The 142,266-nt window shown below is 42.3% G+C and overlaps 4 protein-coding genes and 1 pseudogene across 4 annotated transcripts; 2 read left to right on the forward strand and 3 right to left on the reverse strand.

Annotated features, from left to right (window-relative positions):
* Window positions 1-7,883: 7,883 nt before the first annotated feature.
* Window positions 7,884-8,399, reverse strand: LOC118573646 (protein BTG1-like). The gene has a single exon (XM_036173925.1). It carries the CDS (start codon window positions 8,397-8,399, stop codon window positions 7,884-7,886), a length of 516 nt encoding a protein of 171 aa, XP_036029818.1.
* A 21,641-nt stretch (window positions 8,400-30,040) lies between these two features.
* Window positions 30,041-34,350, forward strand: LOC118573644 (rhox homeobox family member 1-like). The gene is made up of 3 exons (XM_036173923.1): window positions 30,041-30,426; window positions 33,030-33,075; window positions 34,162-34,350. The coding sequence occupies exons 1-3, from the start codon at window positions 30,041-30,043 to the stop codon at window positions 34,348-34,350; spliced, it is 621 nt and encodes a 206-aa protein (XP_036029816.1).
* Window positions 34,351-38,402: 4,052 nt separating this feature from the next.
* On the reverse strand, window positions 38,403-50,169 carry LOC118574033 (paired mesoderm homeobox protein 1-like). Its single transcript, XM_036174630.1, has 3 exons — window positions 49,796-50,169; window positions 39,832-39,877; window positions 38,403-38,627 (listed from the first exon to the last, which is right to left on the reverse strand). The coding sequence occupies exons 1-3, from the start codon at window positions 50,167-50,169 to the stop codon at window positions 38,403-38,405; spliced, it is 645 nt and encodes a 214-aa protein (XP_036030523.1).
* A 16,009-nt stretch (window positions 50,170-66,178) lies between these two features.
* On the reverse strand, window positions 66,179-72,741 carry LOC118573670 (rhox homeobox family member 1-like). The gene is made up of 3 exons (XM_036173953.1): window positions 72,344-72,741; window positions 71,774-71,819; window positions 66,179-66,274 (listed from the first exon to the last, which is right to left on the reverse strand). The coding sequence occupies exons 1-3, from the start codon at window positions 72,739-72,741 to the stop codon at window positions 66,179-66,181; spliced, it is 540 nt and encodes a 179-aa protein (XP_036029846.1).
* Window positions 72,742-93,213: 20,472 nt separating this feature from the next.
* LOC118574314 lies at window positions 93,214-95,396 on the forward strand (annotated as a pseudogene).
* Window positions 95,397-142,266: the final 46,870 nt, after the last annotated feature.

Below are 142,266 nucleotides of genomic sequence, written 5' to 3' on the forward strand. Positions count from 1 at the left end.
TGCCTGAAATTGTGTTATCACTCAGTCTCTTATATGAGCTGGTACTGGAGCACAGATTTCTAGATCACTAACAAAGCTTGCATGTTCAGCAAGTTATTTGGTCCTCACTAGACCCTGGGGGTGTAAAGGTGTTGAAGGAGGAAGAAGTCTTGATTTCTCACTGGAATAAGCTAGTGGCCAGGCTGCCTCTCTCATGATAGGCCTGTGACTGTGGGGATGTCCTGGAAGCACAAGGGGACTAGTCTGTCACCAGGGTTTGTTGGACAGCAGGCTGTGAGATCCAAGCAAGGGCTGGGAATATTAATTAGTGACAGCCCAAGCTCCTATTCTGTTCATGTCATACTGATACTCCCAGGTCTATCTTTGGTCATAAAGTCTGTACTCCAGGCAAGCCTGGTGAGTAGACTGGGCCCTTGCACTTATAGCACACCTGTAGGTTGGAATACTGAGATCTCACAAGGTTGGTATGGCTCATAATCTGATTAACTCCCAGTTAGGCCAGGGAGTGAGGGATGGCTCTTCTAACAGGTGAGGTTGTTGGGCATTCCCAATGTTAGACTGTGTGACACTAGCTAGTTCTGGAAATATGAGGGTGGAACCAGATGGCAAAGTCTGGCTAACTTACCAGTCTTATCTCCTAGCAAATCTATTTGATTCAACTGTTCTAGGACTGTGGGGATAGCACAGGAGGGCAGGGGTCTTGTTCACTCACCAGGCTGCACTGGTCTGGCATCTGCCTGACTGAACTAGGCCTGAGAGACTCAAGAGGGTGCTGGGTACATGGCTTGATCACTCGCCTGGCTGGCCTGTATGTATATATGCTCAGCCTATATGATTCAAGCTAGGCCTGAAACTGTGAGGATGGCAAAGGCAGGTGAGTATGTTGAACACTTACTAGGCTGTCCTGGTACTAAGGATGTGTGACCCACATATTGGCCTATGAGTATTAGGAATGTGAAGGCCGTCTGGGAACTCACAATGTTTGGTTGATAGACATGCTCCTTGACCACAGTTATGCCGGGGAGTGTGAGGATGCTACAGGAGAGGAGAGTTTTGATCCCTGAGTAGGCTGAACTGGTGTCCAGACTGTTTTACCCATCCTAGTCCTGGGATACTTAGGTCGTGGAAGAGGGCTGAGTCTTTATCACTGAGCAAGATAGACTGGTAAGAAAACAACTTGATCCCAGCTTTTCCTGAGATTGTGGGGATGACACAGAGTGACAAAAGTCTATATGATCTCAGCTTGGCCAGCGAGTGTGAAAATGGTGGACAAACGTGTGTTTCTGGGTCACTCACCAGTGTATGTGGGATTATGAAATTACTTGCTAATCTTAGCTGATGTGGAAGGTAGGGTTGCTAAACAGGCTTGGCTGGTCAGTAAGTGTCTTGACTAAATTAAGTCTAGAAGTCTAAAGATGGTGCCTCGGAGGTTGAACTGTTGATGCCTCACCAGGATGAGCTCATGCCCACACTGTCTCATGAAAGTTAGAGAGTTCAGACTGTAAGGATGTCCTGGGAGTGCAAGGCTCCTGGTAACACACCAAGCTGGGCTGAAGTGTAGGGTCTGCTATCCAAGCATGCTTAAGAGTATTAGTAACAAAGAGGAGTGTAAAAGTTTGAGCTCTCACCAGGCTGCAATGGTTCATAGTCTAATTGACTCCAGCAAGGCCAGGAGATGTGAGGATGGCCCAGGTGAGAAAGGATGATTGCAACTCACTATGCTTGCCTGGCTCATGTGCAAGCTGTAGAAGGCAGGTTAAGTGTGACAGGCTGGAGTTTTTGTGAGATGGCAGGCTCTTAATCACTTTGTTGACTCAAAGTAGGCCAGGGATTCTGAGAAATGGGCTGGACAGGGGTGGGGTGGGTGGTCCTGGTGAACAGACAGCTTGACTCCAGCTATTCCTGAGTGTATGGATATGCCACCTGACGGCAAATGTCTGGGTGACCTCTAGGCAGATAGATTTATTTATTTATTTGTTTGTTTGTTTGTTTGTTTATTTATTTATTTATTTATTCATATGTATTTTTAAAATTTCATACAACATATTTTGATCATTTTCTTTACCTCTCCCAACTCTTCCCAGAACATCTTCATCTCTCTACACACTCAACTTCATGCTCTATCTCTCAGAAACAAATAAATAAAAACCTTTCTAAATATAAAAATACCAATCCAAAACAACAATAAAAAAAAAAGCACAGAAAAAATATGGAGTACATTTTGTGTTGGCTAACTATTCCTGGGCATAGGACATTGCCATGGATTATGGTTGATACACTCAGAGTCACTCCATTAGAGAAAATGGGTTTTTCCTTTCCCAGCAGGTATCAGTTCCACATAACTTCTTGGTTAGTGATGGGGCTTTGTGTTTCTAAGCTTGGATTTTTATCTGGTTTGAACTTCTGTAGGTCTTGTGCCTGTTGTCAGAGACTCTGTCCATTCATGTGTGCATCATATGGAAGACGTTCTTTGAAGTCATCTACCACCTCTTGCTCTTCCAATCTTATGCCTCTTCTTCACCATAGATCCTGAGCCTAGGAAGATCTTGTAACCCAATCTTGGCATGTGAGTGCGGGGAATTGACACATATGGTAACTTTTAAGACCTCATTAGGTTGAATTGATGGGCAAGATACTGGACCACAGTTAGGCCTAAGGAGTGTGAGGATGTGCAGGGGAAGAAAGTCTAGATCACTGACTAAACTATGCCAGTGAGCATACAACTTGACCATAGCTTGGATTAAGACTGTCTGGATGGAATAGGAGGGTTAAGGTCTGGGCCACTCATAGGCAGACCTGTAATGCTGGCTTTGAGTGTTAGGGTGCACTAGGGTTGGGGTAGGGTCTTGATCTCTCATGAGGCTGGCATTTTGGTTAAGCTGTATGGCACAAGCTAGGCCTTGTATTACGAGGATGGTGTAGGACAGGATCTTGATCACTTACCAGTATGGGCTTGTGCCTAGGCTGCTTGACCCCCTAGTACAGGAGGCAGAGGTCTGTATCACTCACCAGGCTATGCTGGTCAGCAATCTGCTTCACCTGAACTAGGCCTGGGAGTGTTAGGAAGGCTCTGGAAGGGAAGCCTTAAGCATCAAGCAGAGCAGCCTAGTGCTCAGTCTGTGTGAAAATACTGGCTTCTGACTATGAGAAAGGTTAAGGCAGAAGATCTTGGATAATCACTATGCTTATGACGGACAAGTGCCTAACCAGAGTAAAGCCCTGCAGTGAGGATTGTCAAGAAAGAGTGAGTCTTAATCACTGACTGGGATGCACTGGTAAGTAGGCTGCTTGAACCCAACAGGTCTTAGGACTATTAGGATGATGGAGAGGCCCAGGGCCAGATCACTTACCAGGTTAAGCAAGTGAGTAGAAAGCTCATCCTGGGTTTATGGGGATGGCAGGGGAAGGCATGGATAGAGCTAGGCCTGGGAGTGTGCTACTAGTGCAGATGGGTGGACTTACGGCCTAATCTGGCAGGCAAACATCTTGACCCAAGCTAGGCATGAGCATTAGAAGGCAGTGTGTAAGGGCAGTGTCTTGATCACTTATCAGTCTGGGCTGGTATCTGGGAGGCTTGACCAAAGCCTGAGACTATGGGGATGACACAGGGACATAGCAGTCTGGGTCATTTACCCAGCTTCACTATTCAGGAATCTGCTTGACCAAACTAGTCCTGGGAATCTGCAGAAGGTGCTAGAGTGTGAGCCTTGACACTCATGGGGCTGGGGTGTTGCTCAGGCTGTGTGAACCAAGCAAGGCCTATAAGTGTGAGGATGATACTGAAGAGAGAGTCTAGATGGCTAAGGCACTTAGGGCATTTACTTCTTTCCAATGGTGTCTACACTGCTTGACCTCAACAAGCCCTGGAATTGTTTCTATGCTGGGACAGTGTAGAATCCAGGGTCACTCATCTCTTTGGGCTGGTACAGGCTGCCTATGATTATGAGACCACACCTAGACTGAGTAGTTGCAGGAATGAGGGGGTCTGGCTCCCAATGAAGGCTTGGCTGGTCTCAGAACTACTTGAGGGGAACTGTGGCTGGAAGTATGAGGATGGTGCAAGAGAACAGAGTCTTAATTCCTTACCAAGTGGGGCATGGCCTGGGAATGGGATGATGTCCTGGAAGTGTAAGGGTCCATATCATTCAACAAGTTGGATGGAAGTACAGGCTGTGCAACCCAAGTTAGTCCTGAAAGTATTAGTAGGGTACCTGCAGGACCTTGAGCTCTCACCAGGCTAAGACAGTAAGCAATGTGATTAACCAAGCTATAATAGGGAGGGTGAGGATGGTTGCGGTATGTATGGCTATTGGGAACTCACATGCAGAGCTGGTATGCAGTCTGCATCACCCAAGCTGGCCTTGGACTTTGGTGTGTGTGTGTGTGTGTGTGTGTGTGTGTGTGTGTGTGTGTGTGTGTATGTGTGTGTGTGTGTAATCATAGGAGAAGAACTAATGTGGATCACTTGCCAGAGTAAGATGGTAAGCAGGCAGCTTTACCCCATGTAAATCTGTGTATGTGGAGATGTGAAAGGATAAAGGGCTGGGTCCCTCACAGGCTAAGTATTTGGATTGAGGTTTATATTAATTTATTTATTTTGCATCCTGACCTCAGTTGTCCCTCCCTCCTTCCCTCCCGTTCCCTCCCTCACCCTCCCTCTGCCCATATCCCAATCTGTTCCTCTGTTTCTATTCAGAAAAGTATAGGCTTCCATGGATAACAAGAAGACATGGCATATCAAGTTTCAGTAAGACTAAGTACCTCCCCATGTATTAATGCTGGGCAAGCTAACCCAGTATAAGGAGTAGGATACCAAAACCCAGTAAAAGAGTCAGAGACATCCCCTGCTCCCACTGTTAGGAGTCCTACAAGAGGACTAAACTAAACAACAGTAACATATGTGCAGAGTACCTAAGCCAGTCCCAAGCAGGCTCCCTGGTTGTCAGTTCAGTCTCTGAGAGCTTCTATGTGCCCAGGTTAGTTGATTCTGTAGGTCTTCTTTAGACATCCCTGACCTCTTTATTTCCTATAATCCTTCCTTCCTAATGTCCGGCTGCGAGTCTCTGCATCTGTTTCCATAGGTCACTATATGATGCCTCTCTGATGACAGTTGGGTTAGGCACCAATCTATGAGTATGGCAGAATATAATTAGGCATCCTTACTTTGGCTATTTTTTTCATCCAACCTGTATGTCCTGGTGTTCCAGGAAGTACCAGGGGTGGGCTCACTCTCACAGCATGGGTCTTAAACTGGACCAGTCATTGGTTGGACACTCGCTCAATCTCTAGGCTGCCCTTACACCAGCACATCCCATAGGCAGGACAGACTACAGGTCAAAAGTTATATGACTCGGTTGGTGTTCCAATCCCTCCACTTGAAGTCTTGCCTGATCAGAGGAAATGGACAGTTCAGGTTACATATCTGCTATTGCCAGAAGTCTTAGTTGGGGTCATCCTTGTAGATGCCAGGTTTCTACCTAACCCAAAATGTCCCCCTTTCAAATTGTCTCTTTTAGTGTTCTCCCCCTCCACCTCCCCCCTAACCTGATCTCTCTTGTTCCCATCCCCACCAGCCCACAGTCCATTCACAAAATCTCTTCTATTTCTTCTTCCCAGGAAGATCCAAGCATCCCACCCTGAGCCCTCTTTGTTATCTAGCCTCTCTGGGTCTATAGATGGTAGCGTAGTTATCCTTTATTTTATAGTTAATATCCACTTATTAATGAGTACATACCATATTTGTCTTTCTGGGTCTGGGTTATCTTGCTCAGATTGAATTTTTCTAGTTCCATCCATTTGTCTGCAGACTTCATGATAAATCTGGGAATGGTACTGTGGTATTCTTGTGAATGAGCAGGGTTTTATGTCACTCATGAAACTGGGTTGGTGGACAAACTGCTTAACCCAGGGTAGGTCTGAGATGTGAGGGCGAATTGAGTTGGTAAGGTCTTGATAACTCAACAGCCTGAGCTAGTATCCAAGGTACTTGACTTCAAGTTGGTCAGGGACCTCAGAAATGACACAGGAGTGCAGGCTCTAAGTTATTCACCAGGCTGTGTTCATTGGCCTTGTACTTGATCTGAACTAGGCCTGGAAGTTTCAGAGGCTACTTGAATGGAAGTCTGGATTATTCATGATGCTGGGATATTGTTCAGGTTATATTGGTCAAGCTTGGCCTGTGAATGTGAGTATAAGAAGGCAGGTAGAGACATTGGACACTCATTATTGTGGCCTAATACCCATGCTGTGTGACTCAGTCTTAGCCCCTGAGTGTGCAGAAGGGGAAGACAGGTGATGATCCTAGGCACTCATAGGCTGGGTTGATGGACAATCAGCTGGACCATAGATATGCCTCAAGTATGAGGCATGGTGGAAGAGGGCACACTCTTGGTCACTGACTAGCAGTCAACTTTACTCCAGCCAGGCCTGGGTCTGTAGGGGTGCACAGGTTGGCAAAGGTCTGTCACTCAGAGATCTGGATTTTGCATGGTCTTTGTGAATGGAGATAGGGAGATGGTAGTAATGGTGGTGAAGGGTGTGGTTGTGGGTCTCTCACCAGGATGAGCTGTGGCATCAAGTGCCTGGTAATTTTACCTAAGCCACTAACTGAGCTGATAAGAAAGGATGGGGACTGACTAATTATCAAGTTTGACTGAGGAGCAATCAGTTTGTTCCAAACTGAGCCTGGGAGTTTCAATTTTGTGCAGAAGGGCAGTCTTGATCTTACATCAGGATGGGCCTGGTACACAGGTTGCTTCACTCATAATAGTCCTGGAAGATGTCCTAAGAGAGCAGGTTCTGGTTCAGAATGCAGGCTAGGGGACCCAAGCAAGGCCTTAGAGCATTATTTTGACACTGACAGAATAAACTATTTTGTTGTTACTAGGTTAGGATGGTACAAAATCTGATTAGCTACAATTAGGCCAGTGAGTGTGAAGATGTTTTACACAGGAGAGAGTCTTAGGAACTCACAGTACTTGTCTGTTGAGCAGGTTGTGTGACACTAGCTAAGCCTAAGCAGTATTAGGATAGTGTGAGAAGAAATGGTTTTATCACTCACCAGTCTGGTGCTCAGGACACACAACTGAAGGGATGGCAACACTGAGTAGGGTTCTGTGCCATGCACCAGATTAGGCATGTCCACAGGCGACTTCATCCTAACTAGGCCTTAGCATCTGAGGAAAGCACTGGAGGGCAAGTCTTAATGACTCACTAGACTGGGCTGTTCAATTGCTAGAAAACACTCTTGAGGTAAAGTTTCCTCTAATTTCATGCTTACACAACTGAGCTTTCCTCCTAAATGGCCCAAAACATTATTAATAATATTCAAGTGTAATACTGCAAAACCCCTTGAAAGGTCAAATGTGGAAGATGGTTCATTGAAATAGTGTTTTATGGGGCTAGAGAGATGGCTCAGTGATAAAGAGACCTGTTTGTTGTAACAGAGGGCTCAGGTTTGGTTCCCAGCACTCTCAGGAAATCCACCTCCCCTGGTCTGAACATACTACACAAGCAGCACACAGACATACATTCAGCAAGTCACTCATGCACATAAAATGTAGAATTAAATTAAATGTAAATTTTTCTTAAGGAGACTAATGTGACAATATAGTTATAAAGTCTAGGAGAAATTGAAACCAACCTACAATTTCACTACCTAGCAAATGAAGTGGTTGTGTCCTTCAACTCACAAGCTAGAAAATCATTGAAAGGTACTGTCCAAACTATAGCAAAATCACTTAAAAAAATATTACCACTCTATCTTATGCCAGGTCTTCACAGCTGTGATATGGTTTAAATTCCATAATCCATCCCCAAGAGGATCCCACCCCAAGCAAAAATCAAATTTCTCCATATAAGATGACCCATCCATAGACTGTGTCTTAACCCAACACAGTCATCATATTGTAGTTTTGAGAAGGGCTTGCTCTGCCCAATAGAGTTTTCTCCTTGCAGCTGACTCTGCTATCTCCCATTTGCTCTTTGGTGGCACTTTGAGAAGTACCTCCTGCTGGAAAGGCTTCATACAGCACACAGATGGAGCCATCCTCCCCAATCCTGTAGGACACTTCATAGGGATCTACCCAGAGTGTGAGCTCACATGGGAGAAGCCTGAACAGCTCTTGACTGCTCAGTCCAATCTGCTGGGCTGCCTGTCCAATTAGAGGATCCATCTTATGATTGATGCGAAGACACCTGTAGCCTGATCCCTTGCAGGGCTTCTCTGGAAACCAGTGATGTTTGTAATGCTCTTCCAGTAGCTCCTGCAGGCTCTGGCTGAAGGTCTGCAGCTGTTGTTCGCTCCTGAGGCCCTTGGTGCTGAGGAACTTCGAGATGAATGTAGCGGCAGCACTGATCTCGCCTCTCATGGTGGCTGCAAGGGTATAGAAGGGAAGCATCTGGGTTGCAGATAGGTCAGCAGTGTGGCCAGAAAGCAGAGTGGCAACCCCAGGCTTCTACTTTCTAGAGAATGCAAGGCCATGAGGCAGCTACTAGCTCTAGGGGCTCTTTTCAAAACTTTTCTTTTGGAGGAACTAAGTCATTGTGCAGAGTAGAGATGGGAGAAGAGAGAGAGCCTGGTCATGTCACTTTGACCTTTCGAGTCACCTCCACCACCAGCTCAGAAGCCTCCAAGGATCCCAAGAGTTGTACTTCCAGCTCCAAGGGGCAAAATTACATACACTCTTAAAGGCATATTAAGCTTAAACTGGCTAAGCACACAGCATAACACATTGAGTACGTTATCTTGGCCTGTGAGTGTGAAGAAGTGGAATGCACTTGCTAGACTGGGCTGATAGGAAAGCTGCCTGGCCAGAGCTGGGACAGGAAGTATGAGGATAGTGTGGGAGTGGATCTCCTTTATTACTAATACAAAGCTATTCTTATTCCTAGGCTACTAGATCCTAACCAGTACTGGGATCCAGTTAGGATGGTCAGGGAAAGCTTAGTCTTGATCACATACCAGGGTAAGCTAATGAGCAGACACCTTGACCCCAGCTTACATTGGGACTGTATAGTTGGCACAGAAAGATGTAGCCCAAGCTAGGCCTGGTAGTGTGTTAATGTTGCAGATAGGCAGGGTTATAGGTGACTCAACAGGCCAAGATTGGTGTATAAGTGCTGTGACCCAAGCTGTGGTGTATAGTGTGAAAGAGCAGGGTTATCTTTATCACTTACCAGTTAGGTCTGGTGAGCAGGCAGATTGACCTTAGCTGGGCTAGAGACTGGTCATATGGCACAAGAGTGCAAGGTCTGGGTCACTCAGGAGGTTGGCTTGAGTACAGGCCATGTGACTGAAGCTGGGCTTGGGAGTATTAGTACACCAGCAGCAAAAAGAATCTTGAGCTCTCACCAGTCTGGTATGGTACACAGTATTATTGACTCTGACTAGAAAATGGACTGTTCCAGGCAGTGATGGTCTTAGCATCTCAGTAGTCAGGAATAGTGCCCAGACTGCTTGATGCTTTATGGGCCTGGAAACACAATAATGGTACAGACCAACAGGGTTCTGAATCACTCATGAAAAACTGAGGCAAACTGACTGACCAAGGAAGTATTGGGATATTGGAGTGGTGGAGGAGGGCAATATCTTGACATCTCTCCAATATGGGCTAGTATGTGGGCTACTTGACCCCCTACTGGGTCTGAGACTCTGGAGATGGCACAGGAGGGCAAGGGTATGAGTCATTCAGAAGGCCATGTTGGTCTGTGATCAGCTTGACCTGAAGTAAGCCTGAGAATGTGAGGAAGACACTAGAGGAGGGGGTATCTTGGTCACTGACCAGGCTCTGCTGCTGCTCAGCTAAAAGGCCAAAGCTAGGCCAGTGAGAGTGATGAAGGCAAGTATATTTATTGGGTAAGCTGCTTGATGTCAGCTAGGGCTGGGTGTGCAAGGACTGTGTGGGACAAGAAGCTCTTAATCACTGAATATGCTCTTTTGGTACCCATGCTGTTTGTTCTAAACAAGTCTTGGATTGCTAGGTTCATGAGGGAGGGAGGGAGGGAGGGAGGGAGGGAGGGAGGGAGGGAGGGAAGGAGGGATGGAGGGCCTGGTATTGATCATCACCAGAGTATACCAGTGGCTAGGTGGCTTGGTCCCATACAGTTCTGTGACTATGGGGATAACAAGGGAAGACAAAGTTCTGGGTCACAGAGATTACTTGTGTGCAGGCTATGTGACCTATGCTATCCCTGGTAGTGTGGTAATGTAGAAGAGCAGGGTTCTGTGTCAGTCACCATTCTGGTCTGGAACACAATATGCCTGGGATTGTCAGACCAATTTCTAGTCTAGGGTGAGGCAGGAGGACAGCATGCTGGGACATTAACCAGGTTTGGCAGGCCCGTATGCTCCTTGACGTGAATTAGGCCAAGGAGTGTGAGGATGGGACATGAAGAGGGCAGGATCTCTCTCCCTCATCAGGACAGATGCCCAGGCTGCTGCAGCCATTCTAGGCCTGGGGATGTGAGGATGTTCTTGGTAGTACAGCAGTCTTGGTCCTTCACCAGGCTGGACTAGAGTACAGGCATTGCAACTCAAGCTATTAGGGAGTACTAGTCACCCTGGGAGGCCAGGATCTCAAGCACTCACCAGACTAGTACCATGTACAATCCAATTGACTCCAGCTAGGTCAGGTTGATGAGGATAGCTATGGCAGGTGAGGTGTATAGGAACTCACCAGGCCTTGTAACAATTCCAAGGCTTTGCAGTTAGATGGTGTGTAGTAGAGCTGGGTCTTGACCACTTAGCAGTCTGGGCTGGGAATATGAGCTTACATGGAGGTCAGTGGTCTGGAACACTCACCAGGATGCGCTGGTCAGTGATCTACTTCACCAAAGATCTGAGATGGCTAGTTGATGGGGAAATCTTGATCACTCACTTGCTTTATCTCTTCAGGCTGTGTGGTCCAGGCTAGGGCTGTGAGTGTGAGGAGGGTACATGAAGAGAGAGTCTTGATTATCAGGGTACACATTGTTTCCCCCCAAGAAGTCATGAAATCATTAGGACTTTGTGGGAAGGGATGGGGGCATCTGGGACTTGATAACTTACCAAAGTAGGCTTGGGAGCAGGCAGCCTGACTGCAGGTCAACCACTGATTGTGGGGATGACACAGGAGGACAACAATACGATTTTCTCCCAGGTTGAGTTTGTTTGCAGGCCCTCTAACTCAAGCTAGACCTGGAAGAATGGTAATGGTAGGAAAGAGTGGGTTCAAGATCATTTACCTGGTTGGGCTGGTCCACAGCCTGCCTGTAATTATGAGATCACTCCCTAGGCTGAGGTAGAGTAGGTGTCTGGGTCACAAAGAAGTCTTAGCTTGCCTGAGAGCTGCTGGAGTGGGACCATGCCTGGGAGTGTGTGAATGACACCAGAGTACAGGGTCTTGATCCCTCACCCAAAGGGTCCTGATTCTATGAAGATGTCCAGAGAGTACAAGGGTCCAGATTATTCACCAGGCTTGGCTAGAGTGCAGGCTGTATATCACAAGCATCACAGGTATTAGGACCACAATAGCAGGATAGGATCATGATCTCTCATCATGTTGGGATGCTGTGAAATCTGATTAACCCAGCTAAGTGAGTATGGAGATGGCATGGAGGACAAGGCCATGATCATTAGTCAGACTTAATTGCTACCCCTGCTTCATGACCCCAGCTGGGAGTATGGTAATGGTGTATTGAGGCATTCACAAGGCTGGGATAGTAAGTAACAATGTGACCCAAATTAGGTCTCCAAGTGTGAGGATTAAATGGGAGGGCAGTGACTTGATCACACACTGGTCTGGTCTGGTGCCCAGGCTTCTTGACACCAGCTGGGCCAAAGACTCTGATGATGGCAGAGGAATTTGGGATAACTCACCAATTTAGTTGGAGAGCCAACTGACCTGAACTAGGCCTGAGAGTCTAGAGAAGACACTAGTTGGGGAGTCTTGATCACTTACCAGGTTGGGCTGTTATTCACTCTCTACAGCCCAAGCTAGCCCTATGAGTATGTTATAGACAGGGGGGGCGGGATATTGGGTACGCACAATGCTGGCCTGGTAGACTGTCTTCCTGGGATCATGACACCTCTTGGTAGTCTGAGATCGGTTGGGCAGAGGTCTGCATAACTAAGCTGGTCAGTGAACTGCTTGACCCAAACTCGATCTGAGCGTGTCAAGATGATTTGGTAAGGTGAGATCTTGAGTCTACACTGAACTGGAGAACAGGCTATTCAACCCACATGAAGTCTGGGAGCATTAGTAAGACACCCCGGGATAAGATCTTGAGCTCTCACCAGGCTGAGATGGTATTCAGTCTGTTTGACCCCAGTAGGCCAGGCAGTATGAGAATGACTCTGACTGGCAGCTTCCTGGGAATTCAACGTGCTGAGCTGGTATACAGACTGGGGGACACCAACTAGGCCTAGTAGTGTGAGGACAGGTTCTTTTCTTAGTTACTTACCAGTCTGGGCTGGTGCCAGCCTGCTTTACATGAGTGTGGTTATGATGAGGATGGGTGGGGTTCTGTGTAACTCTTCAGGGCTGGGCTGGTACACAGACCACTTACTATTGTGAGATCACTGCTAGTCATATCTGGTGGGGGAGGGGAGGGTTCTATGTCACCAGGCTGGGGAATGTGATGATGTCGATGGGTGCGTATGCTGCTTCACCCAAGCTATGTGTGTGGCTATGAGGAATATTCTGGGATAGCTGCGGATCGCTGTCAATTTTAGATTAAGGAATAAAATAAATATTCCCTATGTTTGCTGTCTCTAAGAAAGGCTTTTATTTCATGGAAAGAAATGAGGAATTAATGTTTCAGGATACTTTTACAAGGGAAGTTTTACTTTATAGACCCAGAATAGCACACAGATATTATCAACATCTATATGTTGTAGTTCTTAGGACATAAAAGCTGGTTGCATGAGTTAGCTGAGTGGTAGATTAAGTACAGTTTTTTGTTTGTTTGTTTTTTCGAGACAGGGTTTCTCTGTGTAGCTTTGCACCTTTCCTGGAACTTGCTTGGTAGCACGGGCTGGCCTCAAACTCACAGAGATCCGCCTGCCTCTGCCTCCTGAGTGCTGGGATTAAAGGCGTGCGCCACCACTGCCTGGATAAGTACACAGTTTTTAATGATCTCAAGGCATATTATTATTGCTGTTATTGGTATTGGTTTTTTTTCAAGGCAAGGTTTCTTTGTGTAGCTCTGGCTGTCCTGGAACTTACTCTGTACTGTAGACCAGGCTGGCCTCAAACTCAGAGATCTGCTCAAGGCAATATATTATTAACTTTGTTTTCAAGGCCAAGTAAGTATTTTCAGAAATAGGTATCATCAGCATTCCCATGTCTATGCCAGTGATCACTGGTGGAATGGTAGTCAAGGCATGATAGAGCAGTGTCAATCAGAGTCACATCATTCTTTAAAGGTGACAGAGTACAACATGGAGAAGTCAGACAAGCTGAATGGCTGTTCCTGTAAAAGAAAAAAAGCAAGATTTAATCCTAAAAAACAATTAGAAAAGTGTAGCCAGATGCATCTTTGTTCTTCTTTGAGCATTTAAAGTTGGGCAGAAAGCTATAGAACTCCTCAATGTCCCCCTCTATCATTCTGACACTCCCAGACCAAGGATGTTATTGCATCCCTGAGGACAGGAAAGACTGACACACATGTAGTGGAAGTTGATGAAGCCTTCTTGATTTCCCCCAAACCACATGACAGCAGTTTTAAGAACATGTACTCTCCTAAGCATTTGGTGACCAGGCTTGGTTAGGGTACAAGATGCCTGACAAGAACTAGGCTTGAGGTATTAAAATAGTCCACAGGAAGGCAGAGACTTGATCACTCACCATGATGGACTGCTTTCCAGACTGCTTGAGCCAAGCTAGGCCTATGAATGTGAGGATATAATGGGCCATTCACCAGGCTGCAGTGGAGTTAAGGCTATGCCACTCAAGCTATCACTGGGCAAATTAGTATTTCTCTTGAAGAACAAGGGTAGAATCTTGAAGTGATCTAGCTAGGCCTAGGGGTGTGAGGATGGCTATGGAAGGCAGGGTACATGGGAACTTATCAGGCTTCTTGACGACAGTTGGGCCAGGATGTTTGAGGAGGTTTCTGAGGACAGGGTCTTAATCAACCCATAATGTAGGCGGGTGCCCAGGCTCCTGGACTTTAGAACATGCAGTCAGGGTTTTGGGTCACTCACCAGGCTGGGCTGGTAAGAAGGCTGATGGACCCCACCTAGCCCTGGGAAGAAAGATGTATTTCCTATCTGAAGAGGAAGAGAAAGAGAAGATGAGCAGCATGGAGAGGGGATGATAAGAGACAGGGACACAGAAGGTTGGGGGGAGGTGAAGGGAGGGGGATAGGAGGAGGAGTGAGAAGTGAGGGGAATGAGAAGGGAGGAGGGATGAGAAGGAAGGGGAATAAGAAGTGAGGGGAATGAGAAGGGAGGAGGATGAGATGTGGAAGGGATGAGAAGGGAGGGGGCTTGCGATTTGAGAAGGATGAGAAGGAAGGAGAGATGAATGAGGTGGGGGATGAGAAGGAAGGAGAGATGAATGAGGTGGGGGATGAGAAGGAAGGAGAGATGAATGAGGTGGGGGATGAGAAGGAAGGGTGATGAAAAAGGTAGGGGAAAGAGAAATTAGGGGAAATGAGGGTGGACAGGGAAAAAGAAAGGAAGGGGGATGAGAAGAGAAGGTTGCTGAGAAGGGAGGGAAGACAGGAAGGGAGAGAGATGAGAAGGGAGGGGAATGAGTAGTTAGGGGGAATGAGAATGGAGTGGGACAGAGAAGAAAGGCAGGTGGAACAGAGAGTGAATGAGGGGAGTGAGAAGTGAGAAGAAATGAGAAGAGAGGGGGATGAGAAAGATGGGGAAAGAGAAGGGAGAAGGGTGAAAAAAGGAGTGGGGATGAGAAAGGAAGGGAAAGAGAAATTAGGGGCAATGAAAAGGGGAAGAGAAAGGAAGGGGAATGAGCAAGGAGGGGGATGAGAAGGGAGGAGGGATAAGAAAAGAGGAGAGATTGAAAGGGGAGGGGATGAGAAAACGGGGATGAGATGTGAGGAGTGACAAGGGAGGGGGTGAGAAGGGAGAAGTAACGAGAAGGGGGGCATGATAAGAGAGTGGGAATGAGAAGAAGATAGGATGAGAAGGGAGGGGAATGAGAAGGGAGGGGTGACGAGATGGAAGGGGGGATTACAAGGGAAGGGAATGAGAAGGGAGGGGAGTGAGAAGGGAGAGAGGATTAGATGTGAGAGACATGACAGTGAAGGGGAATAAGAAGGTAGGATGAATGTGAAGTGACAGACAAAGAGATGAGAGGGAGGCTTAGTAGGGATGGAGTATGAGAATGTAGAGGGAGGGGGCTGGAGAGATGGCTCAGAGGTCAAGAGCACTGACTGCTCTTCCAGAGGACCTGAGTTCAATTCCCAGCAACCTTGCGGTGGCTCACAACCATCTGTAATGAGATCTGGCGCCCTCTTCTGGCTTACATTGGGACTGTTGAGACTTCCCACCTCTCTTGTGAGCTGAACAGCTACTGGATTCTCAGCCTCTCCAGTGTAAGACAGTCATTGTTTTACTACCCATATGGCATTGCCAATATAATAATCATATATGTATGTATGTATGTATGTATGTATGTATGTATGTATGTATGTATGTATAATAGTTCTGTTCCTTTATATAATGATTTATGAAGGTTTGATGTTTCTTGAACTCCTAATTTTTTCCATTAAATCATATATGATTGTTTGATGCTGTGGGGTCTAGAACACCTTAAGTCCTTTATTCTTTCCTTTAAAAAATATGTATGAGTATTTTGCCTATATGTATGTTCATCATACTTGTTTGCATTGCCCAAGTGCACAGTGTCTATAGAGGCCAGAAGAGGGCATCAGATTCCCATGTAAGTGGAATTACAGACAGTTCTGTGTTGATGTGTGGGTGAGGGGGAACTGAACCCAGGTCCTCTATCAGAGCAGCAAATTCTTTTAAACTGCTGAGCCATCTCTCCAGACTCACCATTTTCAGTGTTTTAAATAATTGGTATTTTAATTTTTTAATTGTCCATGCTGAACATGTTGCTTTACATAAATTTGTATTTCAAAAAGGCAGAAAAATCTGTAGGCTTACAGATTTTCAGAAACATTTTTAGACTGTTGTTTAAATATAATATAATAACATAGTAAATAACATTTTAAAATATCTTAATAAATCATGCAATTTAAATATCTACACAAATATTTTAATCATGCATACCAATACTTCATAGTTCTTCAAACACCATACCTCTAAATTATTTTTATTACAATTAAGACTTCATTTTAAAATCATTTCTTAAATTTCCATACATGAATATGTTGTATGTTGGAAAGCTCTAGTTCCTTTTTAACTTTTTAATTAGCATACAATAAAATGCATAATAATGAATTTCATTGTGACAATGTCATACATAAAAATCACACTCATTACACACTTAGTACTTCTTGTTCTTTTTTTCACTGATCCATCCCTCTTCCCAACTAGTTGCCCTCCACATTAATGTATTTCGTGGTATGACTCAGTGAACTTAAACAGGGTTACCTACATTTGCATGGTTGACGGATTATTTATGGGCATATAGACAATTTGACAGTGGCCATATCAATAAAGAAAAATGTTTCTTTCTCCCCCACACCTTAAACTAAGGAAAGGATGAGACCTTGTGAGCCTTTCACCCTTCCATCCAGAAACATGTTCCAGTTCTATCCTAACTCCAGGTCAAAATTGATGTAGTGATTTTTTTTAATGATAATCAATTCAGTGTCAGAGATAGTATTGGCTCTGACAGGCACACACTGGTCAGGTAGTGTTCTTGAATCATTAATTCAGTTTATAGGCCTGGTTGTTCTTGGGTTCCCTATGCAAATGACAAAAGAATTGGTTATCCAGGCTACACTCCTGCCACACCCTACAAAGTGTCTGTCTCCCTCTATCATGGTATCTCTTTCATTGCTCTCCCACTCCATCCCTGTTCCAGCTCAACCATCCCATTCCCTCATGTTCTCATTCCCCCATCCCCTACCCTCTATTGCTCCCCCTCAATCCCAGTTTGCTCATGGAGAGCTCATCTATTTCCCCTTCCCAGGGAGATCCCTGCATCCATCTTAGGGTCCTCCTTGTACCTAGCTTCTCTGGAGCTGTGGGTTGTAGTCTGATTACCCTTTGCTTTACTTCTTGTATCCACTTATGAGTGAGTACATACCGTGTTTGTCTGTTTGAGGGGCCCCTGACAGTGAGAATAAGATCCATCCCTGGTGCATGAACTGGCTTTTTGGAGCCCATTGCCTATGGTGGGATACCTTGTACAGCCTTGATGCAGGGGGAGGGGCTTGGGCCTCCCTCACTTCTTAATGTGCCAAGCTTTGCTGACTTCACATGAGAGGCCATACCTTTTTGGAGGAGGGGATGGGGGGTGAGATGGGGGGAAGGCTGGGGGAGGAATGGGAGAAGGGATGAGGGGGATATGTAGTTGGTATGTGGAATGAATAAAAAATTTCTTAATAGAAATAATGTTTTTATTATTAAATACCCTTTTTTACATTGTTTTCTTGGTACTATTTTAAAGCTTAAGTCAGCATTGTCTTCCAGTGTTAAATGCATCCCTCATTTCTTCTTTGAACTTTCTTGTCAATACAATGCAATGGACCGGGCATCCATCCTGAGCCAGTTCAATTAGGTGTAAGTTCATATTGTTTTAATCTTTATGCAATCTGATAAGTAGATGAGCTCAGATTTAAGATTATTGAAAGTAAATTTATTATAGAAGGAATTGTTATGCATTAATACTGTAGTTTTCAATAAAGATTGACTTGTGTAACAAAAAAGAAAGAAAATCAAGTCAACATCTCAAACAGATTTTTTTTTAGTGTGTGTGTGTGTGTGTGTGTGTGTGTGTGTGTGTGTGTGTGTGCTCGCACATGCGCATGCACTTACACATGTACAGATGCCCTTGGAGTCCAGAAGAGGGCATCAGATCCCCTATAATTAAAATGACAGGTGGATGTTAGTGGCTAGTCTGAGTGCTGGGAACCAAACTCAGTTCCTCTGCAAGAGAGGGAAATGCTCTTAACAGCTGAGCCATCCCTCCAGCCCTTCAAACAGAGTATTTTAAAATCAAACTTTCTAACATAGCACAATCATAAAAGTATAATAATTTGCTAATTACCATACTAAGGAATATCAGACATTTTAGGATCCTTGGCCTTTGAAATCTTTCAACTTCATTGTCATTTTTCCCTAGAAAAGAAGTGGCTTAAAATCAGCATTGGAGGTAGAGTTAGAACACTGGAAGCTTTGGCCTGAATTGTTTTGACAACCTGATTTGGATGGTATAGTGATATTTTGTTTGTGCTTTAACAAATAAACTTACCTGAAGATCACAGGGCAGAGCTAGCCACCAGATAACCATAGAGGCCAGGCAGTGATGGCACACACCTTTAATCCCAGCACTTGGGAAGAGGAAGCAGGAAGATCTAGAGTTCAAAGCCACCCTGGGCTACACAAGATTGATCCAGTCTAAAAGAGAAACAGAGCCAGGCAGTGGTGGCACACACCTTTGCTCCCAGCACTAGGGAGGTGGAGATAGGAAGTGATATGCCTGGGGGGAAAAAAGGAATATAAGGCGGGAGGAGACAGGAGTTCAGCACCCTTTCAGGCTGAAGATTCCTAGAGGTAAGAAGTCTTTCTGTGGCTGCTTCTCTGCTTCTCTGATCTTTCAGCTTTGAACCTCATATCCGACTCTGGGTTTTTATTATTAAGACCAATTAGAATTCATGCTACAGGATGACAAAAACGTTCTCAAGAACTCGAGGTTCAACTGGCTGTGAATGTAGAATGAACAATAAGTTTCATACATTTTGATTTGAGTTGAGATTATAAAATGTAATATCTAGCACTTCTGACACAACATTCCGACACAACATTCCGACCTAGGATCACTGGGCCTGATGTGAATATTGAGATGAAAAGCATTTGGTGACATTTAGTTTTAATAGAGCTGTACTCACCTCTTTGATCTCTAATGTAAATCTTGTAATGGGCCACTAGTGTTATCCCCATTTCATAGACAAGGAAGTTGAGGGTCAGAAACATCAAGCCACTATCCAAGAACACAGAGAACTCAGGCCTGGGACCCAAATGCCACTTGCCATCACCCCACCTTGCATGTGCGCGTGCGCGCGCGCACACACACACACACACACACACACACACACACACACACACACTGTTCATCCTCTCCTTGCCTCATAGCACTCTGCCCCGCATAGTTTCTTTTTCTCTTATTCTTGTTTTTATTTCTTTCCTCCTCTCTTCCTTGGCTGTGATTAGAATCCAAGGATGTCCTGACAGTGAAAGGGAAAAAAAGTGGCTGTGTCCTTCTCTGCAGAGGCTCATGTGCTGTGAAAGGACCCTTCCCTGCTGAGCATCACCATGAAGGATGGAGCTTCCTGCATCAGCAGCCTGCAAGCTCTGGATCTTCCCCTTTATCTACAATGCACAGAGCTGAAAGCAATCAAGGGAGCAAGTTTTAGAAGTTCACATGGAATTTTAAAAACATGGCTTATACGACTTCAGGAAAATAAGGACTGTCTGATATGTCCACCCTCAGGAGAGGAGTCCCTACTGTAATTCCTTCAGACAGGTCCTTTAGAAGGAGTCTGATGGGACTTCTTGGGGTCAGGAGTTGAGAATGTTATGAGTCTCTGTGGTGTCCATGGGGCCTCTGACCAATAAATGGAATGTTCACAGATGATTTCCAAATTGGAGTTTTGGGGCAAGTTTGCCCTCATGAGCCTCTGCCTGTTCTGTGTTTTGACCTTGTGTCCCTATGGCAGTCTTGCATTGACATGCTGCTTTCATGTCTATTTTTCTATGCATACAGGTCTCTCTTGCTTAGCACAAAATATCCACTGTCAGTTTGCTCTCATGTTCATCTTCAAACTGTTAACTGTCCTCTTTCAGGGCATTAACTCAAAGTAAGCTTTTGAATGTCACAGACCCCACTGTGTTATAAAAAAAAAAAAGTTCACTGTGTGGACATTAGAGAACTCTATTTCTCTCAGCATGGTATTCACCTTCTCCCTAAAATGGAAGAATTTTATTTTTATGTCACTTGTGAGTCTATGAGTATTCAGTGGGTGCACACCTATCTCAGCACCCATGTGGAGGTCTGCAGACAACCTTGGGTGCCTTCCAGCTTGTTTGAGACAAGGTCTGTTGAGCTCACTGCTGTATAAGCAAGGCTAGCTGGCCCATGAGTTTCCACAGATTCTCCTGCCTCTGCCTCATATCTCCCAGTAGGGGTAAGCTGGCATCTCAGAGCTTTAAGTACTGTGTTTGACTTTTAAACTTTTCTTTATTGAGAATTTCATACACGAGTACTGTATTACAGCATTTCTATGCCTCTCTGTCCTCCTCCCACTCCTCCTGGGTCTACTCCTCCAATCCCTCTTCTTCTTTAATGATTGTTACATAAATAGGACCTAGTAAAGTCCATTAAGTTTCACTCTTATGTACATGTGCTTAGAGCTGGCCACTTGGGATTGGGTAACCTATCAGAATGTTTGTTACTGAGGGGGGAAAAACAGATTATCCCTTTCTCATGATTACCTGTAGCCCCTCATGTAGGGGCAGGGCCTTATGAGGTTTCCCTCAGTCATGTCAACTGGTATTGTCATTATGCAGGTCTTTCTTAGGCAACCATTATATTGAGATTTTGTGAGTGCAGTGTCCCTGTCATACCTACAAGTTCCCAGTGCTAGGGAAACTCCCAGGGATCCACAGAGATGACCCCAGCTTAGACTACTAGCTATAGTGGAGAGGGTGCCTGAACTGGCTTACCCCAGTAATCAGATCAGTGAATATCCTGTCATATAGAGTTTTTATCCAGTAACTGCTGGAAGCAGATGCAGAGATCCACAGGCAAGCACCAAGCAGAGCTCTGGGAATCCTGTTTAAGAGAAGGAAGAAGGATTGTATGAACTAGAGGTATCAAGGTCATCAGAAGAGAACCCACAGAGACAGCTGACGTGGGCTCATAGGAGCTCACACACTGGATAGACAGAGAGACTGAATGGAACCAGCCTAGGACCTCTACATATGTATGATGACAGTTGTGTAACTTGGTCTATCTTTGGGACTCCTAGAAGTGGGACCAGGGCCTTTCCCTAAGGCTTTGGCTGGCTTTTGGGAACTTATTCCTCATACTGGGTTGCTTTTCCAAGCCTTAATACAAGGGGAAGAGCTTAGTTCTGCCTCAACTTGATATGCCATGCTTTGTTGACACCCACAGGAGGCCTGCCCCTTTCAGAACAAAAACATAGGAGTCTATGGGGTCAGAGGGGAGGTAGGAGAGGGAATAAGAGGAGAGGAGGGAGGGGGAACTGCAGTGAGGATGTAAAGTAAATGAAAAATTAATTAATAAAAAAGAAAATATTATCTCACAATGTCTTGGTCTTCTTGCTTTTACAATATTGCCGTTCTCTCTTCCTCCATATTCTCTGAGCCTTACATGTAGGTGTTGCATTATACATGCGCCAGATGGGGCTAGGTCCCATGCTCATTTATTCTCTACATTTTGACCATTTGTGGATTTGTGTAGTAGCGTCTGTGTGTCACAAAGAAAAAGAAGCTTCTGTGAGGAATGAGAGCTATATTTCTCTGTGGGTCTGAGGATGAGTATTTAGAACTGTTTGAACTCAGACCACCATGCTTGGCAGCAAGCATCCTTATCTACTAATCTATCCTGCTGGTCCACTCCTTTAAGACATTTTTGTTTAAAATGAAACATCTTTTCAAAATGATAGTGATAGTACACAACAGTTTTAATTGAACAACAGAAGAAGAAGAAGAAGAAGAAGAAGAAGAAGAAGAAGAAGAAGAAGAAGAAATATATCTAAAATGTTTTCAAATTGAATAATTCAGTGAAAATAAATTTACTCATTGTAGTGGTTAGTTTTAATTGTCAACTTGACACAACCTAGATTCATCTGGGAAGAGCACTACAATGAGGGATTGTCTCAATCAGGCTGGCCTTGGGCATGTCTGTGGGGGCTCTCTTATGTGAACTGATAACATAATTGGTTATATATTACTGATAATAGTCTGAATGAGGGTGGCATCATTTCCTTGTTTTGAGCCCTAGACTGTTTGAGAGTAGAGAAAGCTAGCTGAGTACCAGAAATTTACATGTGTTTATTCTCTCACTCCTTTACTGTGGATGTGACATGCTGCTGAGAGTCCCTGCCTTGACTTCTCTGCAGTTATTGGCTGTAACCTATTATTATAAGCCAAATAAACCTTTTCAACCCTAGCTAGATTTTTGCCAGTCTATTTTATCATAGTATCAGAGATGAAACCAAAACAATTACATAGTATTTAAAATATTTCTTGTAAGAAAAAGTTAAGAAAGCTACATATCATATACAAGTGTAGGATGATATTAAATACCATTAGGCATTAGGGAAATGCAAACCAAAAGTATAATTTGATGTCACGTTGCAATACATTATGATGGCTAATATAACTTTAGAACCAGGCAAAGGAAAACTACTTTTGAATTATTGACCAGAGGGGTCAAAGAAACTCCTCAGGTAATATAGGATATTGCTATTGCCCTTGGGCTCTCCCGTAAATTGCTATAAACATCATACAGTTTGGAAACATAACAAGAATCAACCTGGAACTGACCTGGTAGCCTCCTCCCCAAAGAATAGCTCTCATAATGTCATATAAGCTGTCAAAGGAGAAAGTGATCAATAATTCTACTCAGCTATAAATCCTACAAACCACAACAATGACCAATATATAAAGAGAAGCCCAACAGGGCAATAATATCTGGGGAGTACACAACAAGTTTCTAATTGGACATAAAATCTCTATCCTGCCCACCAGAGGCCACACCTCTGATTGAAGCCCCCTGCTCCGTAAGAGGCCATGCCAGCACCCAAATCCCCAGCCCCTGCTCTCCTCATCACCCCATCCTGCCCACAGCCAGCACCCAGATTCCCAGACCCTCCTCTTCTAGTCACCCTTCCCTGCCCACACCTCTGGAAGAAGTCCCTGCTCCCCCAGAGGCCAAGCCAGCACACAGAGCCCCAGAGGACCCCTGCTAGATCAGAAGCCATTCTGTCTGCCAGATCTTCAGCCTCAAAGTCATGCAGAAAACCTCAGCTCAACCAGAGGCCACCTTGGGCATCAGGAGTTCAGCCCCCAACTTGAGAGGAGACCCTCTACTCAACAACAGACACTCTGGCAAGAAAACCAGAGAGGAAATAGAAGCCAAGGGAAAAAACACACCCATCCAACAAAAAAAAAAAAACTCAGAAATGGGTACCTTGATGTATAATCATGTATAAACCCAGATGCCTAACCATCAGTGTAAGAACACAATCAACAACAGCCAGGGCAATATGTCACCACCAGAGCCCAGCTATCCTACTACAGCAAGCCCTGAATATTCCAACACAGCTGAAGCACAAAAAATGACCTTAAATCCATCATTATGAAGATGATATAGGTCCTTAAAGAGGGAAAAATTAAATCTCTTAAATAAATCAAGGAAAAGACAATCAAAAAATTGGGGAAAATCAATAAATCCCACAAAAAGTCAAGATAACAAATAAAGAAGAAACAAAGAGTTGAAGGACACGAAACTGTTTAAGACATGAAAATGGAAAAAGAAACAATAAAGAAAACACAAACTGAGGGAATTCTGGAATTGGCAAATCTAGGTAAGTGAACAGGAACTGTATACATAAACATTACCAACAGAACACAAGAGATGGAAGTGAGAATCTCAGGCATTGACGAAATGGATATATCAGTCAAAGAAAATGTAAATCTAAAAGATTGCTCACACAAAACATCCAGGAAATCTGAGAAACCATGAAAAGGCCAAACCTAAGAATACTAGAAATAAAAGAAAAAGAACCCCTGCTCAAAAGCCCAGAAAATATTTTTAACAAAACCATAGGAGAAAAATTTTCTAACCTAAAAGAACATGCCTTTAAAAGTACAAGAAGTTTACAGAACACCAAGTAGATTGGACCAGAAAAGAGAGTCCCCCTCACCACATAATAATCAAAACATTAAGCATATAGAACAAAGGAAGAATATTAAAAACTGCAAGGAAAAAGAACAAGAAACATACAAATGCAGACCTAATGGATATCCTTACACCCAGACTCATCCAGCCTTAACAGAAAAGAATGTACCTAGTCTCACTGCAACTTGATATACCATGGCTGGCTGATATTCATGGGAAGTCCTTCCTTTTCTGAAGAGAAACAGAAAAGGAGGAGTGGATGGCAGGGAGAGAGGGAGAAGATGGAAAGGAGGGACTAGGAGAAGAAGAGGGAGGAGAAACTTTGGTCATGATATGCAGTAATAATAATAATTTTTTAAAAAATAATTACTCCCAACATCTCAATGGAGATGCAGACTCTAAGAGAATACAGATGCCAGCCCATATTACTATACCCAGCAAAAATTTCAATTGCCATAGATAGACAAAACAAGATATTCCAGGATAAAGTCAAATTTAAGCAATGTCTATCCACAACTCCAGCCCTACTGAAGGTGTAAGAAGGAAAACTTCAACCCAAGGAGGTCAACTACACCCATGAAAACACAGGCAATAAGTAATATCACACCAGCAAAACCCTAGGAAAGGAAACACACACACACACACACTAACAACAACAACAATTGACAACTATTGGTCATTGATATCCCTCAATATCAGTGGACTCACTTCCCCAATAAGAAGACACAGACAAACACAATGGATATAAAAACAGGATCCATCCTTCTGCTGCATACAAGAAACACACCTCAAGCTCAAAGATAAACATTACCTCAGAGTAAAGGGTTGGAAAAAGATTTTCCAAGCAAATGTTCCTAAGAAACAAGTTGATGTAGCCATTATAACGTCTAACATAATAGATTCCAAATCAAAGTTAATCAAAAGAGACGAATAAGGACACTTCATACTCATGAAAGGAAAAAAATTAACCAAGATGGTGTTTTAAATTCTTAACATCTATGCCCCAAACACAAGGGCACCCACGTTTATAAAGGGAATACTACTAAAGCTTAAATCACATACCAATTCTCACACACTGATAGTGGGAGACTTCAATACCCTACTCTCACCAATGGACAGGACATCCAGATAAAAACTAAACAGAGAAATACTGGAGCTAATAGATATTATGAACCAAATGGAAATAATAGATATGTACAGAACAGTTAACCCAAACACAAAAGAATGCACTTCCTTCTCAGCACATCACAGAACATTCTCCAAAACTGACAATATACTTGGCCACAAAGAAAGCCTCAACAGATACAAGAAAAGTGAAATAACTTCCTACATTCTATCAGACCACCATGTATTAAAGCTGGATATCAACAACAACAGAAACCTATGAACTCATGTAAACTAAATAACTCTTTACTGAATGACTACTGTGTTAAGGAAGAAAGAAATAATGACTTTTTAGAATTCAATGAAAATGAATGTACAACATACCCAAATTTATGGGACACAATTAAAGCAGCCCCATGTCAGATGGATTTAGCACAGAATTCTATCAGACTTTCAAAGAAGAGCTAATAACAATACTCTTCAAATTATTCCACAACACAGAATATTGCCAAATTCATTTTATGAGGCCATAGTCACCCATATACCCAAACCACACAAATATTCAACAAAGAAAGAAAATTGCACAGCAATTTTTATCATGAACATTGATGGAAAAATACTCAACAAAACACTCGCAAACCAAATCCTAGAACATTTTCAAAAAGATCATCGACTATGATCAAGTAGGCTTCATCCCAGAGATGCAGGGATGGATCAACATTTGAAAAGCAGTCAATGTAATCCACCACATAGACAAACTAAATGCCAAAGAACACATGATCATCTCATTAGATGCTGAAAAAGCCTTTAACAAAATCCAACACATCTTCATGATAAAAGTCCTGGAGAGATCAAGGATATAAGAGACACACCTAAATATAATAAAGGCAATATACAGCAAGCCGACAGCCAACATCAAATTAAATGGATAGAAACTCAAAACAATTCAATTAAAATCAGGAACAAGACAAGGCTGTCCACTCTCCCCATATTTATTCATATAGTACTTGAAGTTCTAGCTAGAGCAATAAGACAACTAAAGGAGATCAAGAGGATATAAATTGGAAAAGAAGAAGTCAAACTTTCACTATTTGCAGATGATATGATAGTATACACAAGTGGCCCCCAAAATTCTACCAAGGAACTCCTACAGCTGATAAATACCTTCAATAAAGCGACTGGATATAAGAGTAACTAAAAATAATCAGTAGCCCTCCTATATATAAACTAACGGGCTGAGAAAGAATCAGAAAAACAACTGCTGTGGATATCACTCTGTATAAATAAAATGCTGATTGACCAGTAGCCAGGCAGGAAGTATAGGTGGGACAAGCAGAAAACAGAATTCTGGGAACAGGAAGGCTGAGTCAGGAGATGCTGCCATGAGAAGCATGATGCAAGATCCCAGTAAGCCACGAGCCACGTGGCAAGGTACAGATTTATAGAAATGGGTTAATGTAAGATGTAAAAACTAGATAGCAAGAAGCCTGAGCCATTAGGCCAAACAGTTTAAATAATATAAGCATTTGTGTGTTTATTTTATAAGTGGGCTGCAGGACTGCAGGGGTTTGGTGGGACCTGAAGAGAAACTCTCCAGCTACAAACAACACTCTTCACAATAGCCACAAATAACATAAAATATCTTGGTTTAACTCTAACCAATCAAGTGAAGTACCTTCATGACAAGAAATTCAAGTCTTTTAAAAAGAAATTGAAAAAGATATCAGAATATAGAAAGATCTCCCATGCTCTTGGATCAGTGGGATTAACATAATAAAAATGGCCATCTTACTTAAAGGAATCTATATATTCAAGGCAATATCATCAAAATTCCAACACAATTCTTTACAGACCTTGAAAGAACAATACTCAACTTCTTATGTAAGAAACAGAAAACCCAGGAAAGCTAAAAGAATCCTGTACAATAAAAGAACTGCTGGTGCATCACCATCCCTGGTTTTGAGCTGTACTCCAGAGCTACAGCAATAAAAACAGTATGGTCTTGGCATGAAAACAGATAAGTTTTTCAATGGAATAGAATCAAAGCTCCAGACATAAATCCATACACATATGCACAACTGATTTTTGACAAAGAAGCCAAAAATTATACAATGGAAAAGAGAAAGCATCTTCAACAAATGGTGTAGGTCTAATTGGATGATGGCATGTAGAAAAATGCAAATAGATCCATATCTATCACCCTGCACAAAATTTAAGTCCACATGAATCAAAGACCTCAATATAAAATGTAATACAGATCTAAACAGAGACTCTCAACATAGGAAACTCAAATGGACAAGAAGCACTTAAAGAACGCAAATTAAAATGACTCCAAGATCCCATATTACACCTGTCAGAATGGCTAAGATCAAAACCACCAGTAACAGCTCATGCTGGTGAGGATGTGGAGCAAGAGGAACACTCCTCCATTGTTGGTAGGAGTGCAAACTTGTACAGTCACTATGGAAATCAATATGGAGGTTTCTCAAAAAAAAAATGGAAATCAACCTACCACAAGACCCAACTATATCAATCCTAAGCATATACCCAAAGGACAATCCATCCTACTACAAGGACACTCAACTATGTTCATAGCAGATTTATTCGTAATATCCAGACACTGCAAACAACCTAGATGTCCCTCAACCAAAGAATTGATAAATAAAATGTGGTACATTTACATAATGTAGTATTACTCAGCTGTTAAAAAAAATAACATCATAAAATCTGCAGGCAAATGGATGGAACTAGAAAAAATCATCCTGAGTAAAATAACAGAGTCATAAAAAGAAAAATTTGGTATGTAGTCACTTATAAGTGGACATTAGCTGCATAGTAAAGGATAACCGTGCTACAACCCACAGACCCAGAAAGGCTAAGTAAACAAGGAGGGCTGGAGGGAGGGGACACATGAATTTCCCTGGGAAGGGGAAATAGAATAGATATCTCAAGTGGATGGGTAGGGTGAGAGATGATGGGAACAGGAGAGATGGAATGGAGAAGAGAAGAAGGGAGACGGTGCTGGGAGAGACAAGTGGATTTGGGGTGCATTTGGGGGGCAAGATGGAAACCTAGTGCAGGGGAAATTAAATGGAATAAATGAGGGTGACCCTAGCGAAGACTCCTAGTAATAGAGGATTTGGAGCCTGAACCGGCCATGTCCTGTGACCAATCAAGTCTTCTAGTGAAGGGATTAGGACACCAACCCAGCCACATAACCTTCATCCTGCATTTTTTTTCCTATCTACAAGATGTGCTGGAGTAAAAGTGGCACAGAACTTGTGGGAGTGGCCAATTGGTCCAGCTGAGACCCATGCCACAAGAGGAAGCCCACTCCTGACACTGCTTGGAGCACCAGGACCCAGAGGCTGGATAGACCAGAGACCTTAGGATAGAACCAAACATGACTAGCAAAACAAAAATCAATGAAATTATTCCTAACGGTATTCTGCTATACTCACAAATCAGTATCTAGCCCAAATGTCATCAGAAAGGCTTCATCCAGCAACTGAATGAAACAGATGCAGAGACCCACAGCCAAACATTAGACCAAGCTCTCAGAATCCTGCTGAAGAGAGGAAGGAAGAGAGTCAAGGACATCAAAAGAAAACCCACAGAATCAACTAACCTGGGTTCATAGAGGCTCATAGAGACTGAACTAACAACCATGTAGCCTGTGTGTGTCAGCCCTCTGCATATATGTTATGGTGATATAGCTTGGTCCTTTTGCGGGACACTTAACAGTGGGAGCAGGGCCTGTCTGACTCTTTGGCCAGCTTTTGGGATCCTTTTCCTCCTATTGGGTTGCCATATCTAGCCTTTATACTAGTGACAGTGCCTAATCTGAGTGCAACTTGATATGCCATGTTTGGTTGATATACTTGGGAGGCCTACCCTCTTCTGGAAAGAAACAGAGAAGAAGGGTGGCAGGGGGAGGCACAGGGCTGGGGAGGGGGGTGGACTTGGCAGAGAGGGGGGAGGGGAAACTGGTCCAGATGTAAAATATAATAATAAAAATTTTAAAAAGAAAAAAGAAAATTGCCTAGTATATGTATTTCTTTAGCCTCTGTGTAAAATGTTCTAAGAGAGTTGTTCAAATGCTCTCTCAATTTGAAGTTTTAATATTCCCTGCAACATAGAGAGGGCAAGACCTCCATGATATGTCAGCATGTTTGTCTGAGATCATTCCTAGGCAGGATATTACAGGTAAATTCTGACAAACATTCTATTTTTAAAAATCTAGCATATTTAGATTTTCTCACAGTGATCATGGGGGTTTGGTACTGGGTCTCACCAAGTAAAATGCTTTCATCTCTGCTCCTGTGTCTAGACGGACCAAGCCAACTCTGCATTCAGTGTCTGCAAAGAGATATGGAGAAGAGGCCCTTAATTTGTAATACCATCTTAATTCCCAGCTGGGAAAACATTGGGCTGTGATACTGGAAGGTGGGGCCATGAGATGTCCCCCAAGTTAGACACAGTGTTCTTTTGAATTTTGGTTCCTACTCTATTCTCTGCCTTCAAATGGCCTTAAAACCCATTGTTAGTCCTTGCCAGGGTCCTCTCTGAGACCTAGGCTGATGCCTGAATCCAGGTCCAACTCGGGGCCTCTTTCTTGAAGATATCATAAAGGTAGCATTTTACTTCAAGCAGCCCTTTTGCCACACCTCCTAATGGCTACTGTATCCTCCCCTGGGATGGACCCACCTCTTTACGCCCAAACATACACCCCACTTCCGCGCCCAAACTAGCCACACCCAGGAGCACGTATATGTGTGCTGTGGAACATGCGCAGCCTGCTGTAACAATTTTCGCCCGGGAACTGGGAGGTGCTCCACGGTGGGCTCTATCTGGAAGCTCTAGTAATGGAGAGCAAGTACTTCTACTTCGACCTCGACTATTATGGGGTAGGCTTCTATGAGGAAGAAATAAAGACCGAATCTCAGCAGAGGGCAACTTCAGCAGCATCCCGCAGATGCTTCAGAAGAGGTGTAGGAGCCCTGCATGAGCTGGGCGGTAAAGACCACACGAAACCTAAATATGACCACTACTATAACCATGAAATGAACAAAATGCGAGGCAGCCTCAATGAGCCTGGATGGAGAAGTATGGAGGGGCCTGGGAAAGCAGCTGGAGGAGTTTCTCATTGCTCCAGCAAGAAGCATACAAAGCACCACAAGTTCACCTATGGGCAAGTTTGTGAACTGGACAGGGTTTTCCGAGAAACCCAGTATCCTGATGCACTCCGAAGGTATGTACATGCTTTTTAAGGAATCCACTATTTTCCAGGACTTTGGGCTCTTTTACTCTCTCCTGACCTCTGCTTCTTCATTTAAAAAAAAATACTGTCTCCTGAGTATTGAACTCAGAAGCCCGAAAAATGCTAGGCCAATTTTCTTCCCCTGAGTTACATCCCGATTCCATTACTTTGCAGCTTAAGACAGAGTATGATGGAATCGGAATGTAACTTTGCAGCTTAAGACGGAGTATGGGGTTGGGGATTTAGCTCATTGGTAGAGCGCTTGCCTAGCAAGCGCAAGGCCCTGGGTTCAATCCTCAGCTAAAAAAAAAGACAGAGTATGAAGCCAGGAGGTGGTGGCTCACACCTCTAATTCCAGGGAGGCAGAACCAGGAGGATCTCTGTGTGTTTGAGGCTAGCCTGGTCTACAAAGCAAGATCCAGGACAGGCACCAAAAGCTACACAGAGAAACCCTGTCTCAAGAAAACCAACCAAACAAACAAAAACAAAAACTTTGCCCTCTGTTTAGCCCAACCAGTGCTTGAAATTACGAACTTGAAAGCCTGCCCCATCCTCCTCAGTAGCTGAGATCAGTTTGCTGCCTGAGTTGTCCGCCTTACCCCTTGGCCCCGAAACCACACAATCTTCAGCCGAATGGCCTCTGAGGATAAAGGTCAAACTTTCGATGCCGGTTAAAGGTCAAACTTTCCGTGCACTTTTGAAAAAGAGAAAAGAAACAAGCCTCCATAATGCTCGTGGTGGGTGTCTCTTTGATTTCACAGTTTTTGTTGTTTTTTTTTTTTAAAGAAACATAAAAGTCACTGTCAATACCAAGACTAAAGAGCAGAGTATGTAGTTTTCAAAACTCTTTTGGGAAAGCCTTTTCAGAGTGTTTTTATGATGCTAAAACAGAACCTTGTGCTTATTAAACCTTTGTCCCCGACCCTTCCTCTAGACTATTGCATTATTTCGTTTTTTCATCCCTAGTCTGACTGCTTCAGCCACCACACACAAAGGAAATCATGCAAAGCTTGCCCTTTTCACAGTACCATGTTCGTCTCATCATAATGTTCTCAATGCTCATCAGTGTGCTCCTCATGTGGCAGAATTTTTATGTTCTGGAAGCGGAACGTTGCAAAGGCATCTTTGCATATCTATTCTGCTTACTTTTCTCACCACCTGTGAAGGAATGTCTGGATGGGTTCAGTCTACGGCCCATATGAATTGTGCTTTGCTTCTGTGGACAAATACCTCTTTAACTACAAGTTTTAAGTCTTTTGTGGTATATGCCAAGAAACTGAAGTGCTGGGTTTATTAATTCTATGTTTACTTCTTTGAACAGTCAGTGACTCTGGTCCTTTGTGGAAATGCCAAAAACCATCCACAGGAAATCCTATTTCTGGGGAGCTGAGCACATGCCAGATCCCCAAGGATCACAGTGAATATGGGACTAGTGGCAGATGCTGTATCAAAAAATAAAGGAGGTGGTGGCACATACCTTTAATCTCAGCTCTCAGGAGGCAGAGGCAGGCGGATCTCTGTGAGTTTGAGGCCAGCCTAGTCTACAGAACTAGTTTCAGGACAGCCAAGGCTACACAGAGAAACCCTATCTCAAAAAACCAAAAATAAATAAATAAAATGGGAGCTAAAGAGATGGCTCATAGGGTAAGAGTGCTTAAAACACAAGCCTGAAGATGTTTGTTCTCACAACCCATTTAGAAAGCCAGAAGTCCTGATGGGCACCTAAATCCCATCATTCCTCAGCGAAATGGGAGGCAGACACAGGAAAAACCACCACAATGTGGTGAGCCAGAAAGACCTAGTAGGCAGCATAACCTCAGAAACAATAAGAAAATCTCCCACTTAACAAGGTCAAAGAGAAGAGACTCCCAAATTTCCACCCAACTCTACTCGACCTGCCCTTTGGAACACTGTGTTTTCCATGTCTTCGTGTGTGTGTGTGTGTGTGTGTGTGTGTGTGTGTGTGTGTGTGTGTGTAATATTATGCAATATATATATATATATATATATATATATATATATATATATATATGGTAAATATATATATATATATAATGACTGAAATAATTTTTGCAGCAAGATGAGTGACCTACAAGTATGTCTTCCTGGACTTAGACCCATACCCAATATCCACATATGAGAAGCTGCACAGGAGAAAACGAACGAACACTGCTGTAAACAAATACAAATGATATAGTCAATTATCAGTGTATTTCTCGACTCCAGTTCCTTATTAGAATTTTACTTCCAATAGTATGTGTGTGAGCATGACACAACAGCTGAACATGTAGTGGAAAATCTGAGAGAGTCTGTTCTCTCCTTTTGTCCTGTGGGGCCCAGGGATTGAAATCAGGTCTTCAGGGATGTCATTGTGTCCCTTTACCCACTGAGCAATCTCCCTGGCTACACTAGGGAGTTCTTAAAACAACAGTTAGTGTTTTAACAACATGAAGTCACTTCTAAAGAGTCCTATCTGGGAAAAATGATGAAATGAGTATTTGCTGAGGTGGGGGCAGGGATAGCAAGATAACAATGTGGAGAAATCATACAGGTGTACCTTCCTTAACCCCACCTCTGTCTTTTTCTCTCCACAGAAAAGCACTAGCTGAGCTCATTCATGTGGACGAACACAAGGTGAAGGTCAGTAGAGACTCAGCAGGGCACTGCATCTCAGACCTGCTTCGGGACAGGCATGGCCTTGTCTTCCACACCCGGAGCTCCTCTGTCCTTTATGCCTGCTTTATTCGGGCAAACAAGAGTAGAGTCTGTTTGAAAAAGTAGACTCCAGCTAGTGTTTCTTCCCCATTTCTGGAAGTAATGGAATATGTTTTCCCAAAGGAGATCAAAACAAAGAAACTGGGTCTCCCATTCTCTGTGTGAAAGGAATGTGTTTATGTGTGTCTAAATATTTCATATATAGGTATAACTGATGTATGTATGTCATACACACCTGCATATCCCATAATTAATACTGAACTATGTGTGACAAAAAAAGATCTTCTGCATAGTAGTTCTGTCTGGAGTCATGTTGGAACTCAGGATTGCCATGCGAATGCCCATGTGATGGCAAGAAGCATTAGTGGGCATTTTAATTGTTACTTAAATACATGCATATAGCTAAAAGAGTGAATGGATAAATATGGAGCAGGGGATGGCTTGTCTTTATACACAATGAGGAAAATTGTTTAATCAAAGTGAAAAGGATGTGGGATAAGAGCTGAAAAGCCCTTGTGGCTGGCTCTTCTGATTTTCTTTTGTAACATTTAGTAAGATGGCCTGGACAAATGCAGCTCTGAATTTAATTTCCCCAGGTTGATAGCTTGTGTCAACTCTGAGCTATTGCCACAATTCTTTAATTGCAAAGAAGGCAAGGACTGACAGTTTTGAAAGTCTGTCTACAGAATAACCCTGATAGTTTCCATGAGTTAGCATACAGCTGGTTTTCCAAAGGCTTCTGCAGAAGAGTGAGTCTGCTGTTGTGTGTGCTAGGACAATTTGTTTGCTGGTTTATAGTGGTGGTGGGATGGAAACCAAGATTTCCTGAGCTGTGAGCACATCTTCCACCCTGGGTAATACTTGCAGTCTTGAAAAGTGTGTGAGGAATTGTAAAGTCTATTCTTCTGTGAAGGGAAGAATGTCAGTCCCATATAAAGTTGCATATGTTTTCCCACCATAATATTAACTACTCAGTATGATAAACCAGCCTCTATCTTCATCTGATTTCAGGCTTGGTTTAAAAATCAGAGGGCTAAATACAGGAAAAGGCAGACAGAATTACTACTCAGCAGTGACACATCTGATACCCTGAACAACTTTTCCCATAAGATGGATGAAGATTCTGACAGCGCCTCTGATCCTGAGGAACCAAAAGGGTTCCTCTTGTGCCAGCAACATCTTGGCCAATCCTGCTGGTGATGAAAACACTGTCTTGTCCCATATACTAGCAATAAAGATCAGATTTCTCAAAATACTAGTTGCATTTCTCATCTTGTTCCCACAGAATGAAACATTTTGTTCAGCTTCTTGCTAAATGGAGGCCAGAAGAGAAGCCCAAAATTTGGACAATAAATGGCCTCTATTCTTCAGCAGAAAAAGATAAGCGAATATGGTGGCCACACAGCTTTTATATGCAGAATGGGCTTCTATCTTCACTCTGCTGTGGCTTTCTAGGCGACTGTCACCACACTACTTTGGGGATCAGCCATGCAGTCTCCTTGGGCATAGCATCTCTTCCTCATGAAGAACATCCTGGAGAGCAGGAATGTCCACAGAACTAAGAAGCCATGAGGGTGAACCTGACACTGGGAGCAATAGTCATGACAAGGCTTTAAGGCTAAAACTTTGCACACAAAACTCTACAACAACTCCGAGTTGGCGGTGAGGAGCTGAAAGGGTATACACAGAATGGTGGAGGGAATGGGAGAAGGAAGCCAGAGAGGGGTAGGGAAACCTAGTTACTAGTGTCCAGGAAAGAGAAGGATCCCAGAGTAGAAGTGGGAGGTGGGCATCTGTTATATTTCCTGTAGCTTGGCAACAACTACTTGTTCTACAATGGGAGTCAGATTTCTTTTCTTTCTTTCTTTCTTTTTTTCTTTTCTTTTCTTTTTTTTTTTTTTTTTTTGGTTTTTCGAGACAGGGTTTCTCTGTGTAGTTTTGGTGCCTGTCCTGGAACTCACTCTGTCGACCAGGATGGCCTCAAACTCACAGAGATCCACCTGCCTCTGCCTCTCAAGTGCTGGGATTAAAAGCATGTGCCACCACTACCCGGCTTATGGGAATTAGATTTCTATTCATAATTTTTTAAAGTGAGCAATAATTTAATTTATTATAAAATTCATTCAAAATGTACATTAAAACATGCAGATGGTGTTACAGGGTTCAAGACCACCTGGGAAAGACCACCAGACAAAACTTCTTCTAATTTTAAAGATAAAAAAAAATTCACTTGTGGTGGATTCAGGAACCAGAAAATTCACATTCCTACATCCTACTCAAAATTTCTCTGAAATCCACAAAAACCCAAACAAATAACTAAGCCTTACCTTGCCCCTCACAGCTTGTTTATGGCCTGGCCTCAGGCAAGGAAGGAAGCAAACAGCATCAACAACAACAACAACAAAACAACTTTGTGCTGGAGAGATGGCTCACAGGTTAAAAACTGTTCTTCCAGAGGATCTAGATTTGATTCCCCACATCCACATGGCAGCTCATAACTGTAACTCCAGTTCCAGGGGAATGGGCACCCTCACACATACATGCAAGCAAAACACCAATGCACATAAAAAAAAGTAATCATAAAAAAAAACAAGTTTACTTTTAGAAACGTTGCAACAACAACCCACCTTCTGCCCATCTAAGAGCTGCTGCAAAGAGGGAAGACAGGGCTGGAGTGTCTAAAGGCACAAGCCACAGTTGTCTCAGCTCTGCGGATTTTTCTGCTATGTGAGGCATTATCATGTTTTTGGTGTTGTTGTTTTTGCTTTTCTTTTTTGTTTGCTTGTTTTCTGAGCAAACAATGGTTAAGCAAGATTACATAAGCATAATAGGTGTATGGTTAGTATTTTAGGATCACAGTTACACAGTAAGAGGAAAGGGAACAATTTTGGGAAATGAGCCAGGTGGCTGTGGGATCAGTTTCCTCTTTAGATTGCTGTCAAGACTTTAACTGCTGACAGGGCTGACCATAGGGTCATGGTCCAGATAGCCTGTAGTTAACAGTCCATGGGCTAAGAATAAGGTCCTGCTGACTCCTAAGTTTTTTTTTTCCCACACAGTAACTTAGTTTGAAACTTTTGAAATGAAGCTACTTTTTAACCATTACAGTGGTGAATGTTGGCCAAATTTCTAAAAGTTGCTCTCTATTATTTTAATTTTATAGAATGTTGTGCTGAGGTATTTACTGGTTTGTTTTGAACAAATGGAAGGCTGTGTAGACAATGTTAAGAGTTTAGAGTGGAGGACACTCTAGTATCTCAGCAAAGCCCTTCCTCAATGCCCTAGAAATTTCTAGGTATCCCTTCTTCCCTGCCTGCACAAACTCCACGTTAGACATTATTCCTGAATGAAATTGGAGTCTGCCAGGTTTTCATGGTCTTTAATTCTGGGAACTTCAAGAGAGCTTGCAGAGCTTGCTCACTGATCTGGAAGGAATTATGGCTCCCTGGAGCAGGATTTGAGCAGCGCCGAGCCTTGTGAAAGACTACTAAGAACTGTTCCATGTTATTTGAAATGTCAGCTGTGTGCTGAACTGTCTTTCAATTCTTGACTCTGCAGAGTCCTGTGATGATTTGTGTAAATGATCCAAAGTGTCAAGAGCTGCCTTCACCAAAAATCTCTAGGCAGGAAACAGATGAGATACCAAGAGAAAACAAAAAAAATAAAAAATGTGTCTGGGTTAGCTGTGAAATTGTTATCAAAGCTGTAAGATTTTCCCATCTAACACCAGGGCTCCAGTGTGTGTCCTCCAGACACAGCACAGGTTGGAGCAACACTAGTCCATTAGGGCTCCCGCTACCCTCAGAGTGAAGGTAATGCTTACACAACAGGCAGGCTGTTCTCAGGGAAGTCCCTCAGGCCATGTTAAAGGGGCTCCATGCTGGAGAATGTCAGCCTCATTGTCAATCACAGAAATCATTAGCATGGTAGGTGCCAGGATGGTCCTCTAAGGCTTCTCCATGCCCATCATAAAAATGTCCTGACTCCTATGCGGTACATGCATGAACATTACTCTCTTCCAGTTTTCCCTTGTTGTGGCTTCTTGATGTGAAGCCATGCCCGAACTGAACGGTGGAAAGGAATGGGTTTAACCTATGATCTAGTTAATGTGATTATGGAAAAAAAAACAAATAAGCAATTCACTGAGACTAGAATTTGTAGAGTGAGTGCAGGTGATGCTTTCTCATTGCTCAATCATATTATGGGGTTTTGTTCAGGTATAGATGTTTTTCTATGGTGTGGGTTACATCCAGAAAGCCATGGGCAACTAGAACATTTAGAATGTGACACCACATGCCTTATCCATTTCATCCATAGTGAGCATCAGCTGTGTGTCATGGCAGACAATCAGCTAAGTCCATTTTCTCTTCTCAAATTTAGTGTTTTTGTCAGCTTCTTCCAGAATTAGATGAGCAGTACTAAGACCTTAATTACATCTCAGAGTCTTATCAGAGGATGAAATAAACTCTGCTTTCTGACATCTGACAATGAACTGTGCATCTGCCCCTTACAACTCCTCTCTAATCCTATATTATTCTTGTTCAGGAGACTGCAAGTCTCAAATGTGGTCCTAATGTGCTGTTATATGCATGGGGAAAGGCTATCTTGCAAAGCCCACCTTCAGGATAAAGTCAATAATGAGTAAAAAGGCACCCATGAGCTGTTCAGACAGCAGGGGAACTTCAAGCCTATAAGGTTGCCTAAGGGTACCTTAACCAGACACCTATAGCATACCAGACTCTCACCTGCTGCTTCTACTCTAGGCCATTTAACTTCTCGGGGTCATTAGTAATGACCAGGTAACCTTCCCATCCCTGAGTTTCTGGTTCCTCATTTAGCTCTGGACAGATCTGTTGTTTTGTGCTGGATGTTTGCTTCTTAGGCACACACAACAACTGCTGCTGCCAGTACCCGATGCTCTTGTTCATGGCCTCCTGATTCTGCTCACATCCCCTTCCCCCAAGAGCCTCTTCACAGACAGCATGTGGGGAATCAGTAGGCTAAGACACTGGTCACACAAATCCCAGCAGAGCTCCTGACAGGCCCCTGGGAGGCTGCAGCAGACTGTGAAGCCAGGACAGTACTGCCCATGAAAGCTGCTCAGGCAGAGACTTCCCTCACTGCCAGGAAGGGAGTGACCACTATGTGTTCCAGCCCCTCACCTGCTCTGTGCTGCCTTCTGTAGAAATTGTAATAAAACAGCCTTTCTGTGGAGGGCACAAGGAGTAAATGGATAATTCTGTACTTTATTGCTAATGTAAGTGGGGAAAGATAGGGATGTCCTGGCCAGCATGGATGTCAAAGTCCTGCTGAGACCAGACGAGCCCATCCCCCACTTGTTCCTGGAGAATGATGATATTCTTGGACTCCACCAAAGTCTTCATGGCGAGGTCTTCCTTGGTAGGAGGGGGATGTGTGTTTGTCATTATTGCCCTCTGATTCTTCCTAAGTTTAGCTCTCTTGTTGTTAAACCAATCCTGAAATCAAAGGGAGAGAGGATTAGATTAACATATTTAGCAGTTGCTGCTGTGATGGGTAAACACATCATGGAGTATCATTTGCCCCCATGAATCTCTTTTGAACCCACCATGCCGTTTTTAGGTGCTCACATGCTTTGCATGGCTGTAGCTAACAGTCGTGTATGGGCAAGAACTTGCCTACAGTTTCTTAATTCCTGTTTTGCATGCCACCAGCAGAAAAGCAAAGCAAAGTATCACATAGCACATAATACCACACCCTTTATTCTCCACAACTTTACCCAATTAGAGCCATGTGCCAAGCTCTCTGTGCATAGGCTTACAGTCATTTTTTTTTTTTTTACATTTCCATTAGACACAGTCTCATGCATCCCAAGGTAATCATGAACTTCCTTTGCAGCCAAGAACCAACTCTTCCACCCTAGTGGGAATTTGAGGCAATGTTTGTCCTGGACACAAGATATAATAATACAAGAAACTTACATTTAGAACTGCTACTGTCTGGATCACTTTTACAAAACCTTCTCAAAGAAATGAAGAAATTCACCCTCTTGGACTTGAAGCTCTCTTTCCACATTTGTCTTATGTAATATGGAAAGTCCTTAATTTATGAAAGAGCAATTATTCCATTTCCCTCATAGTTTTTCATTCATTATTTCTTTTACCAAGTGCACACATGATCTTTTGCTACCCAGATACTCCCTACAACTACGTGATCATTTCCAAGTCACCCTGAGATTCAAAATGATGCCCAACAGAAGACCCCTGTGAAATACTCCTGTGTGTCACAAGGAGTCAAATGTTAATTATGGCTAATATATATGTATATACATTCATATATGTGAAAATATATATGCTACACACATAATATACATACATACACACACACACATATATATATATATATATATATATATATATATATATATATATATATATATATATATATATATATATATATGAGAGAGAGGTGAAGACGCTGTTTATTTTGGTTTGCTTTTACTTTAGGAACACATGTGACTGCCAGTCAAGGGGTAGAAACACCAGCTGAAGTTTCCCTTTTCCATTTTCCATTTGCCAAGGTCATTTAGTCCAAATCTTATTTACCAACATAAAACACACAGGGAAAAAATACAGCAATTGCACATGCCTGAGGCAGGTCTGAGATCAGCACTGTGGTAAACTAATACATCAACTGACTGACCTTCACTTTCTGTTCATCCACGTTTATGAGCTCTGCTAGCTCTTTTCTGTGGAGAGAAAAAAATGACAAGCATTGAATATCCCATAGTAGGCAGGGAATCAACTGCAGTTAGTATATGCCATGTATACTTTAAAATTTAATACCTCTCTCTCCATAGTTATTCTTACTTCTTTTGCAGCCTGCCTCCAGGAGGCCCTTCTCTCACCCCACCCCAATCCCTTAGGGACTCAGGCTCTTGGTGCTGACCCAGAATTCCTCCACTTCTCTCCCACTGCCCCTCTCATCCTTTCTTTCTAGCCCAGCTCCATTCCATTGTGACTCCTCACCAACCTGCACAACAACTCTACCAAGGACCCCAAGCCACCATACTTGGATGAGGCAAAGCTACCTCACAACTAGCCTTACAGCAGCTAGAACCAAAGGACCCACCCAAAAAAGATGACACCAGATGTCTACACCAAGGAACACCCCAAACATTGTAACTTCAGATGCCTAGGTCCCAGCACCAAAGCACAAACATGAATCAATACAATATGCTTCCTTAAGAAGTCAACAACTCTATTGTGTTAGGCTGTAATAAAAGTAATTTAGCTGACACACAAGACAAGGACTTAAAAGACACTGATTATTAATATGTTCAAAGACTTTAGAGAAGACACAAATAAATATCTTAAAGACCATGAAAACACAAACAGTTGAGTGAAATAGTGAAAGCAATTCAAGACATGAAAGTAGAATTTAACAAAGAAATAGAATCACCAAAGAAAACCCAAAATGAAATAAAAAGGAAAATGAAAAACTCAGGATGCCAAACAAAAAACTCATATCTAAGCCTCAGCAACAGATTAAAAGACACAAAAGACAGAATTTCAGGTCTTGAAGACAAGGTAGAAGAAATGGATATCTTAGTAAAAGAAAATGTTAAATATTAAAAAGAAAAATCCACGCATAAATAACCCAGGAAATCTGGGACAATATTAAAACACCACAATTATGAATAATAGGTATAGAGAAGGAAAAAAAGCCTAGTTCAAAGACGCCAAAAATATTTTCAACAAAACCATAAAAGAAAACGTACCCACTCTAAAGAAAGTGAAGCTTCTCAAGGTACAAGAAGCATACAGAACACCAAATAGCTTGGACAAGAAAAGGAAATACCCTTGCCACATAATAATCAAAACACTAAACATATAGAACAAAAAGAATACTAAAAGCTGCAAGAGAAAAGGACCAAGACACATGTAAAGGCAGGTCAATTAGAATAGCACTTAACTTTTCTATAGAGAGTCTGAAAGCCAGAAGGGATTGTATAGATGTTCTAGAAACTCTAAGAGATCACAGATGTCAGATCAGGCTATTAGACTTAGCAAAACTACTAATCACAGCTGACAGAAAGAAAAAATATTTCAAGATTAAAAACAAATTTAGGCAATTTCTGCCCACCAATCCAGCTCTATAGAAGGCACTAGAAGGAAACTTCAGGCTGAAGAGAGTGTTAACTATGCTCAAGAGGACACAAAGAATAAATAATCTCAGAATAGTTAATCAAAAGAGGGGAAATCCTACACCACAACAAAATAACAGGAATCAATAAACACAAATCATTAATAACTATCTATACTAATGATCTATACTCTTCCACCCCCCTCAAAAAAACACAAACTAACAGATTTGATAAGAAAATGGGATCCATATTTCTGCTTCATTCAAGAAACACAGCTCACCACCAAGAACAGATGTTACCTTAGGGTAAAGGGATGGGAAATGTTATTCTAAGCAAATGGAACTAAGATGCAAGCAAGTGTAGCTATTTTAATATCTGATAAAACAGACTTCAAAACAAAACTAATCAGAAGAGATGGGAAAGAACACTATATAGTCATTAAAGAAAAATCCACCAAGAGAAAAAATTACAATTCTGGACATATATGCACCAAACACAAGGGCTTCCCAGTTCATAAAAAAAATAGCTACAATCACATATTAACATAGTGATAGTGAGCGATTTCAATATCCACTCTCACCAATAGACAGGTCATCTAGACACAAACTAAACAGAAACTTCTAACTAACAACATACCACTAATTTAATAAACCAGAATAGTCCCTAACAATAGTCTAAAACAATCATCTTTATCCCCACAGATAAGTGTAGTCTTCTCCCTTCATTAAGGAAGCTTCTCTTTTCAACAGACAGAGACCACTAACAGAAAACCACAACCAATCAATATGCAGAGTTGTGGAGCCTAGTCCCAAAGATACATCTACAAAACATTCCAACACCTAAGGCAAGCTGAACAAGGATGACACCAATGAATATCCCAAACTAGAGGGAAAGAAGCCCATGAGGCTTCAACCATACACAAAGAACTATAGGCAAATGAAGAAGGCTAGAAATGGGAGAGGTGGCCTTCCCCAGGAAAGAGCATTCTAATTGGCTATCTAAGTTCAAAGCCCCAAAAACATACATACAGGTGGCATTATAGTGACTGAACAGTTCTATTTAGGAATATATATGTACACACACACACACACACAAATGTATAAATGCACAAACAATTTGATTTTTTTAAAGAGGCCATGTATTTGAAGGAGAATGGGAAGGGGTATATGGAAGGGTTTGGAGGGAGGAAATGAAAGGGATAAATGTTGTAATTAAACTATAATCTCAAAAATTAAAAAAAAAAACTAAAAATTTAAAAGAAAAAAAATGTCACAAATCATGTGGACCTAACAGAGAACTCTACCCAAACACTAAAGAATATAGTTTCTTTGCAGTATCTCGTGGAGCTTTCTCAAAAATAGAGAAAATATTGAGATGTTGTGTCTCACCAGCACACAAAGCAAGTCTTACTAGATATAAGAAATTTGAAATAACATCTTGCATCCTATCTGACCACTAAGGATTAAAGCTGGATATCAACAATAGAAGCGGCATAAATTATATGGAATCATGAAAACTGAACAACTCACCACTGAACGAAAATTTGGTCAAGACAGAAATCAAGATGGAATTTAAAAACTTAGAATTGAATGAAAATGAAAACACAAACTACCCAGACTTCTAGGACACAATGAGGCAAGTTAATAGTACTAGGTGCCTGTGTAAAAAATGGAGAACTCCCATATTAATAACTTCATGACACACTTGAAAGCTCTAGAAAAATAAGAAGTAATACCCCACAAGACTAGACACAAAGAAATAAACTCAGGACTGAAATCAATGCAATAGAAAAAAAAAACTTACAAAGAGTCAGTGTAACAAAGAGTTGGTTCATTGTAAAAAAATCAATAAAATCAACAAATCTTTGGCTAAATTAACCAAATGACAAAGGAAGAAGATCCAAATTAATAAAATTAGAGTTGAAAAGGGAGGAACTACAATAGACTTTAAGGAAATCAGAGAATCATAAAAACATTTTAAAATCTGTATTCCATCAAACTAGAAAAACCTTAAAGAGAATAAATTTCTTATATATACAACCTATCAAATTTAAATCAAGATGAAATAACAGTTTAAATTTCTGGTGAAATAGAAGCAGTAATTTTAAATCTCCCTACCAAAAAAATCTCAGTGCCAGATGGATTCAGTCCAGAATTCTACCAGGCCTTCAAAAGAGAACTAACACCAACCCTCCTCAAATTATCCTGCAAATAGAAACTGAAAGAACATTTTCTAATTCTTTTTATGAATCCACTATTATCTTAATAGCAAAACCACACAAAGAACTAGCAAAAATAGAAAATCATAGTCCAATATCCTTTATGAACATACATGTAAAAATTCTCAATAAAATGTTTGCAAACTGAATCCAAGAACACATCAAAAAAATTATCTACTGTGATCATGTTGACTTCATCCCAGAGATGCAGGGATGGTTCAATATACATGAATAAATAAACATAATCCACCACATAAACAGACTAAAAGACAAAAAGAATAATTTCATTAGACACAGAAAAAGCCTTGATAAGACCCAACATCTCTTTATGATAAAAGTCCTGGAGAGACCAAGGACACAAGAGACATACCTCAACATGATAAAGGCAATATACAGCAAGCCAATAGCTGACATCAAAATAAATGGAGAGAAACTCAAAGTATTTCCACTAAAATCAGGAACAAGGCAAGGCTATCCATGCTCTCCATATCTATTCAAAATAGCACTTCAAGTCTTAGCTAGAGCAATAAGACAACTGAAGGAGATCAAGGGGATACAACTTGGAAAGGAAGAAGACAAAGCATTCTTTATTTGCAGGTGATATGATAGAATACATAAAAGACTCGAAAAACTCCACCAGGAAACTTCTATACCTGATAAAGACTTTCAGCAAGTAGCAGGATACAAAATCAACACATAAAAATCAGTAGCCTTGCAATATCCAAATGACACAATACTATAAAAGAAATCAGGGAAATAGCACCTTCTACAAAGCCCCAAAAATACAAAATATTTTAGAAAACTCTTACCAAACAAGTGAAAAACTTATATAATAAAAATGTTAAGACACTGAAGAAAGAAATGAAATACACCAGAAGATGAAAAGAACTCCTATACTCATAGACTGATAGAATTAATATTATGAAAACAGTCATAGATTTAATGCAATGCCCATCAAGATTCCAATATGGTTCCTCATAGAAATTTTTAAAAATCTTAAATCCACATAAAAATACAGAAAACCCAGGATAGCATAATAATCCTCAATAATAAAAGAATGGCTGGAAGTATTGCCATCAAAGATCTCAAGTAGGGTTACAGAGCTACACCAATAAAAAAAACAGCATGGTATTGGCATAAAAACAGACAGGTTTACCAATGGAATAGAATTGAAGACCAAGACATAAATACACACACACACACACACACACACACACACACACACACACACACACACACAAACAAACACACAATTTAAAAAGAAACCAGAATTACACACTGGAAAAATGGCAGCATCTTCAACAAATGGTGCTGTTAAAATTGGATGACTGCATGTAGAAGAATGCAAATAGAAGCATATCTATCACCCTGCACAAAACCCAAGTCCAGGTGGAACAAAGACCTCAACATAAAATCAGTTACACTGAACCTGATAGAAGAGAAAGTAGGGAACAGCCTTGAACATACTGACACAGGAAAAGACTTTCTGAACAGGATATGGATAGCACAGGCCATAAGACTAAAAGGTAATAAATGGGACCTCAAGAAACTGAAAAGCTTCTGTGTGGCAAAAGACACCATCATCACCACAACACTCCAGGGCAGGTCCCATGTCTAGGAGTAGTTTTTTTTGTTTGTTTGTGTGTGTGTGTGTGTGTGTGTGTGTGTGTGTGTGTGTGTGTGTACCTTTTGCTTTGTTTTGTTATTTTTTGTCTTGTTTTCTTTTTTTAAGTTTGTTTGCTTTGATTTAGGTTTTGGTTTTGTTGTTGTTGTTGTTTTCCTGTTTTGTTTTGTCTTCTTCTTTTACGAAAGAGAAAGTTCATGAAATTGAATGGATAGGGAGGATATTGGAACAGTTGGAAGAGAGGAAGACTATGATTAAAATATATTGTATGAAAAGTGCTGGGATATGTCTTTCTGTATGCTGTGAATATATGTTGTTCGCATAAATAAATAAACTGCTTTGGCCTATGGCAAGACGGCTTAGAGGCAGGCAGGAAATCCAAAGAGAGAGACAGGAAAGAGAAAGGCAGAGTCTGGAGAGATGCCAGCCTGTCGCCCAAGGAGCAACATGCCAGACGACCGGTAAAGCCATGGAACATGTGTCAAAACATAGATTATTAGAAGTGGGTTAATTTAAGATATAAGAGCTAGCTAGCAAGAGGCCTGCCATAGGCCATACAGTTTGTAAATAATATTAAGCCTCTAAGTGATTATTTTATAAGTGGCTGCTGGACCATGGGACCAGGCAGGACTGAAGAAAACTTATGGCTACATTTGGCTACCCAAAGTGTTTTCTTAAGTTTCCACCTAAAACCTGGGAAAACTTAATAAGAGATTCTCAAGCAGAGTCCAAAACAGCTTCCTACTTCATATCTCATGTGGGCCGAGATATAGGGACACCAAGGTACAGAGATGTCATAGTATCTGGGCTTGAGCACAGCATGATAGATTCCTGCTTCGGTACACAGTGGCATATCCAAGCTGCACAACACGCTGCATGATGGTTTTAACCTTTACTCATACAGACAAAAAAAGGGTTTATGAGCCAGCTGCATGCTATCTGATAGCAGCATGGACCCCAGAGTTAGCGAGGTAAGTGTGTCTCTCCTGGGTATCTCCTCCATGTTGGGAAGCTGAAGTGAGCAGAGTCAACAGCCAAGGATGCTGCTTTTTGTCCTAGCCACACAGTTTAACAATTTAACATGTCTTCTGGTCAGAGAAGGATTATAAATACATAAAAGACAGATTCAGATGGAATAAACCTCTAAACAGTTTACAATGTGTGTAAAAATGTACATAGGCTTGGAAGAGAGAGGAAAAGGAGAATAGACAGTTATGTAAAGAAATAGAAAATTTAAAAAATAAAATCTTTAAAGAGACAGTAAAAGCAATATAAAAATTAAGCCACATAAAGATGGAAATTACACAAAGAGTCTGGATTATATTGTCTTTGGGATTTTTTAACTGCAGAAAGACATTTGATTGTAAGGCTGTTGAGTTAAACCAATATATATATTTTAAAGGTATCTTGACTTCAAATTTTGTGTCTAAGGATAGGTTGCTTTGGAAAAGAGGTTCTGCTTTTGTTTCCACAGAAGATGAGAACCTGTGAATTGCTTCAAAGCTAATATGGTTTGATCAACCAAGACAACCTGAAAGGGCAATATAGCCTCACAGACTAGTACAGTCAAGATTTAACTATAATTCTTAATTTTCTTAGGATCCCCATAAGATTACCAGTGTCCCCAATCAGCATTGGAAGTAGTATGAGAAGCTATGCCCAAAATATTGTTTATAAATGTTTATTTTTATTTAAAGGAGGTTGATTATCAATGCAATCTCTTTCTAAAGAAGAAAAGGGGATATAGATATGATAGGACGAAAGGATACATTATTGAAGCTACTTTTAAAGAGCAACAACTTATTTGAAATGTTTTACATTGCTATGGATTTTAGTTTATTGATAAAAATTTAAAGTTAATTTTGCTATACTGCATGTGCATTTCTACTCTTGTTTAGGGTATTATGCTTATGCAGCTCATTTAAAATGTAATATATGTAATTAAAAAGTACAAATTAATAGTCATCTATAATAGTCAAACTTACAGTCATATTAATTATGTTTTCTAGATATGCAGAGATACATTTCAGATAGATAGATAATATTCAAAGACTCAAAAGACCTCCTGAATCTGGCATTTAAAAACTTAGACTTTCTGGACAATGAGATACATCTGCTCCTGGCAGCATCAATTTACTTCCAAGAAGATGATGGGCATCAAAGAAATTCCACATGGAATTTGCATCCCTTATGCTAAAAGTTAGCTATTTGGGCAAGAAACTGTTCTTGCCTGGACTGCTTGACAAAATGTTGTATCAGCTGAACATACAGGACTCATGGAAAAATGACCACTAAATTTTGCCAAAACAAGGCAAGATGATCTTTTAGTTTCCTCCTTCACAGAGGAGACTGCCAGACATTCTGCAGGACACAGGGAGAAGCAACTGAGAGACTCTAGGCCTGTAGGCTAAAGAATGGATGCCCCAACATTGCAGAGGTACTTTGAGAGACTATCCAGGTAGCCAGCTGTCTCTGTCATTTACAGAATTTTGGAAGCTGCTTACAAAGCACTTCCTGTTTACTTAGGTAATATTATATCCTTCTAGGGTCTTTGATGTAGTTGAAGACTAGAGAGTTATAATTATAATTTTCCTTGGTTGTGATAAAAGATAAATTAAATATTAAAATTTTGACTCACAGAAATAAGATAGATGATAGAGTATTTTCTTTTTTGATAGAGCATTTTCTTTAATTTTGCCAAATACAAATAGACTAGATACTGTAACTGTAATTCTTGCTTGATAACTGTTTGCTATATATTAAAGATAAAACTGTTTATTTACTATATTAAAGATAAAACCTTCCTTTTTGATTATATATAAAAGAGGAAGTGTTGGAGAATGTCTTTTTATATGCTGAATATATGCTGCTCTCATTGGTTCATAAATTAGCTTCTTTGGCCTATAGCAAGGCAGCCTAGAGGCAGGTGGGAAATCCAAGAAGAGAGATGGGAAAGACAAAGGCAGAGTCCGGAGAGATACCAGCCTGCCACCTAAGGAGCAACATGCCAACAGACTGGTAAAGCCATAGAACACATGGCTAAATATACATTATTAGAAATGGGTTAATTTAAGATATAAGAGCTAGCTAGCAAGAGGCTTGACATAGGCCATACAGTTTGTAATAATATTAAACCTCTAAGTGATTATTTTATAAGCAGCTTTAGGACCACTGGCTGGGAACGGAGAAAACCTATGGCTACAGAAAAGTAATTTTCATAAAAATTTTAAAAATTACTATCTCCCTCACACCTCTACAAGTAGACTTTTCAATAATCCTTAGAAGGAGCTTTATTTAGACGTGGTTTGAAGGGAAATGGAGGCGTGGTGGATCTGGTGGAGAGGGGAGGTGTGTGTGGACGTATGAGAGGAGTGGAGGGAGGGGAAACTGTGATAGTGATGTAATGTATGAGAGAGAGAAAAAAAGAAGTGATTTTTACCTTGTCTGAAAATTAAAGGCTGCTTTTACTGCTGTGTGGTCTAGCATTATTAATGTACTCTTAAAGAAACAAATGCCTAAATCTGCCACATACAAATTACACATATTTTTATGGCATTAGGAATTGTACTTTAGACCCCTACCACTGAGTTGTATGTTTTTATATTTATATTTGTATTTATATTTTTTCAGTCTTATTTTGAGACTGAATCACACTAAGCTGCTCATGCTAGCCTTGAGCATCCTCCTGAGCCCTGATAAACCTGGAAGTTTCCATCTTCTTGGATCTGCCTTTCGTGTGGCTGAGGTTATAGACCTGTGCCACTAGGTACAACTAACTACACAAACTGATTGCCAGAATGGTATAATGTTATAGGGGCATGGAAGTCTTCATTCTCTGGACATTTGATCTCTGAAAAATTTTATGTACAAAAAGCAGGCCCCACACAGGCAATACACATAAAATAGATAAATTTGAATGTTTAATAAATTTTAACGTTTCTGTGTATTGAAAGAAATGATCCTGAGAAGAAAGCATTATGCAATCAGGCAGCATATTTGAACATTGGTAACTCACTTCAAAACACACCCACACTTAGACAGGAGAAGAAGACATTTTTTTTTCCAAGACAGGGTTTCTCTGTGTAGTTATGGTGCCTGTCCTGGATCTCACTCTCTAGCTCGGGCTAGACTTCAACTCACAGAGACCTGCCTGGCTCTGCCCCCGAATGCTGAGATTAAAGGCCTGTACCACCACTGCCCTGCTGAAGACGACCTTCTTAAAGACATTTGACCATGAAAATACGTCATGATTGGTTCAAGGTCAGCCTGCACAACTCAGACCCCGCTTTAACAAAACTAAAAAAGATGTCGTGTTCGCTTATAGGGCTCTGGTGGCACCCACAATGCAGCTCATTCAAGGAGTCCGAGACTCCTTTGCAAAAGCCGCCACTGCCTGCTGCTGTGTAGGTCACCCCTTTGCTCAGGTTCAATGGCTTTTTCTTCCTCAGAGTGAGATCATGGCCTGAGCTGGCTAGAGGGCGCACTCCTGTGGCGCCCACCGAGGCTCTTTGCCCTGAAGCTCCTCGAGGAGCTTCTACCTCAGGGGTAAATCTATACTTAGTGTGAGTGAGTCTATATGCTGAATCTCAAAAACATTAAAAACCTTTAACAAGAGTGAGGAGAGGTCAGAGGAGGGGGAAAGGAGCCCCAAGACCTGAAGGACAGACCTGGTACACACCTTCTGAGGGCATCTGGGTAGTGAGTTTCTTCGAAGACTGCCCGCAGTTCCCATAGCTGTCCAGGCGTGAATCTATATGGTCTCTGACGAATCCTGAATGATGGCTGTTCATCTTCCAGAGTCCTGGCCACCTCCAGTTCTTCTTGCTCAGTGTCTTGACGGTCGTTTATGTCACAGCCCTGGTAGCTGTGGTTGTCTACAGAGCTCTGGAGGCCCTCAAAGTATGGCTTATTCAGGGTGTCTATGACTCCACTGTCAAAGCTGCCACTGTTCGCTGCACAGATCACCCTTTTTTCAGATTCAGTCGTTACTTCTTCCTCATAGAAGCTCACGCCATAATAGTCGTAGTCGAAGTAGAAGTACTTGCGTGCCATGACCTGAGCTCGTCAGATGGCGCACCCTTGTGGCTTCCGCAGATGTGCGCCTTGAAGCCCCCTGAGGAGCTTTCTGGATTCCCCAGGCTTTAATTGCTACCCCAGGCTGCACACGTCCCTCTATGCATGCACACGTGCCCCTCTCCACCGCTGCTATTGGCTTTCAACTTACAACCCAAGAGGTGGAGTGTGGGCACAAACTTGTGTATGGAGCCACCCCATGGAATAACAACACTTGCCATAAGCAGTGTGGCAAAAAAAAATATATATATATATAATAAAAAAAAAATTTTAAAAAGCTGCTTGAAGCAGAATGCTAAATTTCTGACTCATTTGAGAAACCGACCAATAGTTGATCCTTAGATGAGGAGTTTCCTTTGGCCTAAGAGAGGATCTTGACGATGCCTGAGAATGCACTTTAAGGTGATTGAAAGATGGAGACAGGATATCAATAAAAATAAGATAATTAGGGCTGGAGAGATGGCTCAGAGGTTAAGAGCACCAACTGCTCTTCCAGAGGTCCTGAGTTCAATTCCCAGCACCCGCATGGTGGCTCACAACCATCTGTAATGAGATCTGGTGCCCTCTTCTGTATACATAATAAATAAATATATCTTTTTAAAAAAGATAATTAAACTATCATATTAGTATATAATTTCTGATTTTTCTGATATGGTCCTAAATAAACCTTCATCTTTTTGTACTATTATTTGAAGCATCATTTTCATTGTTGGAAATTATGAAATCAAAATAATGATCAACTCTGAAAAATATTGGCTGATTCATTACATCCTAGAAAATCAAATTAGACCATGATTTAATTCTGTGGGGGAAAAAAGGAAGCACATGTGTGTAACTATGAAGATTTGTTTTTAATTTTAACAATAGTACAATCATATATATTTTTGTACATGTTGTGGAGTATCCAACAGAGAAAACTGCTTGGACAGGAGTTTAAGAATTTGGGACCCCAAACCTTTCTCAGGGTGACCTTTTAAGCACAAAAACCATATTTTTGGTTGACAGACTACAGTTAACAAGAACAGTTGGCCAGAAACCAAAGTACAGAAGCCAAAAAGCAAGGTTTGTACATTTAGAGACTTTCCTAGAACTATGGACTTTGGTGGGTTGGGTCTTTGTTTTCATTTTGGCAGGTAGTACTGTCTATGTGATGAGTTTTACAACCTGAATGGTACTTCCATCATGAAGTCAGCTGTGCTAAGATCTAGAGGCCCTGATATAGTTATGTACACAATCATTTTAAGGTAAAATTCTTCATGATTTATTATTAGTAAGTATTTGACATGTATACAAGTGTTTCATGCCTGTCTAGCTTTGATGACATAAAATTTTAGGCCCAAGAAGGTCACAGTTTAAAATATTTAGGGGGGTCTTGTGAAGGTTCGAGGACTCTTTTATGGACCAGACTTACTGCATTCAGCAATGACTAGCTATCCAAGGTCAGCAGATCTGCAGGGACCATGAGGGGTCATCACTTCACCTACTGTTCCTACTCCTGGCTGTTACTGCCTCTCCATCTAGGATCTGGACAGTGTCCCTTGGTGACTCTTCACTAGCATTCTTCCTAGTGTCCTCATCTGAGAGAAGTGCCTAATCTAACTTTGCCTATAATGACAAGACAGTCTGTAGCCTTGGCTACCAAGCTCACAAATCTTGGCTCTAGCATCATGAAGCTTGCTCTTACCATTTTCATATCTTTGTGCCTTGTGCCCTTTTCTGTGCTTTTCTTCAGTCCACCCAGGGTGCCAGGTAATAGCCATAGGACTCCTTTGAAATGTAATTTGAGGGAAGGAGGACTTACTTCTGACTACTTGGCTAGATAGGGTTTTTTTTCAATTTAAGATTTTTTTATTCTTTTTGTATACCAACCATAGATTCCCCCTCTCATCCCTCCTCCTGCTCCCTGCTTCAGCCTCCCCCCTGGACCTAAGTCCCATCCCCTCCTCTAAAAGAATAAGGCTTCCCATGGGGGTAAAGCCTGGTACATTCAGTTGCGGCAGGACCAAGCCTCTCTCCCTGCATCAAGGCTGAGCAAGGTGTTCCACCATAGGTAGTGGACTCTAAAAAGCCAATTCATGCACCAGGAATAGATCCTTATCCTGCTGCCATGGGCCCCTCAAACAGACCAAGCTACACAACTGTCTCCCATATGCAGAAGGCCTAGTCTGGTCCCATGCAGCTTCCACAGCTGTCGGTCTAAAAACCACAAGATTAACCCCAGCTTAGATAGGTTTTCTGAAGAGAAGAGGAGAGGAGAGGGGAGAGGATGGGAGGGGATAGGAGGAGAGAGAGGAGAGGAGAGGAGAAGAGAAGAGGCATTTCTCTTCTCTGTGACTTCTGTGATGGATGTTCTTGGTTGTTAATTTGACTGAATTTAGAATTACCTAGGAAACACACCCATAGGAGACTCTGAGAGTATTTCTAGAGAGAATTACCCCTCAATATGGGTAACATATTCCAACTGGAAGTCCAGATATAATGAGGTCAAGGGAAAAGCATTCACTTCCTTTTTTACTGGGTGAATCTATCATCTCTGTTGTTCCCTTGTCTGACAGACTCAGAACAAGACTTTTCAGGGATTGCCCAGATTTTCCAGTTAGAATCTGCCACTCCAGTGAGCAGATAACCTTGGTTAGATTACTCAGCTTCTGCTCCATAAGTCAATTTAGGAAATGTTCTTTAGATCTGCTATGGTACTAGAGAAATAATTGCTAATGATGAATTTCTCTAACAGGCTTGGTGATGTCTGGAGCTGGCTATCTAATTTGGCTGTACTTAAATTAGCAAAATTTCTCTCCAGATGGTGTGCAGATGACTGATTTCTCATTGGACAAACTATTTCATTAAATGCACAAAATAAAACATTGCATACTATTGATTCACCACTGTGAGAGACAACGAATTTAATGATTGTATATACAACACTTTTGAACATTTCTGAAAAATTGTTCCTAAGGTATATAAAGATGTTGGGTAGTCACTTCTGGCAGGTCTGGATAAAGTAACAAAGGAAAGAAAATGAATGTAGAGAGATACATTTTCCTAGGTCTAAATTTGCATAAACAATCTAATTTGATAAACATCTTCTATTCAGAAACCAGGCCTAAAACTGTCAAAACAAAAAAGCAAAGAAAATAAAAAAGAATGCCTTTATTGTGAGAATGGCTGACTTACAATATTATATTAATAAGTCTCAGACTTGAAGGGGGCAGGGAGTTAGAGTTACAACTCTCATTGTAAAAGGATTGGATTCTGTAAGGTGGGGTGGAAATATAAGGGAGGACCCTGATGAGACCCAAGACACTGATGAAACTTAGGACATTGCACTCTTTGATTTCTGAAGGGTTTGTTTCATGTGTGGAAGGAGTATCCCTACCTTTTCTGGAGTCTGCATCCTTACCTGTCCTCCTTCCGTATGATTTTCCCCACTGTTGGTAGAGGGGAGTTAAGCTTGCATAGTCAACACCAATGGCACTGACATTCCCTGAAGGAGTTGTTCAACAAAACAGGGCTGATAACACTCAGGACCCACTCTCACCACCCATCTTTGCTTTCGGATATATAACTATATTGATATAGCAGGAGACCCGTACATGTGAGATACAGCCTTAAAGAAATGCTTGGATTTCTTTAGTTATATGAGCAGAAGTTTGGGGAATATGTAAAAGGACTTTTGATGGTGGGATAATTTGGGAAACACAAAACCACATCAAGATATTTGCATGAATACAGCCCATTGGTCAGAGATCCTGAGCTTCATGTTGTAGTTTAGACAGTTTTTAAATGAAATTGAATTAGAATATAGTTGCATAGGTTCTCCCCTTCTTATTCCACTCATCCATCCCATGCCTCCACTCTCAAATTCATGACCCCATTTAAAAAAATTTTATCATTACATATGTGTGAATAAATATACAAATACAACCTGCTGAGTCTCTTTAGTGTTGCTTGTCTGTATATGTATTTAGGGATGAACATTTGGTATTGAATAACCAATTAAGGGCCTCAATTCTGCAGACTAGTTCTCCCTTTGTCAGCAATTGATAATTGCTGATAGCTCTTCATCTAGGAGTGGAGTCTGGTAAGATTGCACCCATTCTGTTGGGATGTTACTTGCTATTGGAACTGTTAAAATTTTGTTTAGAGAACAATGATGTTGAGATTTCATGGGTATAGCTTCCATTTCATAGTTAGAAGACACAATCTCACAACAGACTTCCAGGTCTTCTGTATCTTACAATCTTTCTGCCCCCTATTCATCCATGTTTCCTGAGCCTTAGGAGTAATAAGTGTGTTGTAAATGTATAAGTTGGGGCTGGCACCACATGGTAAGATAAACTCTGCAATTTGATCAGCTGTGGCTTTACATAATGATCGCCTGGTGCAAAAAGATGCTTCTTTGTTGATGGGTGAGATCTACCCTTATCTGTGGGTATAAAAGTAAGTATTTAGAGTGAAGTTAGAAATTATAATAGTTAGGAAAGTGGCAATAATACGTTCTCCTCTAAGAGATGTGACCTCACCAGCCATACATAGTTGACTATAGTATCAAGCATGAGTTCCCTCTTGTTAAGCAGATCTTAAGTCTAATGAGACAACTTTTGGTTACCACCAATATAGAGGGGCCACTATTATATCTTTAGGGGTATCTAGCCATGGTGGTCATTGTGCTTACACAGCTTTTTAAAAGATCCTAAGGAAATATGAAAATAATATTAGTTTTAATTTCCCTAATTCCTAAGGATGTTGAATACATTTAGAATATTTCTTTGCAATTTTTATTTCTTCATTATATAACTCCCTGTTTATATCCATAGCCCATTTTTTTTTATTTAAAAGTATTTTTTTTCTATTTTACATACCAACCACGGTTTCCCTTCCCTCCCCTCCTCCCGTTCACACACACACACACACACACACACACACACACACACACACACACACTCCTTAGAGAGGGTAAGGCCTCTACATCTGCATAGCCCATTTTAATTGGGTTTATTGTCTTTATTCTTTATTTTTCAAGTTCTTTGTATATTCAGGATATTAATCTTCTATGAGATATGTAACTGGGAAAGATCTTTTTCAACTTTGTGGACTTCTTCTTCACTCAGTTGATTGCTCTCCTTGCTATCCAAAAGTATTTAAATTCTCGGAGGTTTCATTGGCTAATTTTCATCCTTAACTATTTGAAGTTCTGTTTCATCACACTAACTCACAGTAAGGGTTTTGCATATTAAAGATTCTGAGGTAGCCAGCAGTGGGGTAGGAGACAAATCCTTTATTTCCCTGAATATTGGTGTTCATATCTCTAAAGATAGAAAATTGTACGTAAATATTCTTAGACATAATCCTGATTTCCCTGACATTCTGAAACACTGAAATATATGCTCAGAATATGTGTCTCCAGGATAAAAAAAAAAGCTCTTACCAAAGAAAAAAATTTGAACTAAATTAGGAAATGGTTTAATATTTTAGAAACTATTAACAGTGTACTAACAGCACTCTCTCTCTCTCTCTGATTTCATGATTGGTTTAACAACAAGAGAGCTAAACTTAGGAAGAATCAGAGGGCAATAATGACAAACACACATCCCCCTCCTACCAAGGAAGACCTCGCCATGAAGACTTTGGTGGAGTCCAAGAATGTCATCATTCTCCAGGAATAAATAGGGGATAGGCTCAATTGTTCTCAGCAGGACTTTGACATCCATGCTGGCCAGGACATCCCTATCTTTCCCCACTTACATTAGCAATAAAGTACAGAATTATCCATTTACTCCTTGTGCCCTCCACAGAAAGGCTGTTGTATTACAATTTCTACAGAAGGCAGCACAGAGCAGGTGAGGGGCTGGAATATATAGTGGTCACACCCTTCTTGGCAGTGAGGGAAGTCTTTGCCTGAGCAGCTTTCATGGGCAGTACTGTCCTGGCTTCACAGTCTGCTGCAGCCTCCCAGGGGCCTGTCAGGAGCTCTGCTGGGATTTGTGTGACCAGTGTCTTAGCCTACTGATTCCCCACATGCTGTCTGTGAAGAGGCTCTTGGGGGAAGGGGATGTGAGCAGAATCAGGAGGCCATGAACAAGAGCATCGGGCACTGGCAGCAGCAGATGTTATGTGTGCCTAAGAAGCAAACATCCAGCACAAAACAACAGATCTGTCCAGAGCAAAACGAGGAACCAGAAACTCAGGGATGGGAAGGGCTACCTGATGGTTACTGCCTTTGTCCAGCCCTGTGGGGGGACGCTGGTTAGGAAAGTGTACGCATGCAGTTTCTCCACATTTTTATTTTGCTTTCCTTGCCTGCACTTCAGCAAGTTCTCATTTCATCATTTTTCACAGAGAAAACTGTTTAGAAGTCAAAACATTTAAGGTTGTTTTAAGAACTCTCTAGTGTTGATATGCCCTGGCTGGCTTATATACATGGGAGGCCCTCCCTTTTCTGAAGAGAAAGGGGAGGAGAGGTTGAGGGGAGGGACTGGGAGAAGAGGAAGGAAGGAGAGGAAAATGTGATCAGGCTGGGAAAAAAATAATTCTGAAAAAGAATAAAACTCCCTAGCATAGCCAGGGAGATTGTTCAGTGGGTAAAGGGACACAATGACATTCCTGAAGACCTGATTTCAATTCCTGGGCCCCACAGGACAGAAGGAGAGAACAGACACTCTCAGATTTTCCACTAACATCCACATGTTCAGGTGTTGTGTCATGCTCACACACATACTCTTGGAAGTAAAATTCTAATAAGGAACTGGAGCTGAGAAATACACTGATACTTGACTATATCATAAGTGTTTAGGCCAGTTTTTCTTAATCTTCCCAATGCTGTGACCCTTTAATGTAGTTCCCCATGTTGTGGTGACTCCCAACCATGAAATTATTTCATTGCTACTTTATAACTATAATTTTTATTATATAATTTTATATAATATTACAAATCATTATATAAATATCTGTGTTTTCCGATGGTCTTAGTAGACCCCTGTGAAAAGGTTGTTTGACCCCCAAAGGAGTTACAAGCCCTGCTGTAGGCTCTCTCTAGTATCTGCATCCTCATCCACACTCCTGTGGTCCAGGAAGACAGTACTGAGAAGAATCAGAAAAGGCAGGTTTAGGCAGATTTTTCTGTGTGTCTTGCCAACTCCCAAATCACAACATGGAGACTTCATATTAATTATGAAAGCTCACCCTGTAGCTTAGGCTTCTTTCTAACTGGTTCTTATAATTTAAATTCACCCATTTCTTTGTAATCTACATTCTTTTATGTGGCTCAGTTTCCTTCACGTTGCAATGCCCATGCTTTCCCATGCATCTGGCTGGTGACTCTCTGAGTCTCCGCTGTTCTTCTTCCCAGCATTCTCTCTGTCTCAAAAGTCCTGCCTAGCTACTGGTCATTTAGCTTTTCATTAAACCAATCAGAGTGACACATATTCGAAGTGTAAAGGAATATTCCACAACAATCAGGTCCAGTTGTAAAGAAATCCTTAAGTTTCCTCATGCACAGTAGTAGAGAACAGGGACATGTATTAGGCCATGGAATTTCTAGGGAGGGGCTAATTTTGGTGGGAACATAAAACTACATCAAGGTAAAGGTATCATTAATGGTCCCTTGAGCAGATGTCCTGGGCTTCATGTTGCAGCTTACACATACACAACTTTTTAAATGATAATGGGGACTGAGAAGATTGCTCACTGGTTAAGGGCATTTAGTGCTCTTACAGAGGACACAGGTTTTATTCCACCACTCACATAGTAATTTCCAACCATCCATAACTCCAGTTAAACTCCAGTCCCAAAGGGTTTGACAATGTCCTCAGATCTCCACAGACATGGTGCACATACCTACATGCAAAGAAAACACTCTTACACATGAAATAAGACAAATCTTTTAAAAAAAGATGCTGATGTTTATTTTATTCGTTTTGAAACAAATTTAAAGATGGCCAACTGTAAATGAGCATGGCTTGTTCCATGTTGAAAAAGGGAATCAAAGGTACAGGGAGATTGGAATGCTGGCATCGATTTGTCCTCTAACACAGACTTCTGCATATTGGCAAGGCCCTGAGGATTCTTTGTGAGGAATACTACATAAAATGGACTTGTGAACCAGTATGACTGAAGAGATCTGTCACTGCTGTTGTCTATAGGCCAGACTTCACAGTGGAGGTCAAAGGTCACAACAGGATAAATCAAATGCAACAAGTCTACTTGGATCCCAGAGTAACAAGGGCCACGTAGCAGCACTGGATCCCCAAAGGCAGGGAAGTGGTCAACAGAGACAAAGTAATGGTTACAGCAGACAGATGTTTGTAGATCTATCATGCTGGCACATGCATCCAGTGTTTCGCAAAATGAAACACATAGAAAGCTCACAAATTACCCTCAGTCTGTACAAGCAGCAATGCTCTAGAGCAATAAGGGTCTACCCAGTGAATGGGCAAAGGCCAGACTTGCCAGAGTGCCAAGGCTTAGTAGGAGACAGTGCAGCATGCCTGGCTGAAGCCCTGACTAGTTTCATTTAATCAGATGTGAGAATGATGTTTTTATACCCTCATCTTATACCTGGGGAAAATAAAACAGAGAGGTCAAGTGACTTTCTCAAAATCACACAGCAGGCTGAGAAGGAAATACAACAGACCTGTAATTGTAAGGAACCATGTCTCAAAAGAATGTGGACTATTAGAGGGCATGGAGGACACCAGGAGTACCAGGCTCACTGATTCAACTAATCAGGGCTCACATGGGCTCATAGAGACAGAAGCTGCAAGCAGGAGTCTGCAAGGGTCTGCACCAAGTCCTCTGTATTTTGTTATGGCTATTAGTTCGGTGTTTTGCGGGGCTCCTAACAATGGGAGCAGGTCTATCTCTGACTCTTTTGCCTGCTCTTGGGATCCATTTCCTCCTACTGGGTTGCCTTGTCCAGCCTTGATATGAGGGTATTTGCCTTGTCTTATTGTATCTTGTTTTGTCCTGTCTGGCTGTCCTCTCTTGAAGGCCTGCTCTTTTCTGAAGAGGAAATGGAGGGGCATAGATCTGTGGGGGAGGATAAGTGGAAGGGGTAAGTAGTGGAGGAAGGAGAAACTGTGGTCAGGATGTATTGTATGGGAGAAGAATCTATTTTCAATGAAAATTTTAAAAAGAACATGGATTGCACGTGAAGAATGACATCAAAAGCTATCCTTATTCTCCACATCCATTGAGCATGCCTGTAAATGAACTCACACCAACAATGTACATCCATGCACACAAACATGCACCTATGTATAAAAATGACATTTCACATCCAATAGTGTATTCAGTTTTCCAAGTTCAGTTTACCTCAGAAGCTGCCCATCTTTCCATCATTTACTTTGTAGTATTTATGTTGGTATCAGCTTCTCTAATGTACAATTTGCCTGAGTGATTTTCTGGCTTCTTTGGCATGAATGAAAATTCATGGAGAATTCGGGGGCTGAACAGAGGAAACAAGCTTCCTCAGCAAAGGCCTCCCTGGTTTTTCTGAGTATCCTTTCTTCCACACTTCCCCAGTCTCCGTGATGGACACTCTTCCGAATGAGTTTTGCTGCTGGGCCTTCTTCTTGCCATGAAACATCAACCCAGATTTACAAGATCAGATTTATTTCCAGTCATCAACAGCAAAGAAGCAGGGACAGACAGACGACAAGGAAAATTTGGGAACAACAGGATACAGGAGGAAAAGAGAAGAGGGTTCCCTAAAATCATATCCCAGGCCACCTCAAGACCTGCAAAAGCCACAGCGAGGGGCAGAGGACACTGGCAATCCAGCAGACTCCAGCAATTTGATCTGCTGCCCAGAAAGCCCAATGCCAAATGACACACACAAGGCAAAAGGAAGCTTAGCTGATGACTAAGACCCCTAACTGAAGCTCTAGGAGCAAGGACCTGTAAATCAGTATTCACAGTCCCCTCTATCACCTCCATGCTGTTTCTTCTTATAAAATAGGGGTTCACTATCCTTGGGTACAGCACTAGTGCACAAAGCTCCTGTCCCACCTATGATGATGGGTTATCCACAGCATATTTGCTGCAGTTCTGGTTCAGCTGTCTCAACCCCTCTGCTTTGTCTTCTATTTCTGACTGAAGCCCTGGAACTTGGGGGGACCTTTTCTAAAAGTGACATGAGAAAGGATGTGAACACTTAAGACCCTTCCCACCTTCTTCCTGGCCCTCAATGCTCTTTTTCTTGTCCCTGGAGGAGATGTTAAAGGACACTGAGAGAAGAGGTACAGATGGGAAATATGGAGCCATACCCTCCCATTGGCAATCCCCCCACCCCAGAACAGCATCAGGAGGACAGGAAAGCTAGGCTTCCAAGTTCAGCAACACTAGCAGCTTCTGTTCCTGCTCAGGCTTCCCATCCATAGGGTCAGAGTCACAAGAGGTGGGAAAAGACACTGGACACTCAGGACCCACCCCAGTTTTGGTAGAGCAGAGCATCTCCATTTAGTCCACTGATCTGTGAGTACATTCTCACCCTGGCGGGTTTCAATGGGGGCCTGGGGAAGGAGTAATAGAGACTCCTTAAAGAGTTCTCTTATGCAGGACTCGGAGCCTGAGGAGGTCACTGTTTGCAGAGTGGCTCAGGTAATGTGCCCTATGGCTGGGGAGGAAGAGCCATAACTACAACAGGGAACCTCCTAAGGCTTGCTGTGCTCTAAGCAGATGATGATGATGATGATGATAATGATGATGATGATGATGATTATCATTATCATTATTTTTTGTTTGTTTTTGCATTTGGCCATGTCGGACTTGTTGTACCCCATCTAGTCCTCAATAGGGAGAAAAATGCTGCTGGCTTGGTCTCCTAGGGCTGTTTCTGAGGTTCCCATGAAGTCAGCTATCTGCCCCAGGCCTCCATGCAGAATTTCTCCAGGCTTTGGCCCTCTTGGAACTTCCTGAGGAGACAAAAAACACTCATCTACTCACCCCATGATAGACCAAAGTGCAGATATCACCAAAGTCCAACTTGGTGGATGAATGGGTTTGACTGGGGTTACTTACAGGAGTATGGGTGAGAGGTTAAAGGAGCATAAATGACTCAGATAGATGCATCACCAAAGCCGACCCCAGCATGGGTGAAAGCTCAGAAAACCTGGGAATCTGGAGTACAGTGCACAGCCTGCAGGCAGCTCAACAGTTTGGAACGTGTCCTTTCCAGGTGCCTCAGCTGGTTAAAACCTCTTCTAGGCTGCTTAGCTGGCTTCTGCTTCTTCCAGGCAGCTGGTCTTGTCTCAGGCTTGTTTGCTTCTTTTGACCTCTCAGAGTCTTCTTAGCAGCTCAGCTTTTCTTCCTCTGAGAGGGGCTCTCAGCTTTCATTGTTGACTCTGGCAGGAAAGGACCTAGTGAACCTCATCAGTTTCAGGGAGTTCTTAGAGGTGTTTGGAGTTATCTCTCTGGTTAAGGAGGTCCAAAGCCTGTGTGGTGCGATGTTTCCATCTCAGAGGAAAGCATTACACAACAATGGGCCCTTAGCATGGACCAGAGAGAAGGTTCATGCCAGCAGTGCCCTGAAGACACAGTGTCACTGTAAGACCTGCTGTCTTGGATCCCTGTGTGAGTGGTGCTCAATGGTCAGGGTTTCGAGACCACACCTGGGTGAACAGAGGAAAGATTTCATCTCAGCAGATATATAAGGGTCACAGCCATGAGGCCCAGCATGTAGGGGAGGATAAGGGGGCACTCCCTGAAGCTGCTGTGAGTTAGCAAAGATCAAACTGGAAGGAAGAGAACTTGCTGGAAATCTGATCACTTCTAATCTAGGCGTCCTAGGTTTTGGCTGCTCTGAGGACCTTGACAAAGCTGGGGAAGGGAGGCAGATGCATTTCCCTGGAAATACCAGAAAAATAGATACTCTTAGTTCACACCTTCTTTAAAGTTTGAAACCTGTGCTTGCCCAATGACAATATTTCAACTTTCTCCATGGGACTAGACATTAAATCAGAACCTAGTGCAAGCTAGGCAAGCTCTATCATGCAGCACATGAATTATAGTATGTAGTGGCACTATTAGTCATTACTATTTGCTATTACTATTATTATCATCATCATTATTATTAATTTATTGAGGTGACCCTACCCAGTGTGTAGATAAGAAGACGACCTGATTCTTTCCTTCTACCATGTAAATCCTGGGGGTGATCTTCAGGTCAGCTGTATTGGTGACAAGCATTTTACCTTCTGCGATGTTTTGCTTCAATTGTCAACTTGACACAACTTACAATCACTTGAGAAGAGAGTCTCAAAGATAAATTATTTACAGTGGTTGACCTGTGGGAGATTGTCTCAAGTGAGTTGTTATATGAAGATCTAGCCACTTTTGGGAGTACCACTCCCTAGACAGGGGATCTTGAACTGCATGCAAATGACAGAAAACAAGCAAGTAAGCAGGAATGTATTCACTTCTCTCTACTCCTGACTGTGAAAGTAATGTGTCCAGCTATTTTAAGTTCCTTACTATAATGATCTATAACCTGGAATTGTGAGCTAAAATAAGCCCTTTCTCCCATGAGTTACTGAAAGGGAAAAATCAGTAGCCCTCTTAAGAGATGCTCCCTCCCCACCTCCTCTAAAGGTATTTGCTGACCAGTATATTATAGCTGACCAGAAATTAAACTCATTGGAAAACAGGACCAAAACAATAAGTTTGAATGTATATATCCTGGGCTCAGCAAAAACAGGATATAGGAAGTAAAAAAAATTATTGTAGATACCCTGCATCCAGTTAGCCATTAGTAACCTCACACTTATAGTTCAGCCAGTAACTTCAAAGAACTACCTCACCCTGACCCCCCTCGTGCAATCCCGAGATTTGTAACTCTCTGCAGTAAACTTTTCCTATATAAACCCCTTGAAGTGAGTGCTTGGGGCCTTCCTCCTTCACTCACTGTATTGAGTGTTGGACAGGGATCAAGCCCAGGCTCGTTTTGCTATTAACAAATCCCTGTGTGCTTGCATCAGATATTGGCTCTGTGGTGGTCTTGCTTGAGGATCTCGTGACACGGGCACAACATTACTTTTTGTCAGGGAATTTTGTCACAGCAACAGAAATGAAACACCTGCTGAACTTTCTCACCAGCCATGTTCCCATTCAGATACATACATCAAAAACATATGCTGATATCGGCAGGAACATGAAGGATCCTGGGCCACAAAGGTTCATGGCTGAAGATCTGTTGTCTCAATCTGGACTTTCTTTTTGAAATCTTATATTTGATTATGTACATGAATCTGTGCACATATGCATGCAGGTGCCTTTAAAGGCCAGAGGAGGGTGTCATATCCCCTGAAGCTGGAGTTATAGGAGGTTATGAACAAACACAGGTGCTGAGAATGAACCATAAAGAGTATGGGTTCATAACTGCTGTGCCATCTCTCTATGCCCTTATTCTGGACTTTGCCCCAAGAGATGTGTGTCAGTTTCGAATGTTTTGTCGTAGAGTCATGGGAATGGCAGTCACTGGATAAGGAACACAGATCACAATGAGGTCACCTTTCCATTTGTATATTGGCTACATATACTTTCCCCTCTCCTGGTGTGTGGAGCTGTGGGTACTTAATCTGGTCCAACACCAGAACCTGTTTTTTAGCAATTGGCCCATTCCTCATTGTTCATTGATCTCTATGGAGTGAAGCTTTCTCTGCATTTGTTGGGCCCTGATCCACCAAGCCCACTTTGCGTGGCCACTCACTCTCCAATTCTCAGGACTCTACTAGGAACCTGTCTGCATTCTGTGGTAGTAGACCCCAGAGAGTCTTTCTCACTGTCTCCACCTCATATACTCCACCTCTCCCCGCATAGGCATCTGTCTACTGTTCCCCTTCCTCCTAGGTCCTGCTCATGTCCCTAAATCCAACATCCACCCTGGTGCTTACAACTCCAGCATCAATGCTCCCAGCCCTGCTTCAAGTATAAGGATGTTGTCTTAAATCAGGGTTTCTGATGCTGCAACAAAACACCATAACCAAAAGGCAAATTGGGAAGGAAAGGGATTATTTGGCTTACACTTCAACATTGCTTTTTATCACTGAAGAAAGTTAGGACAAGAACTCTGGGGCTGGAGAGATGGCTCAGCGGTTAAGAGCACCAACTGCTCTTCCAGAGCTCCTGAGTTCAATTCCCAGCACCCACATGGTGGCTCACAACCATCTGTAATGAGATCTGGCACCCTCTTCTATGTACATAATAAATAAATAAATGTTTTTAAAAAAAGAACTCAAAGAGGGCAGGATCCTGGAGATAGGAGCTGATGTAGAGGCCATGGATAGGTGCTGATTACTGGCTTGCTCCCCATGGCTTGCTCAGCCTGCTTTCTTTTATGTTATTGTTGTTTGTTTTTTGTGTTTTGTTGTTTTTCATGACAGGGTTTCTCTGTGTAGTTTTGTTGACAGTTCTGGATCTTGTTCTGTAGAACAGGCTGGCCTCGAACACACAGAGATCCACCTGGCTCTGTCTCTCAAGTACTGGGATTATAGGCATGCAACACCACTGCCAGGCCTGCTTTCTTATAGAACCCAGGACCACCAGCCCAGGGATGGCACCACCTACCATGCGCTGGGCCCTTGCCCACTGATCACTAATTGAGAAAATGCCTTACAGTTGGATCTTAACTGGTGCTCATTCCTGATGTCTCTCTCTAGCTTGTGTCAGGTTGATGCACAAAACCAGCCAGTACACATGTAATCTGTGTGGATTACTGTCTGCTGTGTGGATCCATGTCTTTCATCTTTCCCCAATGTTTCTACCATCCACAAACTTCCCTAAATAGAAAGCTGTACTACTCTATCTTCCCCTCCTCTGTCACACCATACTTCTAGATATGTGTCCACTAAATAAGCAGCCCTGTTTACCCATCTTCTCTCTTCCATATTCCAGATTCCCACTTTCCTATGGTCAGTTTCCAAGGAGACCATCAACATATGATGCTCCATCCTCTTTTTTAGAGTCTGCCACAGCTCACAAGTGGTCACAGCATCAAAATCAGCTCATGTCATGGCCACATTCCTACAGGACCATAAGCTCTACTCCCATGCCATAAACCACCATACTAATGACCCACACTGCCGTATTAATGCCCCTTTGATGTGTCCTCTCTGCTGAAACTCGGGCATAAGCCTCTCTATACACTTCCCCACACTGCTTCTCCTCCAATTAACCTTGGGCTGACACAGACAGTTTTTCCCTGCATGTCCCAAACCCTGTGTCTACCTCTAACCTGGGCTGGTGCATCTACTGAGAATCCTTTGCCTTTCTGGTCTGACCTGAGAAGAATGAGTCAATATGTATCTTGTACATCCTGGGCATAGAGGTGGGAGAATAGAGGAAGCTTCTTTCTAATCAGCATGGGATAGGCTCTTGTGATTCCTTTGAAAGAGTAGGACCTGAGGCAGAATGACTCCTAGTACCATGACTGAGCCATGGAAAGGAAGGACAGTGAAGAGACCCAGGGGCAGCCTGGGTGATTGTTGACACTCCTCCTTTCATGAATGCTCATAAAGTGCTCTTTGGATATTTGGTGCAGATAAGAGTGAACTCCTAAGTATTGGTGGAACTCACTTGTCTTTGTGAATATTCTTCTCAGTGGGGACTTGCCCTCTTCCTGTTTTTATGTGTTTGCACATATATACAGGGTGAACAATTGAGGGGAAGATAGCACAAGGTGACAACAGAGAAGTACATGTGTGTGAGTGAGGGTCTCTGTGGCTCCTGGGAAAGTTTGTGATTTGTGGAGTAATAAAGATGACTCAGGATTTGTCACCTCTCTTTGTCCTTCAGACATGATATTTTCTCAATAATTGACACCCACAACTTACTGCTACCCCAAAAAAGACATGAAATATATTGAATACACATTTCTTTATTGCTGAAGGGATAAGGTTTCACAGCCATTATGAGTGCTTGTCAGTGACACCAGATTATCCTGTCTTCATCCGGTGCCGGGACAAGATGAGGCTTCAGGACTCCTCCAAAAGCTTTACTGCAAGGTGTTCTGCCTATCAGCAGATTCACACTTGAGCATTTGACACTGCTGAGTTTTCCTGTATTTGGCTCTTCTTCTCTTAAACCATCTCTGCAATAACATGGTGAAAGAGATGGCTTTAGTATATTCAACAGTCCGTATCACAAGTGAAAAAACTCCATGTAACTGAACATGCCAGTGAGGCTTTAAACTGAACAGAACAATCTCATACATATTGGTTTTTTCTTTAAAATTATTTTGTAGAATGTATTTGATCGTTTCCCGTCCTGAACACTTCTCACATTCTCCAAACCTCCTTACCCACCCAACGTCATTTTCTCTTTCCCAAAAAATATGACAATGACAAAACAAAAAAATCAAAAGAAACAAAAAAGACCAAAACAAAAACAAAATAAAAGTAACAGAGGCCAGGCGGTGGTGGTGCACGCCTTTAATCCCAGCACTGGGGAGGCAGAGCCAGGTGGATCTCTGTGAGTTCAAGGCCAGCCTGGACAACCAAGTGAGTTCCAGGAGAAGGTGAAAAACTACACAGAAAAAGTCTGTCTCTAAAAACCAAAAGGAGAGAGAGAGAGAGAGAGAGAGAGAGAGAGAGAGAGAGAGAGAGAGAGAGAGAGAGAAAGAAAGAAAGAAAGAAAGAAAGAAAGAAAGAAAGAAAGAAAGAAAGAAACAGAAATCCTGCAGAAAACATGGAGTCAACCAGAACTATTCCTGGGTATGTTGCCTGCCCCAGAGTATGGTTGCTGTACCCAGTGACACTCCATGCAGAAAACCCATGTTCCATTTACAAGCAGGTATCAACAGCAAAGAGATTCTTGGTTAGGGGTGGAACTCTGTGTCCACCTCTCCTTTTCATTGCTGAAATTTTGTCTGGTTTGAACACTTGCAGGTCTTGTGCCTGAAAGTGAGAGACCTTGTGCCAGGACAAGACAACAAAAAGGTTCTTCCATTTTGTATTCTTCCTGAGGCCATTTCAGATTTAAATGGAATTTCATCTCTTTGTTGGAAAACTCAGGAAAACTTATCCAACTCTATTGTTATGGAGACCAAAGGTCAAGATGTTCTAGCTACCTAATCTTAGCTTCTGTTAAACTACCAGCTTACACAGAACACTCCCTCCAGCTAACCACTTAGTTTAGCTTCTATTAAAACTGCTTGTTTCAAAGTGCATACACTGCAAAGTCCCCCTGCAGCTGCCAAGTGAGATACTAGGATGTTTTCTGCCTTTAAAATCCCCATGCTCTGTACACTTGGTGCTACACCTAGGACCCCGAATAGCTAGGATGTGATCCCATCCAGCTGGAATAAATACTTTCAACTGGTTATAAATTGTTTGTGTGGCCATCTCTGGTGAGCTATGGGTAAAATTTTGGATGTCCCTCTGAGATCCCAGAGATTGGATGCTGATACTTAGGGCCTTGGGACCCCAGGAACAGTGAAGAGTGCACTAGCTGGAGAGGACTCTCAGGGGACGTGCTCAGCCTGAGATGGTCCAGGATCCCAAAAAATATCATCTCTGAACCAATACAGCTGTGCACTCTGGAGGCATCCAATATTGGTCACCACCCAAAAGAGGAACAAACAAAAACAAAAGTCTTCCAGTCTGAACACCTCCAGAGGTAAGTTTGGTCTGTAAGAGGTGTCACCTGGTTAGGACACAAGAGGAGAGGTCAGACTCGACCATAGAGCCTGTGTCTGGGATCTGTGAGTTGTCACTGGATTGTTGGTCTGCAGGTGTAGGAACATGTGTTGGCCACCCATATTTGTCCTTTGTCTTTTCTATGTGTCTCTCAGTATGACTGTGTCTCTCTGTGTGTTTCTTTGTGTGTTTCTGTCAGTTCTGTTGGCTGAAGAAACAGATCAAAAATGAAAGGAGGAGTAAGCCATCCTGAGACCACAGCTACAGCTGCCCCTAGGCAGAGCACCATTTCCTGCAAGCTCATGGGCAATGCCAGGCAGCACTGTGGTGCCCCTGTTTCTGGCAGCAGCTGTGGCTATGCCTCATGGCAGCTGGCTCCACTACTGCTATGACTATGCGGGTGCTTCCATGCCTCATCTGTAATCACCAGCTCCCCTGTAATAACTAATGACTTCTTCTGGTGCAAGACCCCTCACTTTGGCTTAAAACCTGTGTTCTCTCCTTGGAATTCAGCATCCTTTGGCCCTAACCGAGTAGCTCAGAGAAACCCCAAATTTCTGGCTGTTCCCTCAGCTGGGAGAATGGAATAGTTCCCAGAGGCAGGTGGTGGTTGCACAGAGCAAGGAGAAAGTTAAAGGGACTCTAGCCAGCTTGAGCATGGCAAACATGCCTCTGGCAGGCCTTGTCCATCTCCCCATTTCCTCTGCCTAGCTAAAAAAAAAACTGTTAGATTACATTCCTAAAGCTAGCCACCAAGGTCTATTCCCTTATTTAGCCACTTCCTTCTTCTGAGGCTGATTACCAAGGTCCAGCTATCAAAGCATTGAAGTCCAACAAACAAAATCCCCTTGTGGCTGCCCTAATTAACATATCTAATCAAAATTAAACACCTTTTCCTAATGGGAAGTGTCCCCTTTTCCCTTTATAAACTGCCATTTGCCTATGGGCCATGTCTGTCTCTTCTCTATCCAGAGGCAATCTCTTGTCCTCCTTCCCTCCCACGAATATTCCTTCCCCTCTCCCTTGTTCCCTTCCCCTTCTCCCTTATCCTCTATCTCCTGTCTTTGTCTCTTATTCCCTGCCCTTTGTCTCTCTGGGGCAAATAAATCTCCTTTGTGCTATGAATTTCTTCTTGGGGGTCTTGAGCCAATACTGGCTCCTTCAGAAGTAATTTCCAAGTTTAGTAGGTTTCTACTTATGGAAGTTCTCAGAAAGTTTACAGTAGCTGAGATTCAAGCCAAAGACTAAGAGAGAAAGAAACTTTCCCATGAGGTGATCACTGCCCTTAGCGAAACAGACAAGAGAGAAAATGGGAGAAATAGATTAAGAGAAGGGGTTCAGGGTTTCACCAGCATCATTTGATGGGGCCCTGAGTGCAGATCCATTGGAGTTTAAGGGGAAAATATCCATAAATCCCCCTGCTCCAGTGGGTAGATGGCCTCCTCATAGCTCTGACCACTGATGAGGAATATAGACCACTAACAGAAGGCCATTTTAGAGGTCCTTCAAGCCCAGAGGTACAGAGTCTAAGCCACCAAGGCTCAAACACCACATGTAGATGTGTTACCTGTGCTCAGGTAAACACCAAAGGGATCTGGGCTTGAGGAAGTGGGTCTGGAAAACATTGGGAGTTGGATGTTACTGAAATTTAGCCTACTATTTTTGGCTATTAATATTTGCTGGTGTTTGTAGACACCTTCCAAGGATGGATGGATACATACACCACACAAACAGATTCTGCTCCAATAATTACTAGGAAACTTCTTCAAGAAATAATTCCCAGGTTTGGACTGCCTCTAGCTTTGGGGTCTAGTGATGGCCCGGCCTTCACAGCCAAAATGTCTCAATATCTGAGAAAGGTATTAACTATTAATTGGAAGTTACATTGTGCATTTATACCACAGATTTCAGGTCAGTAAAAATAATGACTAGATCTCTAAAGGAGATTTTTGACCAAATAGATCCTAGAAAACTGGTGAAAAATTGAGCCAATCTCCTCTTCCTTATCCTGCTCTGCGTCTAATGTACTCCTTACCAAGAGGGCTTTCTCTTTTCAAAATTAAGTGTGAACGACTGCCTCCCAACCTCCCCAAACTCAAAGAGCTTCCCCAGGCAGAGAAGTCTCATCACAAGCCTTTGTAGGCTTAGCAAGAAGCTTGCCAGGCCATTGATCTGACCATTAAGGCATCCTGTCATCTCCCATCTCTGAACCATTCCCACCCAGGAGACTTGGTTTACATAAAGAGAGTCCCTGCTGGTCCCTGAAATCTGTCTGGAAGAGACCCTACCCACTCATCCTCACCACCCCAACTGTTGTCAAAGTAGCTGGTGTCATCCCTTGAAAAAGAGCCACTAAGGATGACAGATGGACCATCACTTGGACCTTTGACATCTTAAAGATAAGACTGACCAGAGTTTACTAACCCATGAAAATGAGATAGCTACAACTCTCCCTTCAAGTGAGCTCTAGACTTTCCCAAATTCCACAAAACTCACATCTTCAACACAGTCTCATTTAAAGGAAAAGAAACCTTTTCAGATTTCAAGTTATTCAACAGAAGAATCACTTGTCCATGGCTTGGCAACCTTTAGTTTTTATGTGGAGTGTGTATGTTGTGCATGTGTGTCCATGTGTACATGCACACTCGTGATTGCAGAGGACTGAGATCAGAGTCAAGCATCTTCCTAGCTTGTTCCCCTACATGATTTATGGTGGCAGGGTCTGTCCCTGAACCTAAACTCAGCAGCTAAGCTTGTCTCAATCACCCTCAGGACCCACAGTCTCTGCCTCCTGAACCCGAGCTTATGATGCATGTGAGCTGACATACCTGCTAAGCTTTTATGTGGGTTCTGAGGATCCCAAGTCATGTAGCCAGTGCTTTTGCCACTGAGCTCTCTGCTTAGGACCAACCTGCATTTTGATTTTGCTAATTTCCCCTGATCACATCCTCCTTATTAGATTAGCTGAAATTAATTCAGTCTGACTCTTTTTGTTTATTTGTTTAATTTTTTTTTTGGTTGTTCCACACAAGCTTTCTCTGTATAGTTTTGGTGGCTGTCCTGGATCTTGCTCTGTAGACAAGCTGACCTCAAACTCACAGACATCTGCCTGGCTCTGTCTCCCAAGTGCTGGGATTAAAGACATGCAACACCACCTACCAGCTTTCATTTTTGTTTAATTTTAGCACCCAAAGCTATCAGCCCTAGACCTCTCCAAACACTAATGAGACTATTTTGGTAATGTTTCTAGATAACCTAAACACAGCATGGGGGAACATGAAAATTTGGCCTTGCTGTTGTCTACATCACCTTTCCACAAACATACAAAGGTACAGGGCCAACCACATGGACTTTTAAAGTGTCTTCCCATATGACTGTTTGCTCAACTAAACACAGGTGAGTTATTGAAAAACTATTTCCATGAAGAATTTCTCCCTTGCCTCAATTAATTCATGCTTTTGAGTAAGTGTATATTTGTTGCAACTGAACCAGTTTTTATCCCTGCTGCTTGCTACATCAATTAGAGTGTACCCAAGGTCATTTAGAGTCCTACTATGATCCTAGATGTAAGTGCTCTGAAATGACCTGAGTGTCATGACTTCAGTATTAATCTCTGCAGACATACCAATAAACATTTATGTCTTCCTATGTGCATCACATTATACTATTCAATGCTGTCTATACATCTGATGTCCACACACTGATTATAAGTTGTCTGCCATTTCATTTTTTTTTTCAATTAAGAGATCACACTGCCTCCAGTAATGGGAAAGGACCATAAGCTGCTGGGTGCTCATTCCATTTTTACCTCTGGTAAACTGCAAGACTCAATGCTTGGTTGTCATTATAAAACAGACAAGGGCACCTCCCACCCACGATCACTTTTCATGATGGCTACAAGAAAATCCACCACAGCCAGAAGCAGAGCCCAAAGCCTTTTCAGATTTACTGACCCGCACTCTGGATTCTCCCAGGAATAAGCGCTTTGCAAGGTCCCTCCTGTGGAAATAAGATGGAAAAGTGGAGCTGTTAGAGGAATACAGCATTTCAGCTTGGCAAGATGAAGAGACTTCTGGAAATGGGTCACATACCAACACACAAGTCTGTAAACATGGTGAACTGTAAAGTATAAAAGAGGCTTTTCATTTATCTCTATTTTACTACAATAAATAATCGCATTACTTAATTAACACATGGAGGATATGACCAGGTCTTGAGTTAAATTCCCATTAAAAAAGGGGGAAATCATGAAGAAGAGGAGGAAAAACATATGAACAAAAAGAAAACTGAATGAGGGAACTGAGAAGCACCAATCAGTTTTTAGAATCAATCCATATCAACATTGCATGGAAAAATTGACTCTGACATCCCAAAACATCCTTGCCATATCTATCAATGAAACAGGCAAAGACCTCCATGCCTTGGGGCTCAAAGCAGATAGGGGCCACAGTGTGGAGAACACACCTCCAAATGAGAAGCTGAAAGATGGGAGGTAGGATTGGCTACTGAAACAAGACACATACCTTGTGGTCTCATCAGGGTACTTAGTTTGCTCAAATACTTCTTCCAGTTCGTTCAGCTGCCTGGGTGTGAGACCCAACTGGATCCGTGGCCTTGTGCGCCGGAACTGTGGAACTCTGGCAGCAGCCAGGTTCTCCTGCTTCTCCAACTGTGGGTGTCCAGACCCTTGGTGGCTCTCATGGCTCTCATCTTTGATGTCATCATCAATGTAGTGGATCACATCATCCTCATGGTCTGGGATGCCCTGGTTCTTTAGTTTGTCTGGACCATTTAGAGAACCTTCAAAGTTGCCATTTTCTGCTGCTACAGTGGCCTCTTGTTCAGCATCAAGGCTCACCTCGATCTCATTTTCCTCCAGCTTATAGAAATTGGGGTCTGTATGTTGGAACTGGCGAGCCATGGTGGACCTAAAAGAGAGTAAGTAGTGTCACCTGTACAAAAGTTTTGTGGATTGAATGGTATTGCAGTGCCTGGAGGTTTTGCAAGTTTCACATCTGCCCTTTCCATCCCACAATCCCTACAGAAGATATGTGCTCAATGGAAGTGGCTCTAGGGAGAATGTGCAGAATGTACCCACCTTGGAATCCAACCAAGCCCATAAAAGCTCAATAAGAAGGGACTTTAGGATCCAGCAAGCTGTTGCAAGTGCACAAGCAAGGACGAGGACAAGAATTTACACTGAGCACATGGCCCCTGAGTGAACCTCTGGAGAAATTCTGTTCTCTATATCTGACTGGGTGCACATTGAAGGAATGAGGAAATAAGTGCTCATGGTTATCTCAGTTTGTTTTTCTTCCAAATTTCTGTAAACAAACTGAAAACACAGCCAATCACTGTCCTCTATCAGTAGCAGTGGCATGTTTGTGGAGCCAGGTATGTGCAGAATTCTGGAGGACAAGACACTGCAAAAAATTTGATGTCATCATTGAAAACAATTCACATACTCCAGATTGTTGATGAGGAATCTCCATTAGAGTCTTATAATGTCCTGTCCAGTGCTTCTTGTGTCTGCAGATGCTGACACTGCATGGTTAACTGCCGTTTTTGTAGTGTCAATAAACCCCTTAAGGTTGAGAGTGCATTAGAACAGTACCTGGGCTGATTAAACAGCATATATGCATTAAGGAAATGAAAATGAAAGAATGTCAGGGCCAGTTCTTTTCAAGGAGTTAATGGTCTCAAAGAAGTGTTTTCAGTGTACTGAGATGTTGGAAAATATCAAGAGGATCTCATTAAGAAAATGTGATCCTTCACCCAGCAACTGACAGAAACAGATGCAGAGACCCACAGCCAAACATTAGGTAGACCTCAGGGAATCTTGTGGAAGAGGTAGAAGAAGGATTATGGGAGTCAGAGGGGCCAAGGAAACCACAAGAAAACCCACAGAATCAAATAATCTGTGATCATGGAGACTGAATCGCCAACCAGAGAGCTTGCATGGGACTGAACTAGGCCCTCTGCACATATTTTAGTTATGTGGCTTGATCTTCTTGTGGGGCTTCTAACAGTGGAAGCAGGGGCTGTCTCTGACTCTGTGACCTGCTTTTGGGACCCTTTCCTCCTACTAGATTGCCTTGTTCAGGCTTAACAGGAGAGGAGGTGCCTAATCTTGCAGCAACTTGATAAACTGGCGGATACATAAGGGAGGCCTGTCCTTTTCTGAAGAGAAAAGAGGAGGAGTGGATGGGGGAAGAGGGAAGGTTAATGGGAAGGTCTGGGAGGAGAGGAGGGAGGGAGGGGAAATGTTATTTTTCTGGGGAAATGATTAAATGATTAATTTAATTAATTAATTAAAAAGAAAAACTGGAGTTTAATATTGCTTTTAAAAATTAATATTAAATTTACTAAAATTATAGATTAGGAATCCTAAAAGCATAATTCCTTTTTGAAAAAGATCACCATTTGTTTGTGTGCACATGCTTGTGGGTGCCTACAGGAAGCACTGGAGGCCCTGAAGCTCAATTTATAGATAGGTGGTTGTGAGGTCCTGAGGAGGATGCTGGGAACAGGACTCTGGTTCTCTGAAAGAACAGCAAATGTTCTTAACCATTTAGCCATCTTCCAGTCCCCTCACACAAATGAAAATTTTTTCTTTCTTGCTTTCAATTGTAGAGTCCTAGAGCTTTGTGATGTTAGGGCAGCTAGTAAGATTCCTAAGAAAGTTGTAGAGCAAAGAGTTTGACTTGCAAATGTAAAAATCAACGTCCTTAAATACAAAAGCCTTGTCAAATACCCGTAGAGTTGGTAGCTAAGTAGATTAGGAATCCTTTTAATTGTTGAATTTATTATGTGTGTATGTACCTGTACCATGGAGTGCAGGACACAACACATGTTTGGAGAATCAAGTCTTTCTTTCTACATGTACTTCCCCGGGATAAGGCTCAGGACATCAGGCTTGGCAGCAAACGCCTTTACCCACTGAAACATCACAGAAGACCTGCCCCTTACACACAAAGGTTCATTTTTCTGTACAAGGGGTATGGTCCAGGCAAAGTCCCATAAGAGTTTGGCTGCTCAAAATTGTCAAACAACATTTAGAATGCCTTTGGATATTCTGCTTACTGGACTTTGAGACCTACATACCCTATAGGGGCTCATACATCCTAACAGTATTCCCCCCAGAACTCCTGGCCCAAGTAAATCCCATCAAATTCCTCCTAAGCATCCTATCAGGAGGAAGAGTAGAATATCCCTTCTGAAGAGAATACTATCTTTTCTGAAGTGGTATTACACCCCTTTCAATGCATTGTGTGTTTTTATAAAGATTAGTTCTTTGGTTGTTAGCAGGTGTGGGTAGTATAGAATAAGAAGCAGAGCCTCTCAGACAGCAACTGCTAATGATAGAAGCTGAGGTCTTCATGGTGATGCTGAACATTTAAAAAAAACCCTGATATTTGCATCATGTGAGCATCACCAGGACAGGACACAGTCACCTTCCCTTTCCACTCACTGCTAGGAAGTCCTTTGATTCTAAGCTTCAAGGAGGAAGAGAGGAGGAAAAGAAGTAAGAATGAGCAGGAAAGGAATGGAAAAGGCAAGCTGCCGTGAAGCAAGGTGATGATCAGAAGTATATGGTGGCACGTGGATGCCCAGGTCCAAAGCCTGAGCTTTGTATCTTGGGACTCTCGATGACAGTGTCTAATTCTCAGTTATATTAGCCTCCTGTATTGCTGCTTCACCTGTTCCTTTTGCCTCCTGGGACCACTGCACATTCAGCTGCTGTTGCGAAACACACTTTTTCTAGGGAAATAACACACATTTGCTCGCTACAGAAAGGGATCCCCCCCCCCCCACAGACAGAAGGAACAGTTATACCAGTGTCCAACTAGGTAAACAAATGGATTTTACCAGAATTACAGGAATATGGGCGAGGAGTGTCTTACAGGAGCATAAATGACTCAAAGTCAGTTTCATCACCAAAGTCTACCTCAGCAGGAGTGATGGCTCACCAGATTTGGAAATCTGCAGCACACTATATAGCCTGCGGGCAGAAAAACAGATTGCAGTCTTTCCAGGTGTCTGTTAGTCTGATTCTGTTCCAGGGAACTCAACCAGTCTTTGCTCCTCCTAAGCAGTTCTGCTGGTCTCTTCCAGGCTGCTCCACTGGTCTGAGAGGGACTCTCAGCAGTCTTTACTATTTATACAGCCTTGGAGAGGGCGGGGCCAACTGAACTAAGTCAGTTTCAGTAACTTCCTGAAGCTATTATGAGTTGTTTACTCATTCTTATTGAGCTTTTCTGTGGGATTCAATCCAGGAGAAAAATGCTATTCAACAGCAGTAAAAACAATCAATGATAAACTGTGCACATGAGCCTGTCATGATCCTTATTATACCCTCCCAAAGAAGGCACATAATATTTGGAAATTAATATGGCATCATAACTTTCAGCTACCTAGTAATATAGTATAGTAGGCCACAAAAGAAACCCTATCATCTTCATTAAACATACATGTTTCTGACACATTTTGGATATAACATAGCTTATTGTTATTCCTGGGGAATAGATCAGTTTATATTTACAAAACAAGACTGTTGAGGGGGCAGAAGAATAATACAGGGGTAGGGCTACACCGAGCCAGGTTCACAGCAGGATCCCAGGCCACAGTATACTCAAGCTTGTTGGGGAGGACATTCAACAGAGAGCATCAGGCTACACCACAGCACAGAACACATATGCCACCTGATACTTGAGAGTGCATGTGCTGGGTACTTTTATTAAATACAGGAAATACTAGCCAAAGATTCAGAATTTCCCAAAAGGCCATGTTTTAGGGATTTGCTATCAGAACTGTGGTATAGGGTGACTGCAATGCCATTGAGTCCATCTGACTTGGCTCAGAGGGAGCAGCCTTCTATAAGATTCTAATCCAGTGGTTCTCAGCCTTTCTAATGCTTCAAACCTTTAACACAGTTCCTCATGTTGAGGTGGCCCCACACACAAAATTATTTCATTGCTACTTTGTAACTGTAATTTTGCTATTGTTATGAGTCATAATGGAAATATCTGACATGCAGGATATCTGATAAACAACCCTAAGTGGGTCACAACCCACAGGTTGAGAACCGCTGTTCTAAACAAAGGTGATATAGACAGCACAGGGTCTGATGAGGGAAGTATGTAGTATGCCAGTGTAGGACAGATGGAGAAGGGAAGAGTTTACAAGGTACACATTAAATGGTTCAAGCCAGAGAAAAAAGGACTGAAGATGACTAGAGAGAGGAGAAGGACAGAAACAGAGAACAGGAACTGGTATAGACAATGAGATGACTTCCCTATCCCAAATACTGCAATGAATGTTCAAGTAACCTTCATCAAAACTCTGCCAGAAAGTAGGGGTTCAAGAATAGGGTTCCATTCAAATGAGATATTATATGATGTCATATAGCAAAAAGACTCCTTTATCACCAAGTAAAACCTTCCAAGCCCACAGAATCTGGGAATAATGCCCACATGAGGTAAAGCTAAAAAAAGTCTTTGCACCTAGGAGGAGTCTTTTGAAAGAAGCTTAGGGCTCTAACCCATCATTAGAGTCAGCCTCAGAATAGACAAGAACCTCAGGAGTTAAGTCCATCCTAACCAGCTTTCATAGGAGCTGCCTGAAGCAATGCTTCTACCATATGAATCATAAGTAGATGTCAAGTATATAGGTCAGGAGTGAAGGCTCAACACTAAAGTATGAATATTTGGGGTCCTAGATAAGGGGTCCAGGAGCTCAGGGATGTCAATGTTACAACATCACAACTACAAAAAAATATTTAATGAACTCTTCAACAGTAGAAAGGGAGACTGTTCCAGGGGAGCTACAAGACAGGTATAGGGAAAGGAGCTACGCTCAGATTCAGGTGTGGGACAAAGTCAAGATGGCTGGTAGTCAAGTCTCTTCTTTGACCTAAACACTGAGCTACCAGATAAGATAAGTTCTTCATTGATGGCATGCATTTAGGGCCAAAACTGAGGTCACTGTCATTAAAATGAAGCCTGGTTGGAACTAGCGAGATGGCTCGGTGGTTAAGGGCACTTGTTGCTCAGCAGAGGACCTGGGTTCAGATATCATTATCCACATGCTGGCTCACAACTTTCCATAGCCCCATTTCCAGTGTATCTGATACCTTTTTTTGACCTCCACAGACATCAGAAAGGTACATAACGCACATACATACATGCAGGCAAAAGAGTCATACACATAAACTAAAATAAATGAATCTTTAAAAAACAAAAAAATGGAAGCCTAGGAATGTGGCAATTCCCAGCTTCAGAGCAGGGGGTAGAGTAGTGGATGGAAACCTATTCACATAAATCCTTTGTAGGAAGGCATAATTCTGGCTGAATAAAGATAATAAGACATTGTCTAAGTCAGGCCAGGGTACCCAGACTTCTGCTGGGTGTGTTCAAGGATGAGGATGCAGAGCAGGCATCAGGAGTTCTAGGCTATTCAAGACAGCTCAACTGACTGAGCAGGAGCTTTGCTAAACTCGGACCAGGCAGACACAAAGTCCTATGTTCAGAGTCCAGGCTCAGAGCTCAGGAGAGACTGGATGTCAGGCTCATTCCCTCGATGTCCTAAGGGTAGATAACAGGGGAACAAAAGCATACTACACAGTGAAAACAGAGAAAAATTCCTGAGTCTGAAGTACCAGCATGGCCTAATTGATGCTGTAGACATAAGGGAAAGCAGGGGGACCACGACCCTTTGTGAAGGGAGAGGGGAAGCTGAGAATGTAAAGGAGTAGGTTGAAGGAAGAGCTGCACCCTGGATGGTGTGAAGGAAGGCAGGGAAAGGGCACAAGGCAGGCAGGAAGGCAAATGACGAGACTCATGAGCATGGTGTCAGAAGCATGAAATGAGCCAAGGAGTGGGGAATGAGGCCTGAGCACAGCCTTTGCTCAGGCCATTGAGCATGGTGCTTAACCCACAATCACATAGGGACTAGGAATACTTAGGGAAATACTCTGTCAGCTCTGGAATCACAAGGTGAAAACATGGAAGTCTCACGGCTTCTGGAATGACCCCAAGAATCAGAGACCCTTTGGCAACACACTCAGGAGTCCTCCAAAACACTAAACTGAATGCAGAGGACTGGTGCAGACCCATGCATATCCTGTGCTTGTTGCTACAGTCTCTGAGAGCTCACAGGAGCTTTGCTCAGTTGATTTGGAGGGACTTGTTCTCCTGGTGTCCTCCATCCCCTCTGGCTCTTACACTCTTTCTGTCTCCTCTTCTCTGGGGTTCCCTGAGCCCAGAGGGGAGGGACTTGATGAAGACATCCTGTTCAGAGCTGAGTATGCGATGCACTGGATTGTTAAAGGCAGCCTGATTGGGCTATTTACAGTAATTCAGAAGTCAGAGGCTTCCATGCTGACAAAGGCTGAGGGAGCACTGTCCTAGTGCAGAGATTATGCTTTCCATGGGAAGTAAACTGTAGTTACTGGTACACTGGTTTGTGAAGTTGAAGTAAAAGGATGTCAAACTCTGCAAGTAACTCAATGAACCCTGATGGTATGCCTGTCCTATGCCATTGGTGTTATCCCCATTTCATGGTTAAAGAAACTGCAAACAAGTCATTTCACTCAGGGTCCCAAGATATACAGAGCTCAGGCTTAGGGATTTAGCTAAATAGAGCTGACAATGCCCATCCCATTTTCTTTTTCTTCAGCTGCTTCTTTTTTTGCCTTCTGTGTTCTTCCTTCTCTAAAGTTAAAATGCAGAGGTCTCCTAGAAATTGTGTGGTAGTCAGTGAGAGGGAAAACTGTCCTCTGAGGCCCGAGTACAAATGTCAAGTGCCAAGCCAGGCGGTGGTGGCACAAGCCTTTAATCTCAGCACTTGGGAATAACAGAAATTTTCTACATGTTCACACAAAGGTCCTGTGGTCAGTGTGTGTTCCCACTTTTCTCCTATACTCTATTTCCCAATTATCTTGCAATGCTACACAATTCACCCTTCAGTGTCATCTCTACAACCTAGGAGGAACAGGCAGCATGTACATGCGCACATTCACAAGCTATTCTGGATGCACGCACTAGAAGCAAGGTTTAACTTCACACGGCCTTTCACACCCCTGTTCACAATGGCTCCCTCAGTTCCTCATCTTTTGGTCCACACCCACCATTTGTGCAACAAAGCAAATACCACCTACCTTAGCAAGGGGTCAACAAGCCCAGAGCAGTCAGTCAGTGAGGGAAAAACCTATAGCGCCCATCTTGAGAGGAGCCTGTGGACGTCAGAAGTGAAGAATGTGGTGAAGTGTAGAGCATGCACAGAATGATGCGTTGATGTCACCTTTTCCTCAAACCTTCTCAGTGCCTCGTCAGTAGTAGAGACTGACCTCACAATAGGCCTCTAGGGCAGTCTTAACTGGGGCCTCACTTCTCTCTGTGGCTTTGGCCCACTACTAGTCATGGCCCGAAAGGTCCATTGGGAATATATATATGTTGTAAGGGATGAGAATGGTGAGGAGATAGCTGAGGTCTCCACCTTAGAGGCTGCCTTGGCGATGGTGGGTGGCAACCCTAGTGGAGGCGATGCAGGCTGCTCAATGGACCGAAATAACAAGGCCCACCAGCTCCCTGAGAGTAGGGACCCGAACTCCTCTTCCTCGGAGCCTCACCAGGAGGAGCCAGGGCCCTCGGCCGAGACTGTGATTCGGATTCCGAGGCGCCGTTCATCCCGAAGGCGGCGGCGAACCTCATTCCAGTTAACACTGGCGCAAGTCAACGAAATGGAAAAATTGTTCAAAGAAACCCAGTACCCAGATGCGCTTGCCAGGTATGTGTCTTGCACCAGGAGCTATCCCCAACCTCCCTGTTGTCTCAGGTTGAGGTATCCTTTTGTTCTTCCAGGCCCTGGTTCCCTATCATCCCTCCCTAAGCCCCTGCTACCTTCTTCATTGCTGGTGGGTACAGGAGGGTGCCTTGTGTAGGGGTCAAGGTCAGTACTAGTGTGTAGTGTTGACCTGAAACAAGTGTACATAGTTAACATCACTCATTTCGAATCATATTTTAATTTCTGTAAAATATAGAGACATGAGTGTAGTGTGAAAAATACTCACTAGTGTAAGTTCACCAGTGTTAAGGATTTACATTTTGTAGGGTGTCCTCCTCACTGGTAGTTTTGTCATCTTTTCAGGGACTGTGTACCTATCCATCAACTCATTGCGATTTCCCTTTCCCTTACCCTGGTGCTGTTTTTTTACATTAGTAAAATGTGCTCAGCATACACGTTGACATTTAATTTTAATTTTTAATAGTATTTTAAAAGTATTCATTGCTATTGTTTAGGAAATTTTGAAAGAGGTAAAACCATTTCAAAAGAAAGACTAGTTCTGAGAATGAAAGTTAAATGGGGTGTGTGTGTGAGGGAGGATGGCAATATTAAAAAAACATAGAAATAATTTATCACTTTGCTGTTCATGCAAAACATTGAATGCTAAACATTCGTGGTTTTCTTTCCACAGGAAAGCACTTGCACAAGCTTTGAATGTGACTGAAGTCAAAGTGAAGGTCAGTAAATCCAAGCAAAGCCATTGAACAGTCAATCTACAGCCTTCCTCAGGTCTTTGGAAGCCTTGTTCTAGGCGCTTTTTTCATTTAAGAATTTTTTCATTTTATATACCAACAACAGTTCCCTCTCCCTCCCCATCTCCTGCTCTTATCCCTACCCCAACCCACTCCCACATCTACTCTTCATAGAGGGTAAGGCCTCCATTGGGAGACAACAAAGCCTGGTACATTCAGTTGGGACAGGACCAAGTCCCTCCCCCATACATCAAGGCTGACCAAGGCATCCCACCATAGGGAATCGACTCTAAAAGACAGTTTATGTCCCAGGATTAGTCCTGGTCCCATTGTCAGGGACCCCACAAACAGACCAAGTCACACAGCTGTCACCCACATTCAGAGGGCCTAGTTTGGTTCCATGCAGGCTCCCTAGCTGTCAGTCCAGAGTCTGTGAACTCCCACTAAGTCAGTTCAGCTGTCTCTGTGGTTTTTCCCATCATGGTCTTGATGCCCCTTGCTCATATACTCCCTCCTCCCTCTCTTCACCTGAACTACAGGAGCTCGGCCAAGTGCTTGGGTGTGAATATCTTCATCTGCTTCCATGAGTCCCTGGAAGTAGGTTCTATGATGAAAATTAAGGTAGTCACCCATCTGACTACAGGAGAAGGGTAGTTAGGGCACCCTCTCCACCATTGCTAGGAGTCATAGCTTGGGGTCATCCTTGTGGGTTCTTGGGGATTTCCCTAGCACCAGGTTTCTCCCTAATCCCATAATGGCTCCCTCTGTCAAGATATGTCTTTCATTGTTCCCCCTTTCAATCCCTACTCCAACTTGGCCATCCAGATCTCTTATGTTCCCATCCCCCATCCCCTCCCTTCTACCCACTTCCCAGTTTACCCAGGAGATCATATCCATTTTCCCTTCCTGGGGTGATCCATGCATGTCTGTCTTAGGGTCCTCCTCTTTACCTAACTTCTCTAGGGTTGTGGATTGTAGCCTGGTTGTCTTTTGCTAGAGAGGCTGATGCACTGCAGCTCTAGAGAGGCTGATGTGATGCACTGCAGCTCTAGAGTGGCTGATGCACTGCAGCTCTAGAGAGGCTGATGCACTGCATCTCTAGAAAGGCTGATGCACTGCAGCTCTAGAGAGGCTAATGCACTGCAGCAGTAGACCAGCTAATGCACTGTAGCTGTAGACAGGCTAATGCACTGCAGCTCTAGAAATGCTAAACACTGCAACTCCAGAGAGGCTGATGCACTGCAGCTCTGGAAATGCTAAACACTGCAGCTCCAGAGAGGCTGATGCACTGCAGCTCTAAAGAGACTGATGCACTGCAGCTCTAGAGAGCCTGGTGCACTGCAGCTCTAGAGAGAGAATGATGCAGTGCAGCTCTAGAGAGGCTGATGACTGCAGCTCAAGAGAGGCTGATTCACTGAAGCTGTAGAGAGAATGATGCACTGCAACTCTACAGAGAATGATGCACTGCAGCTCTAGAGAGCCTGATGATCTGCAGCTCTAGAGAGGCTGATGCACTGCAGCTCTAGAATGCTGATACACTGCAGCTCCAGAGAGCCAGATGCACTGCAGCTCTAGAGAGAATGATGCACTGCAGCTCTAGAGTGGCTAATGCACTGCAGCTCTAGAGAATGATGCACTGCAACTCTAGAGAGAATGGTGCACTGAATCTCTAGAGAGGCTGATGCACTGCAGCTCTAGAGAGAATGGTGCACTGAATCTCTAGAGAGGCTGATGCACTGCAGCTCTAGAGAGAATGATGCACTGTAGCTCTCTGGAGGCTGATGCAATGCAGCACTCAAGAGAATGATGCACTGCAACTCTAGAGAGAATGATGCACTGCAGCTCTATAGAGGCTCATCCACTGCAGCTCTAGAGAGCCTGATGCACTGCAACTCTAGAGACCCTGATGCACTGCAGCTCTAGAGAGAATGATGCACTGGAGCTCTAGAGTGGCTAATGCACTGCAGCTCTAGAGAATGATGCACTGCAACTCTAGAGAGAATAGTGCACTGCATCTCTAGAGAGGCTGATGCACTGTAGCTCTAGAGAGAATGATGCACTGTAGCTCTAGGGAGGCTGATGCACTGCAGTTCTAGGAATGTGGATGTGATGCAGCTCTAGACAGGCTAATGCATTGCAGCTCTAGAGACTGATGCACTGCAGCTCTAGAGGCTGATGCACTGCAGCACTAGAGATTGACTTACTGCAGCGTCAGAGAGAGCATGGACACAGGACAGAAGAGAAGTTAAAAAATCCATGGTCTCCTGTTTGCACACTCTTCAATGTGACTTTCTCAAAGCCTCATTTCTAATTTGCCTTTTCCTCTTACAAACTTAATAGATAGCCTTTAGGAATCAAACATGGGGAACTCTGACTTATTGTAAGCCCACATTAGTCAGCCACTGGGGCTTTATTTGAGTTCATGGAGGCATCATGATGGTAGTAGGGCTTCTGGTCCTTTGGTTGGTCTTCTTTAGACTATATATCCACATTATTGGCAGGGAGAGAAAGTACATGGAGTCACAAATGTGAAGTTTGGGAACTTCCCAATACAATGGACCCTCATTAACTTGGGGCCTAAGAGGATGGTGACATCTAACAGGTAGCTGTGATTGTATTTCCATAGCTAGACAATATTTAGGAAGAAATGATTTGTGACTAATTTCCCCACACTGTTGTGGACCATCTTACTCTTTGCCTTTTGAAGAAAGATGAGCTTTAGATGTCCTGGTGATGCATCGGGGCCTAGCATGTCCTCTGTGCTGGAGAGGATTCTAGAAATATAGCTGAAGGAGAGATATTATACTTCTTCCTGATCCTGGAGAATTTTGTATAACATGGAAGAATATACTGTTCAGGTTTACCATGAACATATACTGTTCATGAAAGAACATGTACTGTTCAGGTTTACCATAGGTGGAAATAACCCTTTTTGGTGAATTCCTGGACATGGCAAAGGTTTCAGTGTCCTGTATATCATTTAGTTTAAGTTAGTCAACTTTCACAAACACTAGAGGCTGCAAAGTCAAAACATTGTCCAGGACTTCTCTGCCTACCACCTGTTCATTCTATAGAAATTTCAAGCACCAACAACCCCATTGGCACCCTTGAAGGCTATTTTGTTACTAAAAAATCTCCCCTGCTCGTTTATGTTGATAATTTCATGCTGAAGATTACTTTTACAAACAGAAAGCTGCTCCCTCCACAGGCCTTTAAAATGTGCTAACATTTTGTGATCTACAATCTCTGCCCAAACAAGAGGGACATATCACTAGTGAGGAGGGTATTCTACAGCTGATGGTCCAATGTCAGAATGAAGACTTTCCTTTGCCCAGTTACCATATATTGTATTAACATCAAGGACCTGGAACAAGTCATAAGCTAAGCTTTTGTTCCAGCCAATAAAAAAGAATCCACTGAAGTGTTTAAACTGCTGGGAAAAGACAGAATCATGGCCTATTGCAGAAGCTGACACACAACTGCTGTTTGCTTTTGTGACTGAATAGAACGTCAGTGTTATATGGATGAAAGTGGTTTTTATCTCCTGGCTCTGGGATGGAAGCCAATGCTAAATGCAATCCTGTCCTCCTCTGACTTTAGGCCTGGTTCATCAATTGTAGAGCCAAAGAGAGGAAGAGTGAGAGGTCTGTAATATTACAGAACATACATCCTCATATGGAAAAGATCCTTCTCATTGTGGATAGGGATGACTATCCCTAGAGTGCTGTCTTTGTTCAGGAGCTGGAGGGCAAATTGGTGACCGATGTAATTAATGTCCAGCTTCACTAAAATTCAGCACTCATGCTAACAATAAAAACATGAACTTCCAAGTTATTTAATTTCATGTTTTCTGAGATTTTGTAGTATATAGATGTACACTCTTCAGGAAATACCATTTAAACAAAATGACAAGTTATGTTTTTAGGGTTGACATTTCTAAGTCATGAGTATTGCTTGCACAGATGATTGTTCCATACACATGGTAATTGTGAAACAGTGGATCACTTAAGCCTTCTTGATTCAGGCTCACTTGATCCTTTGAACAAGGGATTTAGCAGTAACCCTGCAAATAGGGAATCTAAGGAGAAGGTGGGCACAGAAAGTATTAATGGTGATGATTACTTTTTATTTGGGGATTATACCAATTCTTTCTTTTGTCTTTTAATAAAAATAGATTTTTTTTGTCACATAATATGTCCTGATTATGGTTTCCCATCCCATACTCCTCCCAGTTTCTCCCCACTTACCCTTCCATCTGGACATACCCCCCTTCTGTCTCTCACTAGAAAACAGCTCAGGTGGGTGGAAGCCACCCATAGGCCAGCCTGGGTCCTCAAGGAAGGCCTGGGGTGGCTAAAGACATTAACAGAGGAGGATGCCATTGTGATGAGTGAATGTGTGGTGGAGAAATGGGAGAAAAAGAGAAGCAGAATGCTTCATGTGTTGTGGAAAGAGGTGGAAAAGAAGAATCGAAGGTGATGAGGAGCTGGCTGAGGTGGATGACACCCGTGCCTCAACTGCTGCCAAGGAACATGTCTAGGTCTGTAGTCCTACTGTAGCCAGGGTCTGAGTTGATGTCCATGGCATCTGTTGCCACCAAGGGCCATGCAGATGCCCAGGGTCTGGTTAGCCACCTCAGACCATGTTGGTGTCTGAGATCCTTGCTGCTTGCTTCTGGGGCCAAATAGATCTGAGTGACCTGAGCTGCCACAGGGGACATGGTGACATATGGTCCCAAGATGCTCTGGAGGTATACCTCTGGATCTGTGGTCCTGCTGCAACTGGGGTCTGTGTTGATGTCTTTGGCCCATGTTACCATAGGGGGCCATGCATGATGAAATCCAAGTGCAGTAATGAGCCGGCACTGCCCTTTGTTGGCCCAAGGAAAGCTGGTCCTGCCCCTCAATAGACACTACAGCAAGAGGACTAACGCTGACCCTCACAAGAGAGCTGGCCTCAATGCCTGTGGCATGGAGAACTGGCCGCCTGTACTCAGGAGAGATGGCCCCACCCCTTAACATAGGCATGAGAGAGCTGGCCCTGATTCCATGGTTATGGGAGTGTTGGTTCCACCCCTCACCTGATGGAGGCAGCTCAAGTATCCAGGACTGACCAGCTCAACCAGGTCCATATCCAGGGCCTTGGATTGACTCACTCTAAAATCTACCCCATCTAGGACCTGCTGGAGCATGTGAAGGAACATGTTCTTAAGGATCTCCATGACTAGGGGCTGCCGTGGGATACCAGAGAAGTGTTTCAGTGAGGGTCCAGTGATGATAGTGTACCAGAAACCAGAGGCCTTGAACCAGACCAATGATTCATTGTGATTTATATTTTTGGGTGGGGCTGACTGAACAAAAGGATATACTGCATGACACATTGAGGATCCCTGTGCCACTAAAATGAATGAAGAGATATTCAAGGGGCAGGAAAGACAGAGGAGAGAAGTGGTGCTTTTGTTTGTTTGTTTGTTTCGTTGGTTGGTTGGTTTAGTTTGGTATTTTGTTTATCTTTTGGGGGGAGAGATGCTGCAAGGGTGCAGGGATGATATGGAGGGACTGGGAAATGAGCAGAATTGGGGTGCATGATGTGAAATTCCCAAAGAATCAATGAAGAAATTGTGTGTGTGTGTGTGTGTGTGTGTGTGTGTGTGTGTGTGTGTGTGTGTGTATTAAAGCATACAGGCTTCTAAGGGGTAATAATAAAATAAACTATAGCCTAACTGTTGTGGTATACACCTTTAATCCCAGCACTCAGAAGGCAAAGGCTGGCCATTCTCTATGAGTTTAAGGCCAGCCTGGTCTGCAGAGTGAGTTCCAAGACAGCCATGGCTACACAGAGAAACCCTGTCTTGAAAAACCCAAAATAAATAAATAGATAAATAAATAAATAAATAAATAAATAAATAAATAAATAAGAGGTAAACATGAACTAAAATGTTACAATTGAACAAAATGTGGGTCTGGGGTCACTCAGAGATTCACTATGACCATGAATATATTTTAATAAGAAGACGCTTTATTAAATAAATACTGGTGCCAGATGCTCATGACACCAAGACTGCAACTGAGATTGCTCCCAACTTGCAGACCCTGGTCATATTCATCCAAGGCTTACACAGCCAAAACCACAAGATGAAATGTATTCTGTCTACATGTAAGCATGGTCTAATTTTAAAATATCTGTCTTGCAGTTGTCCTAGTCATTGAGCAGAGTAAGCAAGTTTGATTACAAAAACAGAAATATTAGTTAGTCCTATGACCTAGTGTCTTGCTAGAACAGCAGATTCTACAGGATCAGTCAATTTAAGAACAGTCTTCAATGTCTTGGAAAAATGAGGGGGGGGATGAGCTGCTAGGGCACAGCTTGTGCAAGCTAGGGGCTTGCAAATTTGAGGTGTTTTTGATCTCTCAAGCATACTAAGTCTAATATATAAATATAAAGTTAACCATTACATTTCCCCCTTGAGTTGTATGTTGAGTCCAATATCTGACTCTGTGATGGATACCTATTGTTTCTAAAGTCTTTTGGTAGAAGGAAACCAGCTCCCTTTATTCCAATATTCCAGCCTTTGGTTGAGGACAAAGGGTGAGGAACTTATGTCTATAAGCGCTTCTCAGCTGAGATTAGGATGTTCTTGTCAGGACCCATGAAGGCTGGAATGCAAATCAAAGGCCAAGGGTAGGTGTTCAGGCAGTGGGGGCATTCATCAGAAGCATCTGGTTTGCTGTGGGGACAGGGAGAAATCACATTGGCTGGACTGGTTCACATAAGCTTTCAGCAAGTCCAGGGCTCATGGTCTTTTGGAGCAGTTTGTTGACTGCAGCCAACTCCTGATGTCTGTTGGCTGATTGGAAATCTGGTGGTACATAGGTAGACTGGGGACAAAAGTTAAAGTTTAGGAACTTAAAGGAGAATCTTAGATTTAGAACTTTTCCCTCAGGAAGAAACAGTAGGTAGGGAAGCTTAGGCTGTTGATGGACAGGGGTACATATCTGGAATGCATTTGATGTGTGACATATGGATCCAAGTTGTGTCTTTTTATAGCTTATATAGATTTTTAAAACTTAAAGAAAGATAAATTTTTAGAAACATTAATATTATCATTGTTTCTAATCTGTACAGAAATCCAAAATGTAAAAAAGGCAGTAGACTCATGTCTTTGAGTCATAGTAAAATCCTGACTACTCAAAAGATACAAAATCAAACATATGAACATCTTTTCCAAGAGGGCTCAAATTTTATACATAAAAGACAGACATGTTTTAGCACAATAGAAAGCATCTTTAAGTCTATTGTTAGAAGACATCTTGACCAAAATGATGGTGAAATTTCATGGATGTCACTTTTTTAAATCCCTTTTTAAAACAAGAGTTGAATATATTGTAGTAAATTAAGGTTACTCACACACATATTTTTAATTATTTAGCCTTTTGTCATAAATTTTAAGTTAAACTTTAATTGTAGATTTTATAGATCTTTAACCATACTCAATAAACTTAAAAATCTTAAAATACAGAAAATGTACTTAATAGTTTTACAAACTATTAAGGTGAAGGTATTATTAAGGTTTTATTGAGATAAAGTTTATATTTTAGCAAAAGTCTTAGAGAGTTCAATGAAACCAATAGTCTAATTGTTTGTCTGTTTTGATTTGCTCTCTTTCCCCATCATAAAATCGGGTGGCTCATCTGACTCAGGACAAAGAGGAAAGGTTTTTTGGTTTTAGACACATGCTTGGGTCTAGGGAAAGGAGAGCCATAATCCAACTCCAGAGCCAGCTTTTTAATAAAGCAGAACAGTATAAAACAATGTTTCAGGGTTATCCATGTTTAAAAGCTACCCAAATCCCTGTAAAACTGAATGCAGTAACAGGGGAGTCCTGGGCAGGGCAGACAAGTGAGGCAGCAGCCACTGTGACAGTAGCCTCAATGGTGGTCCTCCCTTGTTAGATCCACCCTTCATCTCCTCCACCCCCAGGAAGGCCCTAGTGCCTCACTTCTGTAGGCGCCTAGCAGCCTATCTAGAACTGGTGTGGACCAGGGATTTCCTACTGTTTAACTAAAACAAAGCATCCCAAAAGCTAGTGGATACAGTGGTGGGGTGATTGTAGCAGGGGCTAGCCAGGGATTTGGGTGAGTGAGGCAGAAGGCCACCCAGAGTTGGAGGTCTTAGTGCCTGCGGGAGTAGCATGCTGCAGGGAGGGCACCTGTATCACCTCAGCCAGGTGGCACAGCACAGGGGCAGTGGATTGGTATCCCTGGCTATAGACAAAGGATATTATTGCTGGAGGACAGCACAGAGTGTTCAGTTGTTCCTAAATATTGCTTTGCAGCCTCATGGGTTCCCCCATTCCCTCCCTTGCTTGCTTTGTCTGGTTTCCTCTTCTGCCTGTTATTGAGAAAGATTAGCTATAGCACAGACACACATATAAGGAACTGAGTCCAGAAAAAAATAAAAAACCCACAGCCATTGGACACAGGTTAGGGTGAGGGGCTAATTGAAGATTTTGTCCCATCATTTCAACTCTGTTTAAAAAACAAGAGTAGCATAACAAACAATCCATACATCATAAAACAGACATACAATTTGGTGGCATCTCTCCACTTCCAGAACTGGGTCTGACAGACCCAAACAAGGGCCCTGGTGTCCCAGGGATCCCTCAGACTCAGGAAAGAAATGCTGAGTCCAATTTTCCCATGAGTCTCATAGATGCATCCTACAACCAACAGAATCCTGACCTACAAATTCAGAGGCTTTTGGATGCTCTCTTTCACAATTCTATTTCCTTTGGGGTTATTGGACTATTTAAATGGTTTATCTGGTCTTGATTTAACTTAGGTATGTAGTACCTATCCAGAAAATTATCCATTTCTTTAAGATTTTCCAGTTTTGTGGAGTAGAGGTTTTTGAAGTATGACCTAATGATTCTCTGGAGTTCCTCATTGTCTGTTGTTATGTCCCCCTTTTCATTTCTGATTTTGTTAATTTGGATGCTCTCTCTCTCTGTGTCTTTTGGTTAGTTTGAATAAGGGCTTGTCTATCCTGTTGATTTTCTCAAAGAACCACCTCTTTGTTTCATTAATTTTTTGTATTGTTCTCTTTGTTTCTATTTTATTGATTTCGGCTTTCAATTTGATAATTTCCTGGCATCTGTTCTTCCTGGGAGACTTTGTTTCTTCTTGTTCTAGAGCTTTCAGGTGTGCTCTTAAGTCACCAGTGTAAGATTTCTCAAACTTCTTTATGTGGGCATTTAGTGCTATGAATTTCCCTCTTAGCACTGCTTTCATAGTGTCCTGTAAGTTTGGATATGTGATGTATTCATTTTCATTGATCTCTAGGAAGTTCTTAATTTCTTTCTTTATTTCTTCCTTAACCCATTGGTGATTCAATTGAGCATTATTCAGTTTCCATGAGATTGTAGGTTTTCTGTAGTTTTTGTTGTTGTTGAAATATTAATTTAAACCATGGTGGTCTGATAGAACACCGGAGGTTATTCCAATTTTTTTTGTATCTGTTGAGATTTGCTTTGTGGCCAAGTATGTGGTTGATTTTAGGGAAGGTTCCATGGGGTGCTGAGAAGAAGGTATATTCTTTTTTGTTCTGGTGGAATGTTCTGTAGATATCGATTAAGTCCATTTGACTCACCTACTCTCCTCATCAAGTGCTGGGACTCTCTGATTCCTTGATCCCTAGCCCAGGACAATACCAGTTGCTTTCCACAAACACTGGGCCTCTTGGATCTATGTTTTGCCTGGCTCTGGGATGGAAGACCTCAGGAACTCAAGGCTCCTCTGTGAGATCTAGGCATTGGATACCTGCTGGTAGCTTCCCAAACATTGAGACTTCTGATTTACCTCTAGGCTCTCAGGCTAGGAATCTGCAGGAATCCAAAGCTGGTCAAGTAAAAACAGTTGAATCTGGCGAATGCAGGTGGCTGTTAGGCTGGGAGTCCCTGGAGACCCACAAGACAAATTTTGATGGAACCTCCCAATGTTGTGGGTATGGGGTTGCTTAGAGATTCAACATGACCATGAATAAAATTTTTAATCTATTCTCATATATTACATCTTGACAGAAGTTTCCCCTCCTGCCTCTCCTCCTGCTTGCTACTTCCCACCTGCCCTCTCCTCCCAATCGACACCTCTTCCATTTCCCTTCTTAAAAGGGCAGGCCTCCCAGGGATGTCCCTCAAACATGGTTGCAGTAAGACTAGGCACATCCCCTCATATTGAGGCTTGGTGAGACAACCACCTAGGAGGAAAAGAGTCCCAAAATCCAGTAAGAGAGTCAGAGACAGCCCCTGCTCCCACTGTTCGGAATCTCAAAAGAACACCAAACTACACCACCATAACATACATGCAGAGGACCTAGATCAGATCCATGCAGGTTCCCTGGTTGTTGGTTCAGTCTCTGTGAGCTTCTATGTGCCTAGGTTAGTTGATTCTGTAGGACTTCTTTAGACATCCCTGACCTCTTTATTTCCTATAATCCTTCCTTCCTAATGTTTGCCTGTGAGTCTCTGGATCTATTTCCATAGGTTGCTAGATGATGCCTCTCTGATGAGAGTTGGGTTAGGCACCAATCTATGAGTATAGCAGAATATCATTAGGAATCATTTCATTGACTTCTCAGTCATGTTTGATTCTATCCTATGTCTCTGTGCTGTGCATCCTCTGGGTCCTGGCCCTCTAGGCAGTGTCATTGGTGGGATCCCTCTGTGGCATAGATCTCAAGCTGGACCAATCATTGATTGTCCACTTCCACAATTTCTGCACCAGTTTTACTCCAGCTTATCTTGTAGGCAGGATAGACTGTGGGTTGAAGGTTATGTGGCTGGGTTGGTGTCCCAATCTCTCCACTAGAAGTCTTGTCTGGTCACAGGAGATGGCCAATTCAGAAGTGGATTTATTAACTACTGGTGCTGGATACTCATGGCACCAGGACTGGAATTGAGAGCACTCCCAAACTGTAGCATCTAGTCATATCAGCCCAAGACTTACAAAGTCAAAACCACAAGATTACATGTATTCTGTCTTTGTGTATTCATGGTCTAATTTTAACATATATGTTTTACAGTTGTCCCAGTCATTGAGCAGAGTAAGCAAGTTTGATTACAAAAACAGAAATAGTAGTTAGTCCTATGACCTAGTGTCTTGCTAGAACAGCAGATTTTACAGGATCAGTCAATTTAAGAACAGTCTTCATTGTCTTGGAAAATGGGGGTGGAGGGTGAGCTGCTAGGGCACTGCTGGTACAAGCTAGGGGCTTGCATGTTCGAGGAATTTTGTTTCTTTTTGGTCTCTCAAGCATAGTGAATCTAAACTTTAAATGTAATGTTAACTTTCACAAAAATAAACAGGAGGAAAAGAGCCCAAGAGAAGACACAAGAATCAGAGACCCATTTGTTCATATACTCAAGAATCTCATAAAAAACACTAAACTGGAAGCAATAATATAGGCCGGGGGCATGCGCCAGCCTCCCGAGGTGCCCCTGCCTGGCCGGGTGTCATCAAGGGGACCTGCCTCGTGGAAGCGCCGTGGTCCTGAGTCCGTGGCAGGAGGCACTCATCCCTGCAGTGGCATCGGTTCCTGGGAGCCGCTGGCTAGAGGGAGAAATGCTGCTGAAGTGCACCTGAGGGGGCCAGAGATGCAAGGATCTGGGACACATTTGCACCTGTAAGCTGTCTGACACTGACCTCCTTTCATTATTAATAAGGAAGAAGCAGGAGCTTAGGATGTATTAGCACCAGCTCATTGCTGTATTAAGAGGACAGTGCTCCACAAACTCCTCCTCTGCAAACTAAAGAACTGGACTGGTGAGCAGACAGTTGTTTCGCATTTTCTCAGCTTATAATATGACTCAATGGAGGGAAATTTGATAAGCATGAGGGAAGACCATTCTTTTCATGTTTGCTACAGAATGGAAGCTTCTTGCCTGGAGCTGGCCTTGGAAGGAGAGCGCCTGTGTAAATTGGGTGACTGCAGCGCTGGCGTGTCACTTTTCGAAGCTGCCGTTCAAGTTGCAGCTGAAGACCTCAAAACGCTCAGTGAGTGTTATTTACAGCCAGCTGGGCAACGCCTACTTCTACCTACATGACTATGCCAAGACGTTGGAGTACCACCACCACGATCTAACTCTTGCAAGGACTATTGGAGATCAGCTCGGGGAGGCCAAAGCCAGTGGCAATCTTGGAAACACCTTAAAAGTCCTTGGGAATTTTGATGAAGCAGTAGTGTGTTGCCAGCAACACCTGGATATCTCCAGAGAGCTTAATGACAAAGTGGGAGAAGCGAGAGCACTCTACAATCTTGGAAATGTGTATCATGCCAAACGGTAAAGTTTTGGTTTCCCTGGTCCCCAGGATGTAGGAGAGTTTCCAGAAGAAGTGAGAAATGCCTTGCAGGCAGCCGTAGATCTCTATGAGGAAAACCTGTCATTAGTAACTGCTCTAGGTGACCAAGCAGCCCAAGGACGAGCCTTTGGGAATCTTGGCAACACACACTACCTCCTTGGCAACTTCAGGGATGCAGTTATAGCTCATGAGCAGCAGCTCCTTATCACAAAAGAGTTTGGAGATAAAGCAGCTGAAAGAAGAGCGTACAGCAACCTGGGAAATGCATACATATTCCTGGGTGAATTCGAAACCACTTCCGAATACTACCGGAAGACACTGTTGCTGGCTCGGCAGCTTAAAGACAGAGCGGTGGAAGCTCAGTCTTGCTACAGCCTTGGGAATACATACACTTTGCTTCAGGACTATGAGAAGGCCATTGATTACCATCTGAAGCACTTAGCAATTGCCCAGGAGCTCAAAGATAGAACTGGCGAAGGAAGAGCATGTTGGAGTTTAGGAAATGCATACACAGCTCTGGGGAATCATGATCAAGCAATGCATTTTGCTGAGAAGCACTTGAAAATTTCCAGAGAGGTTGGGGACAAAAGCGGAGAACTGACCTGCAGATGGTTCTTGGTCTGAGCTACAGCACAAATAATTCCATGATGTCTGAAAACATTGAACTCGAGGGCAGTTTACATGGTGTACTCTCCAAGCTGGGACGAAAACACAGTATGGAAAATATGGAACTTATGAAGTTAACACTAGAAAAGGTACCAAACTGGAACAGTGAGATTCTCGCTAAACAGAAGCCTGTGCTTGCCAAACCTTCTGCAAAGCTCCTGTTTGTCAGCCGACTGAAGGGGAAGAAGTACAAAGGCAGTTCCTCCACCAAAGTGCTCCAGGACACCAGCAACTCCACGGGCCACCACAGGCCAGACCCTCTGAAGAAAATCAGTGCAGACACTATTGGAGATGAAGGATTCTTTGACTTACTGAGGCCGTTTCAAAGCAACAAGATGGATGACCAGAGATACTCCTTACAAGAACACTGTCGCACAGCATCCACAGCGGCTTCCTCTACTACCCCCAAGTTGACGAAAACACCGTCAGTCTCTGTGGTGTCCCCCAACACAGATGAGTTTTTAGATCTTCTTGCCAGCTCACAGAGCCACCGTCTGGATGACCAGAGGGCCAGTTTCAGTAATTTGCCAGGGCTCTGACAAAAACCAACCATCAGTCTGTACTTGAGCGCCTGATGACAAATGACAAGAAGGAGCCTGATGAAGACTTCTTCAACATCCTTGTGAAGTGTCAAGGGTCCAGATAAGATGATCAAGGATGTGCTCCACCACCTGCTGCCACAAAGGGGCCAACAGTCCCCAATGAAGACTTTTTTAGCCTCATTTTATGCTCTCAAGCTAAAAGAATGGATGAACAAAGAGTTCTTTTGCAGAGAGATCCAAACAGAGACACTGAGTTTGGACTAAAGGAACTTTTGCAAAATAATGCTTTGTTGGAATTTAGGCATTCAGGAAAGTAATTAGCAAACCACTAGATGCTGTGGTATTTCTTACTAAAGACTAGTCCCTTTGGAACACTGCAGGGAAACTTAACCATTTTCCTAAGGAGGAAACTATACAGCACTGTAGGTACCATATCTTTAGGGTATAAATGCTGAAGTGCTCAGGGACTGGCATTCTTGTAGAAGTTTGTTTCAGGCACAATGTCCTGTAGGTGCTCCAGCAAACTTATTAGATTCCTTGACTAGCATTTGTAAACTAGGAATTTAAATGAACCCTATATTAGAATTCAGTCCTCTTACTGAGGTCATTTTTTTAAGGATCTAATTGACAATGACTTTTTTACACTTACCCTTGAATATAGTGGATTGCATTGTTTACTGAAAATAATGTAAATGTTCTATGTAAAGAAGATGAAAAATAGTCATAAAGTCATAAAATTCTAGTTTCTTTAAGGAAACTATATTCAATATATTTTTAGGCAGAGCCAGTGGGGGAAATAAGAAATAAACTACTTTTAGCATGCTTTGGGCTATTTGTCTCTTTACATAATACTGCTATATAGACTTACTGTTGAGAAAACCATGTGGTTTGGTTAAAACCGCAAACTATATAAGCAGAGAACACATGGAAATTCACATGAGCATGCAGGCACTGGTTAGGCCCTCAGCCATCCTTAGACCTTTCCTCATCCAATCTACTACCATGCGTTTATAAGGCAGTGCTCTTCTGGCCTGCATTTGGGACAGATATTTTTCTTATAAGAAAATTCATTTAAGAAAGCAAAGACTACATACCAGATTAAAATAATGTAAAAATGTGTTTATTTTGTGTTTACATTGTTTCTTAAGACCCTGTAAGCATTCAACATTTATTCCATTTTAAAAAGTGCTTTTAACAGCTACCTACCCTGTTCTTAGTTTCTTAAAAGCCAGTTACAATATGCTTTCACCTCAGTGACAGACACTTGCTAGTCAAGTGGAACACACCTTCTCGTTCCTGCTGTGCACTGCCCTTGCTTTAGTCAAGTCCTCCTGAACTGCTGTAACCACTCAACAGCAGCATGATGCTTTGCTAGCTGTCAAGTAAGACTCCATTCCCAAATGGGTATCTGAATGGAAAACACAAAGATGAGACTGTAAAGGGTGTTTTGTTTTTTTGAGATTGTATTTTTAAGTGTTTATTTTTGAATTAAAAGCAATCAGTAGTGCTAACAGTACTGCCTTTCCTCTTAGGAACATCTGTTACAGGAGGTATTTCTCTTTGGACTCATAGCAGAACTCAAAGGACAGTTCCCACTTTGGGAGTGCATTTACCAGTTAGGGTAAATGCGTCCAGTCCACAGAGATAACAGCTTTTATGCATAGATGTTCAAAGTCTAAAGCTGCATGCACCCTTTCATCCATTCAGTACATGTCTGCTATAGTACTGTCTTAATGCAAAATCCTTTTGTTTTGGAGGGGAGAATTTTTACCTTCCTGAGGAAATACTAAAGAAAGTAATGCTGACATAATAAAATTAGTTTTCCAGATACCCAAGTATAAAAAATGGGGGAATAGTATACAGTTGTATGTAAAATAAAAATCAAAGTCAACTGCTCTGAATGTCCTTGCTGAAATAGCCTTGCCTGATAATTTCAAGACTTACTTGAGAGGTATCACTGTTTGGAAAGCAGTTGAATAAAATGTGCAGTGTGCACATGGTTATAACAAAGCTCACCCAAGTGTCCATAAAAGAACCCATAGCTAGATTCCTATCATTTCTAGAGTCTCTTGTACTTACAGCTTTCTCAACAGGTTCTAGCTGAAACTCAAACATTGTAAATGACAGTACCAATTCCTTTCTGGGGCAGAAATGGAAATGCCCCTTTAAAAAAACCAATAGTGATGCTATAAAAGACTGATTACTAGGGACTTGTACAAAATATATAAATTGCTTTTTTTAAAGGTTTAAAATGGAGAATGCATCTTAAAATCACAAAATGTTGATTTAAAAAGACCTGGTGCAGACCCATGGAGGCCCTGTGCATGCCTCAGTCTCTGAATTCATATGAGCTTTTCTCATGTTGATTTAGACCGCCTTGTTTCCTTGGTGTTCTCTCTCCCTCTGGCTCCTATACTTTTTCTACCTCTTCTTCAATGGGGTTCCCTGAGTCCTGAGGAGAGGGACTTGAGCATACAGCCCCTTGAATGTCTGTCAGTTACATGTAACCCAATCCTAGGACTGGAAGCTTCACTTGGTGACAAAAGATGGCCAGTTGGGGTTCTGTTTCCCCCATTATTTGATGGTTTCAGTTAGATCACCTTCATACATATATATTTTAGGAAACTTCTGCTGCACCCCTCAAATGGGCCTTAAATTTACTTGTCTCTCCCCTTATCCCCTCCTCTCTCCCCCTCCCAATTTTATCCTCCCTTAGCTATCTATTCTCTTTCCCTTTCCTTACTCTATACCTACTCTGTGTGGTCCTACAGATTGTAGCTTGGTTTTCATTGATTTAATAGCAAATGTCCACATATTAGCAAATATATACCATATTTGTCTTTCTGGGTCTGGAATATCTGACTCAGGATGTTTCTGGTTTTTTGTTTGTTTGACTGGTTACTTTTGTTTTGTTTTTACTTCTATCCATTTGCCTTGGTCTCTCACAATTCCATTTTTAACAGCTGAATAATACTACATTGTATAAATATACTACATTTTCTCTATCCGTTCTTCTGTTGAGTGAATGGTTGTTCCATTTTCTGGATAATATGAACACATCAGCAATGAACATGGTTAAGCAAGTGTCTCTGTGGTAGGGTGGAGCATCCTTTGGGTATATGCCCAAGAGTGGTATAGCTGGATATTAAGGTAGATTCATTCCCAATTTTCTGAGGAACCACCATATTGATTTCTATGGTAGCTGTACAAGTTTACACTCCCACCAGCAATGTAGGAGTGTTCCCCTTGCTCCTCATCCTTGCCAGCATGAGCAGTCACTTGCTTTATTGATCTTAGCCATTCTGGTGGATTTAAGATGAAATCTCAAAGTAGTTTTGATTTGCACTTCCCTGATAGCTAAGGATGTTGAACATTCCTTTGTTTCTCAGTCATTTGAGTTCCCCTTGTTGAGAATTCTTTGTTTAGATCTGTACTTCTTGTGTTTTTTATTTTTATTTTTTTATTTTTTGGAGATTAGCCCTCTATTGGATGTGTAGTTGGCAAAAAAAAAAATCTTTTCCCATTCTGTAAGCTGCCATTTTGTCCAGATGATGGTGTCCTTTGCCATGCAGAAGCTTTTCAGTTTCATGAGGTCCTATTTATTAATTGTTGGTCTTAGTGCTTGTGCTAACAGTATTCTGTTCAGAAAGTCTTTTTCTGTGCCAATGAGTTCGAGGTTATTTCCCACTTTCTTGTCTATCAGGTTTAGTGTATCTGTTCTTATGTTGCAGTCATTGATCAATCTGGAGTTAAGTTTTGTGCAGGGTGATAAATATGATCTATTTTGATTTTTCTACATGTAGCCAACCAGTTTGACCAGCACCATATATTGAAGATGTGGTCTTTTATCCAGGGTGTATTTCTGACCTCTTAACCAAAAATCAGATATTCATAGTTGTGTGGATTTAGAGACAGGAAAATTTAAACAAAAAGCTAAAGACCCATGAGAGACCCTGTTTCAAATAAATAAATAATAAATGGATGAATGAATGAATAAACAAATAGATAGATAGATAGATAGATACATAGATAGATAGATAGATAGATAAATGGTAGAGGGCTTGGGAGAAATTACCCCAGAGTCTGACTTTGGCATTTATATGCATATGCACACCCATACACATGTCAAATACACACACACAAAGAAAAATGGTTTATTAATTTTTGCCTTGACCCATTCTTCCATCAGTAGTGAGTTTTTCAGTTCCCATGAGTTTGTCAGCTTTCTGTTGTTTCTGTTGTTGAAATCCAGCTTTAATCCAGGGGTTCAAATAAGATACAGGGGGTTATTTTAGTTTTCTTATATCTTTAGAGACTTACTTTGTGTTCAAATACGTGGTCAGTTTGGACGAAGTTCCATGAGGTACTCTCAAAAGAAGGTATATTCCTACAAAAGAAAGTACATTCTTTTGTGTTTAGGGAAAATTTTCTGCAAATACTTGTTGGGTCCATTTGGTTTACAACATCAGTTAGCACCAGCATGTCTCTATTTAGGTTTTGTCTGGACAACCTGTCTATTGGCAAGACTGGGATATTAAAGTCTCCCACTATCAGTGTGTGAGAATAAATATGTGATTTATGCTGTAGTAGTGTTTCTTTTATGAATTTGGGTACCCTTGTGTTTGGTACATAGACATTGAGAATTGCAAAGTCCTGTTGATGGATTTTCCCTTTTATAAGTATGTAATGTTCTTCCTCATTTCTCCTGATTAGTTTTGGTTGTCTGTCTTCAATGTTGAGGTGTGTTTCTTGGATGCACAGAAGGATGGGTCCTGTTTTCACATCTATTTTGTTAGTCTGTGTGTCTTTTTATTAAGGAATTGAGACCATCGATATTGAGAGATACCAATGAGCAGTGTTTGTTGAATCCTCTTATTTATTTATTTTGTTGTTGTTGTTGTTGGTGGTGGTGGTGGTGGTGGTGGCAGTGTGTGTGTGTGTGTGTATGTGTGTGTGTGTGTGTGTGTGTGTTCCCCCTCTTTTGATTTGCTGTCCTGAGATTCCCTGTATTTTCTTGGGAGTGATTTCTTTCTTTTTTTCAATTCTTTATTATTATTATTATTATTATTATTATTATTATTATTATATTTGTGTTATAATTTTACACACCAGCCATAGGTTCCCCTGTCCTCCCCCCTCCCACCGCCACCCCCACCTTCCCCCTAGCCCCTCCCCTCCATTCCCATCTCCTCCAGGGCCAAGACTCCCCTGGGGATTCATTTAAGATTTATTTCTTTTTTGTTGAAGTTTTCCTTCTAGGGTCTTCTGTAGAAATGAATTTGTAGATATTGCCTAATTTTGGTTTTATCATGCAATGTCTTTCTTTCTCTATCTTTTGTGCTTAAAAGTTTTGCTGGGTATAGTAGTCTGGACTGGCATTTGTGGTCCTTTAGAGTTTGTAGAACATCTGTCCATGCCCTTCTGGCTTTTAGAGTCTCCATTGAGACATCAGGTGTAATTCTAATAGATCTGTTCTTATATGTTACTTGGTCTTTTTCCCTTGAAGCTTTTTATACTCAGCTTTTGTTTATACATTCAGTGTTTTGATTAATATGTGCTCAGGGACTTTCTTTTCTGGTCCGGTGTATTTGATGTTCTATATGATTCTGGTACCTTTATAGGCATCTCCTTCTTTAGATTAGGAAATTTTCCTTCTATGAGTTTATTGAGAAATTTTTCTTCTATGATTTTGTTGAGAATATTTTCTGTGCGTTTGACATGGATTTCTTCTTCCTCTCCTCCTAGATTTGGTCTTTTCATAGTATCCCAGATTTCCTGAATGTTTTGTGCCAGGATTTTTTTAAAATTTAATGTTGTATTTGACTGAAATATCTATTTCTTCTATTGATTCTCCAGTGCCTGAGATTCTCTCTTCCAAATGTTCATGAGGCTTGATTTTGAGGTTCCTGCTGCAGTTCTTAAGTTTTTCATTTCCAGGTTTTCCTCAGTTTAGGTTTTCTTTATGGATTCTAGTTCTACTTTTAGATTTTGAACTGCTTTATTGATTTCCTTCCACTCTTTGTATTTTCATAGATTTCTTTAAGAGACTTATTCGTTTTCTCTTTAAGGACCTCTATCATGTTCATAAAGGCTATTTTAATGTATTTACCTTGTGTTTCAGTTACGTTGCAATACTTAGGGGTTGCTCTGTTCTGGTTTCTGGGCTCTATGTGAGAAATATTGTCCTGGCTCTTATTGTATTTTTACACTGGTGTCTAAGCACCTTGGTTTGTGTAAGATTGTAATTCTAAATGCTGGTATCTGATCTTGTCTTTCTTGGGTGAATATTTTATTCTTTGGTTTCTATTGCCCTCTCTGATACTTAGGAGAGTGAGGTGGCTCTAGGTTGCCTTGTAGAACATTCTTCTGAATTCCTGACATGTGTGGCCACTATGGGTTCCAGATAAAATGATTTTCTAGGTACCAGGAGCTGACACTTAGGAATGAAGATGAGCTAGGAAGTGGGGAGAGGGGCACTGATGGCATTCACAGTGGAGAGCAAAGGAGGATATTCCACCAGGATCCACTTAGTGCCATTAAGAATGGAGGCACAGAGTGAGTAGAGGCTGCAACAAGTGGTCTGCTACAGAACTCAGGATAAGGCTGGAGGAATGGACTTGGAGGAGGGGGAATAGGCTAAGATCTGCAATTATCCTAACCACTTCCTGGGCTCTAGTGGCCCTTGAGTTCCCAGAGAATATGATAATGATTATTATGATTGCCTCCTGCAATACAGCCATTTCTCTACAGCTTCATAAACATTGTATTTCATAATTCTACATAAAACATCAATCTTGTCCAGGTAGATTTTAGTAGGATACATGAAGCTAGTCTTCCATAAGTGATCAAGGATTACAAATCAGTATGAAGGGAAGAGTGTCCAGGAGGGAAATTAACTTTTAGAGTACATGATTTGAGCCCTTTCATAAACACAATAGTGCTTAAAAACTGTCTTTCCTCTTGTGGTCCATTTCTCAGTTATCAGTGTAATTGATAAGAAAGAAGAAAAAGCATATAACACACATGGAGTACACAACTCCTCCTTAACAACTGCTATTGCCTACAGGATCAAGTCTCTGTGAAACCAACTCAGAAACTTAGCACTTTACCAAAGGCTTTTGGTATATGTGTTTAAATTGAGAGGTTACTGCAATGTTCTTTGGGCACACTGGCAGGGCCTAAGGGGTGTGGGTGGTTCATGCTGCCTGGCTCTATTCTGTACATGCAGACATTGCTCCCCTTTTACATTTTCCTCTCTCCAATTGGGTATGGATGCCCTCGGTGGACTCTTTCTCTGGGAAAATGATACTGTTCTCCATGTGCTATCAAAGGAAAGAAAAGGCTTGGCTTTGATTTCAAGGTGATGCTCTGGAATGTTTTCATCCATGGGCTTATAACAGGGCCTTTTATAAGTGCTGCTGACTCCTATGCTGTGATAAAAGTTTACTTGGTCTAGTCTGAGACAGTTCCTTTTCCTTTGATGTCAAGACATGCCATGTGCAACCAGCCAAAGCTAAGGAAACTTTGGAAGAAGTTCTGAACAGATCTAGAAAGGTCTTTTCAGAATGTGGGGTGCTTTATGTATCAGAGCATGGTCACAGGTGCTGACATGCCTGTAAAGAGCAATTTCCTCATTTTCTAGTTCCCTGTAAGCAAGTTGTAGCTAAACAATAGAGCACTTCCTTCCTAATCAGGAGTCTGATATACATGAAAGGAATGGGACATGGGGCAGGGTACAGCTGTATAACCTCAGAAAGGTGTCTCCCTGTCTTTTAGGGGCTGTGTGTGAGGGACAGGGGAGTGTGGTCGGTTGTACTGTACAGAAAGGACTCAACACACTTTTATCAGGAAAATGTAAATATAATAGAAAGAAAGAGGGCTATTATTTAATCTAGTTCCAAAATGATGGTGTATTTATTTCATCCTTGTAAAGCTTAACTAAAAATTCCAGTGCTATGGACCAACAAAATGGCATAATGAGTAAAGGTGTTTGCTGCTAAGCCTGATGATTGCAGTTAAATCCATGGGACACTTATGATCCCATTCTCTGTATATGGAAGCATGAGCCTGAATAAGTCAGCCAACAAGCAGCATTCCTCCATGGTTTTTGCTTTAAATTTCTGCTTGAGTTCCTGCTCTGTCTTCCTTCCATGATGGACTATAACCTGTAAGTCCCAAAGTCTTCCATATTCCTCTGAAAGACAGCATGGTCAGGCCTGTCACTGCAATAGCCCACTTCCCAGTACCAAATTCTTTCTTAATTACTTTTCTATTACCATGACCAAGGCAACTTCTTAAAAAATGGTTTATTTGGGGGTTACAGTTTGAGAGTTCATGGCCATCATAGCAGGAAGCATGGCCACAGGCAGGCAGGCATGGCACTGGAGCAGTCTCTGGAAGCTTATCTTGATCCACAAGCATGAAGCAAAATAAGCTACTGGGAATGCTGTGCACTTTTGAAACCTCAAAGTTTGCCCCCAGTGACACACCTCCTCCAACAAGGACATACTACCTAAGCCTTCCCAAACAGTTCCACCAACAGGGACCAAGCATTCAAATACATGAGCCTATGGGGCCATTCTCATTCAAACCACCACATACATATTCTGCTGTCAGTGACTGGACTTCTGTATATGTCTATCTATTATGTCTGATTTTATAATGTTGTTTGGCTTGTCTACTTCTTTACTATTCTTCATTATACATGTTGTGTTATTGAAGTAAGAACTGAAATTCCCAACTATTATTCTAAAACTACATTCTTTTCAATTTTGTCAGATTATTACATATGATTTGGCATTGTGTTGTTTGCTGCATATACATTTATGATTGTTACCTTAATATGGGAGAAATTAGGAGTGATAAATTGATGTTATAAAATGCAGTGGTTCTCAACCTGTGGATCATAAGCCCTTTGGGGGGGGTCACGTATCAGATATCTTGCATATCAATTATTTATATTATAATTCATAACAGTAGAAAAATTATAGTTATGCAATAGCAATGAAATAATTTTATGGTTGGGGGTCACCACAACATGAGTAACTGTACTAAAGGACTGCAGCATTAGGAAGGTTGAGAATCACTGTTATGAAGGATCTACTAATAAACTTCCTTAGGAAATACTAAGTTACACACAGTAAAATTCAGGTAAAGGAGCACTGTCTGTAATATAACTCAAGACTAAGTAGTATACTGATAAGACTTGCAAAAAACTGTAGGAAGGATTACCTCACTCAGGATGATTTTTTCTAGATCCATCCAGTTGCCTGCAAACCTCATGATGTCATTGTTTTTCTCTGCTGAGTAGTATACCATTGTGTATATGTACCATATTTTCTTTATCCATTCTTCAGTTGAAGGGCGTCTTGGTTGTTTCCAGGTTCTGGCTATTATAAACAATACTGATATGAAGATAGCTAAGCAAATGCCCTTGTGGTATGATTGAGTATTCCTTGGGTATATGCCCAAGAGTGCTACAGCTGGGTCTTGGGGGAGATTGATTCCCAATTTTCTAAGGAAACGCCATATTGATTTCCAAAGTGGCTGTACAAGCTTACATCCCACCAGCAGTGGAGAAGAGTTCCCCTTGTTCCACATCCTCTCCAGCATGTACTCACTCATAGGAGGATACTAGATGTAAAACAAAGATGACTAGACTGCTACACAGCTCCAGGAAGGCTACCTAGAAAACGGGACCCTAGGAAAGACACAGGGATCACCCAATGACAGAGAAATGGATGAGATCTACATGAACAACCTGGACGACAGTGGGAGTAATGAAGGGCAAGGTTTGAGGGAAAGAAAGCTTAGGGGAGCAGGAGATCCCAGCTGGATCAAGAACAGAAAGGGAGAACAAGGAATAACAGACAATGATAAATGAAGACCACATGAGAACAGGAATAGGCAGAGTCCTGGAGAGGTCCCCAGAAATCCACAATGATACATCCTCTGTAGACTGCTGGCAATGGTCAAGAGAAAGTCTGATCTGACCTAGTCTGATGGTCAGATGGCCAAGCACCCTAACAGTCGTGATGGAACTCTCACCCAATAACTGATGGAAGTGGATGCAGAGATCCTCAGTCAGGCCCCAGGTGGAGCTCCAGGTGTTCAATTGTTGAGAAAGAGGAGGGACTGTAAGAGCATGAATTGCTGAGACCAAGATTGGAAAAAGCACAGGGACAAATAGCCAAACGAATGGAAGCACATGAATTATGAACCAAAGGCTGTGGAGCCCCCAGCTGGATCAGGCCCTCTGGATAAGTGAGACCATTGAATAGTTTGAACTGTTTGGGAGGCACCCAGGCTGTGGGACCCAGACCTGTCCTTAGTACATGAGCTGGCTGTTTGGAACCTTGGGCTTACACAGGGACACTTTGCTTAGCCTGGAAGGAGGGGACTGTACCTGCCTGTACTGAATCCACCAGGTTTAAATGAATCCCCAGGGGAGTCTTGGCCCTGGAGGAGATGAGAATGGAGGGGAAGGGCTGAGGAGAAGGTGGGGGTATGAGGGGGGAGGACAGGGGAACCCATGGCTGATGTGTAAAATTAAAACACAAATATAATAATAATAATAAAAACTGTAGGAAGGAAAATTTTGTATAACCAAAAAATGTTTCCATTAGCTGGCCATGGTGGTGCATGCCTTTATTCCTAGGTACAGGCAGGCGGATCTCTGTGAGTATGAAGTCACCCTGGTTTCAGAGTGAGTTTCAGGACAGTCAGGGCTGTTACGCAGAGAAACCCTGTCTCAAACACCCCCCAAAAATAAATGTTTCTGTTAAGATGTGTTCACCAAGATTCCTCCAGTTAGACTCCATTTCCATGACAAAAAGAGGGACAACCCTCATTTACAACCAGCTACCAGGCCCATTCACACATCAAAGAATATGTCTTAAGTGGGTGGCACAGGTAACAGCTATCATTAAGTCCTGGTCTGCTGTCAATCAGGTCCGGGTTCTCTTATCAGGAAGACATAATTCTACCAGGTGTGCATGATGGTCTGGTAACAACTATTTGAAGAGAACAACACCGGTGTTCTTAAAAAAGTAATCACAACACCAGTTGGTGGGGATTAGGGTGGCTGCATCTGGCTCCAAGGTCGTGAATGTGGGAGAACTGGTCACACTTGCCTGTTATGCAGTATGTGGGTGACGGAGTGATGCCCATCTCCTGCCCCTCACTTCTCGTCACAGGCAGGAGAGCTGGCCCTGCCCTTCACTGGCTGCAACATTTGGGAGAGCAGACCCTGCACCTCACCTGGGGAGCACAGTAGACCTGACCCTCTTGGCCAGTTGAGGGTGAGCTGGCCACCCCCTATCTGCCATATGGTGGAGTGGATAAAAAAAAAAGATGTCCTCTCCCCTCCACTTGCCTCCTGCAACAAGCAAGAGAGCTGGCCCTAGGACATGAGAGTGGGAGAGCTGGCCCTGGTGGTGTGGGTGTGGGTAACCAGGCCGCAAAGATGTGAGAACAGGAGAACTGGCCTAGCCCTTTGCTGTCTGCTGCATTGGGTGAGCTAGTGGGGGCAGTGCTGGAGAGCTTGCTGTGCTGGTGAGGGTGAGGGACAGCTGACAGACTGACCAACTCTGCAACCACCCAGGCTCAGAACCAGGGCTATGAGTTGTCTCTCGCCAACATCCACCCCATCTATGAACTGCTGGAGCATGTAAAGGGGCCAGACCTGCAGACCCAATGCTACGGGATCTCCATGACACAGGGAAACATCAGGATATCCAGGGGCCATCCCAGTGAGGGCCCAGCATTGATAGTATAGCAGAAACCAGAGGCCTCGAACCAGACCAATGACTCATTGCAATGAACACTTACAAGTAAAGATGTATGGACTAGGTTCCGAACAGCCAGCTCATGCACTAAGGACAGGTCCAGGTCCCACAGCCTGGGTGCCTCCCAAACAGTTCAAGCTAATCAATTGTCTCACTTATCCAGAGGGCCTGATTCAGCTGGGGGCTCCTCAGCTATTGGATCATAGTTCGTGTGTTTCCATTCATTTGGCTATTTGTCCCTGTGCTTTTCCAATCTTGGTCTCAACAATTTTTGAGCTGAATCCCCAGGGGAGTCTTGGCCCTGAAGGAGATGGGAATGGAGGGGAGGGGCTGGGGGGAAGGTGGGGGTGGGATGGGGGAGGACAGGGGAACCCATGGCTGATGTGTAAAATTAAATTAAATTATTTTTAAAAAGATGTATGGACTAAAGGGTATACTGTGTGTCTCACTGTGTCACACTACAGCTTCCTTGATGAGATTTTAGAGGGAGTGGGAATGCAAAGGCAGAGGGAGGAGGCGGAGGGACAGGGCAATGAATGGGATCAGGATGCATGCTGTGAAATCCACAAAGAATCAATTTTAAAAACCCTTTAAAAAGTAATCACAAGCACGTTTTTGCTGTGTAAGTCTCTCATTTGTCCAAATGGTCTCTTGTCTCTGTTTAAATTGCTCAAGGTGTGACCTGAATGAGATTTAAAGGTGACAATATGTGTGAAATGCTTATGCCTAAGGCTTCCTTTTAAACTGGAAAATTTTTCTGTTGAAGGCTTATTTCTCTTTGGGCATTAGGCAAAACTGGAACAGTGCTATTAAAGAGGGTTTTTTCCTATTTCCTGAGTGTTGAGAGTGAATTTCCACTGGGCCAGGAGTGGGGGTGGGGGCATTTCATGTGTTGCATAAAACTTATAAACTAATCTATACTTTAATCAATTGTAATGTATTTCTTTGTCTCTTGTAATATGTTAGTTACATACTTTACCTAATACTAGGACATCTTTTGTTCCATTTCAGTTACTAAATGCAATATATTTCTATTTTGACATCTGAGTCTCACATCTCTTTGTTTATGCAAATCTATCAGCCAAGTCTTTCATTTCATATTTGGACATAGCTCACACACCTGTCAGTGGCAGAAACCTAGGTCCCTCTAGCGTTTTTTCTATGCATATGTCCTGAGCATGCATAGTGCATTCCATTTTTGCAAAACTTTAATTTCCAAGAAACTTCCTATTGAGGGGATTTATTAAGGCAACTCTATGTAGTTAAAAAGAAGATTTATTTTGGTGGGTAACTTACAGCTAGTAAAGGAGTTGGTTACAGGATCCAGGAGAGGTGAGCTGCAGTCCAGCTTGATTCTCTGGAGAACTCTGCTTGGTCTACCATCCAGCATCCAGGATCACCAGGAACCAAGAGAGAAGGCACATCTGGATCTCAGGTCTTAAGGGCTCCCATCTCGGCCTTGCCTCAGAGGCAGGTCATAAGTAGATGTAAAAGTTATCTGAAGCCTCACTAGGGGTAGTACTTCCAGGACAAAGCTGGAACAACTACCCACTACAACTTCCTCCTCACCTTTTTCCTTCCCAGGATTTTGGGTCTGTTTGCTGTTTTCCCTATCTATTGTCGTTGCCTGTCTCCACTAGGTATGGGCAGTGTGTGTGTGTGTGTGTGTGTGTGTGTGTGTGTGTGTGAAATCCCGCAAACATGGCTGCTCTGGAGAATGTACCACCAGCCTAGAGGGCAGGAAACAGAACTCATCCCTTGAGCAGACCTCTCAAGAAACTATCAAAAATCAAAAGGAAGAAACTTTGATTTAGAAAACAAAGCTTATAGTAGTGGTGGTCCATCTTCTGTATTAATTTCTCTGTTGATGGGTGGGTATCTAGTTAGTTCCATAGAGATGTCACTGGAAACATGTCTGGGCCACCATGAAAGAGGCTCTTGAGTTCCTGCAGCCTACCAGTGGTCTCTTGGCTGTACTACTGAGAGACCCAGGCCTCAGCAGAATTGCAGGCATAGCAAAGGGGCATGAGCAGGAAGCCCTCCCACTCCTGACCTCTTGACTGCCTCTGACCTTTTTCCCTAGCTACACAGAGAGCCATGAATTCTTCACCCCATAGGGAGGGCCCAATCAGAGGCAGTAACTGCCTCGGACCTTTTGGCCTAGCTAACACCCTGCCCCATAGGTTAAAGCCAATCAGAAGCCATTTACACCTCACCCCATAGGGAAGGGCCTATCATGATCCAGGAACACCTCACCTCCATCACCAAAAGGTCCAATCAGAAGCAGACAGACAACTCCAGGTGCTGAAGCTACAATGTTGCAATTCCCTAGACCCAAGAGAGCAATCAGCTCAGCCAGTTTACTCCTAACCAGGATGAGAGCCAATCCCAGGTCTGTAGCTAGGCCTCTTGAAATTCTCCAAGTGCCCCACACCCTTGTCTAGCCTCTGTGAAAAAAAAATACCTTTGCCCTGTGCTGCTTGAGGTCTCTCTCCTGCTCTGCTGCTGCTTCAGGTGGATAGAGAGGCCTGAGTTACCTCATGTTAAAGACTGTTTTTGCATCAGATTCAGTCTCTTGGTGATTTCTTGGGGATCCGGACTTTGGGCACAACTCTACGAGGGAGTAAGAACAGTCTGCACTGAAATTGTGAACAAGAATAGGATTTACAGATTTTCCTTTCTATAAAATACTGCCTCTGTTGTTTATTGATCCTCATCAAACCACTTAAGATCAGGTCTGTCAGTCCATGATACAACCTGGATCTTAAATGAAAAATAACTTTCTGAGAGAGAAAAGGAGATTAATGAGAAAAATAGCAAAAATTGACCCTCAAAGTAGTGTAAAATAATCATTGGCACCATCTTCTGGATTTGGCTGATCAAGGGCCCTTTGTTTCCTTTTAGTTTTTGACACAGGGTATCTATGTAGCTTTGGAGCCTGTCTTGGAACTCACTTTGTAGAGAAGCCTGGCCTTGAACTCACAGAGATCTGTCTGTCTCTGCCTCCCAAGTGCTGGGATTAAAGGTGTGTGCCACCACTGCCCAGCTTCAAAGGCCCTTTCAAAGAGATCTAGGGATCTGATTGATTTGTAACTGTACTTCCAAGGAGATTGATGCATTCCTACAGGGAGGTGGAGTTTTAATAAGTGTCCCCTTGCATATCTGCATGGTATTGCTGCCCCCATATGGCCTGGTGGATTTGAAGATAAATTGGACTTTTATTCAGACCATTTGAATTGCAGAGATAAACAAGATAGTGGGAGGGAACTGCATTCTTGAACATTTTATATGCCACAACACAGGTGACTATGATCACCATACTCCCTGTCATCAAGACTGCTGGAAATTACATGGTTTTCTGTAATTTAGGAAACCTATTAGCCTTCATTGTTATGGTTCTCTGTGCTTAATGAAATGCTATTTATGTGTACCCCCACTGGTTTGTGTCTCTAAGGCATGACTGATGGTTTTTTTGGGGGGTGCTCTTGCCCCAAAGAAAAGTCACAACACAAGACAGAATCTACTAATAAGAGTTTTATCAAGACAAAGAGAAAGGGATAGATGTGATCAGGCCTGTGGAAAGACATGTGCAAGAAAGAGTGTGTAGGGGAACATGGTGCCACCTTTATAAAGGCCAGGTCGCACCTGCACTCATAGGCCCATGCTCAGATATCATGTGGTCATGTCCGCAAGACTAAGTGACCACATAACCATGGGGTGTGGATCAATCAATACTTATGTTGTGGAAATGACTAGGCAGAGATGTCTAAATGTCCACTGGGCATGCACAACAATGCCCGACCATGGAGGTGTGGTGGGAACTTTTATCATCTCGGACTCTTTGGTTTTATTTTAAAAAATGGCAGATGAGTGGGTATGGGGTGTCATTTCTCTCAAAAACTGCTTCCTGGTGACTCAGTGGGCATAGGTTGGCTCTTGAGGGGGAATAGGGAGGGGAGCTTCTGAAGTTCTGGGATGATGGGCTGTCTGTCTTCCATTGCTCTAGAGTTGTCCATCCTTCATGGCCAGGAACCTTTTGTCTAACAGGAAATTGGTGACACAGAAAAACCTTAGAGAGAAAAGAATTGTTATTATTTTATTTTATTTGGAGTGTTCCCAGACCAGAGGAGTTGTCACTTATCTGAGGTTAGAGCTGGCCTGTCCAGATGGATTTAAGCTGGTTTCTGGAGCTTGGGAAAAATTTTGAACATGTTAAGAAGCAGCCATGAGAAAATTAGTCACCATAGTAATGTTTAGTACTATGCTTAGTTTTTACCTGAGACAAGCTTATTTAGAGGTAGAGTATTTAAGGCACCTATTTTCTTTATTAGTTTAGCATTCAGGAAACACAGGTGATCAATTGCTAAGCATTCAACAGTGATACACTGTTACATTAGAGTCTGTTTTTGCAAAGCCCAGACACTTTTGGGTCTGGGGATGTAAATATCTTTTGATTATTACTGTGTTTTTTCCTTACCACCTGGATACTTTTGATGGTCCTTTTGCCTCCAGCTCTGTGTGTCCCTAATTAGGAAAGGAAGAGATTATGGGGTGATAACTCATTTGTCTGGAATTGGTGACAATGCAGTGGATCCTGATGTCCTCTGGAGCTTCAGAGAGCAGGGCCCTGTCTATGTCACTGTATATGAAGAGAGATTTTTCTGGAATGGAGGTGAGATAAAAGGTTTTAAACAAGATAGGTGGGCCCAGTGGGGAAAGCTCTCGAGTTTAGCAGCTGTAGGAGTCACAAGAATTACCTTGAAGGACCCCTGCCATTTAGGGGGAAGGAGGGAAGGGCTCTGGCCTGGAGGAGAAAGAAGAACCTGGTCCCCAATGTAGATTGGGGTTGGGCAAGGACTGTCACATGGCTGAGGTAAGGGATGGTCTGTGAAGTTCCACAGGATAGACCTTAGGTGACATAGCAGAGGAGCTAACAGACTGTCTGGAATGGTTGAAGGGTTCGATAGAAGACCTGGTATTAGAACCGGCCTTCCATACATTAGTTCAAACGGAGAAATTGAAAGAGTTTTTTTAGGAAGAGCCCTGAGCCTGAAAAGAGCTAGAGGCAATATTCTTAACCAGCCGATGTGAAGTTCCTGTGACATCTCAGTAAGAATATTGTTTAAAGACCGGTTGGTACGCTCCACCTTTCCTGAGGATTGAGGACAGTATGCGATATGCAAATGCCAAGGAATGTTAAGAGCCTTAACTAGTGTCTGGGATATCTGAGAGGTCAGATTGAAGGGAAGCAGGATTCCCAAACTGAGGAATAATTTCCCAGAGAAGGAGGTCTGCAACTGTCTGAGCCTGCTTATTAGGAACCGGGTATTCTTCCACCCAATTTGAAATGAGTCCACCATCACAAGAAGATATTTAATTTTCCTGATGGTCAGCATATGGGTAAAATCAAGGTGCCAGTCAGTCCCTGGAAGGGAACCTCTAGCCTGGTGGGTGGGAAAAGGTTGACTTCTGTATGTGACATTGGGATCTGTTTTTTGGCAGATCTCACAAGAGGCAGTAATAGTTCTTAAGAACTGTAAGTCCTCAGAGGTGGGCTTTAGGTGGGCTTCTACTAATTGAGACAGAGCAAGGTTATCAGGATGAAAGAGCTGGTATAGAAAGAATTTGCCTAGTGTCAGAGGTTCCCTGTGAGAGTGTGAGCTGCACTGTATGGATTCTCTACAGATGGGGTGAGACTTGGCCCTGGAGGGCCACTGTCCTGGCTGCCTGGTCAGCCTGGTTGTTTCCTTAGAGATGATGAAGGTCTGATGAGACTGGCAGTGGACAATTCCCATAGCCTTGGGGAGGTGGGAAGCCTTTAGCATGGCCATTATTTGGCCTGAGTTAGATATGGATACCCCTTTTGCTGTGAGGAGGCCGCACTCCCTCCAAATAGGAGCATGTGATGGAAGATATGAAAAGCATATTTGGATTCTGCAAACATTTAGAAATTGCCCCTGTGCCGATTGGAAGGTACAGGTGAGAGCTATCAGCTCAGCCTCTTGGTTAGTGGTGTGTGTGGGTAATGCCTGTGCTTCTATTACCTCAGTATCTGACACTATGGCATTGCCTGCTTTATGTGTCCCCTCATGTAAAAAGGAGCTGCCATCTGTGTACCAGGTATAAGTAGCCCGAGGCAATGTGCCCTCCTGTATATGTGAAGGGTGAGGTAACAATTCCTCTAATGTTTCAGTGAAGAAATGAGAAGGAGAATAGTTAGCATTAGGTTGAGGGAGGAGGCTTGATATATTAAGAGGTGGACAGGTCTGGAAAGTAAGTGTGGCATCTTTTAGTAATGCCACTTGGAGAGAAAAAACCTGGGAAGTAGATAAAGTTTGTCAGCCTTTATAAGTTAGGAGATGGGACAGGTTATGGGGAGAGAAGACAGTAATAGGTGACCCAAAGTTTAGCTTTTTTATTTCCAAATAAGGAGCTCAGCAGCTGCCAAGGCATGGATGCAAGGTGCCCAGACCTGACTGGTAAGGTCTAGCTTCTTTGACAGACATGCTACAGGTGCAAAGGAGGGTCCCAGCTGATGTCCTGGAGTTCCCAGGGCAAACCCCTCCTTCTCTGCTACATAGAGGGAGAAGGGATGGGTTGGGTCTGGGTGAAGTGCTGGGGTCTGGAGAAGAGCCTGTTGAAGCTTCTGGAAAGTTTTAATAATGGAGTGAAAGAGGGGCTCATGTGGAGAGCCCTGAGCTGCCTTGTATAAGGGGCGAGCAAGGAGAGAAAAAGATGGAACCCAAGACTGTAGGAAGCCAGCTATTCCTAGGAAAGACAGAATCTCCTGTTTAGTAGAAGGGACTGCAAGAGACTGGATTAGATGCTTTCTATCTACTGTAATAGCCTTGTGGGTTGGAGTAATAGTTAGACCCAAATAGGTGACCTGGAGAGTGGACAGCTGAACTTTGGAGGGGGATACCCTGTAACCTCAGCTAGATAACAAATTTAGGAGAGCAGAGGTGTTAGTTTAGTTAAACTGTAAGGATGGACTACAGGGTAAAATGTCATCCACATGGTGTATTAGTTTAGAGCCAGGGAGAGACAGAGAAAGCAAGTAGGAGGCCAGAGCCTGACCAAATAGGCGTGGACTGTCCCTGAATCCTTGTGGCAGGACAGTCCAGGTCAGCTGTGTGGTCAGGTGAATGTCAGGGTCAGTCCAGGTGAAAGCAAAGATATGTTGAGACTGAGGACTGAGAGGGATAGAAAAGAAGGCATCCTTGAGATCTAGAACTGAGAAGTGAGAGGTTCCTGAAGGGACAGTGGACAGGAGAGTATAAGGGTTAGACACTACCAGATGGAGGTGGACCATTCCAGAATTAATGAGCTGGTGGTCTTGAACCAGGCAATATGTTCCATTAGAATTTTTAACTGCAAGTGTGGGGGTATTGAAAATTGAAGAGGTTGGGAGGAGCAGCTTTTTCCTGAGGAGGTCAGAAATGATAGGCTTACGTCCTCTTAGGCCCTGGAGTGAGAGAGGGTACTGAGCTTGGGCAATACATCTAGTAGGGTCCTGTAACTGGATAGTAATAAGCTGATGGTGCCTAGCAATGGAAGGGTTCTGGGTGTCCCAGACTTCTGTGTCTACCTGAGAGGCTGGTAAGGGAAAGGAACTGTTAGAGTCAGTAGGGTGGGTGGCTAGGAGAAGAAGAGGTGCTGCTGGCAAGTCTGGGGTAAGGCGGATGTGGGGAGCAAATGAAATGGACACTCCTGCCTTAGCTAGAAAATCCCTTCCCATTAGAGGCACAGAGCAGGTTGGCACCTCTAAGAATGTGTGTGTGAGAGGGATGCCCCTGAAAATGTAATTAAGTGGTGGGGTCTGGTGAGGTAGATAAGGTTGTCCCCCAATCCCAACAATAGGGAGACAAGAAGGAGAAGTAGGCCCCCAAAACTCTCTCAGGACAGAGTAGGTAGCTACGGTGTCCAGAAGGAACAAGATGGGGTGCCCAACTATTGTTATCACTACCCTAGGTTCCCTGTGTGAGATGGGAGTGGCAGGGGCAGGAACCGGGCAGTGTCAGTGTTGCTGTAAGCCAAGCCTACAAAGTCAGCCATAGGGTGGTCTTCATCTGGCATTCCTATGCCACTGAGTGCATTAGGACAGTCAGCTGACCAGTGACCCTTTTGGCAACATTTTGGGCAAGGCCCTATTGTTACCCTTTGTGGGGCGGTGGCGCAAGCCCAGGCCCAATGGCTGTCTTTCCTGCACTTGAAATAGAGACCAAGTGGCTTTTGGGGAGCTGATCAGATAGTGTGCCAGCATCTAGCATTTATTTTGGGGGGGGGGCTTTCTCAACTCTCCCATGCTATACCTTCAATGCTCCTGCTAACACTTATGCCTGTGGGGTCAGAAGGTCATTCTCTAAGTGTTTCAGTTTTACCCATATGTTGGGGAAGCTCTGTGAGAGAAAGTGGGTCATTAGGAGCTGCCTGCTCTCAGGGCTTTCAGGATCTAAACTAGTGAAGTGAAGGAGGGCCTTAGTGAGCCATTCCAGGAGGTGAGATGGATTTCCGTCCTTATCTTGAATTATCATTTTTAGTTTTTCATAGTTTACTGATTTTAGGGCATCCTTACAGAGGCCTGTCAAGAGACAGGTAACAAATCTATCTCTGGCTAGAGACTCGCCCTGGGTGTTTTAATCCCAATGTGGGTCCTGATCAGGAACCACCTCAGCTCCTAGAGGGTGTGCGGGGTCAGTTTGGTGACCCTCATCTGCATGCATCCTAGCCTGCTGCCACACCCACCTGAGCTCCTCAGGAAGCAGATTATTAGCAAGTTCCATATATACCTCATGAAAGGTGAGACTATAAGATTGAGTTATATATTTAAACTGTTTAATAAAGAGAGCAGAATTGGAGGTATAAGAACCCAGTTTCTTTTCTAGCTGAGAGAGTTCTGTGAGAGAAAATGGTACATGGACCTTAATCAGTCCATCGACTCGGGCCACTTCTCACAAAGGGAGAGTGGTTGGTGGGTTTGAATGGCTGGAGTCAGGCCCTTTAGTGGTCTGAGAGTGGGTAGCAGGAGGAGTAAAGTTGGATACAGGGCGAGGCCTTTGGAAATGGCCGCTGTTCCTGCTGCTGGTGCTGAAGAGGAGGAGGAAGCCAGAGGAGAAGGTACAGCACCCTGGGGGCAGGTTTGGGAGCAAGAAGCCAGAGAGGCAGAGGTTTGTTTGCAGGATCTAGGGCCAGAGATTCCAGAGTCAGAGAATTGTCTGGTCCAGGCATAGCTAAGAGCATATGAGCAGGAGAGAAGGAATCTAGAAGAGACAGTTTAGCATTTAGATAGAAGAATGCTATGATAAAGGGCAACTCTTTCCATTTGCCTGTTTGCTGGCAGAAGTTAGATAATTCCCATAAAGTACTGGGATCTAAGGAACCGCTCAGCAGCCAATTTTTGTTATTGTCTAAGGCATATTGGAGCCATCTCTTAGTACAGAGACAGACAAGCTTAGGAATCTTTAAAAAAGGCATTAAGGTAAGAGGTTTTAAAGCTTCAAGAAGGCGTCCTAGGGGAAAGGTGGGTCTGATAGTGTTGGAAGCCTCATTTTCCCATATCTGCAGCAGAGAGGAAAGAAATAAAAAAAAATTAAAAAACAAACATGATCCCAAACCAAGGCCCCCAGGCATCCCTAAGGCCAAGGATGGATCTGTACCAGGCACAAGCTGCCAGATGACTGGTCAGCCAAAAGGCAGGGGCCTAAGGCTTGTGAAGGCAAGAAGACCCTGGGAATCCAGACAGCATTTTCTGCTTCGACAAGCCAGCCAAATGTGTCAGCCTCACACAGCTTGAGGACACACTTGAAGGTGGGGGTCTGACCATGAGGAATATCTCAAACTACAGACGTGGGAGATAGCTAGAAATTCAAGCCTGCGATAGAGCAGAACGTAGCCAGTGAAGACCATGGTTGGGGGTTCCTCCAGTTTCAAGAATACTAGAGCGATGCCAGACACTCAACTGTCATTCCCACAGATCCAGGAGACTGTTTAAACTGGCTGAAAAATGGGGGACTCACCAATTGAAGCAGCGGTGTTACATGTAGGATCCTGCAGCCAGGCAAATGGACAGTGGGCTGTCACAAAAAGAGCAGACTCCCCAGTTTACAGATTTACAGGTGCAGAGGGCATGGAAGTGCCCATTGAGCCACTGCACCAGATATTGATTTTTATGGCACTGTTGCCCCAAAGGAAAAGTCATGACACATGACAGAATCCACTAACAAGCGTTTTATCAAGACAAAGAGAAAGGGATAGATGTGATCAGGCCTGTGGAAAGACATGTGCAAGAAAGACCAGGGAAACATAGCACCACCTTATGCACATGCTGCAATGAAGAACTCTTATCCTTCTCGAACCATAAGCTCAAATAAACTCTTTCTTCTATAAGTTGCCTTGGTCATGGTATTTTATCACAGGAAAAAAAAAAAGAGGGAACCATAATTGAAAAAATGTTTCCGTAAGAATGGCTTATAGGTGTGTGGAGCGTTTTCTGAATTAATGACTGATGTAAAAGTGCCCAGGTCACTGTGGGTGGTGCCACCCCTAAGCATGTGGGCCTGGAGCATAGAAAAAAGCAGGTTTTATAAGCCACGAGGAAGAAGCTAGTAAGTGACCAGTGCAGAAGGAATGAATGAAGGAGGGAAAGGAGAGTAGTGGAGTCAGAAGAAGGCCAGAAGCAACCTCGATGAGCAGAGAGGATGGAGATTCAAAAAGATGAACCAAAGTCCAGGGGCAGGTAATAAGAGGACAGCCACAGCTCCATGCCATGCCTTTTGTCCTGTGTGGCAGAAGTCAACCACGAGCCTCTGGTGCCATTTGGTTGGGCACCATTATCTTGAGCAAATATAGGATGAGGAAATGAGAGGGAGGCAGAATGGTTCATAGGCTTGGAAGAGAGGTGGATCTGAAGATTCAAAGGTTTGAGGAACAGACTGACATGAATGGCCTGCTTTGAGGTGCAGCCTGGACACACAAAACTGGGTGGCATGTGCCACCCTCCTGGGCCATCGTGTCATCTGGATCAAACTTTAGCTGAGGGACACATCTGGGTCCATGGCCCTACTGCAGCCAGGGTCTGTGTTGACATCCATGACTCCTGTTACCATGAAAGGCTGAGTGGATGCCCAGGATCTGGGCTGCCACCTAGGCCCATGTTGTCATTTGGGGGCCACACTGCCACTGAGGCCATGGTGATCTGGTAATCTGTGATGCCAATTAAGGCCACAATGACATCCAGACCCAGACTGTTGCCAGGCCAAGCTGGGCCTGTGGTTCTACCACAACCTGAGTCTGTGTTGATGTCTGTGATCTGTGTTGCCACCAAAGGACACATGGATGCTCAGGATCTGGGCTGCCGCCTGTGGCCATGTTGGTGTCTAAGGGCTGTGCTGCTGCCAGGCCCATACAGACCTGAGTGACATGCACTGCCACCAGGGGCCATGGCATCTTACTGGCTCAGGCTGCTACCAAGGACCATATGTGTGTCTATGGTCCAACCTCAGCTGGAATTTGTGTTGATATCCTTGGTCCATGTTGCCACCAAGGGCCATGTGGTCATCAGGTGGGCCACCACCAAGGGACATGTTCATGTCTGAGGGTTGTCCCTCTGTTGGGGCCATAGAGATCTAAATGGCCTGCAGTGTTCCCTGGGTCCATGGTGTCATCCATGGCCATGTCTGGGTTACTGGCCCTGTTGCAGGGCTAGGTGATCTACTTCACCTCTGTTCAGAGAAATGCAGTGAAAGGGATTTCAAGATGTTCTTTATGCACAGCACCCTTTTATAATTATGCAAATCAGCCTTGAGTCTATTCCCAAACTGTAGGAGCCACACAAGGAATTAGAGCCAGACACCTGGGGAAGAGCCCGGGATTTTCAAACACAAATTTCTGACTGTGTGGTCAACATACTACAAAACAAAATCAAAATGTCTTTTGACCCATTCACATTGATATGAGTATATTAAAGTTGGTGATGGAAAATTCTTTTGGTAGGAGATGCTCCCCCTTTAGACCAGAGATTCTCATGTAACACCTCAATCTGAGCAAAATGTTTAGTAGGGAATGTAAGTCTCAGAAAACAAAACAAAACATACAGTTAAAATATAAACAGGACTGGTCCTTACCTCCACAGACTACTGTCACATCATTTTTAGATAGGAACAACGTTTACTCGTTCAAGTCATTTTGACCATTATCTCCTAGTGCATCTATACTTCAAAGTTTATTTTTACATTGTGCTGGAGACTCACTTCAGGCCCTTGGGCATGCCAGATAACAACTCTTGAAGTGAAATACACCACTAGTCGTCATACATCAGTTTTTTAAAATCAAACTAGAAAAATTGTTGTTATTATTGTTGTTAACTGTGGCATACCAACCTGGAATGGTCAACTCCCTGAAATAAATGTCTCAATTTTCCTAGGACCTAATTCCATCATGTCATGTCATATATGAGCCACTTTCCATTTCTGCCGAGGGCTGTGCATATCTAGAGCACACTCTTGGGCAGAAAACCCTTTAAGCTGTGCTGGTTTTTGCATATCACCTAATTTCTTGTTTCTGCTCCTTTGGATTATAAAAGGCAACAAAACTTGAAAATAAAGCAGCAGCAACAAAAGATGACAGACTAAAACTCCATAGTGCAGATTAATCTCTCCATTTTGGATTTTCATGTTAACTCTTCTTTAAGAAGCTCCACCCATAAAGTCCAGCAATGTGACAGCCTTAACATGATCCAAACAAGAACAGCAGCAACAAAAGCGGACAGTAGAAAGTTCACAGGCCTCAACACGACACCAAAAACCACAGATAATGGAGAAAAGCAAGAGAAACCGTCTTCCCCAGTGAAGAGTATACCCACTGATTATCCAACACCAGATGGTCAGCCCTGAACACATACATTCAAGTAATAGTATACAGACTGTGAAGGTTATATTTATGAATATGCATGCATATACATAGACATATATGCATATTCTCATAGTAACAATTAATGAAAAAAGAGACCATGACTTTAAGGAAAATGGGGAAAATTATGTAGGAGGATTTGGAGGGAGGAAAGTGAAGGGAGAAATACTGTGATTCAAAAATAAAACAAATAAAAAAGAAACATATTGAAATAACCGTAAGGAATCACAGCTGCCAAGTTAACTCTTAAGATTTGTTTATATTTTTAAAAAAATAACAGTAGCTGGGAAAAGATGGTTGTTTGAGGCTCTTCCAGGCTACACAGTCAGTTTCAAGCCATCCTGGACTCTCCTTCTAACACAAATAAAAGTTCAATTAATTTCAATAATAAAATTAAAGTTTTACAGGTTTATTTTATTTTATGTGTACGATTTGTCTGCATGTATGTATGTGTACCACATGTGTGCCTCGAGCCTGGGGAGGCCAGAAGAGGGCACCAGATTCCCTGGAACTGGAGTGATAAATGGTTGTGAGCTATCATTCATGTGCTGGGAATTGAACTCAGGACCTCTGGAAGAACAGCAGCCAGTGCTCTTAACTGCTGAGCCATCTCTCTAGCCACAGTGAAATTAATTTCATAAAGCTTAGTGACCTGGTTTTAATTTGGGAGTTTTGTGACATATTGATAATTTTGTTTTCATTTTAGTGATGATCCCATTTTCTAGAATGTCATCTTTGTAAAATTATACTACTACCCTTTAGTTCACTGATCTTCATAGTCTGCAATAATCAATTTCGGGTTTGCTGCTGCTGCTGCCGCCCCTGCTGCTGCTGCTGCTGCTGGTGGTGGTACTGCTCTTATTGTTGTTTTGAGGTAAGGTCTCACTGCATTGCCCAGGCTGGCTCAGGCAGCCTTGAACTCATTATCCTCCTGTTTCAGAACCCCAAAGCTCTGGTGTTAGAAGTATCTACCCCCAGGTGTGACTTAATAGTTTGTTTTGTATAGGAAAGATGCTTGCTAATGATATCTGTCAGAGGAATTTGATAAAAAGAGATGAGTAGATTTCTGGAAAGAACCATCACTGCATATCAAAAGCAAGATGACCCTATGCTATGGAGCATTCAGCGTTGAGGTGGGTTCTGGAGCACTGTGCTCGCACTCATATAGCTGTAAGAGTATGGTAGAGCTAGGATCCCTCCTGCCAGCCTTACCACAAACCTCCACTATTAGACCTCTGTCCTCCACATACACTGCACACATTAACCCACATCCACACAAACATGTCTATAACACAAAAGTGCACACATGCACACACACACAGAGGGGGGGGAGAGAGAGAGACAGAGACAGACAGACAGAGTCAGAGACAGAGGAAGAGAGAGAAGAAGAGGGAGAAGGAGAAAGGCAGGAAGGGAGGGAGGGAGGGAGGGAGAGAGGGAGGAAAGGATGGAGGGAGGGAGGAAGGGATGGAGGGAGCGAGGGAGGGAGGGAAGGAGGGAAGAAGGAAGGGAGGGAAGGACGGAGGGAGGGAGGAGAGAGAAAGTACGTGCAGATACAGGTAGCATGGGTTTTGCCAGGACCATGCTCACAAAGGAATATGACTTAGTAACACAGCAGCCTCACAGGCTGAACCTCCTCTTTCCCAAGCTGCATGTTACTCACGCCTACACAACAGGCTTCAAATCACTTTACAGATCTACACAACCCCACTAATGGTAAGATGTGACCGTTTGTAGAAAACAGGAACAGAAAGGACTATGTGAGAGAGTCTGACTGCAACCATGAGGAGCATTGGGGCAGATGCAGCACAGCCCCAATTCTACAGCAGAGGGCGCCAGAGAGCTCCACATGAGGACACTCCTGGCATGAACAGCCTCCCTGTTAATTTCTTGACAGGTACTAAGCCAATGGAAACAGGCACTACTTTCCTGAGAAACAAACACCTCTTTCTTCTTGCTCTCTTCTTAGTTCACTATGCTTCCCAATAAGAATATTTTAAATGAAGCCAGATGGTGGTGGTGCACACCTTTGATCCCAGCACTCAGGAGGCAGAAGCAGGTGATCTGGAGGGCAGTCTGGTCTACAGAGTGAGTTCTAGGACAGCCAAGGCTACACAGAGAATCCTGTCTTGAAAAAAAAAAAGCATATTTTAAATGATTCTGTGGATATCTGTGGAGGTTTTTTTTTTCTTTCTTCTATTTTTTTTTAAAAAAAAATTATTTTACATACCAAAGAACCCCCTCTTTCCTTCTCCTGCACCTTCAGTCTCCACCTACCCCCCTACCCCCCATTCCCTCATACAGGAAGGTAAGACCTCCCATGGAGAGGTACATTTAGTAGCGGCAGGTCTAAGCCCCTTCCCATGCCTCATGGCTGTGCTAGGTGTGCCATCATAGAAGTGGGCTCCAAAAGGCCTGCTCATGCACCAGGGATGGATTCTGTTCCTAATGCCAGGGGTTCCCTTAAGCAAATCATGCTAAACAACTGTCTCACTATGCAGAGGGCCTAGCCCAGTCCCAGGCAGACTCCACAGGTGTTGATCTAAATTTCATGAATTCCCACCAATTTGGTTTGGTTGGCTGTGTAGGTTTCCCCATCATGATCTTGATGCCCTTTGCTCACAGACCTTGCTCTTGGACTTTGGTTCTCCTGTCCTCCCTCAGAGGTTATTTGCCCACCTCTTGCTGTTGTTTCCCCATTCCCATGGACAGTTAAGGACAGTTGGTGGACTCTTCTTCCTATTGAAGGGAAATGGATCCCTTCTGGTGTTGGGGTTTTCTTTCTGCCATTAGCTGTTGTCTCATTTTGGACTTCTGAGTACAGCTGTCATGGCTGTGTGGAACTCTAGGCTATATCTTCCTGGACACCTGGTGCTTTTTGGGGGTTCTTGTTCCTGGATGGCAGGAGGAGGCTGCCAGGACCATATTATGCAGTGTGTCCCCACTGGTCTGCACAGCAGACTCCTGATGGAACAGATTCAGCTGGAGAAGAAGGTGGACATGCAGAGTCAGGAGACAAAGAAACTGCTGGAGGCTTGGGACCAGCTGATACACTTGTTTAAGCACATGAAAGTTTTCTTAAGGACTTCTTGCCTGCTAGAGCTGAGCAGCCTGTGGATATCTTTTGTTTTGTTTTGTTTTTTGGGGTCTTTTTTTTGGGTTTTTTTTTTTTTTGGTTTTTTGAGCTGAGCATCAAACCCAGGGCCCTGCGCTTGCTAGGCAAGCGCTCTACCACTGAGCTAAATTCCCCAACCCTCTTTTTTTTAAAAAGCTAGTTATCATCATTATTTTCATTAATCAGGTATATAGGTAATTTTAAAAATTGATGGCAAGAATCTTGCAGAAGGGCAGGAGTGGAGGCTGAAGAGTCTTCTTCTGTTTCTGTTTCTGCTTGCATTGTAGGGTATGATGTTTCAACACGATTTGTCTGTTTGATGTGCTGATTAAAACATCTCTTTCAGGGAAATGACCCTTTCTCAGAGTGATCAGACACTTTTTGGCTGAAGTGAATTAGCTTTTCTTTCTCAAAAGATTTATGGGAAGGAAACAGTGGGAATAGCAATTTTGCATATTAAAGAAAACAGATAAATTGTGAAGAGACCATTTATCACATTCATATCCTCACACCATTAAAAGGGGGGATGTACCACAAATTAGATGTATTAGGCCAAAGAATATTAGCGCTGGAAAGATGTTTGAAATCTAAGCTACATTCTTATAATTATGTTCACATAACTGCAATCTCTGATGGTAAGTGGCTTGACTAAGGTCACAATGCTCAGAGTACAGCCAGAATTGATTCCTCGCCATTTTGCGGTAATTTCAAAACAAGAAAACATCCCTTTCTGCTAAATTATAATAACAGAAAAAAAACCCTAGCATCAACATTCAAGAGAGTTTTAAGAAACCCAGGGAGTTTTAAGAAAATCTGGTATATGAGAACTGCCTGGCAAAGATGGAATGAGCCAAGATATTGAATAAAGAGGTGGAAAAATCCAGGACAGTATGGGATGCAATTTACTGGGAACTTAGAGACTGAAATGAGTGGCAGCAGCCAAGACAGAATGTTCCTCATATCTCAGTGCAGGGTGAGTGAGTTTATAAACTCAACCAAATATACATGGCCTGCAGGCAACCAGAATGTACCTGGCCATCTTGTAAATAAATAAGTAAGTAAGTAAATAAATAGATAAATAAATATATAATTAAGTAAATAAATAAATAAATAAATAAAACTATTAGCTAAGTATAATGGCATATACCTTTAATCTCAGTACTTGGGAGCCAGAGGCAGGTGGATCTCTGTGAGTTCAAGACCAGTTTGGTATACATAGCAAGTTTGAGGACAGCTAGGGCTATGTAGAGAGACCCTATTAAAAAATTAAGAAAAAAAAAAGAACTACTTATGAAACAAACATCAGTTAAAAAACAGCCTGCGGTCAATGGCCGGCACAAAATGTTTAGCTTGCTATGTGGTTTGAAATGCTTGCCAAGTCAGGCAAAGGGGCAGTTATGGCCAGGGTGGCTATTGTTATAGCAAGCTGCATCCCTATATATAAATGCCTCCTGTACAATACATTTGAAGAACCAGAGTCCCAACCTGAATAGGCTTGACCACTGGTACACCTGAACCCCACTGTCTAAAATGGGCTTTGGCATGCTTTCTTTAGATTATATACTTAGGCGAAAGGATCTTAAACCCTAAAATAGGAAGAATGAGAAATCAAGCAGAGAGTCCAGTCTGGAAATTTTCAAAGGGATTACATAGGACATGAATGACAGAACCAGGATGCTAAGTGGACATAAATGCCTACTAAAGGGTTCTGCTTGGATTTAGGGGAAAGACTTCTGTGATCTCATCTTCACACTGTTATTGAACTTGGACTAAAATACTTAGTCTTGCAGGAACTGGCAATGAAAATGGACTCTTCTGGTTGAAAAATGGCCCTTGCAAGGTCATCCCACAAGTTTGGGCAGCATTGTCTTACATTGGAATCCTGCATCTGCAGGTGGGTGGAACAGGCTTAGCTGACAGTGTTCCAATCCCCAAAATATTTCAAGAGCATGGACAGCTTAGACAATGTGGAATTAACAATGGCCTGCATCTTCTACAAATCCTCAAGTGGGCTGCTGCTTTGAGTTTCCATGAATTTAAACTTAGGCTAAACTTTCCATAGAATTAAAAGGTTGAAGTATCAAGGCAGCTTCCACAGCTTCAACAAGGCTTGTGTCCCAGGCAGACAAAATTCAGACTTCCTTGTTTCCATGATTAGGCATCCCTCACCATGTAATATTATCTCTCAAGAGATTTCAGGGAATAAATTACCCATTAACCATGCCTGAAGGAAACATCCTGTCTAAAAATCCAATGTGATCCTATCAGTTAATTCACACCAAGGATAGGTATTTCAAATAAGAGGCTTTTATTTTTTCTCAAGAGCTAAGGACCAAATCCAGGGCCTTGTGCTTGTTAGACAAGCACTCTACTACTGAGCTAAACCCCCAACCTTCAAATAGGGGGCTTTTAAGGGAGGAAAAAGTCCATTTTTCTCTATCCTTGCATAGTTCATAGAACATAGAACTCTTCTGACACAAGTTTCTCCAGTGCACACCAACTGAGTGCCCTATACATTAAGTCAACCCTGACACTATATATGTGGAGATAGCATGACTTTTGCTTCCATAAGACTACTGCCCACTTCAGATTCCAGCCACCAGTTTTAGTCTGTCACCTATTCTTCTGATTGACTGGTTATAACTTGAAAGTTCCTGCAACTTTCCTCCTCAGGCTCAATTAATTGCCTAAAGCAGTGCATAGGCTTTAAACTCACCAGTCTATAGTAAGTATGTTTCACGGATACAAAGGAACAGAAAATGGGAGGGGAAAGTAAGGCAAGATAGGGTGAGGGCAACATGGCATGCTCATGCCTTCTCTGGGAATACCTCTTTCCATGTGTTCAGCAATACAGAAGTTGATCAAATGTATCTTAATTCCTAGCTTTAGCATGTTTGCTCCTGTAAGCTGATAGGTGAGGCTAAAAGTTCCAACCTTTTTAATACTCTAATCATTTGGACGTTCAGCTTACCAGCCCTCATCTTTGGCTATCTAGGGACCTCAGCCTATACAATTTCATTAGCATAAATCCAGGTGTGTTTAAAAAACGTATTATAAAAAAAGATACTCTACCTCTAAGGAAATTCTAAGGGTGTGAGGAGCTGTGACAGGAAGTATGATCACAAACTAGAGATTCAGTTTATTTTAACATTATGTGCATATGGGAGAGGAGGCATGCACATGAGTGTTGGTACCTACAAAGGCCAGAAGTCATCAGATCCCTGATGGTTGTGAGCTGTTGACATGGGTGCTGAGACTTGAACTGGGGTCTTCTGCAAGAGTGATGCTTACTCATAACCACTGAACTGTTTCACCAATGCCAGGGTCCAATTTTAATGATATTTAACTTCACTGGGGATCAAATGGCACTATTTCTAGGAAGGAGGAAACAGACTAGCTGGAAAGATGAGGGTTGGCTGTCAGGACACTTTTTTTTTAAATCTTCTTACCAGGCATGGGCAGCATTAACAAGGAGACACACACAGTGCAATTCATTAGGTACACTTGCATCCAAGACCTGGAGGGGGCCCAGGGAAAGTACCATAAATACAGGCATTTCAAGTACAGCTCAGATACTAAAGAAAATTTCCTAAAATGCTCCTCATAGGATTTTATGGGAAGATGGCAGCCAAACACACATCTGGTAAGCTCCAATTTTTGTTCATGGTCCTACCATTTCTGCTGAAGACATTGAGAAACTGGAGCCATTTAGACACAGAGATCCCGCTATTTTAACAAAACCCAAAAGGAGGCTACATTCAAGCCAGAATGAGCTCTTCTTGTTTTTCCCATATCTACATACCAGCAGGCACGTTCTCCATCTCAGAAGTGGAAAACCATGCATTAGGACCCTACTTCCTGGTGAGTAAACACTAAAAGGGAATTCTCTAATTGTGAAAATGAGAGGAAGAACATAATTACCCACCCAACAACACACATATTAACATTCCAATTATTGAGTTGAAGGTATATTTCAGTGGTAGAACATCTACCTAAGATGTCTGGAGTCTTGGGCTCCATTTCTAACACCATAAATATAATCGATATCCCAATGATTAACTGATCTTGAAAAAAGACAGATTTGGGCTTTCTTCATGCTGCCTTCCTCACACAGAACTTTGAAGATAAAAAACAATTTTAAAGAGTTAGATGAGGAAGGAGCCAGAAAAGGCCATTGGTGAAGGTGCAGCCACTGTACCAGTTGGAGGCCCAAGATAGAAGAGGTCATGCAGAGAAGTTGAAGCTTGGCACCATGAAGAGATCCCAGGAGAGGCTATTGGTGAAAGTGCAGCCCAGTTGCAGCAGAGACCCTAGCATTTTGGAGATGCCAGTACCATGGGATGACCACCACCAACAGCATCAGCAGTGGAGTGGAGCCTGCCCAAACTTAGAAGGCAAGCTCAGTGTGCTGCACAGGGCAGAGCTGGAGAAGTGACCCAAGCCCTTTGGAGGAGTCCAGAAGATTGTAAGTGAATCCCAGACATTGGACATTGAATTATTTACACCGTTGGAATTTGGTTTTGTTTTGATCTGATTGTGATTGTGTCTTGGTTCTTCCCTCTTAAAGAAACTATATAACTTATTTCTCATTTGACATGAACTCACAGTTGAAAGACTTTGAACTTTTAAAATGACTGGATAAAGAGGTTGAATTTTAAAGTGTTTGGATTTGTAAAAAACAGTGCAACTTTTTTAAGTTTTTAAAATGTTTTATAGTGTGAAGTTTATATTAATGTGTGATCTTAGGGATGAACAAGAAAAGAAAGATTGTGGCTTAACAATGGTATGTTTGTGTGTCAAGTTGACAAGGGGTTAGTTGTGCTGGATGTCAACTTGACACAAACTGAAGTCATCAGAGAGAAGGGAGCCTCAGTAGAGAAAATGCCTTTTCTTAATCAATGGCTGATGGGGGAGAGCCCAGCCCATTGTGGGTGGTGTCACCACTGGGCTAGTCCTGAGTTCTATAAGAAAGCAGACTGAGCAAGCCATAGGGAGCAAGCCAGTAAGTTGTACCTCTCCATGGCCTCTGCATCAGCTCCTGCTTCCAAGATCCTGCCCTGTTTGAGTTCCTGCCCAGACTTCCTTGGCGATGAACTATGATGTGGAAGTGTAAGCTGAATAAACCCATTCCTTCTCAAAAGAAAGAATTAGATGAGATGCGATGAAATTGAAGAATTATTGTTAGGTATGATAATGTTATGGCAACTGTGTTTTTCAAATAGTGTCAATCTTGTATAGGAATATGAGAAACTGAGGCTAAATAAAAACACTTGTATTGGTTTCCAACTGGAGGATGGTGACAACTTTCCACAGATTGGTAATGGTTCAAGATCAACACTGTATTCCTGTGAAAATGTTATATATTCTCTCTACTTTTACATATATTTGACTTTTCCATAATAATTAAATGAAAAAGTTGCCATCTGTATTTTCATCTTAATATTTTCCTTGGCTTCTATTATTTTCCTTCCTGCATCTTCATCTGCAAACTGAAATGCATTAAAGTTGAAATTTGCTCATTCATTCAAACATCTATTGCTGCTTGTCAGGATCTGTGCTAGGCAGTGGAGACACAGACATTGAAGTCATAGTAGGTATTAGAAGGTATAGGGAATTATTACCAATCTATTTAGTGAGTTAATAGTATTTTGGTTTAGTAGGCACATGCTGTTTTAAATAGATACCCATAGAAATATTTAGCATGGACACATGAATGTATTTATAATTTACTTTGAATACCTCAGCAAAAACCTCACATTTGAAGTAAATATATCAAAATAGTAACAGACATTGAACCAAACCAATAAATATATAGTATTAATCATATGATTCCTTTTACTTTTTTGAAAAATGGAAGATTATATCATGAAAAGAAAAATAGGTACTGAGCACAATGTTTCATAAACACCCACAACCCCAACTACTTAGGAAGTTGAGAAGGAGGATCATTATAACCAAGAAGTTCAAGGCCAGCCTGGGTAACATAGTGGTGAGACCAGTTTTTAAAAACAAAATGAGAGAGTGGGGATGGAAGCAAGAAGGAAAGAGAGAGGAGTGTAGTGGGTAGCCATCCCAGCATTGGCCTGGAAGTTCCAACCCCCACTGATGCTTCGGTAACGGTCACGCCCACAAGGCAGGGCGGAGGGAGGACACTGAAGACCCAGAATCCAGAGGAGAGGCTTCTCTTGGTTTGGGGCTCTGGACGCTGGAGGTAGACCGAGCAGAGTTCTCCAGAGAACACGGCCGGACTGCGCCATACCTTTGCCAGACCCTGCAACCTATCCCTTCATTTGTAAGTTACCCCACAAAATAAACCTCCCTTTTAACTACGTGGAGTGGCCTTAATAATTTCACCAATAGAGGAGGATGAGAGAAGAGGAGAAAGAGAATGAAAAGGAAGAGGAAATAAGAGAAGAAAAGGAGGAAGGGAAGAAAAAGAAGAAAGGAGGAAAGGAATGAAAAAGATAGGAAGAAGAAAACATATATATATGGAGAGAGAGAGATACCAATAGGTCATAGATAGATAGATAGATAGATAGATAGATAGATAGATAGATAGATAGATATAGATAGATAGATAGATGATAGATATAGATAGATAGATAGATAGATAGATATAGATAGATAGATAGATAGAGATAGATAGATAGATAGAGAGAGAGAGATAGAGAGAGAGAGAGATAGATAGATAGAGATAGATAGATAGATAGAGATAGATAGATAGATAGATATAGATAGATAGATAGAGAGAGATAGATAGATAGATAGATATAGATAGATAGATAGATAGAGATAGATAGATAGATAGATATAGATAGATAGATAGATAGAGATAGATAGATAGATAGATATAGATAGATAGATAGATAGAGATAGATAGATAGATAGATAGAGATAGATAGATAGATAGATAGATATAGATAGATAGATAGAGATAGATAGATAGATAGAGATAGATAGATAGATAGATAGATGATAGATATAGATAGATAGATAGATAGATATAGATAGATAGATAGATAGATAGATATAGATAGATAGATAGATAGATATAGATAGATAGATAGATAGATATAGATAGATAGATAGATAGATAGAGATAGATAGATAGATATAGATAGATAGATAGATAGATATAGATAGATAAATAGATAGAGATAGATAGATAGATAGATAGATAGATAGATAGATAGAGATAGATAGATAGATAGATAGATAGAGATAGATAGATAGATAGATCAGGAGCTCAGTGTAGTGGAAATGAGATGAGAGGTGGATAATGAGGTGAACAAACAGAATCTGAAACAACTGAGAGAAATGTGGTTGCTTAAGGCATAGCAGTGAGCCTCAAAACCACAGTGATTTGGAGAAAGTAACTGAGGAATGGTTAATAGGGAAGCAATGACAAGCTAGTTGTTTTTGAAATCAGTTTATTACGGAAGTAGCGCATGTCCATTGCTGCACTGTGTAAGCCACGGTGGATTCAGGAAGTGACAGGCTCTGAAGGCAGAGGGCCTGCTGTACCAAGTGAGAGTCAAGAGAAAGCATGCGAAATACTTAAGACAGAATAGAAACGCGGGGAAAACTGAGAGCCAGGAGGAGAGAAAGAGAGATGCCCTTCACCCTGGCATCTGGATGAAGCTTCTCACCAGCAAGAATTCCAGCACAATTCACAACTTAAGGTCTTCTCCCTTCTCAACTATTAACCGAAAATATTCTAGCAGTCTCAACAGAAATCTCATTTAAAGAGAAAGGACATGTACTATAAACTCTTTGTGTAACCCTAGTAGCTTCGGATTTTACCTTGTCGGATTCGAAATCCCATCAATAGATTTCTGGAGCTACCTGCTGTATCTCTCTTCTCAAACAGGGAAGAGAGGAATATAAAAATTTTCTTAGCAACATTCTGAGCTATATCTCAAGAGCCATCAAAAGAACGTATGTGACTAACACTGAGACAACTAATTGCTTCCTCTTTCTTGGAGAAGCTTGTAGACACATGCCAGCACAGCTTTTTCCCCTCCTCTCTCATGGGAAGCACATACACTTTCCTCTAAGTGTCTTTCTTCCTTTTAGCTCTCATGCTTGAGCCTATATTAAAATACCTAATGAAAATACCAGTTATGCTTTACTGTACAGGCTAGTCCTGAAATTCTTTTCAGCATGAAAACCATGAATCCCCATCTGGCCTGAGTCAGGTTCCTAAAAGCTAAGGGTAATGCCTCAGGCTGCTGAGGGTGGCATTGTAGAGCTGTGTGTGTGTATTCCCTCACCCCTCCTGACACACTGAGATCACAAATAATGCTGCAAGAGAGAGAATGGCATCTGTGACTAGAGACTGATCAGGCCGGCTTTGAGGTTTGTCTTGAAGGTTAAGAGAGCTGTAGGCTAATTTTAAGTAGGAAACTGACATGTTCACATCATACACTATGACTGAGATCAGTCCTCAGCAAAGAGGAAGTAACAACAGGAGCAAGAACACCTGGGTGACATCAGAGGAAGAGGCAAAGTTATCAGTCAGGATAGGGGACAGAAAGGTCACTTTTCTACACATTATGGTAGAGGTATAAAATTTAGGAAATACATAAATAAACATAATTTTTTAAAAATAACAATACCATACTTGTATATTTTCACACATTTAAAGAAAAATGAGATAAATAAAATTTGAGGGGTGGGGAAGTAGCTCAATGTTAGGACATCTGCCTAACATGCACAAGGACATCTTTTTCTTTCTTTTTATTTATTCTTTGTGTATTTCACACCATGCATCTCCATCCCATTCATTTCCCCATCCCTTCCTATCCACCCTCTGCCCTTGCAACCTCCCCCCAAGATAAAATAAAATAAAATTTAAGAGAAAAAAGAAAAAAAGAGAAGAAAAAATCAATTTCATCATGGAAGCTGTAGTGTGACAGTGAGTCTTGCAGTAAACCCTTTTATCCATTTACCTTTACTTGCAAATGTTCATTGCAGAGAGTCATGGTCTGGTTCGAGGCCTCTGGTTTCTGCTGCACTATCGATGCTGGGCCCTCATTGGAACTCCTCTTGGTTATCCTGCTGTTGCCCTGTGTTGTGGAAATCCTGCAGCTTTGGGTCTACAGGGCCAGCTCCCTCACGTGCTCCAGCAGATCATAGATGGGGTGATGTTGGGGTGGGCCAACACATAATCCTGGTTCTGGGCCTGGGCAGTTGCAAGGTTGGTCAGCCTGCCAGCTCTCCCTTGTCCTCACCACCAGGGTGAGCTCTCACGCATTGCTGTGGTGAGTTCACCCCTTGCAGTGATGAACAAGGGGCAGAGCCATTTCTCCTGCTTTCATGTGGTCAGGGTCAGATCTTCCATACCTGCACCTTCAGGGCCAGCTCTACTGTGTTTCCCAGGCATGACACACAGGGGCCACTCTCCCAAGTGCTGTAGCTGATGAGGGACAGGACCAGCTCTCTCACTCTTATGACCTCAAGGCCAGCTCTTCCACCTGCCTGGTGGGGGAGTGGGGCATCTCTCCCCTACCCATGCCGCCACATGTCAGATGTGTAATAAGGGCAGCTCTCCCATGCTCACAGCTTCGGGGCTGGGTGACCCACACCTCTCCCAATGGGGTTGACACTACGCACAATGACATTTTGAATTAAAATTATGATTTGGGGGAAAATAAAACTTTTTCAGTGGTGACTGTTAGGATCTGGGTTTTTCAAATTTCAGATTTTATACTTTTGTCACCCTGTCACAGATTAGAAATTTACTTAAAGAGAACATTGTCTCAACTCAACCTAATATAGACACAGCAATAGAAAAGAAAATTATGAATAACACTGAAAATAAACAAGCAAGAGAAAAATGCACTCATATTTTGGTTGTATGGCTATATGGCTATAAGAGACTAAACAAAAGCATACTGTTACACTGATCTTGAATATATATATATATATATATATATATATATATATTTTTTTTTTTTTTTCTTTGTAATCAGGCCTGCTGGCACAAGCTCATCATCTCAGCTCCTTGGGAGCCTGTGACAAAGAAGACCACATAAGTTTAAGAGCAGCCTAGGCAAATTAGCAAGTTCCTGTCTCAAAATAGAATACAAAGTAAAAAGCAGGCCTTAAGGGGCTCAGTAGATACAGCTCTTAACAACCTGAATTCAGATCTCCTAAACCTATATAAACGACTAACATAGCAGTGCAAGTGTCTGTCATTCCAGTGAGCCTACATTAAATGGGAGGCACAGCCAGGAGAATCACCAGAGACATGTAGGCCTCCTAGCCCAGTACCATAGTAGTGAGCAATAAGAGAGACCCTGTCTCAAAATGAAAGGTGAGAACTGACACTCAAGGTTGTTCTCTGACATGTACACACATTTCATGACATGTATGCACACCTTTACACACACACACACACACACTAAAAATAAAATAATTTTTTGAAGTGCTTGTAATGTAGCTTAGTAGTGAAGCACTTGCCTAGCTTACTTGGGGTCCTAGGTTCAATCCCCAGTAGCATAAAAATAAATAATAACACAATAATAAAAATCCTCTTGTAATATATCATCAAACATGCAATGTGCTAGTAGGTTAAATAATTCAATATTAATATATTATTTGCTTTCACAATGAACCTTTCTATTAATAAGAAATTGGCACCATATGCATCAATATTAGCTAACATTGAAAGAACAATCTATATGCTAAAGCTGACTGGCAACAAGGTTTTATCCTTATTTTTTTACTAGTTCTTTGAGAATTTCATGTAATGCATTTTCATCACATTCACAGCCCCCAATGGCAAAAAATGTTTATTTTTATGCATGTTCTATATTTAAAATGTGTTGCTGCCAGGTGGTGGTGGCGCATGCCTTTAATCCCAGCACTCGGGAGGCGAGGCCTGGGCTGCCAAGTGAGTTCCAGGAAAGATGCAAAGCTACACAGAGAAACCCTGTCTCGAAGGAAAAAAAAATGTGTTGTAGAATATTATTTTAAGGTGTGTTACTTTTGTTTATGCTCTGGACCATTTGCTTAACTATGCAAAGATGTGTTTGATTAAGTAAAATTCACCTGCTGTCAGGAGGCTGTGTCAGCGACTAGCTGACAGGAAGTGGTAGGGAGGAGCAAGGTGGAGAAGGGTCTATAAGGAGGGCCCTGGAGAAGCATGAGGGCTTTTTGGAGGATTTGAGCAAGAGGTAAGTTACTTGCCATTCAGCCTTTCTGGAGAGCAGAATTCCACGTTAACCTTTGAATCTTGAGTTCTTTAGCGGGACAGAGGTTTATTTAAGGTCCCTTTGTAGCTTTCCGAGAGCTGGAGTCTCAGGGAACAGAATTCCCTCTGGCTACAGCTCTTGTGGCCTAACCGCTGCTGGTAGCCGTAGAGTTGCAGTTGGTGATTTCGACAGCTGGGGCTTAAAAGGCAGAAACAAATTTAAAAAGGACAACAAAAACGTAAGAGATAGAAAGGCTGGTGGATGGTTCAAAGGTTAAAATGACTGATGGACAAACATACTGGAGTTTGGATCACCAGGTAGGCAAAGCCACCATCTCTGTTTTGAGTCTTGGCAAAAAGAGCACTCCTGGATAGGGAGATTAGTCTTATTGAGAGCCCTGGGTTTGATTGAGAGACCCTGCTTCCATGATGTAGCTATAGAAGACGATTCCCAGCATCAACCTCAGACCTCCACATGCACATGCATACAAAGACACACAAACACACATGAAAAAGAAAACTATTAGAAAAGAATAAATAATGGCAAAAAAAAGAAAAGAAAAGTGCAAGATGTACTTAAATTACTTGACAAAAACTTTGGAAAAAAAATCAAAGCATCCTTATTTGCAGACAAACATGATTCCTTACATACAAGTTCCTTAAGACTACCAGGACATTCATAGAACTTTCAGCAGAGTGTTGGGATATAAAATTAACATACAAAAATCAGGAGCCTATACCAATATCAAACCTGCTGAGGGAGAAATCAGGGAAATAATTCCTTTCACTATTGCCTTAGAAATACCTTTGAATAACCAAGGAAATTAAATACCTCTACAATGAAAACTTTAAAGCATTCAAGATAGAAACTGATGCACCTAAAAAGGGGAAGATCCCCCATGCTCATAGATTGGAAGAATTCATATTGTGGAAATGGCTACCCAATGCAATCTATGAATTCAATGAAATCTTAATCAAAATTGCAATTCCACTACAAACAAAAATAGAAAAAAAATTCATTTGCAAGCATAGTCAAAGCAAATCTGAACAAATAGAATAATGCTGATGGTGTCACTATACCTGATTACAAACAGCTAGAGTTTCAGAAAGACAAATATGTGTTTGTGGTTCATACATAGTCACATGTATGTATGTATGAAATGAAAGGATGCATGAAATTGTCTATGGCAACAAAGGGTACAAATTGGGGGGAGTGGTAGGGAATATATTTGACTTAAAATATCTACTTTATATTTGTATGAATATTTGTATGTGGGGAATGGGGCATGTGCATAATCTTACATGTGTAGGACCAAGGAAAATTTGCAGAATTCAGTTCTCTCCTTCCACCATGTAGGTCTAGCGATAAAACTCAGGTCATCCGGCTTGTCAGCCAGTGTCTTTACCTGTTGAGCCATCTCACCAGCACCTGTACAAAAACTGGTTTTAATATTTTTGACAATACATTCCCTATTTAATAAATGTTCTAACATAATTTAGAAATATGCTTTGAACAACTTACTCTTATCCAGGTGTGTATTAGTCAAGCAGAGCAGCTGTAACAAAATTTTACAAGTAACATAGCTTAGGCACCAAAAATTTATTTTCTCACCATTCTGGAGATTATAATTATAAGAACAAGATACCTTTATGGGTTGGTTCTCAATATGTGTTCTTTTCCTGGCTGGCAGACAGCTGCTTTCACCCTGTATCTGCTCATAGCCTTTCTTCTGTGCACAAAAAGAAAGAAATCTCTACTGTGGCTTCCTCATGAGGACAACAGTCCTACTAGACTTAATTTCCTTCTTCGAGGTCCTATCCCCACCTAGTCATGCCAGGAATTAGATACCCAACATACAAATTTGTTACAGTGGACATAACTTAATCTACACCTAAGATTATTTGAAGAAAGTCCCCATATTTCAAGAACTCCAAATTCTCTAAATCTCTCTCTCTCTCTCTCCCTTGCTTAATCTCCTCAAGGATATAAGCATGTAATCTATAACTCAATGTCAGAATTCTGTATATAAATATATAAAAACATAAATATAAATATATATAAGCATATATATTCCTAAAACAAAACTGTATAAAATTTTATAGCATTCTTTGTTATATATAATTATATAACCATGATTTATGTAAAATAGAATTTATATAAAATAAATTCCAACAGGTCCAGATAATAATAACTTTTTTAAAGGTTTACTTTTATTTATGAGTATTTGTGTGCTGGTGTGAGTAGATGCCAGGATTGTTAGGGTACCCTGGGAGACGTGAAGAAGGGGGAACATCCCTTTGGCTTTGAGTTATAGATGGTTGTGAGCCACCTGACATGGGTGGGTGCTGGAAACCAAACTCAGGTCCTCTGGAAGAGCAGCAAGCACTCTCAATAACTAAGCCATTTCTCCAGTCCCTATCTTCAAAATGGTTACTAAAAATTTAGTATAAATGCACACTCCAATGTTAATGTTCTGGTGATTGTACCAAGAATAGTACAGAGCACAGAGAGTGATTAGCCAGGTGAGAACAGCAGTCTGGAAAAAACAGAAGTTATGTCAGCTAGACAGCAAAATACAGTTATAGTGTTCATACACTTAAAGAAGCCTGAGTTTGAACAACTACCCACTCACCACTCACCTTCACAGGAGCAAAATAAATAAATAAATAAAAACCCTAGATGGAGAGATTATAGCATCTGCATGGAGTATAGAACTAAGAACAGGTGCATGAGAATTTCAACCTGTCACTCAATGCTTGTTTTTAATATTTTATCACATCATGCACTTAAGAGTTTATCTGATTGGACATAAATACTTTTTTTAAAGATTTATTTATTATGTATATAGAAGAGGGCACCAAATCTCATTACAGATGGCTGTGAGCCACCATGTGGTTGCTAGGAATTGAACTAAGGACCTCTGGAAGAGTAGTCAGTGTTCTTAAACTCTGAGCCATCTCTCCAGCCCCTGGGCATAAATACTATGAATAATTGCTTATATAACAATAATTACAACTCTATTCTTTCTCTTCCCCCATCTGTTTTTGTAGTCCAGGATTCACTCTCACTACAGGAAAACTTTCATCCTCTTATTTTCAAGGGCAAGATTGAGACTAGAAACACGTTTCAGGGCAGTCTTCTCTGCAGTTTAGCACATTACAGTTCTCTTGTCTCAGAACAATGTTCTTTTCCATTTCCAACTTAAGCCCTTGATCACAAATCTACAAAGACTTTTCATTTGTACAACTTGGTACCATCCCAAACTGGCAGGAGTGACACACAATGGTTGACAATTTACAGCTACTGCAAAGTCTGCTTTTCAGTCTAGTGGCAGATAAAAGCATGGTCACTGCTGGTCATGATGGCACATGCCTGTAATTCCAGTACTGTTGAGGCAAAGGCAGAATGATCAAGAGTTAGATGCTAGCCTGGACAACACAGACAATGGGCCTGAGCTACATGGAGAGACTATCTCAAAAACAACAACAAACAAAACATTTTTAAAAAATCTAAGTGGCAACGCAGAAAATGCTATCTTTAGATCTTCTCTCCTAAGTCCCATTTAATATCTGAGGCCGAAGAAGGAGGGGGTCCTTCACGCCTACAAATGTGAGCCCAGAATGAGTGGGAGTCCAAAGGAGAAAAGAGGTTAACAAGGAAAGGAAGGCGCTTTTGTGGATAGATTGAAAATAAGAAAAGAGAGCACACATGAAGTGCAATAGAACTGTGAAGAGACCAAAGAGTTTGCAGCAATGCAGATACCTCACTCAGCTATCCCATACTATAGTCCATCTCTTTGTGCTTTTGCCTGGGCTTGTAGCAGCAAATATGTCAAAGAAGCTGAAAGGAAGGAGGTACAAAGAATCTGCTAAGGGGACCATAGGCAGAAGCACCAGAATGAGTTTTTGAACTGTCCCCTGATGGTTGAGGTCATTAGCACCCTGAAACCCAACCAAGATCACAAGCCAGAGCAGTGCCACCATCCCCTACCCAGGTACGTACATATTAGAGTTTGCCAGAGTCCTGCCACTGGGAATTTCTTTGGAACAGAACATTGGAGATGTGGAAGTCACCACAACAGGGCTCAAGCACCTTGCAGAATCACACAAAGTTAAGGAAACCATTGCAAGTACTTTGTTAAGTCTCCCCCAGGTTCCTAAGACTTCCCACCAGGGAGAAGGTGTATGTGCATAGGTGTAATAAGCTGCCACTGCAACCAATCCAATTCATCTTTGGGTTCTACATTTAGCTTGCCAGGTCTAAACTGGACCAGAGACCACATTTTGCTCAGCCTCCAATGCTTATAACAAGTGAAGGACAAGAGGCTGGACCATGTGCAAACACTTCACAGAGTGGCTGTATCAGTTCTACTTATGTTGCATGCACTTTCTATAAGTGTGTATTATATATTTTATAATATTGGTGCTTACTGTCTCCCATACTGTGTAGATGCATACTATGGACACTTACTAGACTCATACTGTGTCACATATATGTACATACAATATACACAGCTGTGTGCACATATATGCTATATAGCAATGGCACACATAAAATTATATGCTTTCCTGTATCTATTTGAATGAAAAGGAAAATTTTAGTAAGAACAGAAAAAAAACACAGTATTCAAAATATTTCTGACACAAATTCAAAGGATCCTGTGTAACCAACAGAGTGTTTATTTTGGTTTTATAGGATTCAGCAAAAGAAAATATACTAGTTCAAAATCAAACAAATGAAAATAGAATATTTCAAATAAATAATGTTTACCATAAATATGTCCTATAGGATAATAACTATAATAACTCTGTATGGAATAACAACCATAGCTACATAAGGAGATCCTACCTCAGAATAATGATTCCTAAGTAGTCATATAGACTGTTTATGTGTCAGGTACTATACTAAGTGTACTTTTTACTTTTAAATTAAAACAAAACATAACAGCCATGAGTGACAGGTTGAAATTAGTATAATACTTTATTACTTTTAAAAACGGGATCTTACTATATAGCTCTGGCTGGCCCAGTGTTCAGTATGTAGACCAGGCTAGTCTCGAACTCATAAATATCTGCCTTCCTCTGCCTCCCAAGTGCTGGGATTAAAGACATGCACCATCACACCCAGTTGTAGATTTTTAAGATGGTTAGAAAATGAAGAAGGTATTCAAAGTATTTCCTACACAGATCCAGAAGATCTGATTAACCCACAATGTGTTTATTTTTGTCCTGTTGGATTTAGTAAAGGAAAATATATAGTAGACCTACTTATATTAGAACTTCAAATAAAGAGCAAATACTGTTTTAGTATAAATATGTCTCATAATAACCCTGAGTGTGGCAAGATGGCTCAGTAAATAAAGGCACTACCTGCAGAGCCTCACATCCTGACTTCAAAATTTATAACACACAGAATGGAAAGAGAGAACTGATTCTCAAGTTGTCTTCTGACATCCACATATATGCTGTGGTATGAATGTGCCCCCCCCCACCATCCACATAATAAATAAATAATTTTTTTAACATCTTTATTAAAAGACCACTTGTTTTGAGACAGGTGCTTGCCCTGTAGCCCAAACTAGCTCAGAACTAGTCATGTATTCCAGACTGGCCTCTAATTCATAATCCTCCTGACTCCACATTCTGAGCATGTACCACCATGCTCTGATCAGAGATATTCATGAATTGTGTAAATTTTGTTAGTGTGTGTGTGTTGCTGGCCATTAAACTTGGCCTTTACATGTTAAGCATATGCTTTTATTACTAAGTTATGTATCTAGCCACAACTACTACTTTCTAATGAAGAGGGATGACAGTCACTTTTATTCTTCCTCCCCCTTCCTTCAACATTTCTAAGAGTTGCTCCTTATATTCTTAGGCTTTTCAATTGCTGTCTAAGAAAGTGACGTTTAAACAACCTCTGATATCTTTTACAACTTGCCAGATTTTTCTGTTGTTAGACATAAACCCACAAGACCCCAAGCAAGGTCATAGGAAAATAATTGACTGAGATTAAATGAAATGATTTTGTCTAAGCACAGGCAAAACAAGGTCAGTGTGCCACCCAGGAAACAATGAATGTCCCCTATCGTGCAACATAGGTGACTGCCATTTTCCCAATTACAGTATTAATCTCACTTAAATGTGTACCCATTATAAATAAGAATTACTGAGTTAGACAACCATACAATTGTTCCTCATTTCTGGTTGCATCTGAGTTCAAGTGGACACTTATGTCCTGAAGCTCACTTTCAAAGTGCCCAACTCCTCTAATGTCTTTTTTTTTCCTTGATACTGGAGATTATACTTGAGCCCACATGTTAGGCAAGTTCTCTACCAAGGCTGACCCTGAACAGGCTTCGTAGCTCAGGCAGGCCTTGAAGCTTCAGCTCCACTGCCTCATCCTCCTACAGATCTGGACTCACAGGCATACATCAGAAGACTAGCTCAAACAAGTTCTTTCTAACATCCTATTACTGAGATACTCCATAGTTTCCTGGAGTGTGCATTTTCTTTCCCTGAAAGAAAAATAATAAGCTCAACCTCTTGATTGTGGATATAATCTTTTTTTGAAGGCCATGGTGGCAAAACAGTTCACATCTTGATCTGCAAGCAGGAAGCAGAGAAAGAAAGCTGGTAATAGCATGACTCTTTTGAAACCTCAAAGCCAGCCCCCAATGACACACCTCCTCCAACAAGACCATACCTCGTAGTACTCCCCAAATGATTCCACCACCTAGGGACCCTAGTATTCAAACATATGAGCCTATGGGGTCAGTTCTCAATTAAACCACCAAACTGATGCTACTGATGCTATATTATATGTTTAAATTGTATATTCACATGTTTATTATATGTTCCTTGTTGGTTGTTGTTTTTAACACTTTTGGTTCTTTGCTCTTTTGGGGAGCCTGCCACCCAGCTCCGAAATAAATACACGTGTAGACTTCTTATTACTTATAAATACCTGGCCTGAGTTTGGCTTGTTTCTTAACAGCTTTTCTTAAGTTTAAATTATCCTATCTACCTTGTGCCTCTAGGCTTTTACCTTTCTCTATTTCTGTATTTCTTTTCTTTCCTTATAATTCCATGTCTTTCTGTGTAGCTAAATGGCTGGCCCCTAGCATCCTCCTCTCCTTGTTCTCTTGCTCTTTCTTCTTTCCTCCTGGATTTCTCCTTCTATTTCTTCTCTCTGCCTGCCAGCCCTGCCTATCCTTTCTCCTGCCTCACTACTGGCTGTTCAGTTCTTTATTAGACCATCAGGTGTTTTAGACAGGCACAGTAACACAGCTTCACAGAGTTAAACAAATGCAACATAAAAGAACGCAACACATCTTTGCATCATTAAACAAATGTTCCACAGTGCAAACAAATGCAACACATCTTAAAATAATATTCTACAACAGTTCCTCCCATTAGCATATAAGTTTCATAAAGACTGGAATTGTTCCTTGGTAATAATTATATTCACATACCTAGAACCTTGACTGGCCCAAGTTGGTACTTATTAATATTTATTTAATGCATATTAAGCAACTTAATGAATATATTTATATTGTGTTCAGTCTTATTATACATATCATTCTGTCACATAGTCAGAATTAATCTCATTCTTTGGTCTCATTCTCCAGTTGAATAGTTCATTATAAAATATCCATTCTCTCTCTGTCTCTGCCTTCCTCCCTCCTCTGTCTCTTTTTCTCTCTCTTTCTATGTGTAGTGTATGCACATGTATGCATGAAGGTGTGTATGCATATGTATGTGCACACCTGTAGAGCTCAGAGATTGAAGTAAATATCTCCCATTATTTCTGTATACCTTATCTTTTGAGATAGGGTCTCACAGTGAACCCAGAATTCACCTAGTGACTAGACTAGCTAACCAGAGAACTCCAGGGTTACAGATCTTCCAAACTGGCTTTTATCTGGGTGCCTGTTGTGGTTTCAATATGAATGGCCCTCATATATGGGTCTCAAGTATCTGAATGTTTGGTTCCTGGTTGGTAGAACTGTTTGGGAAGGATTAGGAGATGTTGGTCTTATTGGAGTAAGTATGTCACTAGGGGTGGGTTTTAAGAGCTTAAAAGACTTGGTGCCATTTTAAATTTGCTCTGTTTCTTGCTTTTGGTTCAAGATGTGGGCTCTCAGCTTGCTATTCCAGCCACCGTACCTGCTGCCTCAGCTTCAGCTTTCATGAACTTTTTCCCTCTAGAGCTGTAAGCCCAAATCAATTATTTCTTCTATAAGTTGCCTTTGTCATGGTGCTTTATCACAACAATAGAAAAGTAACTAAATACACTGGAGTTTCTGCAAATTGCTGCAGCCACTGTGGAAATCAGTGTGG

Source organism: Onychomys torridus, chromosome X, assembly GCF_903995425.1.
Source record: "Onychomys torridus chromosome X, mOncTor1.1, whole genome shotgun sequence".
Taxonomy (NCBI): Eukaryota; Metazoa; Chordata; class Mammalia; order Rodentia; family Cricetidae; genus Onychomys; species Onychomys torridus.

What these genes read in the sequence shown, in the direction of transcription:
- LOC118573646 (XM_036173925.1), bottom strand. Translation starts at nt 8,399, where the DNA reads ATGCTTCCCTTCTATACCCTTGCAGCCACCATGAGAGGCGAGATCAGT.
- LOC118573670 (XM_036173953.1), bottom strand. Translation starts at nt 72,741, where the DNA reads ATGGCTCGCCAGTTCCAACATACAGACCCCAATTTCTATAAGCTGGAG. An exon ending in TACCCTGATGAGACCACAAG is followed by an intron (nt 71,820 to 72,343) that starts GTATGTGTCTTG and finishes TTATTTCCACAG; the next exon opens with GAGGGACCTTGCAAAGCGCT. An exon ending in TGGGAGAATCCAGAGTGCGG is followed by an intron (nt 66,275 to 71,773) that starts GTCAGTAAATCT and finishes ATGTTATTGCAG; the next exon opens with AGATGGTTTAAGAGAAGAAG.
- LOC118573644 (XM_036173923.1), top strand. Translation starts at nt 30,041, where the DNA reads ATGGAGAGCAAGTACTTCTACTTCGACCTCGACTATTATGGGGTAGGC. An exon ending in TATCCTGATGCACTCCGAAG is followed by an intron (nt 30,427 to 33,029) that starts GTATGTACATGC and finishes TTCTCTCCACAG; the next exon opens with AAAAGCACTAGCTGAGCTCA. An exon ending in TGGACGAACACAAGGTGAAG is followed by an intron (nt 33,076 to 34,161) that starts GTCAGTAGAGAC and finishes ATCTGATTTCAG; the next exon opens with GCTTGGTTTAAAAATCAGAG.
- LOC118574033 (XM_036174630.1), bottom strand. Translation starts at nt 50,169, where the DNA reads ATGGCACGCAAGTACTTCTACTTCGACTACGACTATTATGGCGTGAGC. An exon ending in TACCCAGATGCCCTCAGAAG is followed by an intron (nt 39,878 to 49,795) that starts GTGTGTACCAGG and finishes TTCTCTCCACAG; the next exon opens with AAAAGAGCTAGCAGAGCTCA. An exon ending in TGGATGAACAGAAAGTGAAG is followed by an intron (nt 38,628 to 39,831) that starts GTCAGTCAGTTG and finishes CTTTGATTTCAG; the next exon opens with GATTGGTTTAACAACAAGAG.